Genomic DNA, 144,179 nt, shown 5'->3' with positions numbered 1-144,179 from the left:
ATAGGCACTTTGAAAATCATTAAAGCCTGTAAAGAGCTGTACTGAGGCAAAAACATTCTACTCACAAGGTAGGATAGAGCAAAGGCCAGGCTGACATAACACAAAGCCTCCATGTAGTGCAGTCTATGCTGGGAAAGCAGGGTCACCATTGTGAATTATGTGAATATGCTTGCAACATGAGGAAGATGGTGTCATTCAAATTGACTAGGTAGAAGTGTTATGTTGGGTTGACCTGAATCAGCCTCCCAGAAATCATCTTACTGAAGAGAATAGACAGTTGATTAGTGCAGTCTTAAGGTGGGCTGGCATTTAAATCAGAATCCAAAAGCAAACAAAATTGGGAACACAACCTAGAAACGGATATCCCTCACCTGGCAGACACACTCAGGTACAGACGATCCACCCATAAAGAATTAGGGCATATTCCTAAGGTAACAGTTCTTTTGTTTATAGTGCCCATTTTCTTCTGTCCTCCCCTAGCTCCTGATGCTAACAGGTCAGGTCCAAAAAGAATTTCCTTTAGGTAAGTCTTCCCTCCTTGGTCAGAAAAGAAAGTTTTAAGAGAATGATCATTGCCTAATTAGGATACACAATTCCTCAGCAAAGTAAAAAGATGATTGTGATTAACTGAAATTTCATTCCATGGAAGGAACTTTTACATATGTGTGTGTGTATGTGTGTATGCATGTGTGTATGCATGTGTGTGTATGCATGTGTGTATGTACATGTACATGTGTGTATATATAGTGAAATATATTTCATTATATATATTTTACTACATATATATTTTGCTATGTATAATTTCACTATATATATTTCACTATACATATGTGTGCATTTGTGTATATATGTATATACATATATATGTACGTGTGTGTGTGTGTGTGTGTGTGTGTGTGTATAAACCATAGAAGAGCCAAATGTCCCTGGAGAGATGGATTCCTTGCTCTCTGAGGTTTACCCCTCCTCATTTTGCTCCTGCCACATCTTAAAGACAAAAGAGATTGTAGGATGACAGGGATTGATTTCTTTCCCTGAACTCCAGCTCTCTGTGGTCTATATGACACTTTAAACTGTTTCAATTGATATATAAATCTGATAAACTGTCTTGAGCCATAAACCATTTTAATGGGTCCATGTGATCCCAAGCTATAAATTTAACTTTAGGCTTTGGTAAACTTTCGAATAAATGTCTGACAGGGATAGAGAGTCTTTCTTTATACTATAACACCCTAATTATTTTTCTACTTTAAAAATATTTTTAAAGCCATAGTTTGATATGTAACTAATGCAAATTAGCTAAGGGCCAGAGGCTTACATTCCTAAAGACATTGGTTTGGTTTAAATAAGAGTGAGAGGAACGATGGTATAGAAGATAAAGAATAACCTCGGAGTCAAGAAGACCTGGCTTCATGTCCTGCCTTTGACACATATGGCCTTTGTAACCATAGACCAATCACTCGACATCTCAGTACCTCAAATAAGTCTTTAAAAAAGTATAAATTAGAGATGAGTTGTCTGATCCGCATTTGGCATTGATGGAGATAGTTTCCACAGGCCAATATGATCAGAGATCTAAAGACTTCGTCTTCCCTCTCAATAATAGATCAAATGATATGGTGAATCAAAACAGAAAATTTCAGATCTAGAAAGGACATTGAAGCTTATATGGACAAATCAGAAATTTCATATAAAGCATTTTATAAACAGAATAGATAAAAGGTATACCTATATTGAGGGCATGATGTGAAGATTAGTACTGAACATTAAGAAGATATACTCATGAGTAAATTTAGGAACTGGACTATGAAGGCATGGTGGAGAACATTTGGATGAAAATTGGCAGCAGAAACAGAATGGAGATATAGATACGTCGGCATATGCCATAGACTTGTATGAATTGACAAAGAGTGATCAGATCCAGGGCAATAATATATACATTAACATTACAAAAACAAACAACTTTGAATGACCTCATGACAGAGAGGTAACAGACTCAAATGTAGAATGAGACATACAATGTAGGACAAGGACAATATAGAAATTTGCTTGATTTATTTTACAAGGTTTCTTTCCTTTTATTTTAATGTGAAGAGAAAAATAAATTCTTATTAATTGGGGGCAGGAGAAGTTCAAAAGTCCCACATAGACAGATAGAGGAAATAGATGAGGAGTTTGGGAAACATCACAAGCCAGTATGGTAGCATCCTACAGTAATGATGGAAGACAGATTATCCAGATGTTTACCAAAGTTTTTTTCTACTTAAAACAGAGTAGCTTAAAATGCTAATCTTTCTTTAATGCTTAATCTTATGGGAATTTCTCAAGAATGGGAAGATCACAAGAAAGAAATTCTGAAGATACAAAGAAGGTAATTCTAAAAGGAGGAAAGAAAACCATTCTGTCCAATGACTAATGTGGCTGCATAATAAATTCATTAACCAATGTATATGTATTTTTTTTATTCTTTAAATGTAGAATTTGGAAGCAGGGGCATTAATAGATTATGAATACTAAAGTACATTGCAGTCCTATAAGAATAGTATCAGGAGCGCTAACACTTAAAATCAGCTGAGGTGAGTAAAGTATGTTAAGCAAAACAAAAAGGGGTATGACTTTTTTTAAAAATCTATATTATGAAAAAAGAGAAGGAATAAATAGAGAATAGGTGACTTCTAATGGTAAATAGGATAATGCTGACAAGGGATGGAGAGTAGACATAACTGCTCAACTCTATTTTCTTTGTTTTCTCTGTGAAAGATAGAGATTTTATGACTATGGACAGAGTCGCAATGGTCAGTCAGGATGAGGTTAAGACTATCTTGCCACCTGTCATGAGTTCTAGACACCAAGTGCAGATGAACTATATCCTTGAATATTGATAGAACTGGCAGAGAACTTTGAAAGGCAATGGAGAATAGTAGCAATCCCACAGGACTGGAGAAGGGTAAATATCCCAATTCTCAGAAGAGGGAAGCTACCAATTATAGACCAAATCAGTAAACTTTACTTATTCTTGAAAAAATTCTAGAATATATTGGACATCTGGAAAAGAAAATGATAATCACCAAGATATGTCATCATTTTATCAAAGAGAGGTCATGCTAGATCAAGAAAATTACTTTAGCAAAAAAGGTCATCTAGACCAAATTTGTCTTTAAAAAAAATAGGATAATTGGACTGGTAGATTAAAGGAATAGTTTAGGTATTATTTACTGTTCAGTTGGTTTTACTTTCTGACTCTTTGTGACCCTATTTGGGGTTATCTTGGCAAAGATACTAAAGTGGCTTGATATTTCCTTCACCAGCTCTTTTTACACATGAGGAAACTGAGGCAGAGTTAAGTAACTTGCCCAGGTTCACACAGCTAGTAAGTTAGTAAGTGTCTGAGATTTGAACTTAGGAAAATGAGTCTTTCTAACTCCAGGCCCAGCCTGCTATCCACTGTGCCACCTTGCTGTCCTAATTTTCAACTAAACTTTAGTAAAGCATTTGATAAAATTCATTGTGCTTTTCCTGTAGAAAACATGGAGAGATGTGAGCAAGATCTAACAGGTGTATTGAAAACTGATTGGCTGGCCATTCTCAAAAGCAAAGTCATGAATGGTTCTTTAACAGCTTTGAAAGAAGTCTCCAGGGAAGTCCTCTCAATATCTGAACTTAGCCCAGACCATCATAGGAGTAAAGATAGCATGCTAATCACATTTACAGCAACACAAATCTGGGAGGACAGCTAACACAATGAATGAAAGCATCAACAGGCTTGAACATTTATTTAGAGTAAATGTAATATGAATCAATGTAGATTTGTACGCTTTGGTTCAAAAAATCAATTTTACAATTGCAAAGTTTGGGAGGAATGTTTGAAGAACAGTTTCTCTTAGAAAATTATCTGGGGGTACTTAATGATGTTTGAGTTCAGAATGAGCTGTATGGTGATCTGAGGCTTCATTAAAAACATTACCTACAAAAACACAACAAAAAAAGGAGGCAATGGTCTGGGTATATAGCACTACTTCATACCACTTTTGGAATATTGTGTTTTGTTCTGAAGAATACATTTTAGGAATAATATGAATAAATGAGAGAGTATACAGATGATTGCAAACAGGATGGTAAAGTGTTCCTCAATGAAGGTTCTTGGACCCACTGAAGATGTCTTGTCCACACAGGAACCACAGCAAAGGAAAAAGGCAGGGAAAGAAGCAAAAGGCTGAGGATCCAAACCTAGACCTTGCCCTTCACCAGTTCTGTGAGTTATATTAACTGTGCCTTTCTTAGGAAGTGGGTTGACTTGCCAGCAACTCAGAGGGACATCCATCACAAGACAGTCCCCTAAACCTAGAGAACTACTGAGGTCTCTGGTGGAGGAAGAGTTTGTTGGAGAGGAAAGGCATGCTGTCTACTGTTTACTGGCTCCAGCACAAGTCCTCTGATTGTGTTTTTGGATTAAATAGAGCCTGCTTTATATTCAATGCTACCTATCCCAAGTATTACTTGGGAACTGAGGGCCCTTTTCTCTTCTTCTTCTTTTCTTTTTGTGTGGAGGTTTAGATAGCAAAGTCTGATGTTCCTAAAGAAGACCTTGCATGGGACACAAGCCCCAGAAATTTTCAAAATAAGCTACTGAGATCAAACTTGATTTTTGTAAGCCCAGAGTTCTGGGGCTGTGCCATCAGCTTCACAAAATCAGTGCTATTTGAGATCATCCTTTGGGCAAAGCAGATTCTTAATGTTATCTGAATTGGAAAAAAAATCAATTGAACCTCTTAAAATCCTCTGTATTCTATTCCCTCGACTGTACATTATAGAGTGGAGAGAGACTAAATAAAATAACTTCTAAGTATTCATTACAACTCTAACGTTCTAAGGTACTAGACAGATAGCGTATGAGTTTAAAAAGCAGAGCTGTAGTTAGCCATAGCTCAGCTGGGACAAATTCTACTTAGGTGCAGGGGAGCTAGGTATGTAGGGGATGATCCCACTGCAGGTGTAATAATACTGGCAGGGTGTTAGCCCTCTCCCAGAAAGTCCACCCCTCACTCTTGCAGGGGTTAAGGAAGAAGAGAGGCCCTGGAAGAGGAGCACCAAAGTGACAGCACTTTAGGGATTGTAGATGGGGTCAGCTCTGCTCTGCAGTGCTGGAAAACATAAAGATTAGGTATAAAGATAGTGGTTGTACAAAGAAAGCAGCACCCCCCCCATCACACTGTCAGCATCCTGGGGCAAAGCCCTTTTACCCTGTGCTAGTTACAGCTCTAATTAAAGTCAAGTCTTTCCATCTGAGTGTTGGCTTCACTATGACAGAGCCTATAGTTTTTTGCTGACCATAAAGTACCTCCAAAATGAGAGGGCACAATAAATACTATTGACAATGTTGCTTGTGCAGATCAAAATCTTGATTAGAATATCGAAGATAATGTTGACTAGGGCCTTTTCCCAGAAAAGAAGTTGCTTGTTGTGAATATAGTAAATAGTGTGATCACACCAGTAAATTGCAGGCATGCTATTAGATGCGGTGAAAAGGAAACAGGCCTGAGAAGGGCGCGTAGGTTTCTTTTGTTTCAGCTCTGTGTTTCAGACAACCTAAGTATTCATTTATTCCCTTGCCCTTTCACCCTGTTCAGTTAAACTTATTCTTAGCTACTGTCAGAGCATCCTTCCCTGGAGAGGCAAAAAGGAATGACTATAATCAAGTGTAACCATATTTATCCAAAATTGTTAAGGAACCACCCATTCAAGGTACCAGCACCCACAGAAAAGAAATTACCTTGACGTGTTGTACAAGCCAAGGGCTTCTTTACCTTGTGTCCATCAAAAATAGTTCTTGATCTTAAAATAAGAAAAAAAGTGGTGGTTTTCTGAATTGAAGATTCCATCTAACTTGAGTAGTAATTATCTGTGCAATTAGTTTTATCAATTGCCTGAAGAGTTGAAGTCATGGAATTTTGCAGTTTGAAGAGACATTAGAGATTATTCAGCCCACTCCTCCAAAAAAGAAGCAGCCCTTCAACCCTATCCCTGCCAAGTGGTCTTTCACCTTCTGCTAGAATACCTCCCCTCCCCACCTGGTGACACAGATGTCATTAACATAAGATATAGGCCATTTCAAGACACTCTACTGTTTGGGAAATTCTCTTGTTTATCAAAACCAAATCTGCCATCCACTAAATTCTGCCTATTAAAGATAGGGTTATTTTCTAGGAAGGGAGGGAGAGAGGAAGAGAAAGAAGGAAGAAAGGAAAGGAAGAGATGGAGGAGAAGGAAGGAAGGAAGGAAGAAGGGAAGGAAGAAGAAAGAAGGGAAGGAAAGCATTTATTAACAACTATTGTATGCTGTACTTTACGAATATATCTGGAGGGACAAAGGGCATCTGGCCCAACCTGTTCATTTTACTAAAGAAAAATGGAAACCCAGAAGGTTAAATGACTTGCCCAAGACCACACAGATAGTAAGCTACCAAAGGTGGGATTTAAAACAGGTCTTCTGGTAACCAGAAGCTAGTGCTTTTCCTAGTCTGCCAAGGGGGTCCTAGTTCTATCCTCAGGCAAGTTAGATGTAATTGCATTGCCTCTTCTAACGTGATAGTCTAACATGATATACTTAAAGACTTACTCTTCTTAAACCATTTCTTTGCAACCTAAAATTCCTAGTCATTTCAGCCAGTCTTCATATGACCTATAACACCTTGCTATACTGGTCCCCCTTCTCTGAATACATTTTAGTTTGGTAAGATCAACTATTTTACTTTTATGTTTGTTGGATTCATAATTTCATCAGCATTACCATTCCAAATACCAATGTAGATTCCAGCACTAACTCTTCCCCATCACCCCACACATAGACAAAATCTTTTCAGCTTATACAACTCTTGATCAGGTTTTCCCCCAATAAAATAGAAGCATGGTTTTAGGGCAGGAAAGACTCTTGGACCATCCAATCTAACTTGTTATTTTTTTTTAACAAGTGAAGGAAATTGAGACCAAGGGAACAGTAAAGTAATTTGGCAAAGATTATGTAAGTAGTTAAATGGCAGAGCAAGGATTCAAACTCAGGTCCTCTGAGTCTAAGCACAACAAAGCTTTCCAATGCACCATGAAATGCTCGATGGAGAATTTATACAAGGTATTGAAGGCTTTCCTCTGGTTCTTTTACTCTTAAGGATACCAGTAGTCCAACATTAATCACAAGGGAGAAAAAATTAAAATGTTTTATTAATGTCACTCTTTGTTATTGATATTTTTAACATGAAATGATAAATCTCAGATCAGTTTGTGGCATGTATGATCACTGCCACCATCTTCCAATGCACTGCCATTATGTTTATTTCCATAACTGACTGCAACTATTACAGATCCAAAGTTTTCTGAGCTGAAGGAAGTTACCATTTCAAAGAACTGATGCCAAAACAGAAACATAAATGGATACGTTTACAAAAGAAAAGCCTTTGTTGAGTAGTGACATTTCTTGGCTCTCAGCCATTTTTCTTACATACTAGGTTCCTTTGTCTAAGGCAAGAGACAGTACATTAAATGGTTCCCTTCCATCTCTCTCTAGACTGCCATCTCAATGTGCTAGAGTAGAAAGAACAGGAGATCTCGAATCAAGAGACCTAGGTTCTCTTGCTAGCTTTGCTGCTAATTAGCTATGTAACCTTGGACAAGCTTTTCACCTGCGGCAAACCCAAGTTTCTCATCAAAAAGAGGTGTTTAAAGGGAGACAACTAATAGTTGAAACTGTAAAATGTTACCTTCAGGGGTGTGCTGGAGCTAGCTTATTCTAGCTTACAAGAGTAGATTGTTAAATTTTCAGTGTGAACATTTATACTTCGGAAATCAGCTAACTCTACAAATCAGGGCTTGATTTATCGTTTTGTTGATTGTTAGGACTTAAAAAAGTTTTAGAGAAAATGTAAATAATGCAAATTAAGCTTTAAAATGTGCTTTGCCTTTTTGGAAAACTGGTTATTAAACATTTATCATCACATCTTTGGCTATCTCTCTCCCTCAGGACCTACCACCAGACAAGAAGCCTATCAGGAAGTTAAATTTAAATGCGAATCACTAAAGTGCATAGAGGGGAAAAAAGTATGTTTAGTTCAGTCTTGGTTCAGAATCTTGGCTCTTCATTATGAATCATATGACTGTGGTCAAGTCACTTCAGTGTCCAGGGCAGATGATATCTGGCTTTAAAATCTACTCAAAATCTATAATTCTATTGCCCTTTCTTTGCTGAGTCCATACTTAAAGAGCTCTGGAAAAAAAAAACCATAAAATTATCTATCTGTTCTAATATTAGATATATAAAGTTCATTTTTATTTTGTTATATCTATCTACATAAAACATATACATATATAATATATATGTATATATATATACATATATATATACATATATATACATATATATACTATACACACACACACACACACACACACACACACACAGAGTTATATAATAACTATGTAAATTGTTGTTATTGTTCGTCATTCATTCTCAAAGAGGACCCATGACATCAGGAGAGCGATGTCTTGACGTGCAAGGGAATTGGCTTTAAGTGAGGCAAAGTCATCAGCCTCACTCTCTCCTTTAGACTCATTGGAGTCCAGTGGCAAGACAAAGGTCAAGATGACTGGTGTTGGCCCCCTATATAAATATATTGTTATATGTAAATGTGTATATATACATATATATAATTCAAAAAGTATATCTGTGTATAGATATATGTAGAATATGTGTATGTGTATGTGTTTGTGTGTCTGTGCATGAAATCCAGGAAGTAAACTCCCCAAGATTCTTTCTCCCCTCTAGTATAAGCACTGAGAATACAATGAGTTGAAACAGAGTTGAAAAGCAAGAAAGGAGAATATCCTTAAATCTTTGTGACTAGCTAAAGAGTGTACTAATGGGCTAATTTTATGTGATGGTGGACCAGGCAGCCACCTCCACGGGCAGCAAGAAGACCAATCTACCCATCAAAACATTAGACCCTCCCAGCCCACACAATTCAAAAAAATCTGTCTTCTGTTGGCATTTATGCATCCCTGAGAAGCAGATGGCAGCTATTTTCATCTTAATGTGAATGAATTTCAGATCCTCTCACAGAATCATTAATTTTTAGAGTTTGAAGGGACCTCACTGACTGTCCTATCTGACCTATACCTAAAGGGGAATCTTTGTTGTAACCCATCTGACAACAAGTTATCCAGTTTCTGCTGAAAGACATTTAGTGAGGGGAAATTCACTTCTTCCCGTAACAACCAATTCCACTTGTGCATCACTTAATTGTTAGGAAGTATTTTCCTACTTTTTTCCTATTTCTATCCATTAGTTCAGTCCAGTAAGGCCAAACAGCAAGTCTAATCTGACTTCCATGTGTCAGCCCTTCAGATACTTGAGGACAGCTATCATGTCCTCCCTCAGTCTTCTCCTTAGTCGACATCCACAGTTGCTACAATTGCTCCTTCTATGTCATGAAGTCGTGTCCCTTCACCAGACATCTCTGTCTAGCTTATCATTGTCCTTGCTAAACTGTAGTATCCAGAGCTAAATGTATTATTCCAAACGCGGTCTGACCACAGCACAGTATCTCAACTATCTAAACTATCTTGGGATCTTTGCCTCTTAACTGCAGGCCAACATCTATTAACTACTTTTTGACTACCATATCACTCTGCTAACCTATATTAAGTCTTCAGTACACTAAGGTCAATAGATAATTTTCAGACCAACTATCTGTCCATGCCTCACCTTATCTTGTATTTGTGATGGTTTTTTTTTTTAAACTAAAGGATAAAACCTATGTCCCTATCAAATTTCCTGAAACTCACTTTGATGGAGGAAGAAGGAAAGAACACAGAGGCACTGTGTGTCTGAAGTGCAGGTAGGAGGAAGAGTTGGGGAAACATATCTTTTATGATAGAAACTGCATTTTTTTCTTCTTTGTATTCCTAATCCCTATCACAGTTATCCCTAATAGAGCAAGCACTTAATATTTATTGAATTCAACTCCATTTCTGGATATTTAAATATTTGTATATATTTATATATATACATACATACATACATATATGCACATAACTGGGGCAGAGGCAATCTTATGTCTCATTATCAGTAAATGAAATAAGTAATTAAAATTAATTTTAAATATTGTCTATGTTTAGACTTATTTCCTAAAATTGCTTTCATTGTTGTTCAGTCATTTCAGTCATGTCCAACTTTCTGTGATCCCATTCAGGGTTTTCTTGGCAAAGATACTAGAGTAAAGGTTTCCCATTTCCTTCTCTAGCTCATTTTACAGATGAGGAAACTGAGCCATACAGGGCTAAGTGATTTGTCCAGGGTGATGCAGTAAATGTCTGAGGCTAGATTTGAACTCCATGAAGATGTCTTCCTGACTTCAGGCCCAACACTCTATGCACTATGGTACCACCTAGCTGCCCTCTAAAACTGCTACACGGTTAATAACGGGCAGTCAGCTGAGGGACATATACAGGTAAGATATTAGACACCTGCCTCAGCAACTTAGCCAGCTGTAGGATTCTGGCCAAGTCACTAAACCTCTCTCAGACTCAGTTTCCTCATTTGTAAGCTAGGGATAATAATAACACCTACTTCAAAGGGTTGTTGAGAGGGAATCTATAAAACTAGAACTATGCGTATTATGTATACTTACTTTCTATTTACACATACATATATCTGTATTCATCTGTGTTCCCTATTAGAAGACAAGTTTCTTGAGGGCAAGAATTATTCATTTTTCTACTGGTTTCCCTGTTTCCTAGCACATAGTAGGTATTTAAACATTCATTGAATGGAATAGAACAGACAACTATATCTGTGACTTGCTACTCCTAAAAGTTTCAAAATATTTCTACCATCAAAGGAAGTTAAGATTTTTCTCCCCTTGAGGGACCATTTCCCAGTTTGCTTTGCAATACCGTGACACAGAGAGAAGAATGAACTCTAGTGCAAGGTTCTGTAATGGGAGTCAACCTCGACAAGCCAAATGCATAGTTTCAGACAATTGAATATTGTACTTTCTGCCAGTAGCAGGCAGCCGGCAACCTTTGCTCACATTAATGCAGTTCAGCCGACGTGAGCAGACAGAATCGAAAGAGAAGGAGAATGTGCTCTATCATGTGTTGGAGAATTTCAATTTTCTCTTTCAAGTACAGTTGAATGCATTTTCTTTGCAACCCAAAGACAGAAGATCTTGATTACTGTTGCAAGAATAATCTCAGCCTTTGTGTGCAGAAGATAGGGGAAATAAATAGTCTTTCTCGATGATGTGTCGGCTTGGGAACATATAAAACAAGATATATTTTTGAGGAAAGAGATTAAGGTGAAAATATTGGACCCATTAAAATGGCAATTTGAGGTTGTTATAGAGGCTACAGGCAGCTCCCTTCAAAAAGACTTTGTCCGTCTTTTCCTATCCTGGTGGCACAAGCACACTAGGGAATGTGGGGCAAAGATAAGGGTGTTACCTGGGCACACCACTCTCCCTCCCCATTGGCTGCTGACATGCTTTGCCACGAACTGTGATCTATTTGGGAGGCATGCTCTTTCACATGCTTTTTTGCTACCAGTCTTCAGGTAGGGAGGGAGGGAGCACATTTCTCTAATAATACAGTATTTGATTCTACAAAAATGTACCTATCATCAGTAGACCTGATTCACAGAACAAATTCCAGTCTTCCTTCTCTTAAAATCCTGCCTCAGCAGCTTAGCCAGCTGTAAGACTCTGGGTATGTCACTAAACCTCTCTCAGCCTCAGTTTTTTTCATTTGTAAGATAGGGATAATAATAACACCCACCTCAAAGGGTTGTTGAGAGAAAATCCCTATACAAAGCACTTTGCAAACCATGAAGTGCTATATCAGCGCTAGATATAATTACTACCAATACAAGTAGGCATTTTCTCCATAACTCATGGCTTCAGAGTTGGTTAGATTAGGTACTGTCAAAGTCAAAAAGAAAAAAGGCCACTAAACCTCACAAAAGGATCTCTGTAAGTGGCAGTTTGACATTGTTTTAAAATTTAATCCTATCTATGCTTTGATGTATTTTTCTTTATTTTGTTAAATATTGCCCAATTATATTTTAACATAGGTCAAATAGCACCTGAGGGTATTGTAGCACTGCTTGCTTAACACCTCTGGCCAGAGCACCAAGAGGATAACCAAGCTGCCCTGGGGTCACATAGACAATATATCTGCCTGAATTCAAGGCCTGTTCTCATATATACTGCCTCTATAACCGGGATACTATCCCTAGAGTAAGAAATCCTCGTGTGACCAATGACACAGAAAACAGGGAAAGACTCAGAAAGGACATAATCAAGGAGATAATTGTCATGAAAACATGATATAGGGTCATCATTGCCCAGCCACTTGTATACTTTGTGCCTGTGAATTTTTTTAAAATCTTACAGTAGAACCCAATAGATGAGACTTTGCCTAGAAACACCTACAATGTAAAAGAACAGAAATGTGTGCAGAGGAACTAGACTGCAATGCTCTGACAGGATGAATTCTCACCTGGTTCTTCTGTTGCTACCTTTTCTTCCAACATGTTCAATTCTGCAGGGCTACTTTTTAAATGAGAGATGAACACATAGGAGTTCTCTTTCCTCTCCCCTCCTCTCCTCTCTTCTCTTTCCTTTCTCTGTTTCTGTCTCTGCCTCTCTCTCTCTCTCTCTCTCTCTCTCTCTCTCTCTCTCTCTCTCTCTCTCTCTCTCTTTTCTGCCTATCTGTCTCTGTCTCTCTCTTTCTCTTTCTCTTTCTTTCTCTTCATAATGTGAGAAATGGTGATTGATGCCCTCATTAGAGTTCTTGGCAAGATCTCCAATCTTCCTACTCCCACAGCTCAACTATCCTGCCTCTTATGTTGTAGTAAAAGCACAGGTAAACTAGCATGACCTGTTATGAAAGCTTTCCCTAAGCCAGAGCTTCTTAACTGTTTTTGTGTCAAAGATTCCTTTGGCAGGCTGGTGAAGCCGAATATTACTAGAGTTTACTGCCTACTCTCATAATCAAAAGAAATGTTAAATTTTAGTCAGAGGTGAAAATAAAGATGTTTTTTTTTTCCTCCCATTCAAGTTCATGGACACTCTCAAATTAATCCATGGGCCCCCACTTAAAAATTCATGCCCGAGGTAAACTTGTAAAGATCGTGAGATAGGAAGACTTCAATTTCAAACCACAAACATTTAAGTGAATGCAGGGATGAATGACGCATTTGTTAAGTGCCTGCTGTGTGCAAACAATTGTGCTAATTGCTGGAGATATAAATAGAAAGAAAAAAAAATAAGATGTTCCCTGCTCTCAAGGAACTCCCATTCTAATTTAGGGACAACATATATGGAAATTTTCAGCTGCGAGTCAGAAGCCCAATTTTCTTATGGTCCGGTGGCAAAGCAGATGGTAACACCTTTTCCTTAATGTCATTTCCCTAGATAAAGTTACATCACGGTCTGATGTTAAACCATGTGACAGTGCCACAGATATTGGTGGCAAAACCATTCATTCTAGAACTTGACTGCCTGTAGCTGCAGTACCTGAAGGGGCCGTTGCCAGGCTCCAGTGCCATGAAGGGTAAGGGCTGAGGGCCCTGGGTTAGAAACCTCATTACCCCAAGGGTCAGGGTTCTGGGCCATCTCCATCAGGGCCAGAGGACAGATGGAGGTCAAGGTGGTGGGGGTAGTTTGACTTTGCTATGACTTGTTACGTCCTGCCTCTCCTTTAGGGGCCTCTGTTATATCAGCTAGGGTAACTTGCCCACCCTGTGTGTGGCAGATGAGGGGGATAGATGGTTGGCCCCTTCTCCAAAGGAATTGTTTCTCCAGATGATGGCTGTTAGGGCTGAGCTAGAAGCAGGACTGCTGGTCTAGTGGGTGCTGCCATTTCCAGGGCTCCTATGTCTATCGGCCTGTTGGTGTCAGTTGGTCTGTATCTGTTGCTGATGTTGTGCCAGGCACTTAATTTCCCAAGAATTTAAGAGCATCCTATATACCAGACACTGTGGTAGAGATATAATGAAAAAAATGAAAATATTTCCTGCCATTAAGGAGCTTACATCTTATTGGGAGGAAACAACATGTATCCAGGTAAGTAAATGCAAAGTGTACAAAATAAATATAAAAAATTGGGGTAGGGAGGGAACACTAACAACTGGGGAATTAGAAAAAGCCTCTTCTAGGTGGGAGTACTTGAGCTGAGCTTTAAAGGAAGATTGGAATTTCAAGAGACAGAGCCAAAGAGGGAAACCACTCCAGATGTGGGCAACCTGTGAAAACTTAGGAAGGAGGGTGATGAGCTGTTACTCACAAAGAAGAGCAAATAGGTCGGTCCATGTGATGGGGAGTGATTTATAATCAGCCTAGAGAGAGGGGCTGGAAACGGATTATAAAGTGCTTTCAAGAACCTGCATCATTTATATTTTATCCAGAGGGCAACAGAGAGCCATCGAAACTTTTTGAGGAGGGAGAGTGATATGGTCAGACCTATGCTTTAGGAATATCAGTTAGGCATCTGTGTGAATGAATTTACTTTGATGCTCCACATTGCATTTCCCAGTAAAATAGTCATCTCAAGCTTCCCATGGTCTCTTTTTCTGTTGCTCACCTACCTACTCTTTATGCTTTTAACTCAGACTTGCCAGACATCAGAACTTCCAGGCTCTACTCCACCTACCCAAATTGACCTGCCTTTTCCAGCTTAAGAATTCAGGGGACAGTATTATAATGTGTGATAATGGATTAATATGCAATCTCCCCTAGGTAACATATTTGCATTTTAATAGGATTTTTTTTTCCCCAGAAGCAATCCTTTCGCTAAAAAAGAATGATGAGAATTTCTCAGGTTTTGCACCATTCTGACACTGTTGATTGCCACCCTTCTCTCCATCCTAAAATTCTCTCCATTTGTTTCCATGTCCTAGTTCTCCTACCTCTATGCCTATGCCTTCTTTCCTCCTTTATTGTTTATCTTTCTCTACTCACTAACTACCAAACTGTAGTAGCGGTGCTATTGACTCATCGCTCAAGACAGTTTATATAACACTATTATGAGTACTGACAAGCCACCATCAGTTTGGCTTCATTCTTCCAGGCAGGTCCAGGATATGCCTTCTTAGAGTCTAACTTCAGGCATTTCCCAACTCTCAGTCTTCATTTCCCTGTTCTTCCCTTTAGTCATTCTTGCATCAATTCATACAACTTCAGTTATCAATGTCAGAGCCATCTCATTCCAGAGAAGTGCCAAGTCGAATGGAAAAGGTGTGGGGGGGTGACGTTGGTGGCCAGGAATCACTGGTGCAAAATGATTTTGCTACTCAATGAAGAGTAAGTCAAAATAAGGCAGCTATACTTCTAGGGACAGAACCAAGATGGTGGAGTTAATTCTCCCAACATTCCCTTCTATGCAACTTTAATATAATACCAAAAATCAAATTCTGGAGTAGCACAGCCAACAAAATGTTAGGGTGAGACATTTGTCCAGGCCAAGACAACTGGGGTGGTTGGAAAGAGAGATCTGTGATGTGAGGTAGAGGCTGGCCTGGAGCCAACATGGATGTAACACCAGTCATGGGACTAGGTGGTAGCAACAGATGCAGCATCTTTGGGAGCTCTCAAACTAGAGATGGTAAGGATACCTGGCAGATCAGAGTCCCTGATCCCTTGTGACAAAAAAAGTGATAACAGTTTTTTAGGTCTCCCTGCTTCTTCTTGAGAGAAAGTACTCCTCTTTGCTCTTGAACTGTGATCCAGAAATGGGCATAGGCAATGGCATTGCTAAAAGCTTCCAGTCCTGTATCCAGGGCTAGCACTGGGGTACCTTGAAATGCCTTTCTGGCCATCTGCCAAGTGCTCTTCTCACATGCATTTTTTTCTTAATTATAACATAAAACCACCATAGAGAACTGACCTAAGTCCTAGAGATTCTATCCTGGGGCTGGTTTTGTTGTTGTTGTTGTTGTTGTTGTTATTTTATTTTGTTTTAACACTACAATGCAGTTTTATTTCTAGGCAACCTCTACAGAATTCCTCCTGTTTTTGATGTCCAAGACTAGCAACAGAATTCATGAAGCTGGAAAGACTTTGAATATAGTACCTGAGACTGGTAATACCTGCTGTTTATAGAGTAGCCTACCTAAGGGAGCAACTCATTATGAGAAGGGGAATTCTTTGGCAATGGTATACCATTGGACATGTAAAAAGCAATCAGGTGTTGATATGGATGAAAACCAGGAAGTCTTGAGTTCAAAGCCTGTCTTAGAAATTTACTACCTGTAAGGTTTTGGCCAAGACACTGGAACAATCCCAGCCTTAGTTTCTTCATTTGTAAAATAATGATAATAGTAGCATCTACTCTATGGGGTTATTGTGAGTACCAAATGAGATTGCATGTGTAAAACGTTTTACACAACCTTAAAGCACTATATGAATGTTAGCTGTTATTAATCATCCATCATCATCATGACTCCCCAGGTGCCAAAGTTCAAAACATTGAACCCTCTTTCCTCTTCTTCTCCTCATAAAATAGTATCCAGTCAGTCACTAAATACAGTCAGTTATAATTTGGAATTAATTCCTATACCTATCCCTTCTTCCATACTCTGAGCACTACCAGCTTCAAGCAGCCCCCTGATCATCTCTCATTTTACTTAAGGCAGAAACCATTTGGCTGGTCCCTTCTTACTTTATCCCTCCAAATAGTGTCACTGAGATTCAGGTTCTTCCCTAGAAGCACCCAGATAATGTACTGGATAGAATGATGGACCTTGAGCCAGGAAGAGCTGAATTCAAATCCTGTTCTAAATGCTTACTAACTGTGACTCTGAGTAAGTCTCTTAATTTCTTCCAGATTCAGTTTCCTTATCTGCAAAAGATAATAGCACCTAGTCTGCAAGATTGTGTGATGGCATATCTATGTATATGTGTCTGTGTATGTGCATACATATATATGTATATGTATACACACACATACACAGATATGTATGTATCCATATATGTATGTGTGTGTATATGTGTATGTGTATATATATATATATATATATATATATATGTATATAAAACTTCACAAACCTTAAAGTATTGTATAAATGTTAGCTGTTATAATTATTACAAACAACAGGATCAACTTAAGGCTAAGCTGACTAATAGCTTCCATTAAACATCTTAGCTAATTCAATAAAAAAAAAAGGGGGGGAAACCACACAAAATTAAATTGGTTTGAAGTGAAAGCCACACACAGATAGGCTCAAACAAAAATTTTACAAAATGTTCATGAATAATAATTAGTATAAGTTGAATGACCTTTCCATAAGGAATATATTTTATAAACTCCAGATTAAATGACAATTTCTTTTTTCTACCTCTACAGGCAGCATGGTGTAGTGGAAAAACCCTGGGTTTTAAGTAAATTAGAGTTTGGAATCCCACTCTGCTACTAAAGAGTTCTGTATTCCTGGACAATTTGATTCCCCTGTGTCTCAGTTTCCTCATCTGTAAAATAAAGGGGTTGGACTCAATGGTCTCTGAGGTCCCTTCCATTGATAAGTCAATGATCTTCTGACCTCTCAGGTCTCCTGAACTGTCAAATGAAGAATTTAAACAGATGACCTCTGAGGTCTCAAAGATCTGAATCTATGATACATACTTTATGCTATTGATGAATTAATCTATTTTATTCACAGGACTGATCATGTTATTCCTCTCCTAAACAAGGAAAACTTCAATCACTTTCTATTAGCTATTAATAGTAGTTTGTATACAGCACTTTTAGGTTTGCAAAACATTTTCAATTATCTCATTTGATACTCATAACAACCATATGAAATAAATGCTATTACTATCCCCATTATACCCATGAGAAAACTAAAGCCAAGAGAGATTAAGTGATTTGGCCACTGTCACACAGACAGTAACTTTCTCATGAAGGATTCAAACTCAGGTCTTCTGTTTCCAAGTTCAGTTCTCTATCAGTTGCATCACCTCACTGTCAACCAAGCCTCAGCACGATCTAGCACCAGAAAAGATTCTGGAATACAAAAATAAAGGAGTTGAAGCAGAAGGAGGATGCAAGATCCAAGAACAACACTAACAGTACAAACTTAGCAAACTGGGACAGTGGTAGTGCTTGTCCTCAGCAGAAATAGGGATACTAGTAAAAAAGGAGTTTGAGGGGAAAAGATAAGTTCGGTTCTGAACAGGTTGAGTTTGAAATGCTGATGAAAGACCCTTAAAAAGATATCTAGCAGGCGTTTGTTTATATGTGATTAGATTTCAAGAGAGAGAGAAATGGGCTGGATAAGGTGATATTTAATTCCTTGGATACTTAAGCTTTAAGATTCTGTAAATACAAAGTGAATTGCTCATCCATGGCCCACTAACAGTGCTGAAAAATAAGCATTTTACAAGTGTAAGTAAAAGAATTAGAGGATTCTTTTCTGATCAAATTTCAATTAGCCCTTAAAATGATATTTCCTTAAGAAGGAAAAGAATTTTCAAGCTGTTGAGTGATAATTTGATTTAGCATGAAGGACCATATGTCCAGTTGAAAGCAACAAAGTAGTATTTCAATTATAAAATCTCTGTCTTTTATTGCAATAGAATGAAGTATCACCAATTTGAACAAATCTTGAGTAATTGATGCTACATTTATTCTCATTTACATTGGCTAGCTGGAATACATGAAATTCTATTTTGCAACACTCTGATAGAACCCACAATGGAAGATGTTTGCAATGTACTCACATCACCTCTGAAGAACTTAGTGCTCAATCTTGAACTTACATACATTTAGAATGGTGCTTTAATTAAAAAAAAATCAGCATCTTCCGGCACTGTATTCCAAGCTATTGTCTGCTAATTGACCCTTGAAGAAGTCCAAACTCATTTCATTCTATTCCCTAATGAAAAATACATCACCACACATAAGGTCTTTCATATAGCAAGTACTTAATACATGTTTGCTGAATAAGTTAATGAAATCATTGGGAATTGATAATTATAATATGGAATATATGCTCTTCAAGGGCATGGACTGCCTCTCTTTCATCTTTGTATTCCAAGTGATTAGCAAGATGTGGCATATAGTTGATGTTTAATACATGCCTGTTGTTCAGATTATTGTAATGCATTACATTACAACATTAACTGTTTCAAAAAGTCAAGACCACTGAATGATCATTTATTCAAGACTTCGTAAGTTTAAAAAGAACAAGAGAAAAATAAAATAAGTAAATGAGTTTTTAGGATAATTGAGTATGTGATTAGAAGAATGGAAAAAGAGAAATGATCTTGAGACATAAAATTCATGTATTCATGAGGATCAGCAACTTAAGTTTACCTGTCCCCAGAGAGAACTGGTAGCAATGATTAACTGGAATTTATAGAGGAGATTTGGTTTGATATGAAGAAATATTTCCTAAGAATTAGAGCTATCCAAAAGTGGAATGAGCTGCCTGGAGTACATGACAGGGTCCCTTTTATTTTCAAGTTTAGACTGGGCAATCACTTGTCAGAGATGTTTTAGAGGAGATTCCTGCTTAGGAAGAGTTTGGACTGAGCAACCTGTGAGGATGTTCAACAACTTTCCAGCTCAGATTCTATGATTCTACTCTTTTCCTTTCTATAATCACTTTTTAGATTTAAGAACCCTGAAAATCCCATCCAATGTCAATTAGTTGAAGGGAGACTAAAAGGAAATTAAAGCCCGCATCTGCTTGTGTCTTCCTATCAATTTAGTCTAAGTTGTTTGATTTTTTAATGGAATTTGCTTTTTAATAGAATTGTCCAGTTAACACAATCAGTAGAGTTGATGTGGTTGTTCAGGAGGCTTGAATCTGCAAATTTTTTATCTATGAAGTAAAACCACCTAAATGATTAGGCTGTAAGGTAAAAGTATAGATTAAATAGGACCTCACCTATCTAACCTCCCAAATCAAACTTTTCGCTAATTGGCCAAAAAGAGCTTAATACCAGGACTGGCCTCAATGAATTTTAAAACTTTATTTATCAGTAATACATTTAGCTTAAAGTTTATAGAAAACTCAGATTACAAATTCAAATTCAGACCATCTATCTTTCCCTTTTATTAGTTCCATAAGATATTTTTAGGTAAACTTGAGTATGCTCTAAATTCACCCCTGGATTTGTTTGGAAGCATTTTTTTTTCCCATTGCAAACATTCCCAATGACATTAGCTCTTAGTGGAGATAAAAACATTATGCCACTGCATTATCTGGGAGATCAGACTGTTGTCAGCTTTCCAAGGTTTGTATCCTGCAGGTTTATTGAGGGAAGAACATCTCCCCTCTTTTAACCCTAAGGATGTAAGGTTGCCAATGCAGTGGCACTGTGACAATGCACAACAGAAACTATGTAGAGAGGCACCGTGGTGTCATGGAAGGAGTTCTCAACTGGGATTTGCAAGATTTACATTTGAGTCCTAGCTTTACCACATATTGAGTGGACAGCTGAAGGGAAATCATTCCACCAGGTCTTAAAAGGGCAGTAGGGAAAAGAATGATACTTTCAATATCTGCTTCATGAGGCTGATGCTCTGAGGAAAGCACTTGTAATGTAAGTTCCATCTATGGAAATTGAACTACATGTTTTCCAAAGGGAGTAGGTCTTGGAGCAAGACTCTTTTCTGTTGGTCCATGTAATGTGTCTCCACTTGAACAATTCTCCTCCTCAGTGCTGAAGAGTGCCTTAGGGGCATGGTAATTGTACCTTCCTAGGCAGTTTGGTGGCTCAGTGGATAGAGTGCTGAGCCTGGAGTCAGGAAAACACATCTTCCTGAATTCAAATATGGCCTCAAACTAGCTGTGTGAACCTGGACAAGTCATTTAATCCTGTTTGCCTCAGTTTCCTCATCTATAAAATGAGCTTGAGAAAGAAATGGCAAAACACTCCAGTATCTTTGCCAAGAAAACCTTAAATGGGGTCACAAAGGGTCAGACATGACTGAAACAACTAAACAACAACAAAGCAACTCATTGGCCTGTCCTGTTTCCATTACAGAATCACAGAATCTCAGAGTGCAAAATTTACCCCTCTGCAACCTCCCTGGAAAGTGATTATCCCTCCAGTACTTTCTGAGCTCTACAGATGCCTTGTCTACTTAGTGGGGTGCTATCATACTCACTATATATTATTTAGGTTTGCAGCCAATCCCAATTTATGATATTGCTCATACTACTGGTCTTTAATTTAATCCAAGGACTAAAATGTCCCTGTCCTTTAAAGCCCTTCAAATATCTGTCTGCTATCATGAAGGACAAGAGTGTGTTATATGTAGTTAGTGTGAATGAAGATACAATTGTGTAATTTTTAGACTTTTAAATCAAAGGAAATTTGAAAGTAAAATCCAAATATTTGACAGCAAGGACAATGCATGATTAAAAACTATATGCAAAGAAAATACAGCCAACCATGGAGAATAATTTACATATCTGTTCTCCATATTTATTTATATTTAAGATCTATATGCAAACATGATTAACAAATCTACACACATGTCCCTACAAGGAGAGGAGGAATGAGGTTAGGAATGATGGTTAGTAAAACATAATCAGTTTACAGCAATGCCCTGTGAATTTAATTGAATTAACTGAATATATAATTTTGCATAAGCGTAATCCTTCCTGTTTTGCTATCCAGGACTTTATAGCCCAAGACAGATGATAATTCAGAGAACAAAACAAATCAGTAAGATTGGAAAAGGAAAGGTTGAAGTTTTGCTCTTTGCTTTTGTTGTTAGTCTATTTTCATTTTGCCATCCAATCAGGTATGTATTTAATACATATCTGATAACCAAATTGAGCAAGCCATTGAGAGGCAACTTCTCCAGTAGACTGCCCCTCTAACATCCTCCTTTCTCACTGATCTTGTATTTCTCCTTGTCTGCTAGCCAATTCCCTGCTTCATACAAATATGATCATCTCTCCTCCATGCTTAAGAACTATCCCCTCCAGCCATCATCTCATATATTGCCTCCCATGGCTAAATTCCATGAGAGGTCCATCTACAATCAGTGAGCCCACTTCTCTCACTTTCTTCATAACTGAATTATGACATCTGATCTCATCATTCAACTGCAACCACTCTCCAAAGTTACTGGTGACCCTTTAATCACCAAATCTAATTGCCTTTTATCAGTCATCATCCTTCTGACACCTTCTGTAGCATTTGATACTGGTGGCCACCCTCTTCTCCTTGATGCTCTCTCCTCTCTGGGTTTTGATGACACTACACTTTCATCACTCTCTTCATGCTTCTCTGACTACTCTTTCTCAGTCTCCTTTGTTGTACCTTCATCCAGGTCACACCCACTAACTATGAGTGTCCTTCAAGGTTCTGTCCTGGCCTCTTTTCTTCCTCTATCCTATCTCTTTTTGTGATTTCATTATTTCCCATTGATGCTAGGATCCTCTTTATGTAGGTAATTCTTACATCTATTTATTCATCCTTAATTTCTCTCCTGATCTTCAGTCTCACATCCCCAACTTCCTATTGGACATCTCAAATCAGATTCTTATAAACATTGTAAACTCACTATATACAAAATAGAACTTAAAAAAAAAACTCTTCTTCCAAACATACCGCCAAGTATACCATCATCCTATAGGGTGACCCTGATACAAAATTCCCACAGTCCTCCTTCCTACTCCCAAGCACATACTTAATGGAGGCTTTGATTTGGGCAGATGAGCAGTCTTCACAGACCCAAAAGTTTTAAATGTCTTGTGGGCTGAGAAATTGGGAGGGGAAAGAGCCCATTTAGCAGTATTAGCATACTATGAGATAGCTTTTCTCTAATAAACTACTAAATTATATTGCTTAGGGAAAAGAACTTAATGATAATTCACCCCTGTTGCCACAACACACAAAGTTCTTTTAATGCTTTGATCAGCGTAAGCTCCTCGTATGTATGAAATGTCTTATTCAACTTGCATTTACCTCCTCCCCCAAAGTACCTAACAAAGTATCTTGATTGTAGAAAGAATTCAATAAACAATAATTATTCCATTTACAACTGCATGATCATGTCCATTATTTACCAATTGAGGAATGGCTCATCCTCATAAATTTGAAATAGTTCCTTATATATCTTGGAAATGCAACTTTTATCAGAGAACTGTAACAAACCTTTTTTTTTCCAGTTATTTCCCTTTTAACCTTTGCTGTATTGATGCTGTTTATGCAAAAAAATTTAAATTATAAGTAATTAAAATATTCCATTTTATCATTTGTGATCTTCTTTGTCCCTTATTTTGTCATGAATTCTTCTATTCATAGATCTGAAAGGTAGTTTCTTCCTTGCTCCTTTAATGTTTTATGATATAATCTTCTATATTACTATACCTTTGTATGGTTCCAGCCTTTTTCTTAGGCCCTGACATAATATAATGAATGCTGTGCTCTTCAAGGATCACTTGGGCAAGTTGGGCCAGAGAGCTACACATTTGCAGTGGACCTTCTGTGGTCTGATCAGGGGCACAGCCTGATTACTGCTTTTTTAGGCTTTCTTGTCTACAGGTCCTGTTCTGGTTTTAGTTAACATAGTTGCAGACTTTCCCCTGAGTTAAGATTCAGGACACCATTTCTAGCTGTATTCTCTATTAGGTTGCTAGAAGGCTCTTCAGGTTTCAGAGTGATAGCAATGTTTGTTTAATCCTGTTATCTGAGTCCATGATTTTGATGTAGGGTTAGAGAGAGAAGAATCTGTATTGGTCTAGTTCTGTTCCCTGGGCTCGAGGTTTGAGCCCCTGAATGAATCTATGATACCAATTCGCTCCTGCTCCACAGGTTCTGACCTGGTCACTTGCCTTGGGGTTTTATTTGTGATATTGGATAGGGAAAATGACCTATGTTGGTTTCCCCTTAGATTTTGCAATCTGGCACTCTATAGATCTTAATTGGAGTAATTGGGGGAAAGTTGAGCTGCTTCCTCCTACTCTGCCATATTTGTTGGCCATTACTGAAGATGATTCTTTCATCCTAACTCCATAATCTTAGGCTGAAATCACATGAGGAATTTGGCTTATTGGTCCAGAGAATATGAGAGCTAAAGAAGAACTCATAAATCCCTTGGTCTAATGTTTTCATTTTAAACATGATGAAAATGAAGCAACATGATTTACCTACGGTCATGCTTCCAGTTGTCGGCAGAGTTGCAATTAGAACCCAGGCCTCCTAACTCCCCATATTTCTACTTCTTCCCTTTCTTTCAAATGAGCAAACTTTTCATTATAAAGAAAGCATGTATAAATCAAATCTGTTTTCTGGATGCTGACATAAGTTAGGTTTAGGACAATGGCTGTGAAATGGTTGGTGCTTCAAATAAAGGCTTTATTTCTTGAAATCCTGCAGGCTATATGTTATTAATATCAGATATTACTAGGAAGTCTGTATTAAACTGAAGACATCATTCCTTAGTATTACATCTCAAAATGGGCAAGAAACTACAGATTTCTCAGCCTCTCTCGGCAATGCCAGTATTTAGATCTGCTTTTCCAGACAATGTTTGAATCATTCAGTTGATGCTGGTTTCAAAGGTCATTTTCTATTCTGCGCATGGCTTACTCCTGAATGGCCAGAAGGTATTTTCTCTGTGTAATGCTGTCTTTACCAAAATGAAAAGCAAAGTTTGTTTTTCTTGTTTGTTTTTCTACCCGATGAGATATTAGACCTGATTTTGCTTGAGTGTGAAGAATAAATTGTCCTCCTTGTGGAGATGCATTAAGTCTCATAAAGCCATTTGGTGTCAAGCAAGTATCAGCAATTGCTTCTTGAGGAAATGCATCCAGCCTCCCATCTTGGCCTTTTTGGGATAAACAGCAGGGCTAGGGTTCTTGGCTTTGGAGAGCATGCCATTCCACCCTAAGGGCTGTTTATTTTATTTCCATCATTCTCCTTCCCTGAGCTGTCCAAGGAATCTTAAGAAGTTTTCAAGTCATATCTCTACCATTAGCATGCAAATACATTGAAAGTGTTAATAAGCACATTTGCATGGCCTCCGTATAGAAAGCAAGCCAAGGCCTATGTCTCAGCCAGGAGAAGTTACACCAGGGAAAGGTAGGACAGGGAAGACAGGAAAAGACAAACAAGATAGAGCTGGGACTGTGTCAGACTGTTGTAGGAGCTCATGTCTTCCCTGCGATTTTGCTTCTGTTACAAGTACAAATGTACCAATTTGTTTAGCTTTCAGCTGATTAATGTACAGAGGGGGCATCTTGACAATTACATTATTACATTAGTAGAGGTGTGCCTTGTTTAATAAATTGTGATACAGATTAGCATCCATCATATGGCTGATGGAACCCATTCAAGAGTTTGCTTGTGTGGAGCGCAGACAGGTGGCTAATGAATGCTACCTTGAAGAGATACATGTATGCATATATATACATATATATGTGTGTAAATATATATATATATATATATGGTGTGTGTGTGTGTGTGTGTGTGTGTACACATATATGTATATGTGTGTGTATGTGTGTGTGTGTATGGATGTATGCATGCACATGTGTATAAATATTAACATAGTCCAAACCAAGGAACAAATCATGACATCACTTTCCATATTCCAGATGAAAATGAGTGAGCTAACATTTGTGAGAGGCAGTGTGAAACTGCTAGCTAGCCTAAGCACCAGAAAGACCTCCATTAAAGCCCCACCTTTGCCACACCCTCACTGTGTGACCTTGGACAAGGCTATTGTACTCTCAAGTTGCCAAGCACCATATTAAGAGTCTAAATTACAAAAAAGATCCTGATCTTCTTTAATAGAGAGGAAGCTCCTCCCTGGTAGCTCCCTCTATTGCTGAAATAAGAAGCCTGGTCCAAAATAAATACATAAAGTACTTAGGAACTGTTAGTGGAGAAATTTATTGACATCAGTAAAATACAATGGAATGTCATAGTCACAATTTCACATGACCTCTCTTGTCAGACAGGTTTCTTTTTAGTAATTGCCAGTGTTCATGATATAGCAGAGTTAAAAGTTAAGTTTAGTAATAGTCACACAAGATCATAGCTACTGGACCACTTCAGAATCTGTTAACATAATCATTCAGAATTTTTACATTCCAAGCAGTGGAAAAATTCCTTGCATGTCATTTCTCCCACAAAGGTGTTTACGCAACAGAGGCAATGTGGTATAGTGGTGAGAGCTCTGAATTTGGAGTCAGAGCAGCTGGGTTCAAATACTTCCTCTCCTATGTACTTTGGGCAAATGCACTTACCTTTCTGAATCCAAAACTTAAAATGAGGAACTGGAGTAGATATTCCTTGTGACGCTAAACAAGCTTAAGTTTCTAAGTTAGCCAGATTTTGGTCTCTGTTTATTTCTTTCTCTTTGATGCTTGTATATGTATATACATGTGTATATATGAATGAATTCATGTAGAGGATGTTATTTTAGCTGTAACAATTTTCTTCATTGCCATGTTAGGTCAGGATCTACAGAGAAAGGACTGAAGAGAGAGGAAGTTTCTAGTAGGTTCTCTATTCAATGGAGAATAGACACTTGTAATAGGCAGATTCATAGAATCTTAGAATTGAAAGAGCCCTCAGAGATTTCATCCAGTCCTCACTCCAAAGCTTGAGTCCAGACAACAATAGCCTTGAAAAAATAGTCATTCAAACCCTTTGACTTCTACTAATTGGGAACATACTACCCCTCAAGGTAAGCAAATTTGCTTTTTGATAATTAATTTTGGGGAAATTTTTGATAAGTCAAAAACTATTTGTAACATTCACCATTGATCCAAATTCTGCCCTCTAAAGCCAGTGAGATAGATGTCAATGAGGTTACTATGGGTTTGAAAAATTAAGGTTCAATGCTTTGTTCACTACACAGTGGAGCAGGCTTTACACTTTTAAAGACTGCAAAGTATAATATGGATTTTCAATGTCAAAGTGTAAAGCTATACTTCATCAAGCAACTTCATTTGGTGTGAAATAGATTTAGCCAAATAATGCTCCATATGCAATAGCATGAAGAATTTGCATCATCTTTTACATTATACAATTGTGCTAATAAAAATGTGTGCCTATCTTCAAAAAGGAGAAAATTATAGTCAATTTTCTATAGTCAATTTTTAACTCAGGAACAAGCTATTTACAGAATAAGCTGATTTTTAATCCTTATATATGGCAACAGAAAAGTTAGCTGTTTATGGGCATCAGAGATAAACATACTTTTAAGGTGTCTTGTTTTATGTTTCTAAATGTAACAGAAACCTCCCCTACTGTCACAGGTCACAGTGTGCTTAAACTCTTCAAAAGAATAATGAGTAAATTTCTAGATTACCTATTAAATGTGCCCCTCTTGTCTCTTTTCAGCCCCTTCTTGACATCAGATTTTCTTAGAAGGGCACTTTCATCTGCAGTTATAACAATTCACTTTTACCCTGAATCTCTACACTTATCCTGACCTTTTCCCTTGGGTTTTCCTTGCCAAATTAGGAAGCACAGTACAAACTTTATAAATGTTATCTGATTCTGGTAGTAATTGACCTGAATCCTACTCTACAAGACCTCAGATCGAGTGGACCTTTGGGCTCTATTTGGACATGTCCTCTTAACTTCCAATTTGTAGCACACACATCTACCAATGATCATTCATTCTTTTAATAGGCCAACCTGGGCAAATGAAGAACACAAAATTTGAGGCTGTGGAGAACTTGGAGAGAGTTAGATATAAATAAAAGCCAAGATTAATGATGACAAGAATGGAGCTTCAAGGTGAAATCAATGTCTGGTGGAAGAAGATTAATTCTGTTTTACTTGACCCCAAAGGGCAGAAATAGGAGCCGTGGATGGAGATTATAGGACTAGATTTTAACTGAACATAAAGAAATATTTCCTAATAATTAGAGATGTCTAAAAAATGAATGAACTACTTTAGAGTATTAATTTCTCTGTCACTGTAGGTCTGCAAGCAGAGCCTGAATGACCACTTGTTTGGGATATTACTTTTCAAAGAAATTTCATTAATTAAAATCCTTTTACTATACACTCCCCCATGCAACATACCAGGGTACAGAAATACTTAATTATTTTGTGGCAAAACTGTAATCTCTATAGAATTCCAGATACCAATGTACTTATCTTAGCTTTGAAATGTTTTAAACATCACAGCTGAAAGACACACCTCTCATCTAAGTGAACAAAAACAATAAAGCACAGGGTGTACCAAATGCATCTCTGCCTAAAAATACATTATTCATCTTGACTGTGATGATGAGAAGATTAATAACATAACAAAAGCTTTTCAAGCTTGCAACTTACAAAGAAGAATTGAAGATTAATCTGAGGAGTGTTGAAGTTCATTCAAATAGCACAAATTATGAAACACTTTGGATTTCATGCAGGTGAAAGCGAGCATTCTGAATTCTTGGCATGTTCATACTGAATAACATGTCAAGAACTATCCTTATCAATGAGAAATCAATGGGACCTTTAATTTCTACCTTCAAACTACTGAACTACAATGGAATGTTTACCATTCATGTCCTATTCTGTTGCTTCCTCATGGTTAGGTGATTACCCTAGTACCTAGGTTCTTAAAGACTATCTCAGTAAAAATCAAGTGCTGACATATGTTTGGCATCTTAGGACTGGCCTACCTAACTTCTGAAAAAACATTTAAGGCTGGCTATTACATTATGGAAAGGTCACAATCTGCATCAGTGAAAGAGGTACTCTGATGAAATAAAGAGTCTTCTGAAGATGAAAACAATTAAATGTCATGAGTTCTATGGATTGACTCAAATGCTAGGGTTTGAATCATATCTATGGTGAAACCTACCTGAAGCAGGTTTCCAAGATCATCAAAATTCTCATAAAAATAGGAACAGAGCATCATTCCCACATGAAAAAGTTTGAAACCAAGTAGGACAAACAGTGTTACTCAAATATATCCACTTAGATGAGCCCTGGTTGCTTACAGTTAGATTGTGATTTATATATACATATATATATTTATATGTGTGTGTGTATATATATACATATATACATATATGTATATATATAGTACATATATATATATATGTTTTTTTTTAATGTAGCCATGCTATTTGCTACCATTTAGCCTAGTGTGTTCCATGCAGTCCTCCACCTCATTCCAATCACATGGCAACAGGAATCTTATATAAATTCTAAAGGTAGTACAGAAACACAAAATCATAGAATCATGGAATTTTTAAGTTGAAAGGAGCATAAGTTGTGAAATCCAGTCCTCAACAAAATATATAAATCCCCTCTACAACATCTCCAATGATATCTGTAGTCATCTGATTCACACTGGAATAATTCCAGTGTTAGGAAACTCAAAACCATCTAGGATACATTCTTCCATCTGACAGCTCTAATGCTCTAGGGATTTTACAGCTAGTCAAATTCTGTCTGCTTGTTACCTTCACTCACTAAACCTAATTCTTCCCTCAAAAGACCATGCAAATCAAGTCAGATCTTTTTTTCCCTCTGACTATTCCCCATAAGTTAAATGAAAGCTACTTCTCCAGACCAAACATCTGTAAGTTCTTTCAAGTGTTTGTTATTTAACATGGTAACCATGTATCCTCAATCTACCCTTGTCCCCTCACCTTGACCTTGTTAATGTCCTTCATCTTTATCATCGTAATCATTATCTTCTTTCCATCTCAACATTTTCCACTTTGAGCTGGGAGGAACCTGGAAAAATATTTAGTAAAATTCTCTCAATATACAAATGAAGAAACTCAGAAGTTAAGTGAGTTTCTCAAGATCACCCAGGTACTCTTAAATATGGTGACTAAAGCTGAAGAGAATACATCAGATATGGTCTAATTCAAGCAAAGCAGAGTGATTCAGACACTAGACTTTCTAGCATTGCTGCCTAAGGTCACATTAGATTTTGTGGCTACTGGATCATATGGAGCCAACGGTCCACTAAAACCCCAAGGATATATTGTAGAACAGCCAAGTTGAATTTTTTTGGCTAATGGATTTTACTAATAAGGAGAAACAAATGTTCCATAAGGAATAGCTAAAATTTAAAGATAAATGACTTTTTAAAAAAGAAAAAAGTTTAGAGAAATAGAATGCTAAAATAGGTAGCCATTCCATGTCTTTATTTCTTTAGATCATAAAGTTAGAGGTGGAAAGGACCTTGGAAGGCACCTAGTCCTCCCCCTCATTTTACAGATGAGGAAACTGAGACAGAGAAGTTAAATGACTTGGCCAGAGTCACTCACCCAAACTTTCTGACTCCAAGTCTAGCTCTCTAGCTCTGACACCAAACTGCCTCATGATCTAATGCGATGGCACCAAATGGTTTATGTACATTTCCCCTAAACATATGCTGTGTCTATTTTTTTACAAGCAAAAAATGTTTTACACTTTGGGGGCTTCATTCCAAAGTGCTTTCTACCTTTTAGCAACTATATTCACATAGATAGCAAAGAAGAGACAGCAGCTGTCCTTTACTTAAAATTAGAAAATATTGTATTAAATATAATCAGGAGAGTGACAGGCTGTTTATGAATGTGGAGTTGACTGTACAGTATAATTTATTAATCCTGACTTTCCTCTTAAACAAGAATGATCATGTCAGCAGTGGTGCCAGCAATGGTAAAAATTTGAAAAAGCAATAACCACATGATGGATTCCTTCCAGTCAGGGAATGTAGTTAAAGGGGAGAAAACTTGAACTTATTCCTCTTATATTTTAAATGGATACTTTTTGCATAATTTTATTTTTCCATTTTAAAATGCAGGTGTTCTCATGTTACAGCTTCCTTTCACCTGTCACTTCTGCAAAAAAAAGGTACATACCTTTGCTCCCAATTTGCCTTTATCTCAAGGACTTCAAGCTACTTGATTCAGCTCTAACTAGAATAATTAGTGATAAACAGAGTCATGAAAAGTATGCACATATGTATTCATCACTGAGCTGTCATTATTATTATACTCAATGTATTCTAGTTTACTGCAAGGCTGATTATTATTGAAACATTAGCTTTAAATTGTTTTTTCCTTATAATGAAAAAACATTAACCCTCATTTAGTCTACTGGTAAATTGAAGGACATGAGAATATAAACATGGGGAGAAAAGAAATCAATGCATGAGAGAAAAGAAAGGAAAATTTTTTTAAAGGAAATAATAAGGGGCAGCTAGGTGGCACAGTGGATAGAGCACCAGCCCTGGATTCAGGAGGACCTGAGTTCAAATCTGACCTCAGACACATAACACTTACTAGCTGTGTGACCCTGGGCAAGTCACTTAACCCCATTGCCTAACCTTACCCCCCCAAAAAAAAAGTTCTAAAGGAAATAACAAGAGGAAAGAGTTGAAGAGGAGGGGGGGAGAGAACATGGAAACAGGAAATTCTATGAAAATAAGGTAAAAAATAAATGAGCTCCCATCCTGATGTTGTAGATCATGTTCATACTGTGCTCTGGTTTTTGATAATTTGCTATCTGTGTGACCTGGAGCAAGTCATTTAATTTCCCTGAGCCTCAGTTTCCTCATCAGTAAAATAGTTTTTACATTCTCTACTTTATTGGTTTGTTGTGAGGAAAGTGTTTTGTAAGCCTTAAAATGCTAATGAAATGTCAGTTATTACCAACCCCCAAAGGACTGTTGTGATAATCAAATTGAAGAAGGTACAAATTGAAGAAAGGGTTTTTTTTTTCAATTATAAAGGACTGTTGAATGTTCTGTGATATTGTCAAGGAGATACCTAGAAAATTAAATGGGCTACTCACCAACTGTGAATCAGTGTCTGGGTAAATCAAGTTTTATAGCAGCATTCTCAAGAAATGAAATGATTGCTAGAAGACCTCCAGAACACTTGGTAGATCTCTTGTGGAGAATTTAAGGTAAAAGACAGATAAGACTGAACAACAATAAAAAGAGTCACATAGGACCAGAAAAAATGTATGGTTTATCCACAGTGATGAAATTACAGGTAGTTCAATGTATCAAAGTAGCATCCTAAGCCCTGAAATGCTACATTCAGTAATAATAATGATGTATATAGTACTTTAAGGCTTATCAAAAGAAGTTTCCATGTATTATCTCATCTGGCACCCAACAGGAATACTGTAAGATAGTTATCCTCATTTTGTCAGTCAGGGAAACTGAGTCTTAAAGAGATTTAAGTGCTTGCCTAGGGTTATACAACTAGTGTGGGGCATTGTGGCACAATGGAAAGTCAAGTTGTTGGTCAACTATCATTTATTAAGTGCCTACTATGTACCAGGCACTATTGCTGGGGTTTGAGTCAAAGACAGATTGAAATCCATCTCTACTACCAACTACCTATTTGACCTTTAGCAAGTCACTTAATACTTTTTGGTCTCTGTTTCCTTTAGTACTTCATTTCTAAGATGTCCCCAGTTCTAAATTTATGATCTTATGATCCTAAATGTAACAAGCAGAACATGATCCTGAGGATTGTCTGACCCTAACACTAAAGGGTCTGACTGATGCACGTGCCTGCATCAGATGCACTCAGAGTCTTGACCCACAAACAGATTTTGGAAAAAGCTTTGATTACAGTGCCAATGAATAATTTTCATTACACCCATGACCATTCAATTTAAGTTCACCCTGATTTTCAATCACTCCTTACTTCATTCCAGCCTACTAGAAATTAGTTTTCTAATTATGCCTATATATTACCTGTGGTTCTTTCACTCTTCTCTTCTCCTATCATTTTCTGCCTTTATAGCTTCTCTACTTCTAGAGGATAGCCAGGAAAGGCTCCTTTGAAGATATTTTTTTTTCCTTATAAATGAAAGCTAGAGGGAAAAGATTTGTGGCTACTTAATTGAAAAAGCAATATAGAAAGCTCTCATTTTATGAATGAAAACAAACAAACAAACAAACTAATGGCCAAAGAAGATAAGTGATAGCTCAAAGTCACAAAGCTAATAAGTGGCCAAATGAAACTAGGAAATGCCTCACAACTCCCAGTCCAGTTGGTTTTTTGCTACTTTCACTGGGGGAAATGATGCAGTGACAAAGAGAACATGCAGTTGGCAATTGGGGACAGAACACATGATGATATGGACAAGTCAATCAGAATTTTGGCTGGCCTTGTTAACTTTGAAAGCTACTGATTAGAATGTACTGTTAACTGATGGAAAGTACTTTGTATAGTCTTCTTCAGCCCTATTTCCCAAATAAGATGAACATCTCAACTTTTTAATACTTTATATAACTTACATTATACAACCTCATTGAGAATATTATTTTATTCATATGTAGAATGGGGACAGTACCTACATTGCCTATTTCACACAGCAATGAGGAAGATCAAGTGAAATAAGGCACAAGAAATATTTTGAAAACTTTAAACACTATAAGATACAAAGGATCAATTATTATTTGAATTATTAGTTTGCAAATTTATCATTGTATCTAATTACTACATGCCATACACCACAAAGACATCTTTTTTTAGGTGCCTTTTCCTCCAAAATCCTCACTTTAAAGATTAGGCAACTAAGCCTACAGATGTTTAAGTGACTTGTACAAAGTCACACAGCTAATTGGAAGGGTCAGTATTAGAACTCCAGCTCTCTGACTTTAAATTCAGCACTTTTCCCACAACACCACCCTGATGAGTAGGTACGTGGCACAGTGGATAGAATGCTGAATAAGGAGACTTGAAGACCTGAGTTTAAATCCAGCCTCAGACACTAACTACCTGTGTGATCCTAAGAGAGTCACTTAACTTCCATTTGCCCATATAAAATGGGGGTAATAATAGCACCTACCTCTTAGGTTTGCTGTCAGGACAAAATGATAATATTTGTAAAGTGCTTATCACAATGCCTCACATATAGTAGGCACATAATAAATATTTCTTTCCTTCTTGATTTCAAAACCAGCCCACATTACATTTTAGCACATTAACTAGTTGTGGGATCTTAGACAATCGAGTTGTGTGCAGCTTAAGATCCTACTTCTCTACCACCTAGCAACTTCTAGAGAACCAGAGCTACACTTCGACCTGTATCAGAACTGTGCTTGGCATATAACTTCATCCACTTCTCTGATTGCGTTACTCCCTCATTTATGGAATAGGCAAAATAATATATGTAGTATCTACTTAATAAGGTTACAAGGAGGATCAGTCGAAGTAGTATTATGCAAAGCACCTTGTAAGTCTCCAAGTGTCACATGAATGTCGGATATATTTATTAGTACCACAGCTGAAACTAAATCTCAAGTCTGTTGACTTCTAGTGATTCTGACTATAGTCCAAATCCAAAGAAAATTAACTCCCAGTTGTATATATGTACATTTTTGAGGGGGTAGGCAGAGGAAGCATCTGTACGCATAATTTCATTGGTTAAGTATAGGAAATGCCCTGTGGGAAAAGCCTATCACCAATGCAGAAAAGCAACGTATCTGGAATTTATATTCTCAGAGAGTTTTCTGATACAATGTTAAGTGACTTCCATATATCATGTGGTTGGTATGCATCAAAGGCAGGACACATGTAGGTCTTTCTGAGGTCAATCCTCTATTCATTATACCATGCCACCTCTTCATAGGTTCATTAAATATAGATTATTCACCTCCCTCCACAGTTGTCCTATCACAATTTCAAAATGATCCAAAGAAATAGTCTTATGATTTCAATCCATATGTGATCCTTGATTTAGTTAAATGTTGAAATCAGAATAATGATTTTGTACAGGATATAGTGTGAGTTCAACTGGATCCATTTGTATCAATTCTGGCTTTTGTGGTAACCTTCTGAAATCTGCCAAGATTATAAGTGAAGTTTAGGGAAAAGAATGGCAAGATGGGGCATTCCTAGGAAGGCCTTGAAGGTAAACAAGGAGAATCTATTCTTTACTAAAAAGTTGAAATAATAATTCATATTTTTATATCATTTCAAGGTTTGCAAAATACTCTCCTCAGAAAGGTTGGTAGGTACTTCAAGGATTATTATTCCCATTTTACTCCATTGATTTTTCCACTGTATCACATTGAGTCTTTCCTTAATTAAGCCCCAATACTCTATCCTTTTGCAACCATTAAGGAAAGCATCTTTTTACCACCAGAAATAGTTCTGTATTCCTGCATTTGTTTGTTGGAAATCTACTGAGGCAAACAGAAGTTGTGACTAGCTCAGGGGTCACACAGCTAGTAAGTGTCTGAAGCTAGATTTGAACTCAGGTCTTCAGGTCTCCTGGTCCAGCATTTTTGTCCCTTTTCAAAACAAAATAGATGAACAACATGATAAAGCAAGAAGATATTATTTGATCATTTATTGTGTGCTGTTGTGAATAACGTTGGATGAAAAACCTGTAATTCACATTTCTCTAGTTATCCCAGCTATACATCACCTAGAAAAGTGTTCCAGGATAAATGTTCCATCATTCTGACTCCCTTACATAGTAGATGTTCTATATTTGTCCTTTTCAGTAATGGTCCAAAATTAAGATCTCCTTGAAGTACAAGTTATAAGTAAGACTTGAAAAGGCAACGGCAGTGGCTTTTGGGCCAAGAAATTACCAATCTAATTTTGTGGAGGTTCCTACCAGCAGAACATTCCTATATACTTTGAGGAAAACTCTGTTCCCATGCTTTTGAGTGATTTCATAGGAGAGAAGAGGAGAGTAGCAAAGAGGTACAAAGCCAGGCATGGACTAAGCCCCATGATTCATATGGGAGACATTATTCTAAGTTGTCAAGTCTACCTTCTAAAAAGGAAAAAGGTTTCTCTGCTAAAAATTTTTTAAAACTTCCTAAATGAGTAAATTAAATCCTACCCAATGCCTTTGAATTGCTATTTTGCCCACATTCCTTCAGGATTTTGTAAGTTCAAAGACATCATCAAAATTATCAAATCTCTCCAAGAGTACAGACTTCTGTCAGGACTCTTACTAGCTTTTGCCAACCCATGTAAGGAAGTGGACCCAAGAGAAGGCCCTGAAACATGTGACTTATTACATATTTTAGCCCTGTCTTTCTATTAGCTCACACCTCACAAAATTCAGTCACCTTGTATAAGGCCTTGGGTGCAAAGAAAAATTTGACTGAGTGCATATGATTTTTCAAGTGTCATAGTATCCAGATCTGACATTCAGTATCACTACAGTATGTGGTACATTTATACCAATAGTGCAACCCAGGGCAATCTATCTTTCCATGTTTTGTTATTTTTTAGGTGCCAACTGCAAAAGCTACTCCCGTATTTATGTCATCTTAACATCTGCACAGTCTAAAATCAGTTTATCTTCTAGAAAGAGTCAGTGTGGCATTGTAAATGGAACCTTGGAATCAGAAATCCCAGGATATAAGTTCTGTTTCTGACACATCCTAGCTGTCATGGGAAAGTCACGTAACTTCTCTGTGCTCCCAGATAGCTGTCTATGAAACCACGTTGGATCTACTTGTAGACGATTGGTGGAAAGAACTTCCATCCTGGCAGTTACCCACACTGATTAAAAAGAGATATACTCGATTACTACCTGAGAATTCAACTGTGGGGGAACCAGATGCTAAAGTCATGCTATAGTAAGGACATTTACTTCATTTGGAAAATTCAAGTATTTCTCTTCTTAGAAATCAATTCTTCATGCTAATTGTAGTAAGATGGTGATAGGGCAATACATTCATTGCCTGTATGAGTTTAAAGGTGTGCTCTTTTTAGAAGAAATGATTTTCCTTACAAATGTGCTATATTTTTATTCATGGCAGGTATGGATGGGCTGGGATCTACATCAGTGGAGGAAATACCCACATTGATGAGACTGTAGATTCACTGGAGCACCAAAACAAGAATTTTCCTGGCTGGTGCAATCAGGTCACGGCTGCTCCAAATGAGTAGTAAACGTTGTTTTTCTACCATATGCACTGCTTCATCAATGCATTGGGAATTTGCTTCAGCTGCTCAGTATTTTTTTTTCCCCTTCATTGGTCTAATAGGAGAAATCCTTTTTTCACAGGCACTAAGAAGATTCTGAAAGGTCATTGCATGTGATATCACATATACATTTCTGGTTAAGGGGAGTGCCACTAGAAACTCAGGAAGCTGTTGATATTCACTACGAATATTTCTAAAATGCCAATGCCCATTTTCAAATTTCAGTGAACCACAACAGCCCAGTGCCCCTTGTCCAAACTTCCCCATGGGGGCTTCTGGACAAATAAGTTCTGATTTTCTTCTAAATTTAATGTAAGTTTCTTCTATTTATATTGCCATTTTGGGGAGGGGAAGAAATTATTATTTTTTAACTGAGTTCATTCTCTTGGTAATTGACACATACATATATATGACATATGCATAAATATATATATATATGTATATATATATACATATATAACATTAAAGAACATATACAAAGCTTTGATTTCAGGAGAAAGGATTGGTTTTGCTTTAAAAAAAAAGTTTAAAAGGTACCCTGCACTAAGTGCATTATTGTTAAGGAAACTACTACATAGCAGCAAAAAACAAAACAAAACAAAACAAAAACACCACTACATTAAACTTTCTGATTTCTTCATAGGGTCCTTAGATAAGTAGACTACCCAGTAGACCATGTTAAATGCTCCAAATGTGACAGGGAAGAGAATCCGGGCATATTTGTCTATTTTACTCGTGCCAGAGCCTAAAGGTGGGGGCGCAGGGGGAGGCGTGACAGCCGACGATTTTCCAGAAGATCCAAAAGTATTGACCTTGGTTTGGATCTGTTTCAGTCTCGATCCAAAGAGATGACGCCTCGCTGGAGAGACAGTGGAGACCAGCTGGGACACATACCCAGTTAAAATAGGAGTGGATGGAGGTGCTCGAGGAGGTGCTCGAGCAGCAGAGATTGTCTCAGCTGCATTTGCCCGACTGAATGGGTTGGGACTGGAAGCCAGATAGGATTGTGGTGTGGTGCCAGAAGGCCCCTGAGCTTCTGCAGAACTCCCCATTGACGCGTTTCCGGTCTCGGTCCTGTTGCCAACATCAGCATCAGATTGAACTGGTACATTGGTTCTTTTTCTCACATTTGAATTGGCATCTGTATTCTGAAAGAATAAGGGGTGGGGGGGAGGGAAAGAGAATCAGTATCAGACATATAATTATTTTAAGTGTTCGGACTAATGTCGAGTGGGGTTAAAACTCCTTCCAGTAGGCCAGATCTTGAAAATCAATCCTTAAATATAAAGCATTCCATGGTACTTCAGCTTCACCCAGAAGCTTAAAATATTACTCTAAATTCAAATGAATTTCCACATGCTTCAAGTTGTCAATCAAGGACCTTCTTCCCAATACATTAATTATTTCTACAAGTAATTGGACAATGAATCTGCAAGGAACTGTATTAAGCAAGAATGTGTTTGTTTTTATTTTGAGAGTTCATGCCTTTAGCTGTATATATTCTGCATTCATTGTTCTCTTCTATTGTAAAGCATCTCATGTCTGAAATTCTCCAATTAGGCATTGTAAACATTTCAATAATTTTTTTAAGCAGAAGGAACATCTGTTTTTATGTGCTGCATGACAAAACAGTTTTGTCCTTGTGTTAACTCCTTCCTTTTGAGAATTAGAAAAAAATCTTTAATTTCCAACTTCTCAATACTTCCTTTCATAAGAAGAACCTTAAGCTATATGGTATACATGATACTGGTGCACTTGGGTGTTTATATGAGAGGGATGACCTGGGATTAGGAATACCTGGGGTATTCTAATATACCAGAGGTGTATTGGAGCCAGCTTCAAACAAGCTAGTGAGTACCTATAGGAAATTTTTTTTTAATGCACATTTATACCTGAGAAATCCACAAGACTGAGAAAAGTGTTGGAGAAAATGCCAATAATGCTGATTAAGCTTAAAAGTGTACCTCCAGGGCAGCTAGGTGGTACAGTGGATAGAGCACCGGCCCTGAGGTCAAATCCGCCCTCAGACCAAACACTTGACACTTACTAGCTGTGTGACCCTGGGCAAGTCACTTAACCCCAATTGCCTTAAAAAAGGGGGTACCTCCCTTTCCTCCCCCCCCCCATGATTGTTCAACATTTGCCAACACGATGCTGGTTTCAAAGTTTTCCCCTGACTCGGGCTATCTAAGAGACCACAGGTGAATCACTTAATCTCTCAGTGCCACAGACCATTCTCTAAGACTAAAGTTCATCTGCATTTGCTGTAGGAAGTTTGCATAAGTGGAATTTCCCACTCTGATGATATCTCGGGTTCTCAGAGTAGAAAACAATACACAAATATCCAATGTACACTTAAATTTTACATGTCAATATTTCCCTTTAAATTAAATTTTATAATATTCTTTTGTTGAGTAACAAATCAAAATAAAACTTTCATGAATATTTTTGAGGGTATTCTCCCTTCTCAATACTAAAACTTGAGTAAACAATGAATTTTTCAAGTATGATATCAAATATTTGAATAGTATCCCTTTATGACATTTCTTATTTGCATCATCAGCCTTGGAGAGAATAAAGGTTTAATTTTTAACAACCTGTTATCAAATAGCAGTTTTCCAATAAAATCAAATCTATTTGCTTTGGAGGATTTTTCAGACTTTTTTCTCTGTTGACAAATCTTATATCTGTATAAAGCTTAATGATATATAAAGCCATTAATGTAAAATTTAAGCTATATGATGTTAAGCACAATAAATCAACCAATTCTATGCCAATTATGCTAATAATCCCAAATTTATTAAGTGTCTATCTTGTCCAAGGCACTGTGCCATGGACTGGGCAGGCAAAGACAAAAAAGAAATATGCCTTGCCTCCAGAGTTTACATTCTATCAGGGCGACAACATACATATAAGTAAATATATACATACATATATATACATATATATATATATATATATACACACACATATATGTGTGTATATACACACACATATATGCATGCATGCATGTATATAGGCAATATAAATACAAGGTAACTTGGTGGGGAGGAATTAGCAGCTACAGGAATTAAGAAAGGTCTTAAGTTGGAGGCCCCTCTTGAGCTGAACTTTGGAGGACGGCAGTGATTCCAATAAACCAAAAATTATTTATATCTGATTGTGGAATGAATTGTGATTTTTGTCATCCTGATTATTATGCTTAAGTAATACTTCCTAAAAAAAGATTTTACCCCCAAGACATAGCAGAGGAAGGGAAAGGGCAGCTTAGAAGGGAGATAGATTCAGAAGGAAGCTAACAATGGATAAAATACTGACTGCAAGTAATCCACAAAGTAAATCATCTACACTCAGATAATTGAGAGTTGGCAGCATAAAGGCTGCTTATGAAAGCATTTTTGTTTGGTACTACCAATAGCCTTAAAGCTCCATACCAGGTATGCTACCCAAGTTCAATTCCTATCTCATAGACACAATGAATCATGATTCCAAGGTCACTGGGTGTAGAAAGGGAAAGTTCTAAATTTGGAACCAAATGAGACTCTAGGAGGGAGAACAAACATTCTTCATGTCAGCCTACAGTAATTTTCCAAGCAGGTTGCAGTTGAACTAATGAGAAGACATAGTCTAACATATGGCAGGCACCTCAATTTGAATGAAGACAATTGAAGTAACAATTGACATCCACCTAACACTTGAAGAGCCCATTACTTACCCAGCACTTTTTTTTTGCTGCAAAGCACTTACAAACGTTCCCTAATTAATCCTCACACTTTTAATGCTTCTGTGCTGAAGATATTATTGCTTCCAGCTTATAGAATAAGAAAATAAACCAGAGAGTGACTTGGCCAAGGTTATAGAGAGATGATGAGAGTGGGAGGGGAGGGGAAATATGTTTTCTCCCCATTTAGAATCCCAATTTTTACAAAATCTGTTGATTTCAATTCAGTTCAATGCAATTCAACTCAATTCAACAAGTATTATTGAGTACCTACTACGCACTCATTGTTATTATGGAGCTTGAAAGGAAAACAAGTAAAAAGAAATAGAAACCACAGTCTACTTACTATCTTATGGACTCAGGAACACATGACAATAAATGGTAAACATGAGGCAGTATGTGTTCAAGCACCAAAATATGTGGCATAAATATTTACTAAATTACAAAAAAGTCAGGGAAAGGAGAAATGACTAAATGACCAGTTGAATTCATATTCCAAAATAGACATGAAGTAGATACTTTTAAATCTAATTTAATCTTTAGGTAATAGCATCACCAGAAAAAAAAAATGAAGAGGCTGGTTCATTGGGCAACATTTCAAATTTGAGAGGAATAAATGTAAGGTCTTTTCTTATGCTTTTGTTTAAAATATTAACTTTGTAGAAAAAGGATGAAGAAGTATGGCTAGTCAGCACTTTAAACATGGAAGGTTGAATGAAATGCAGGCTTGGAATCAGTTACCAGTGTCAGATGGCTATCAAGAAAGCTTTTGCAATCTCAAAGAAAAGCATAAAGGCCAGGGCTAGGGAGGTGACCATTCTTCCTTCGTCAAATAATTTCAAGAATATTTTGTTAGTTTGGGGCATCACATTTTGTTGCTGCTGTTCTTCAGTCATATCAGTTGTGTCTGACTCTTCATGGCCCCATTTGGGGTTTTCTTGGCAAAGGTACTGGAGTGGTTTGCCACTTCCTTCTCCAGCTCATTTTACAGATGAGGAAACTGAGGCAAATAGGGTAAAGTGACTGGCCCAGGGTCACACAGCTAGTAAGTGTCTGAAGCCAGATCTGAACTCAGGAAGATGAGTTTTCCTGACTCTAGGCCTGGCAATCTAACCACTGCACTACCTGGATGCCTCTTACTCATTTTATAAATGAATTATGTCCAGAGGAGGGTAATGAGAATGGTGAAAGGACTCAAGGTTCATACCACAGGAGAGTCAGTTGAAAGCTCTGGAAATGTTCAGCCAAGAGAAGTGAAGATTTAGGGAGTGATGCGCTAGCTGTCTTCTAGTATATGAAGGGTTGTTATGTGTTTGGTCCCAGAGGGCCAAACTAAGAGCCGATTTAGTTTTTCTACAAAGAAAAACTCCCTAACAATTCATACTAGCCAAGAAATGGGATTGGCTACCTTAGGACATAGTATTTTTTCCCTTCACTGGAGGTCTTCAAGTAAAAGTTTAATGAAATCTTGTTGGGTATGGATGAAAAGAACTTTGAGTAATATATATTCCAGTCCCCTTCCTCCCACAGGGCAGACTTCAACTCCTTCAAGCCTTCTCATTCTATATGAAGTTAATCCATGTCAGTCTGTAAATCCTCCCAAAAGTATTTACATAATACATGTGAGCCATTCCTCCAGTTCTTTTAATAATTATTAACACTTGAGCTATATATTTATTGCATTTGATTCTCACTATATGACTGGTCTACTTTTTCTACTTATGAATCTCCTTGAAGAAGTCTTTTATACTATTTATCACACAGGTCTGTGGAATATGATATATATGGTATTAAAATAATATAATTAATATACAAATACAATATATCGATTATATTATATAAATATATATAAATAGCATATATAAAAATAATCATTAAACTACCATTATGTCTTATATACTATATCTATGTACCATGGTATATAGGGCATAACGTACTGCATTACTACCTACTCAGACCCACCATTCATTTTCCATTGTTCTTTGGATCACCTGCGACATTAAGTCTTCTGAGATAGTGGTGTTCCATGACTCCTGACCATATCATAGCTCCAGGTGCTAAAGAAATGAACTTATTTAGCAAGGGGACTCTAGGGTCACTCAACACACTTTGGAATGTCATTATCTGCCCTCAATTTTAACCCCTAATGCAGGGAACTGTCTATTTTAACCCTCTTGAAAAAGTTTCTTATTCAATTATTTTTACTAAGGCCAATGGTGGTAGCATGACAACCCCTCACTGAGTATTTTTGTGAATATGTGCTTTGATGTTGGCTAGGTCTGTCTATAATTGTCTATCCAAAGTCTGTGGCACTGTGCCAGATAGTGAAGAAACCTTATGGTAGAAACCACTTGTGAAGAAACCACTGAGAAGTGATGCAACATCAGCACACAGCCATCAAGTGCTTCAATAGGATGACAGTTTCCTTAACATTTCTAAAACTACAGATTTCAGGAGCCAGATCATTCCATTTAGTGATACACTGATGGAATCCAAAGCTCCACCCCCACACCCAGCAGCAAGTCTGATATTCTCAGAGAACTGCTTAACTCCTAGAAGAAGCTAAATTGTTATATAACTAAAATAACATTGCTTACTTTTCCAAATCTCACACAAAAATTATCATTTGAACTAATAACAATAACTCACTTTTTGTAAAGCATGTTAGCGTTGACATGGCACTTTATTCAGAATAGCCCTGTTGTCCCCATTTTGTAGATAAGGAAACTGAAGTTAAGACAAATAAATTAAGAAAACTCAGTAATTAGTGAAGCTGGGACTTGAACCCAAGTGGCCAAGTCCAATGATCCTTTCACTATACTGTTCTGCTTCCAGACAGAACTCTGCTGATTTGAAAAACAAACAGCCCTCAGAATTTTCAAAAGGATTTATTTCAATTCTATTCAATTCAACAAACTTACCATATGCTATATGCTTTATTAAGGAACTATTCTAGGTGCCACGAATAGAAAGATGAAAATTAAATAAACTTTGTCCTCAAAGGACTTGAATTATACTAGAGGAATTTAATATTCTTAGAATCATAGTATTATAGATTTACAGCTGCAGGGAACTTTAGGGATCATCTACTGCAACCTCTCCCCTCTCCCCCACAAAATAAATATAATTTTATGGCTGAAAAAAAAAATACTAACAACTGGGAAGACCAGGAAAGTCATTGTGTAGGAGGTGGCACATGAGCTGAGTTTTGAAGATAGCTAGAGATTTTTTTTAACTGAATGTGAGAAGAGAATGTATGCCAGAGACGAGAGAACATTTGTGCAAATGTGTATAATTGTGATATAGTAGAGAAAAATTATTTCTCTCTAATATTAATAATCAATTATTGAATTAGGACCAGGATTTTTCCAGAAGCATATAGGTTTTTCAGTCTCTGAAGGCACTGCTGATAATGAGACTAAATTAACTTTCTGCCTGATCTTGTTCAGACCCTGCCCTTGTAGGGAAGCTCATTGTGCTTTACCCAGATTTGGGTGGGTATAAATTCTTTGATTAGATTGCCCAAGGCTGCAACAATTTAGAAGTAAATAACATAATCAAAGTCCCATCCCCCCTAGCTGTTTATTAGAATAGGTCCACCTCTCATTGTAATATCCATTCTTCTTATTAATTGTTAAAAAATCAGAGTTGATTACCACCAGCAGGAACACCCACTCTTCTAAGGATATATAAACTGTGAGCCCACTGCCATGATTTGTCTTTGGGATTCAAGAGAATAGTTGACTCATTTTATTGGTAATATGTTAGCATTATTAATACAATTATTAATTACCCAGAAATTATGTCTCTCAAATTTTTTAAATATTACAAGTATCTGATATCAGAGATCATTGTAGCTCATAGTATCTTTATGATCCTTTTCTTGTATAGATATTTTATTACTGAAGGGGCACATTTGTGCAATAAACACAGAGAAAAACAACATGAGGTAGAAAGATAGTTCTGAGAAGACCTGCCTGAGTGAAAACAACCTTATTCAGAAACAAAAGTACTGAATGATGGTAGAGATGGCTATAGGGTATTGCTTCCCTACAGTTAATTTTCAGCTATTTTAGGACTATTGTAGCAGGAATATGAGTCAATTGCATATTGACTGAATGTTGCATAACTGACAGAAATGTAGATTTTGTGTTTCTCAGACAAAATTAGAGGTGGGTCACTAAACCCTTATTTGAAGCAAGAGAGACTTCAGAATCCAAAGGAAAAGGTAAAAGCTGAAAGTAGAAGCTGCATACAGAAACCAGAAGATAAAAGCCAATACAACTAAGAAGCTGACAGAAGCAGAGAAAGGGAGCCAAAATAGAAGACAACAGCAGCTGCTCTGAGGTGAAGCCATTTGACTAAAGTCAGACTGGCTGTGCAGCCAATGCAGGGAACTGATCTGTTTGGAGAACAACTCTGATGCTAATTGCTGATTAAAGAAAGCAGAATTCTCCACTGTTTGAAGACCTGACTAGGAAAAGGCTGCCTTGTTCTCTAGCACCATCTATAGCTTGAGAAAAGGGAAAAACCCCTTGGACAACTGTCTTTTCCTTCCTTGAGAGAGGAGATGTGAACAGCTTTGTTGTTAAACATTTGAAAGTGTATCATATTCCTTCAGCACCTAACCAAAGGAGCAGAATCAGGAAGTTCTATGAATCCACATCTTAAGACTGCTAAAAGATCTGAAAATTGTCCCACTGGTCTGAGGAACAAAAAAAAAAAAAGATTTCATCCAGCAGAATAGTGAAGAGGCCCTGAAGGGTTACAGCCCCACCCAGCAGTTAACATGTGGTGTAAACTGTTACCTAAGAGGCTAGGGATATTAAGGTTTGCAATACAGGGTTATGAGTGTCTACAAGGTATAGTACTCATATGCTTATTCATGTGCTTTATTTACAGGTATCTCTAACTTTGTGCCTACTCTACTGTGTGTATTGATGGGAAAGGGTGACCTAGACTGTTATGTTATGGGCAGACTGTTACGTTACAATTATTATCACTTCATCTTCTGTCATTAAATGTTTTGTGTTTTAAGAGTTGATGGTGTCATCCTGGCTGACTGAGAATGGGAATGGGAAACACTGCTGGAGGTCTCAAGAGCTACAGTTAAGTAGAAGGAATATGTCTCTCCACATACTCCTAGCATTACCGCTAGGACTGAGAGTAAGCTGTAATGGAATGATCACTGTTCTGGAAATCTCCCACAACCTGCCAGTGTGGGTGTAGGTGAAATGAGTAAGCCATTCTCCAACCCTAGAAGAGATAGATTTGGAGGTCAGTGTCACAACCTTCTACGCTATGCATATCTTCTTTGGGTTATATCATTCTATTTCTATGAAACTTATTAATTTCATGAATAAATGGAAAAACATCCACTACCCCAGGTACCTAGTAAAGAGAGAATAATTCTATTCATTGTATTACCTACAGGATAGATTTTTTTTTTAAAAAGCATAATTCTTGAAAGTTACCTCTGCATAAATCTCCTTCCAAATTAGTAAACACTGACAAGTATAGAGGAAAGTTAAAAGAACCTAACCAAATATAAAGATCTAATTGAATTGATTAAGAAAAAAATTGTTGATCACCTACTGTTTGCCATATATTGTACTAGAGACTGTGGGAGTCAAACTCTATTATCTATGAATTAAGAACAAGTTAGCTAACCTCTCAGGGCCCCAGCACCAATCTAAGCTTCTTAATTGCAGAGCAGGTATTAATCTTCATTGGCAGTAGGAGTTTCCTTACCACACTGGTGGCTTTACCAATAAAACAGTAGTTCCATTTTTAAGGGTGTATTATAAACTATAACTGACATATGAATTTTGAGAAGGAAGAAATCAGTGTGGGCTGAGGTAATTAAGGAAGGCTTTGGGAAGTATGAGGGAAAGGGTGACCTAGACTCTTCTGTTATCAGCAGACTGCTACATTATGATTATTATCACTTCATCTTTTGTTATTAAATGTTTTGTGTTTTAAGAGTTGATGGTGTCATCCTGGCTGACTGAGAATTGGAATGGGAAACAGACTTGAGGTCTCAAGAGCTACAGTTAAGTAGCAGAAATATGTCTCTCCACATATTCCAAGCATTACCTTAGGACGAGAGTAAGCTGTAATGGAATGATCACTGTTCTGGAAATCTACCACAACCTGCTAGTGTGGGTGTAGGTGAAGTGAGTAAGCCATTCTTCAACCCTAAAAGAGATAGATTTGAGTAGAATCTTGAAGGATGGACAGGATTTGTAAAGTGGACAAAAGGGGGCAGGGTATAAGCAAAAGCATGGAGATTGGGAAGAGAATTAGGGAAACCAGCTGCACTAAAGGGAAAAATTCAGATTGGGACATACTGTGAAAAAGGGATGACTGTATAGGATGGAAGCAGACCGTGAAAGGTTTTGAAAGCTAGCGGGAAGTGTTTAAACTTGATAGAGCAGGTAGTAATCACCCACTGTAAATCCTAAACAGAAAAGTACCATGATTTAAGTCATGTTAAGGAAGTTTAGTCAGGATGCAGTATAACACAGAGCAAAAGAATAATCTTAAATCCCTCTTAGGATGGCAGCAAATGACCTCATTTCCATTGTGATAGCTTATAAAGGCAGCTCCCAGCCACACATCAGAGAAGGTAACTGTCATGATGTGGAGGCCAACATCCATTTTCTAAGCCCTTAATTCTAAGCCCTTTCAGGGTCTAGACTCTTATTTGTGTACCCAATTTGATAAGAGGCCATAAATCTGTCCTCTAGCAAAGACAGTACAAGTTCTTCCACAGAGAATAGGCTTCTCTAAGCTTGGAGAAGTCAGCTATGAAGGACTAATTTAACAAAATTTAACAAAATTAATCAATTATGTCCTTACTATGTGAGAGGCACTGTACTAAGTACTGGGAATACAATATAAGCAAAAAGAAAGACAGCCCCTGCCTTGAAGGATCTTACATTCTAGTGGGAGGAGACAACATGTAAAAGGAAGCTGAAAAGTAGAGGATGGGAAGGAAGGAATGCATGATGGGGAAGTCCAGATCACAACCTGGTGACATGAAGAAATGGTTGGCCTACTTGCCCTTTTTAAAGGGAGGTTCTGAGAGGACCTGTCCAAACAGAGGGAGGGGTGACGGGCATAAATTCCAAGGCTGAAATGATTTTCCAGGATGAAGACGTTCAGATTTTTGCTTGAAAGGACACAGAAGCTTCCATCCCTTGGTACAGCAAATAATGAGGAACTCTCTACAATTTTATTCTCTTTTTACCCTGGAAGATTAGATATCTTTGCCTCTGTGGTCTTCTCAACATGGAAGGTTCCTACACCCCTGAGGCTTCCTCCTCTGATTGTTGAGTTCCTCTGAGAACCTCCATTTTGAGGAAATTATCAGGCCAAACCCATGTTTACTCCTTCTCTTCTTTCCTGACCCCACTCCTGACTCTCCAGATTCCTTCATGGTTCCATCTCGACACCTTTTCTCCCCTCCCCACCCCAACATTCAGTGACTTTCTTTGTATACATCATCTTCCCTGATTAGAATAAAAACTCCTTGAGATCAGGAATTTCTTTTGCTTGTATTAGTACCTGGCATATAGTAAGTGCATAATAAATGTTTAATATTGACTTGACTAAGACTGTCAACTCCTACAGGTTTTATAAGTCCCCATCGGTCATAATGAGCATACCTCTTGCCTCAACTCGTCATGGAGTCTGCCTGCAGCTCTGGATTACTGAGACCCCTACATATTTTGCCTTTTCCTTTCCCTGGAATTCTCATCTTCATCTTGAACAGTAGTGTGATTAAGTGGGATAGGCTGATTCACTGTCATTTAGCCTAGTGACTGGACTCATTTCATCTTGTGACTTCTAATTCTTATTCATTTTCTTGAGTGCTCAAGACCTGAAGCACTTGGTAATGACCTGACCCAGAAAAGCTATCATCTAGAACAGTGATCTTGTTCCAGGACAGTAACCTCCCTGATAAGCTATCTAGTGGTTTGAGGGTTTGAGTTGGTAAGACATTAAATGTTAGTTCCTTTCTCAAAATATTATTGGGAACAATAAGCCACTCCTTGGAATGGTGATTTTTTTTTATTTTATTAAGTTGATTGCTCTGATAGAAAAAACAATCCTTTACTTTCTTAATCTATATAATTCTGGCCCTTATCTTTTCATAGATTCTCCATTAGATATCTTTTTTTTTTCCATAAAGGAAGGTTTCTTAACCTAAGGTCTAGGTGTATGTAAAGAGAATTCACTGGTTTTAAGGACTTGGATGGGGAAAAATTACACCTTTATTTTCACTAATACCTAACTGAAATTTAGCATTTCCTTTGATTATGAATTAAGAAAAATAGAAACACGATTCTGAGAAGGGGTCAGAGGTTTCACCAGACTGCCAAAGGGATCCATGACACATAAAAATTGTTAATAATTCCTGCTCTAAGGCCTCTCATTCTTGTATTTTCTCAAGAGTACCAATACCACACCTGGGCTGCCTTTTCACCAGTTCTCATTCTCAGGATACCAGCAGTTTATATCCTTTCCTGGTCATACATATCCTTGCTGATGTCTTTTGTGTTTCATTAGCATACCATCATGGATGACATACCGTAGCCTAATTACACCCATGATGAACATTTCATTTAAGCCTTGGGGTGCTTATAATTTTTTTCAATCATCTGTAGCCACATTTAAATATAATGTTATAGTCCTAAATCTTAAGTTTGAGTCTAATTTCTAATTCAATTCATTAAGCATTTATTAAGTGTTCTCTATATGGAAGATCCTGTGTTAGCAGTGCCAGGGATACCAAAACAAAATTAAAACAGTCTCTGATCTCCAAAAGCTTACATTATACTCAGGAAAAACAACGTTTAGGCAGCTAAAGTGATAGATTAATTGTGAAGCAAGGAGGGAGCATCAGAATTTACATTAGGTTTGTATTTTGGAATTGTGAAGCACAGCAAAGGTAACGTGTCCATATGTTCACTGAAACCATAAGAATGACTTAACAAAATGAACTGGACAGAAAATGTAGATGCACTGAGGCAGTGTGAAAGTACCTAAAGGGAGTCTTAACCATTTACTTCTGTACCTTTAAACCTGTGATAGAATGACTACAAGGATAAAGTTTAAACTCCATATCCAATTTCATTACCTCAAAGACACAAAGGATCACAAAGGGGGTTCATAAATACCCTTTTGTATAATCAGAGTCCTACCACACCAAAGAGCCAAGACTGCTCGCTGTCTTATCAAACCAAAGGTAGGCATCCTTGTGTGAAGGAAAAGATGTTCTTAAAGAAAGAATCCCAGCTGACTGTGAACATCCTCAGCATTAAGTACTTTTCATTGGTTTATATTTTACATTCACACTTGTTCATCATTTCATAAAAGAAAGAACAAAAAACATTTATCACACCAAAAGGAGAAATATTTCAACGTTTCCTTGATCTTCACATAACATCATTGCTTTATTAAAACCTGAAAGAACTTGATAATTTTCATGGCATGTTTGTGGAAGTCAGGATGTCAACAGCTAAAGGCCTAACACTGTCTTGACCCAATGTGAAATCTGGCTGAGACTGAATAATGGAGGCCCCAGTATCCCGATGTGAATTTTAAAAAATGATCAGAATATGATTCTTGGACTAGTTTTTCATTTCCTAGTTTAAAAAAAAAAAGACAAATCATACCGGAGTTACATTTTGAATGATTGTCTCAGATCCCAAGCTCCACTCCTAGGCTGGGGGAGATCTCATTTCCAATGCTGCCAAATACCAAATAGAATCAGATGCTTATTGATCTACCTGGTACACCATTCGCCAGAAATAAGACACTTAGACACTTAGAGTCTTGTAAAGTTAGAAAACATTTGCAGGAGCTAAGATTCCAATCAGACTTGCCCCATGTTTAAAACTTTCCAGTCCTTAGTATGTCTGCTATGTCCAGTCTTAATTAATACTCAGATGAAGTCCAGAAGTCTTCAACCTAAATTTCATGTTGTGTTTTTTTTAACAGTACTCAATTTGAAACTATTTTGTCATCATTCAAAATAGCCTGAAGCAAAGAAACTTGTAGGAAGTGGATGTGTGGTAGCAGATTCAAACATTACCAACAAATTAAAACAATAACAGCCAAACATAAGCCCTTCCAAGTAGTTTATCAATCATAACAGTGAAATGACATGGTTTTAGCTGCGGTGTCTTGGGCAGCAGTAATTCTTATTTGAAGCTTTCACTCTAGCAGCATGGAGACACAGGGACCAGATTGGGATTACAGAATGAAAAGCAGCTGCATCCATCTTACTAGCCTGCTTGGGAAGCTAACAAAGTGTAATAAAATGTAATTTACCCCATTCTAAATTAAAAACAAATGAGGCTAATAATGAACATGTTTATCTTCTAGACTACCAATGAGTCAATGTCTTACCACAAAAAAAAAAAGGTAAAATAATAACACAAATACATTTATCCAAAGCATTCATTTCCTGGCATTGCTCCAGGGGTTGTGTTTGGATAGAGGAGAGCTAAGCTCAACTGGATACCCCAAGGCCATCTTTAAACTGAGGAGCTAGCAGTGGCTAGAGACAGAGAAATGGTGAAAAAAATGATAAACATTCTGACTGTTGCATAAATCATTAGCAAGGAACTTAATAATTTATTGACCCTGAAATTTTAGAGAAAGAAAATGAGTTCATTATATATTTGGCTTCATGTTTCCTAATGTTAACATTTAGTTCACTAGCTCATAGTGCCATAACCTGTAGAGATATCACCATCAATTTCTTGTAACTAAAGAAGAAATGTATAGGTTAAGTTTATTATTACCAGAAAACACTCAGGGCCTGAAGAATAAATTTACTTGGTCACCACATCTTTGAAGGCTGAGGATATAATGATGGGAGGATGTCTTCAGTTATACTTCCCACACAGCAGACTCTATTGCCCTGCTGCTTCTGTGTATTAGTAACAACCTTCTATTTGTATTTTTTCTTGTATCAAGTGTCTCCTGCTTCATATTAACTTAATGTTGCTGAGACCCCAAATCTCAGAAGAAAAAAGCAACAGGCTTGCTAAGAACTAAGGCTCTGTTCTCTGCCAAAGACACAAGTATGAGTAACAGCAAACAAAAGAGCCATGGAAAAGAAAAAATGACATTTCGGCGTAAGACCCCATTTGCTTCTCTCACATGTGCTTATTTTGACTTTTCACTGATTTAAACTAGTGACGCTGACCTGTCCACTCCCACCCCTACCATAGTTCAGATACACAATCATACTTACAAGCACTTTATCACTCACTACTAATTATACTTACACCAAGACTCAAGGTCAATACGATTCTCTCCAGTAGAGTACAATTATCCCTTCCACATCGTGACTTTGCCCATCACAGTTTTAGCATATTGGGGTTTGGCATAAGAAATTAAATGGCAATTTGGGGGGATTTTTGCTGAAGTCCCAGACAACATGTGAAGGGCAGCAAATGACACAGAGCCTATAACCAAACATTTAATCCAAATTCTATAATAAGGTACTATAAACATTCCATGAAAGAAAAAGAAACAATTCAGACTTCTTTTCTGGTATGAAAAGAGGTCCAAAAAATTGTACACAGATTCTCCAGATCATGAGAGCACTGCACCTCTAACCCCCCTGATGTGGAATGGATAACTGCATTCCTTTTTCCTGTGCAGAGACATCTAGGGGCTCAGAATTATGCAAATCATATATGTACATCTGTTCAGAGGTTAGTCATTGCAACTTCCAAAATACTGATATTATTGCATAAAAATCAACATGCCATCCAAGGTCAACCTCTCTAGCCAGCTCCAAAGACAGAGAGGTGTCAATTGTCTGTCTTTTCCTTGAGCTCATTTCTTCTAAACTCAACAAGGTATCAACCTCATAGAGCCAAATTGAATGCCCATATTCTCACTCACTTGTTCTGAGGGATTGGCGGCCTCAACATTCACTATTCAGTATCCTGCTCCCCTTCTGGATGGACTTGACATGCTCCAAGCTCTGTTCTCTGTTGTGCAAACCTATTCTATTGCACTCTTTGAACATCTCCACGTTGCATCACAAACACTCCATCAAGGGCCAAATGCTATGAGCTCATAGTCTATCATTACTGCCTCTGCGAGGGCCGGGCCTATAGTCAGTGGAGACCTGAGTTCAAATCTGACCTCAGACACTTACTAGCTGTGTGATCCTGGGTAAGTCATTTTACCTCTGTCTCAGTTTCTACAACTATTAAAAACTATAAAATAGCACCTACCTCCAGGTTGTTGTGAGGATCAACTGACATAATACTTATTAAGCATTTAGCACAGTGCCTGGCACTTCATAAAAGCTTGTTTTCTTCATTGTTTCCTTCTTTAAACAGTCCTAGAGGACATTCCTTCACAGCTACCTATGTTCCCCCAAGATTTTCAGACATATAAACCAGCTACCAAGTGTATGCAGTATACTGTGCTCCTCTCGAGGCAAATTGTTGCCACAGTGGTGCCGTGGAAAGATTTGTAGTTAGGGAACTTGGGTTCAAATGCCAAAGTTGCCCTGCACTACATGTATAACCTTGGGCAAATCATTTAATCTCCCTGGGTTTTATCTAATTTCCTTTTCTACAAAATGAAGCAATTCAAGTAGAAGGTCTGTCAGTCTTTTCCAGTTCTAGAGCTATGATTTTGTGACCATCTGCAGGGTTTTAGGGGCATAGGTCAGGTTTTAGTTTCTTCTAGGGATCTTTCAAATATCAATGAATTCTAGCATAGGCCAACACAGACCAGACAAACTGCTGAAAGTTCAGCTTAAGAATACATTGTTGGGAGTGAGATATTCCTAAGCACAGACTTTGTAATAACCAGCTTTCTTCATTATGGCACAGCCCTACAGTTGGAATCAGGAATACTTTCAAATCTCACCTGTGAAACTTGCCAGTTGTGTGACACTGGGCAAGTCACTTAATATGTGCCTCGATTTCTTCATCTTTCAAAAGAAGAGGATGGGGCTCAATATCTTTTAAGGCCCCTTTTCACTTCTAAAGCTATTATTTTATGATCTAAAGCAAGGGAGAAACCTTAGCATGCCTGTGCACTCAGAGGGCTGACAGCCTCCTCATTCTCATTAATAACACCTCTGACTTCCAAAATCTGATGCATTGAGAGATCCCAACCTTCTTTCATTCCTACAACATGTGTTTGAAAGTGGTAAAAACTAAAGCTATGAAAGTTTGAATTTCTGAATTTGAATTTTAAGAAAAAGATCAAATCATATGAATTATATGCCATAAGATTTGGAAATTGAATGGCATGAGTCTTTTTATGAGGAAAAGAAAATATTTGTCTGGCTATGTAATTATCCTGAGTTTCACCTGTTCTCTTTATCTCAGGCCTCTACCCCTTTCCTACAATATAATAATAGCTCACAGTTATATAACACTAAGATTTTTCAAAAGCATTTTACATATATTATCTCATTTGATTCTCACAAGAACCATGTGAGGTAGGAATTAAGGGTATTGTTTTACAGATTTAATAGATAAAGAAACTGTTGTTCAGAGGCACTGAGCGACTTGCCCATGCCTACAGTAAGTGTCCAAGCAGGGGTATGCTGGAACTACATCACCCTCTGGGAATGACCACTTTAAACCTAAAATATTTTTTAAAATTACATTAGGCTCAGAAATTACTTTATCCTTAAATTGACTTGATGAGACTTGACCAAAATGAAAGTGGTTTTCAGTAAATAGCCAATCAGAGATACACAAGTCCACAAAAATCCTGTATCAGACTGGCATACTAAATATTCCCCAAGACACACGTTTGTCTACATAAGTGAAGTCAGTAAGAGAACTGTCTAAAAGTCAATCATTGAGAACAGATCCTCCTTACAGCATGCTATAGTCCATCTAAAAAATATGTATATTAGCTCGTTAAGGTTTGTGAAAGCACTTTACATACATGAGTCTCTCAGTCTCTCAACAACTCTGTTTTCATATTTATAAAAACATAAAGCATATGCGTATGTACATATTGTGTGCATATATCTATACGTGCATCTCTTTATATAGATGTACATAGATACAGATATATTTCAAAATAACTCAGAATTAGTTGAAATAACTTCTCACAATTATATGTTACAAATAGAATATATTCGACTGACCTACCTTATGATCTGAGAGACAGATGATAGATGAGTTACATATTGCATAAAATAAGACATTGGCATCTTATTATATATGACAACATGCAATAAATAAATATAAATTATATATAATATATAAACATGCATATGCCAACATGTCTGTATGCAACTAAGCTGAAGAAGTCTCATGTAAAGCTCATGATCTCTTGGCAGGATTTTTTAGCTACCAAAGAGGCCCGAAGGCAAGCACATGACCATGGTGGCTGGTTCAGGTGGACCATGAGAACTCAAATTCCTTTAGACCATTCTTTCTGTCCTGTCTTTCAAGGAGGCAGCTAGCTGGTGCAGTGGATAAGGCCCTGGCCTTGGGGTAAGGAAGACCTGAGTTCAAATTTGGCCTCACTCACTTCACTAGCTTATGACCCTGAGCAAGTCATTTAACTTCTGCTTGCCTCTGATTCCTCAACAATTCCTCAACACCTCAAAATAGTAATAATAATAATATCACCTACCTTGTAGGACTGTTTTGAGGATCAAATGAGATATTTGTAAATCACTTACAGTATCGCCTGCACATAGGCATTACATAAACATTTATTTCCTCCCTCCTTCCCTCTCCTTGCTTAAACCCACCTTCTAAAAATGAAAATTGCCCTGATTTGAGATGGACAACACCATGGGTAATGTTATACAAAGACCAATGCCTTGACTCACTCTCCTAACTACTACCCTTCCTTGCCAGCAACCTTCCCACCCTAGGGAAAATTTTACTCTGAGGTTCCACCCTTCTAATTGATGACTTCCCCACCAGGACCATTATTTAAGCAAGGGCCTTAGACTTAATTCAGCTTGCTACAATTTCATTCACCTTCTAGACTTCTCCTCCCTTTTGCCAACTTCCTTGCACCCCTTCCCACTTTCCAGCTCCCTTAAATGTGCATCTTCACTAATTAGAATACAAGTTCCTTCAACAGAGGGGCTATCTTGCTTTACTTGTGTTTGTATCTTCAGAATTTAGCACAGTGCCTAGCATACGGTAATCACTTAATAAGTCTTCTATCTTTAAAAGAAAAGGCAGCTAGATGGCACCATGGATACAGCACTAGGCCCAGAGTCAGGAAGACCTGAGTTCAAATTTAACCTCAGACACTTACTAGCTCTGTGACCCTGGGCAAATCATTTAACCCTGTTTGTCTCAGTTTCCTCATTTGTAAAATGGGCTGCATAAAGAAATGGCAAACCACTTCAATGTCTGAAACAACTCAAAAATCTTTAAAAGATATATGTATCAGCAATGATGATGATGATGAAAATCCACTTGGGAATAAGCCAATGCTTTCCATGTATCCTACAACAGAAAAACAGGCATCATTCAAATGAGAAACTTTAGGGTTTGACTTTTTAAAAGGCCATGTAGAGTTGGAGATTATATTAGACAAGTGTCAACAAGACCACAGAAATGTGCAGTAACATTTATTTTCAGTTGCTTGGTATTTCAAAGGACAGCCAAAAAGAATGGTGCTTCTGTTTTAATGCTAGAAAACAGTGTTCTAGAGTTGCATAGATATTTCCAACTCTTAGTCAAGGGTTTATTCCTATTTCTTTAGTGCTGGATTTATAGAAAGCGATAAATAGGTGCTATTCTCTGTAATATAATCTCCAGTGCTATAAAGGTCCATGGCACTCAGGTCTACATAGGTAGTTATAAGTGACCCTACTTCCCAAAACAGTACTATTTATAGAATTCATACCACTCGAAAGTCTATATTTTCTCAAATAGAGTTTTCTAGTTGAAAAGAGAGGAGCAATTTTCCCCAATAATGCTTTTATCCTAGACATATTAAAAGTCGTCCTTGGTATAATCAACAACTCGTCTTCTGATATCTAAATGTTTGATAATTATATCATCAAAATGGGAATAATATTCTGGATATTCTTTTTAAATATAATCTTACAGGGGCAATCTCTCTAACTTTGAACCACAAATTGTTCCTTAACCTTAAATACGATTGAAAACAAAACACACTCACTCTATTCCAAATATGATTATTCTGAAGGTCAAGACTTTTTCCTGTATACATGCTGCTATTTGTTTCATCTGTCCTTATAATACAGAAATGCCATTAATTTAGGTGTGATCTTTGTCACCTGGCTCTATTTATAAGGGGACTTTTAGTAGATTTCTATCATAGCATTTTCTTAATAAAAAAGGGGGGAGCAGGAGAAAAAAGAAAGAAAAAAGAAAATAAGCCCATTGCATCACATACCCAAGCATATATAGATATACAATGGTAAACTGTAGTAATCATTCAATAATCACTGTAGCTTTGTAATCCAAAAGAAGTATGAATGGATTAGTCGACATCTTGGTCACCTCTCACAGTTATGGGTTAGAAATGGGACATATCTGACAAACCTAGATTATGTTCTAATGTAGACATGCATGCATATATACACATACAGATATATGGGAGTGTGTTTATATATATTTATCATACAAATATGTTTGTATATAAAGACATATATACAAATATATGCCTAGTCCATGTTATATATTTGGGTAATATAAATAATATTTAATGTTATGATTAATATATCAATTCATGTTATATTATATCTACCTATACAGCTCTTAAAACTTAAAACTGTACCAGACTTTTGGTCTACCCTATGTGTACATACAAATATCCATAATGATATACATACATATGTCACAGGAATTTGTAAAATGTGAAATCAGAGTCATGCCCTCTTTCTTTTACTAAGTGGAGTTACATGGATTTAATTGTAAATAATAAAGTATTTTGTTAATTTAATTCAACATCTACTCAATTTACTGTAACACACTGGGTCAAGTTAGTAAAATAAAGTCATTTTTTAATATTATTAACAAACTATATTACTAACAACAATTGATGATAATCATATCTGTTGCGAAACCAACACTGCTATCTCAGACCTTTTCACTTCCTTTCTATTCCTTATTAAATAATTTTAAAGTTTTAGAGAGCATGAACCCTTTTATCAGCTAATATTTTCCAACAGAAGACAATTCAAATTTTTTAAATATTTAATAAAGATCATACAATGTAACAGCTGTTCATCTAAAGTGTAAATCTGCAAACTTCCTCTGAGCCTAGATAATCTGACTTGAGCCAGAAAATAAGGTATTAGACTATTTTGCACGTTCTACCAGTTTATGGCAAGCAAATCAATTTTGCACTTCAATGAAGTCACATTGCAAATTTAGCAGGAACTGAGCTTAGTAGCTGAATAGAGATTTGTAGCAAATGGCTCATCAAAACCATAATATATATCGCTGAGCAACAAACCTTTGCCAGGTAACATGAAGGAGCAGATTTGAAGGCAGTAAGTTAACTGTTTGTTAATTGATTAAATGATTTTATTAAGTAATTCTGAAAACAAATACAACTTAGTGAAAAAATATGCATGAGATCAATGAATATTCTACTTAGATATTAAATTTACTTTATCTGTATTGTTACATCGAGAAATTTAATTCCTCATTGAATATAACAGAGCCTAGATTTGGATTCAAGAAGACTTAGCTTGAACTTTTTTTTTCTGACAAGTTCTGGCTGTGTCACAAGGGACAGATCATAGCCTTTTTGCTGACCTACAGTTCCTTCATTTGTAAAATAGTTAGATAACTATAGTAGCTACATCACAGGATTGTTGTGAGGGTCATACTTGATAAGGTAGATAAAATGCTATGTAAAATTTGAAGCGCTATATAAATGCCATTTCTGGTTATTTGTAACAGGAAATGTTTTCAATGGACCCAGCTAATTTATAAAGTACTTTTCAGATTTAGAGTAATATGAATTTCTACCACTACACTACTACGAGACCACTAAGTCAACTCTTCCGTAGAAATTAAAACAACTCTTAGATTTCACCTTATGCTCATTCAATTGGCAAAGATTAAAAATAAAGTAGAAGAATTTAATGTTTTAGGAAGCATGAAAAGCAGATATGTGAATGTACTACCGGTGAATCCGGGATTTTGTCCCCCCTTTTTTAACAGAAGTATGGAATTATACAATAAAGATATCACATGCTGCTTGTGCTCTTTGCCTCCGATGAACCATTCCTGTTCTTATATATCTGGGAAGCTATAGCCAAGGAAAATATGTATTATTATAAATACATTGATAATAGTAGTATTTGTAATATCAAAAACCTTTAAACAAAAGCTATCTACCCAACAATTGAGGAATGAATGAATAATTTGTAAGGTAAATGAATGTAATGGAAATTCATCGGTCTATACAGGGCTTCTTACACTGGAGTTCATGATCTTGTGTTTTTAAAAAATATATTTCATTAAATATATGTCAATATGATTAGTTTCCTTTGTGTGTGTGTGTGTGTGTGTATGTGTGTGTGTGTACATATATACATATATATATATATATATATATATAATATATTAAATTTATGCACTTAAAAATATTACATTGAGGATTAGCACCAGACTGCCAAAAGGGTCCAGCACGCGCACACACACACACACACACACACACAAAGCATCTCTGCTTTATAATGAACAGGAAGATAAAAATTCAAAGAAATATTAAAGACAAAAAGAAGTGAAGAGGAGCAGATCTGAAAAAACATATAAATAACAACTATGTAAATGTAGGCAATATAATACAGCATCAAGACTGATTTAAATAAAACTGATGAGCTTCCTACTACCTTATCAGAATTAAAGCATACAGCTTCCCATTCTTTTAACATAGAATATATTTTTAAAATATACAGTCACATATACTATTGGTTACAAGCTTTTCTGTTGTTTTGATGAACAGTTTTTAGGAAATATGCATTACTTGTGGTTTGTTAAAACAGTTGTTTTTGTTAATCAGCTGTTTTGAAAAGTATTGATCAATTTTTAAAAAGACAAAAAAAATTTTAGTGTCCATTTATATACTTTGATACTCTAAATTATCAATGATCTCATTGATGTAGGTGCACCTTCCAAGTGGTACAGATCATAATCCATCCAAACCTTGTCCCCTACATCATTGCTGACCATGTCAATCCATGTCACCTCCATAGAAGAGCTACATAAAAGGTAGGGGGGAGGATTCCTTCTGGTGTTTCAATATTCTATGAACACCAGCACACAATCTAGTTGGGCTCTTTGTTATTTATTGCTCATTCTACAGGTATAGATAGAACACCTCTTTTTCTGCTCTCATTCATCCTTGATGATGTCTTTGATAAAACTTCTTGCATCCAAGTCATTGTATGCAAGTTATTATTTACTTCTCTCTGTTTAGGAGTATAATGCATCCTTTTCAACTTTACACAGTCATTTGTAATTTAGATTTTTTTCTGAGATCATAGTGTTTCATACTTTTTAGCCATATAATATTATTGGGAGATTGCTGGTACTAAAATGATGTATGCTTATGGCAAGAGCAGTTTGCAATCATTGAAGGTACCATGCCATTTCTGAAATGCAATTCAGTCAGCTCTCTTCAATTCTTGGTGGCTTCATTATCCAATTGCAGAGCATGTCCAAAATACATAGGCTGATAAATGAACTCAATGGGCTGCCCACCCAACCTCACATTATAACCCAGTCAGTATATATTCATTTACTGCTTATTACCACCACCACCATCACTACTACTACCCTGGAGTTTAAAATGATCACTTTAGGTACCATGGAGAAGTTCCAACAATGTTCCAGGATTCAGTGTAATCAGTACAATATTTTCTATACACTGCAGCACCTGGGGAATGCCATCTTTTTTTAAAGAACCTTCTTTTATTTGGATTTCACATAGGGGATAAGAATATGCTCCTGCCTCCTATCTTGTCATTTGATGTTTTGATGAAGAATTATTGAAAAAAGGGTGCTGACATGACTGCATCAAGCAATTTTACATAATCTTTGCCTAATCTTTGATATACCTGGTTGGAGAAGATCCTTGAGGGTAGGGTTTGCTCTACCAAGTAACAAGCTTGGTAGGAGTTAATAAAAGAATAAATAAATAAATGCAGGAGAATTTTACATTATCTATACTTCCTATTCAAATATGTGGCTGAGAAAACATTCAATAAAAGCCTAGTTTCTTTCTCTGTTTTCATAATGGATACCTTTGGCATAACCATAATCCATTCTCATAAATGTTTTTTATCGAGATGGCAAAGTAAACAGGCATGCATTAGTGGTTCTTGGTATCTCCTCAGTCTTTGTTGTTGTTGTTGTAATACCATTAATTTTCTTTGCCAATTCTTTGGAACTATTTCCTCCTTGAGACATATTTATAATTCATCACTTAATGACTTTAGAATTGTTATCCAAGTATGTTGTTCCAGTCGTTCTTAGTTTCATATTTTTAGTCAATTGTAAAACTTTCTTCATATGTCTTAATGTGGTAGAATCTAAAAATGTTTGTTCTATAGGGACCTATGGTAAGAACAGATTGCTATAGAAATGCTGGCAATTCTCTTCCATCTTCTAAACCTTATCATTTTGGTATCATCTACAAGTACTATAAAGGATTATGTGTCTTATATCTCACACAACATTTTCTGCAAGTTCAGTTTGCCTTCCCTGGCATGTCACTGTGCTTCGAGGTGATACTGCCCACCACCTTCTGTTATTCTCCCAAATGTTTCACAAATGAACTTTTTAAGTTCATTTTAAGGGCCCTTGAATGCCCTATGTCTTCACTTAGCATATAGATTAACAGTTTTTTTTTTAGCAGAGGCAGCTTTGAGATTCTTTCAGTCACCTGATCATAGCAATTATTTTCTATGTCTGAGTACTTGAAGAAATGCTGATGACCTAAGTCCGTGTCTTTATAAAATTTTTATATCTGACACCTTGTTCATATAGATTAGGCTGGAGTTTTCATGATGAATGTTATGTATTGCTATGTTTATCTTTTCTTCTAATGAGGTCTACTGAGGCCCATCACAAATGGAGATGATAATATCTACTTCAAAGAATTGTCACTAAGAAAAGAGGTAATACATGTATATAAGGTGCTTTGCAAACCTCAAAGTGCCATATAGATACTAGCTGTTATTAATGAAATTGAGTCATGATATGCTTGATTTAATATAAGAATCTAAAAAATATTTGTATTTGGCTTTGGAAGTATTTTAGTACTCATATTTGAGTAAGTCTGATATACTGAGTTCATTTCAAATAAAGTAATGAAAATACATAATTATGTTCATTTTCCCCTCTTGGTTTTACTTTTTTATTATTAAATATATATATATATATATATATATATATATAATATAAATTATATACAAAATATATATGTGTGTTAGCTTTTGTGGATGAGAGAGTAACAGACGGATTACTAGGGGAAACTATGGTGATGTAAAAAACAAAAGTCATCAAAAAATTTATTTTAAAAATATGTATGTACAGAAAGAGATAATTCAATGGGTATTCCTCCATCTTGTGTCCCTGTTCATAATTTTTCACTGTTGCCTACCTTAGGTTGGATATAATTAGCTTAATCCCCAATACTGAGAGGCCCCTCAATGGCTGAGGCAAAGTCTAGCCCAATCTTACCTGCCCTAAAATTCCTGTGATGACTTGTTTAGTTTAAAGAAGTAATTACATATTTCTGTGTTAAAGTACATAAGATATCATGAGTTTTGTGAACATAGGAGTTTATCACCAATTTTATTTAATTTTATTAGCAGATTTTTAAAACCATATTTCTCTTGAAAATTAGATAAGTATATTGAATGAGATGAAATATGAAATCATTTCTACCCAAAACTATACAAGGAGTATTCACTATGTGAATGTCTCCTAAGACAAATAAGTTGATTAAGCTATTTGGCCAATAGCAGTGCATTTAAATCTACATGAAAACCATATGACAGCTATTTATTCTATCCACATTATGCTTCCTGGGCCACTACAGGAGTTAATGGTCTGTTTAATGAGTCAATCATGGAATACTAACTGATAACCAGAATGAAATGCTTTTTCTTTCACTATTCATACTTCTTCTCATTTGATGGTATGCTTGAATGATTGCTTATAAGCAGAGGAAGGTAACCTTCTTCATATTTCTTCCATTCGTTCCTCTACTATGGAATTAGATAGGACAGGAATGTGGTCCATGGGGGTTAGGCCTGTCCACTGAAAAGCTATAGATTGTGAAAATTGCTCCTCTTTCTCATAATGTTTAAAATACATAGCCAGTGGCTAAACAGTTTACTTAACAAGGCCTAGATTCTTCATCTCCCTCACTGTCCTAAAGCTAAAAGTTATTGGAAAAACTTGTTTTCAAAGCACATATTAGAGGAACAGCTTTCCAGTACAGCTGCGATGCTATTTAAATCCTCCATGAATATGGCACTCAAACCTCAAGAAAATACTAATGTGAAATTGTCCTTTAAGGGGGACCTCACCAAATCAACCCTGATGAAAACAATCTTGGAAATGGGAAATGATTGCTAATTGTATTAACATCATTTTAAAACAACACCATGGGTTTGCCAAACCCCTTGTGTTGGAAGAACACCTGGAACAGCTACTTTGGAAGCATGGCCAGGGATACTTATTTGTGCTTCTCTTGGCTGGGCATCAGTAGCCTGTACTGCAGTGCTCTACATGCCAATGGAATATAAAAAGTTCCCCCACTTCTGCTCCTGCTGAGATTTAGGGATGAGTGGATGATCTCCCACTACTTGGCTGGAATAAAAGAAAATTTAAAATTTTTTTAAAAAGGTAGCATTAGTACTACTACTACCACTAGGTACTGCTCACTAGGAGGCAAGACTCTTTCTTGTGTGAGGGATCAAGTCTAAGAGGAAGGGCCAGTGCCCAGGAAGTCCCAAAGTCTTCCCTTTAGCACTCTTCTGAAAACAGGAGTCCTAGCAGCCCTTCGGAATTCCTGACCACACTGAGCTTTAGTAGCACTTAATCAATGTCATCACATTCCAGAAAGGATTAGAGTGGTCCCACACAAATCCCTAGATATATTTTTGCAGCTTTTGTACAATCAGTAATATATCCTGTTTTTCTAACCACGGAACTGGAAAGAACATTGAGTTTCAAGTCAGAAAGCCTGACTGAATTTTCATGCTGGCAGTACTTCTATGTGACTATGCCAAATCTAGGCCTCAGTTTCCTCATCTGTAAAATGCGGTGGTTGAACTTGACTTTTTCTTTAGTGCCTTCCAGCTCTAATATCTATGAGCAAATATTCAAGGCTTTAACTACAGTGCTACAAAGCAGATTTCCTTTTTATGTTTTTTTAAATTCTTTTTTCTTTTCTTTCCTTTTTTTTGTCGTTCAGTTTAGACTTGTAATGTTATCTTGGCAGAGACTTTCATAGTTAATGATCTGCTGGACTGGTATACATAGAAATGGAGAGAGACAAGGACAGAGAGAGACAGACACAGAGACAGAGACAAAGAGACAGAGGAGAGAGAGAGAGAGACAGAGACAGAGAGACAGAGGAGAGAAAAAGAGACAAAGAAACAGAGAAACACAGGCACAGAGACAAAGAGAAACACACAAAAAGATTTCTTAAGCTGTTACTCTGTACTAGACACAACACTTCTGTAATTTGTAGTCTTAGAGATCTATCTGAGCACTGAGAGGTTAAATGGTCCAAGTCTTGGTTTGTGGGGGAAGCAAATCCTACTGACTCCAAGGCCTGCCTTCTGACCACTATGCCGTGATGCTTTCCATTGAATTAGGTATTCTTTTTTTTTAATAAAGTCACTGAACATAAAAATTATATTTCTTAATTTAATAATTTGTTACTATTATGAAAATTCTCCAGAACAGATAAGGCAGGCATTTATTTTTTTAAATGATCCATTACATAAATAGGAAGGTGGTTTGGTTTGGTTTGGTTTGGTTTTGATTTGATTTGGCTTGTTCTGGTTTATTTTGCAAACATTGACTAGAGAAAAGATATCAGAAGAATAAAAGGGTGTACCTTCAGTACTAGGGTCAGACTTCAAGTTTAGCTACTGTAAGGGAGATTTAACCTGACTCCAAATAAATAAACACAACATCACAAGGATTGGACAGGAGGTTTGCAGGAAATTAATATAAAGAGCATGCTGTGGCCCTTAATGCTTTTTAGAGACAGGTCAAGATCTATTAGCAAGGGGAGTTCCATAATGACATCTTGGCCTACCATTCGGTCTCGTTCTAAGTCAAAGATATTTATTTGAAGCTCAATAGGCCAGAAAAAACAAGTCAACAGGAGACTTGGATAAGAAATAAGCATCGTAGAATTGTTAAAAGAGCAATTAACCTGTCATTTTGTGGATTTTAGCACAGCCTAAAGAAATCTGCTGTTCTCTTGGTTTTTTAGTGCTTTCCCAGAATACTAAAAAAAGACAACTTTTTTGTGCCGATGTTCTCTCCTTTGTTTTCAAAGGTTCCGGTGACTTCCAGTCATGCAAGATGAAACAACGTGGATCACCAAATTGCATGCCATGCAACAGTTGCCAAGGAGATAATGTATGTCATTCCTACAGATAATACGGGGCTTGTGTCTTCTTTTCCTTTATCTTCCTTTTTAAGATATTGTTTGCCACACTGCCAAATGTGGATATGGTGAAGTATCAGCTCAGAGTGATTTCTTGTGCTTTACCGCTATCCCCACAGTTCCCACTATACCCTCTTATGTCATCTCTGGTGAACTCAGGAAGTTTTTAGGTAGATTTTGGAGCCAGTGAATTGGCATCTTTTATTGATGAAATGCAGCCCAGATTCCTGTCTGTTCGTGGCCTAAGTAGCAGCCCAATCAAACCTACATGTGGTACACACAGATTCCACCAAAGCCAACCTTGGTGCCATGCACACAGAAGAAACAGGACAAAGAAGCTGATCCAAAGCTTTCCTTTCATGCTGATTCCATTATTTTGCTAGATTACAGATTTAGAGTTAAAGGGACCTTAAAGGTGATCACTCTAAGCTCTTTTTATAGATGAGGAAACTGGGGTTCAGAGATTATGTGACTTGTCCAAAATCACAGAATAGTGTGTGGGAGGGTCAAGATTTGAACTCAGGTCTTCTGACTAAATATAGTATTCCCTTCACTGCACTTTAAGCAGATATATTCATAGATCTCATCTGCTTGTAGTAGATGACAGCAGGCCAAAATTCATCACAAAAATCTTCTTCTCCCACCAAGCCAAGGTAAATAACAAGACCTCAAATTATCAGGTATGCATAAATGGTTACAATTCATACTTTGCTGCTTCTTGATCAGGACAACTTTCTATAGCTAATGTAAGCCTTCAGAGAAGAGGCAAGACAAAATCCAAAGGGGAGTCTGGAAGAGAGAAAATTCTCTTGGATTGTTTGTCTCTGCCTTCTCCACATGTTCCTGATACCACCTTTCTGATTTTAACCCCAAATTCCTTCCTCTGCACCACCCTCCCCCTACCCACACACACACACACACACACACACACACACACACACACACACACACACACACACAGAGTTTGATACCAGCTAGTGCTAAAATTGAGAAGGGTCACTTGTATTTATCTTCCACTAACTGTTTCATGAAACCAAGTCTAGAGATGCCATTAACTTCTCTCCTGCCTTCAAGTTTATTTTACTTTGCAATTTGGAGTTTCTTTGAAAATATAATTATTGTTCATTTTTGGTTTTAAATCACTTTCATTTTCATATATATCCATTCTCTTTCTGTTTACCCAGAGACCCATGCATTGGAAATGAAAATTTAAAATAAGAGAGAGGAAAAAAGTAGCTCTTTAAAATTAACTAACATATCAACAATCTGTGATAGTATATTCAGTATTACACACCCATAGGTGTCCACCCCCCTCCCTATGTCTGCAAAGAAGGGAGGGAAATAAATTTCATCATCTCTTCAACAAATCAAGGTTGGCCATTATAAATTCACAACATTCAGTTATTTGGAACTTCTTAACGCTAAGATTATTAGGATTGTAAATAGCAAACTCTACCCAACAGCAAAAATGAGTAAGAAACACGTACAAAAAAGGACTGAAAAAAAGCAGGGTGCTAAATCCATCCACTAATTAGCTGAAATCATCTTCGGAGATCTGGAAATACCCCTATAAATGATAACATTAGTTCCAAGCACCATTTTTGGAACACATTTTAGAAAATAACAGAAGCCAACTATTTCAATTGCATTTTGGAAATATGTAGTTGAAACAATAAAGCCAGTTTTCATTGTGCAAAATATTATTCCATCACACATTTTGAAATTTTGAAATTCAGCAGGATTTTGAATGCCTTATAATTAAGATTTATCTATCCAAATGGAAAATTGTTTCAGGTAACATCTGATATTCTCAACGAATTCTTCTAAGACTCTATGTCCTCATCTTTTAAATTCTAATATTTATGAAATTGACAAAGGGAAATTTGATACATTTAACCCATATAAAAAAGGAAGAAAATTAGTGATTCTTACATGATTTTGATAGAATGATGATGAAAAGCAATAATAGATGACATTTATATCTTCTTTTAAGTATTTCACATATTTTACCTAATTTGAAGTAACTGCTTTAACCATTATTATTCTCATTTTGTAAATGAGGAAACTGAGACTTAGAAAGATTAAGTTACTTGCCCAGGGTCACACAAATTAGTTAACGATCTACCACAACACTTGAACCCAGGTCTCAAGCAGAAAAATAAAATGAGAGTATATCTTGAAAGTTGTCGAAGAGGCTGGAGAGCTAAATTATTTTTAAAGGGTTTACAACAACAAAATGAGTGGAAAAATCTGAATGTATTTCTTTAAAACTGCTAAAGTACTAAAATACCTTTCTGTTGGCACATAAGTCCCCATTGACTCATTCTATTTTGGTACCTAAATGTATTCTTGTTCTGTGGATAATAGATTACCTACTTGATACCATTTTTAGATTAGCCCATTGGCAAACTTCAGGTAAAAAGCAAATTACCATTTTTTCAGGATCAATCCAGGTTTTAAAAAAGTATAGGCTTTGGGGTTTCTTTCCCCCCAGCAGCAGCCATCCTGAGCTATTCACAAAGGAATCTCTCCTTTGAATATATTCTCTGTTTGTACAAGGCTTAGCTGCTTTAAGCTGAAAATAAAAATAAATAAACTAACTGAAAAAATATCCCAGTGAGATCACTAAAATGCCTGCAGGGCCTTCCTCCTCCTTCTACCTCCCAGGCACACAAAGCAGGCTATAAGGAAGGCTAGGAGATTCATCCCTGAAGCCAAGTCTCAATCAGTGATTCAATCAGTGTAAAACAAAAAAATCAGTGGGGGGGAAATTTCCTAACCAATTGCTTCAGTTCACTAGAAATACAAAACTGAGAACTGATGAAATTATCTTGAAAATTCAGTTCCTCTCACCCCACCTAACTGGTTCTCAAATACCCAGATAATTCTTTGTATTATTATCTGAACAGCTATCTCAGTTCCCAATGTAGCTTGCCAATGACCTGTCCCTTGCAAAGTATAAGATAATTATCTTTCCCAGTTATCATCTGTATGAAACAGCAAGGCTTTGCTAACTTTAAAGCACTGCATACATGTCAGTGGTTATCTCATTCTTCTCATCTTGTTTGATGGAGTTCAGATAGAAATGATCTGAAAATGAGTAACTATCCTACTATTATTCTCTGATATATTCTGCAGACTATTGAGCCAGTGGATAAAATGACTGCTAATTTTAAAAGTATTGGGGATAACAAAATTATTTGCCATAAGGCCTATTGACAGGGTATAGACCCTGGGAACCCCACCCCCAACTTTCCTTGAGTATTCTCCTTTTCTCACATGGTCAAATCTCTGGAGTTCACCTGAGGCATCATCCCACATCCCCCTGGCCCACTTTTCACTTTTAATGCTATCTAACATTAAAGTCCAGTCTCCCTTGGAGACAGGTGCCTGGTGTTTCCTGGTCCTTCCCTACTACCTCCCAGTCACCCCAGCCTACTGGCCACTCCCATTAAGATCCTTCCTAGACCCCTTCTCCCAGTCATCCCAGTCTACTTGTCCACTCCTAGATCCCTCCCACCTCCATTAAGGTGCTCAGAATCCTTAAGAATCCAGCCAATGCTTAGATTCCTTAAGAGTCTGGCCAATATGGCAGATTGTTAGAATCACACCCACTCTCTGTGTTTTAATAAACTTTGCTTTTGGCTGAAAGAAGGCTTGGGCCAAATTCATTTGGACAGGACCCACATATTGCTATTTTGGGATCCCAGCACCCCTAAACCTCAATATTATGAGGTATTTTTTTTTGAGAGTGGCTTTGCTGGCACCCTTCAAATCAGATAAAAAAGGCAAGTGTAGACTGGTTTGACTCTAAGAGCGAATGCTGAGTTTAGCCCTTCTCACATCACAGCATTCCATCCTGCTTCTAGGCTCTCTGGGGAAAGTGGACTAGATATGATCCTTGACCTTTAGGTATTATAACTTAACAAATGAGGTTCAACATCTTCTACCTTCAGTTTAATTCCAGCCATTGAGAACTATGGATAGATTTTTTGTTGTTGTTGTTGAGTTATTTCAGTCACGTCCAACTCTTCATGATCCCATTTGGAGTTTTCTTGGCAGAGATACCAAAGTGGTTTGCCATTTTCTTCTCCAGCTCAATTGACAGATGAGGAAAATGAGACAAGGTTAAGTGACTTGCCCAGGGTCACACAGCTAGTAAGTGTCTGAAGACAGATTTGAACTCAAGTCCTCCTGCCTCCAGGCCTGGCATTCTATGCACTGTGCCACCTAGCTGTCCTAGATAGACTCTATTGCTTGGCTATTTTAAATAGTTATTTGAAAGACACTATGACATAGTGGTCACAGAATCAGCCTCCCAGTCAAAAAGACCTAGGTCAAAGTCTCATAATTTGCATATTCTGGCCATGTGACCCTAGGAAAGATGATTAATCTCCCAGTGCCCCATGTCAAATTGGAGAGGAGGGGACCCATCAAAACCACCTCCCCCCAACACCAACTGCTTACCAATTGCCACCAAGAGGGCAGGCAAGCCATCCTAGCTAGAGCAGCAAGATATACTAAAGGGAGAGAGAGGAAGTGGAATATCCCAGGTGGGGAGATACCACTTTCACCACCTCTCTTTAGACCTATACGGAGATAGGCCAAGTTGCTGCACCCAAGATCACTGACCTTGCTTTCATCATGATCAAAGAAGGCATCACTAAGAGGAACAACCTTTGTAGATAAAGGATCCATTATTCTTACCTCCATGAACTCCAACACCACCTGCTGACCAACAGCTAACAATGGGCAAGTAAGGCCAAGAGCCCCAGGAACAGCAGTGCTGCCCCACACCATCAGTCCAGCTTTTAGCTCATCTATTGTAGTGGGAACAACCCCTGGGGAGAGGTAACCAGCAAATGCATCTTGCCTCACCCCCATCCCTCCTCATTGGCCAAAATAACTGAATAAGAAAGCTAACCATATAAGAAAATTCTTACCACTCTAAAATCGTTAGTACTTTTATTAAATGGATAGACAACATAAACAAATATGGTTTTTCAATGCAAATTCACTAAAGAAGATGCATTTCCATTGGCTTTACTACTTCACCCGAGGGACCCTTGGGTCATTCCCTCTGACTTGCAGCTGAAATGCTGAAACCTCCTCTATGTGTTGTTCAATGAGAAAGGGGATTGTTTTGCTTTTCTATTTGTATCTCCAGCACTTAGCACAGAGCTTGACACTTACCAAGTGCTTTAAAAATGCTTTTCTTTTTTGCATTTGTACATTCACTCATAAGTTGCAGAGAAGGCATATTGGAGCATATTGGTAGAAGCTCCTCAACAGTAGGTCCCTACCCTAATGAAATCACAAGGAGGAGAGAGAAGAGAGAAGAGAGAGAGAGAGAGGAGAGAGAGAGAGAGAGAGAGAGAGAGAGAGAGAGAGAGAGAGAGAGAGAGAGAGAGAGAGAGATTTGCATGGCATTGCTTAGGACTCATCCAAATGTACACCTTTTGTTCAATGTTTTTTATAAACATAAATGATGTTTAGTAATATAAATTACATTGCATATACAAGTGTTGGTGTGGATAATTTGTAGTCCCTAAGAGCTCTGAAGAATAAATGATTTCTTAATCAATATGCACAGAAGCCCATAGGTTTGTAGTACAAAGAATAAGGGACTTGATGTCACAGCAGCTGGGATCAAATATCTACATCACACATCCATACAATCTATATGATTGTGAGCAAACCACTTCACTCTTCTGAACTGCAGTGCTTTTTTTTTAATCAGTAAAATGAGAGTTACCTGTGTTACATTGTACTCTGAAAATTATGGAATGCTAGATACATGTAAGAATCAATCATAGCCGTTTTCATTATTGCTGTTATCTCACACAAGGAAGAATTGTTGAGGAGGTAATCACCCAAGTCAAGAAGGTAATGCAGAGGGGAAAGAGGGGAGCAGTCTTTACTGCATTCTGGCTTCTGCAGGGCAAGTTGCAAGGGTCAGAATGGAGAGGGAAGGATGAAGGGGAAGAGACAAGAAAAATCTCTCTGCCTAGAGTAACAAGCCAAACTCTAAGAATTTAAAGGCACATGGAAAGCATGCATAGTTTGTGAAAGGTGATCAGTCAAGATTTGTACTAGGGAAGTGATGTGAAGAATGTCATCAAACGGCTGTATGATGGGAAATGAAAGAATGCCGACGGACAGCCCATATGCTCCACTGGTATCCACATGAAGTCATTGGACCTGAACAAAGATTCACATTATATTTAGTAGACTCCCTATGGATAGCTTGTGGAAGGATAAGGAAAAGATTCACTTGGGATGAGAAAACACAGATGGGCTGAATTACATAATATTGGAGAAAGTATCCTCATTGATAAAATTATAGACACACCAAAGTATCAAAGAAATATTATCATTATTTTCCCCTTCAAGAGTGCCCTTGAAATGCATTGCAATTTAATTTCGCCTGTTTAAAAATGTGGTGAGGGGGAAAAGAGAAGCACAGTGTGATATCACTAGGGAGCATCATGCCATTGTTTCTTTACAGAATCTGCCATATTGTTCTCAAACTGTAATCAGTTCAGTATTTCTTAGAAACAGAATTTTTAAGGTAGGTAAACGACGATTGCAGCTAGCAGAAAGCAGCAAGCCAACAATACTTCAGGAGAGGATTTTGTATTGAGCAACTTTAGGGCATGGATGTGGTGAGCTATTAGAGTAGCCTAGAAACTACATAGAAAACTGTGTTTGTTAGTTATGTAAATGAAGATGTTAAACAATTGAGGCTAAGTTGATATGGTATATATTAAAAGAGAAAGGCATGGAGAAATATCAGCGAATTTGGGAAATAAAGATTAATCATCACTAGAATGGACACCAATTTTTTTTAAAAAGGTTTGAAGAACATGTGCAAGGAAAATAAGATGAGAAAAATCCTGCAGAATAATAATTATATATATATATATATATGTATATATATATATAGATTAGATAGATACATGGAATAATTTATACATTATCAATTCAGTTTCATTCAGTTTTTCAAAAAGCTACTCTGAAAAATTGGAAAAGTGGCTGAAATAAAATACATTGATAACTAAAATATTTCTTTCAAAATGAATGTAACCCAATTTAGTTTGCAGGAAAGTCACTGTCCACAATGAGTTAATGTCATACTATGTTGGAAAGTTGGGAGTTTATTGGTATATGCCATATAGTACTGGTGGAAAACTTAGCCCTGCAAAATAGCAACAGAGGAACACTAGCAGCTGGGCCAACAGAGCCGGGAGGAAGAGTAAATAATTCCACTCGATGCAAAAAGGGGAAAGACTTGTTGGCACACCCAGACAATCACTGAGAGAAGTCTCTTCAAAGGCTCTGCAGCTGCTCTTGCCATCTATATCCTACAAGACTGCTTCCACCACCATAAACAGCAGTTCCAGCAACTCATGCCTGCCTATATTATAAAGATCCTCAAATAAGTACATTTAGACAATTGTACATGTTTAATGCCTCATTTCCAATTTTGATAGTCTGCTCTATGCTCTTCTATTACTCTACCTGGAATAATTCTATATTTTAAAAGAGATGTAATATTGATATCCAATCAATAAGTGTTTGTTAAACATTCTTTTTTATCACTATGCCAGGCACTGGGTGGGGGAAGGGTTATAAATTCACGATATAAATTTCTATAAATGATATAAATAAATATATAATTATAAGTATGATATTCATAAAATCCCTTAAAGCTATATATTTGAAAGTAATCCATGTAAAGCAAAGTGAGAGCATAATACCTGTTATATGTAGCTTACATGGTTGTTGTTATCAGGATTTAGGATCATAGATCATAAGTTTACAGGATCATGGAAATGATTTCTTAGAGGCCATCCTATCCAACCCTCCCCCAACTTTATTAGATGAAGAAACTGAGGCCTAAAGAAGTCATTTGCCCAAGGTCACATAGGTAGTAAACATCAGACAGCAGATTTGAACCCTGGTCTTTTGACTCCAGAGCCAGCACCCTTTCAGCATTGCCACACTAGCTCAGGAGCTAGGCTCAAATCCTAGCTCTGCCACTTAATGTTTGCATGATCTTGCACAAGTCAGACTCCCCCCTTGGAAACTGTCGCCCCACCTGTAAAATGAGGGCATTGGATCTGATAGTCTCTAATGTTCCTTCCAGCTCTAATATTCTTTAGCATCGTATGTTCCTATAAAATGAGATATGGCAAATGAAGTGCTTTGTAAACCTTAAAGTGAGCTACAAATAACAATTATTTTATTTTTATTGAGATTTTAAGTCACACAAATCAAATATAGTAGACAGAAGATTTATGGAAGGATAAGAACAACAATCCCATGATGTAAATCTTAAAAAAATTATATAAATACCACTTACTGCTATTATTAGTGGCAGCTAGGTGACACAGTGGATAGAGGGCTAGTTCTGGAGTTAGGAAGACTCATCTTCCTGAGTTCAAATCTGACCTCAGACACTTACTAGCTATGTGACCCTGGGCAAGCCACTTAACCCTATTTGTCTCAGTTTCCTCATCAAAAGAAAAAAAAAACCAAGCTGGAGAAGGAAATGACAAACCACTCCAGTATCTTTGCCAGCAATACCTCAAATAGGGTTATGAAGAGTTGGACATAACTGAAACAACTCACCAATAACAGCAAATTGTTATTATTAAGAAAAGCTGTGTCTTACCCAAATTACAAAAAGCAGTTAGAATATTCCATAAAAGTATGAACAAAAATCACACTAAATAGAAGTAATGGGCTATGTTGTTATTTGTATTAGGGAGCAAAGTTACCCATTGGTTAATGATCAGTTGAGATAAGACCATGTTTAAATGATGCCAAATAATCAATTTAACAATGTTGTCTCACCAAGTCAACTAGGATTATATTGCTGGGATAGGTTGGTGTCACATAGACATATTCCACACTGATAGATGAACTCCAGAAAATTTACACACCTTGAGTTGGCCTTGAACTCTGCCCCCAATATATCCAGTTCCCATTACACCCCCATTCAGTGTAGCATTGAAGATAATGTAGTGCTCCTAAATATATCTCTCAGCTGAGCTTCAGCCCATCATTTTTGAGCCACCTAAATCCTGAACTACTGTGATATTTTTATCATATTTTCCCAGCTACTGCGTTGCCAAGGAATGCTTACCAAAATGAGCCACAAATAATTGACTGTTTCTTCTGCATTTGGGATGGTGTCCCTTGCCCTTGGGTCATTTCTATGCTTGTTGAAGTTAATATGACAGATTTGGCCCAACTTCAGGTGACATAGAGATATGTTTAAGGGTAGTCTGTTCAAGAGTCAAAAAAATAAATAAAACATACCCCACCCCCACATACCACCAAAGATTAAACACTAGTCTGACTATCTTGCCATTAAAATCGTGCACTGGAATAACAGCTCAATTAAACATTCACTCAGTAATGAAAGGGTACAGCTAATGACAGAATACTGTAGCATGAAGCAGCATTGGCTCTGCATATTCCTTATTCCTACAAGATTTCAAGAATGTCCTTAAATTTTTACAAATGCATTGAAATATCAGGCCAATTGACAAGCATGAGAGATGGCATGGAATACTGGCAGAACCCCTGTATTTGGCTTTGGAATCAGCTCCTTTCTCAAGTTGCTAGGTCATTAAACTAGGTCATTAAACTCCAAGGAAGACTTCCACTGGAGACCATGAATGGGATCTGTATGTCAGCTTCATTTCAAGTGCTAAGAGAATACCATTTTAAAGATAAGTTTTCATATTAATTGTTAACTGTTTTAATGTAATTTTACATGATCAATTACTTGTGTATAGACTCTAAGATGATGTTACTGATGGCTATAGTACTTATTTGGATATTTGTGGATGAAAGGATCAATAATTACAAGCAATTTATTAGACAGATTGCACAAGGAATTTTTGGTCTTTGCTTTAGGGTCATATCTACTATCTGCAGAGCCAGTCACAGATATAATTTTAGACATTTTTAGCTATTTCATTCTTAACCATACATTTTATCCTTATCTTTCAGTTATTGTAGTCTCAGAGCAGACCATACTATAAGAATGCATATACAATTTGATTCAATTAAATGAGTATTCATTAAATTTATGCTATGTGCAAGAAATCACATCCAAAGTATTTGGGATGGGGAGGGAAAGAGGTAAAGATTAATAAGTCACAGGGTCTCTTATTCAACAAACTAATATTATGATTAGGGATATGAAATATGTATTGATTTAAAAAATGCTCTTTTCTTTATCCTCATTCATTCACAAGTAAGCCCTTTGCAACCTGGCTTCAATACCAACCACTTTAGTGAACTGCTTTACTTTAATTTTAATAAGTTTTATTGATATCTTTTGTTTCTGTATTGCCAAAATTTCTCCCATTATCTTTCCTCACCTCCCAGAGAGCCATCCCATACAACAAATAATATTTTTAAAGAAAAAAAGGTAATTTTCATTACATGAAATTGAAAAATAACTGGTCAAACAAAATGCATCTAGGTAAAGAAAGAAAGCAGTCAAAAAAGGAAAAGAAATATTTATATCAAATTTCTTAGATAAGGGTTTGTTATCTAAGATATATGAATAACTAAGAGATAGATAGATGTCCCAAAAATCTTAGTGCAATTTTAGCTAATCATGAGGATTTCTGGAATATACACATATATGTATATGCATGTGTATATATACATGTGTGTGCATGTGTACAAATAGAGATATTTGATGAATACATATAACTGTATATAGTTGTAGAGATGGACACAGAGAGAGAGAGAGAGAGAGAGAGAGAGAGAGAGAGAGAGAGAGAGAGGGAGAAAGAGAGAGAGCAAGAGAGATCCAAAAGCCATTCCCCAAAGACTATGTGATCAAATGATGTGAACTGTGAACAAATAGTTCTCAAAAGAAAAATGACAAATTAACAACTATATTAAATAGTGATCCAAATCATTAATAGTAAGAAAAATGCCATCAAAACAACCCTAATGTTTCACCTCATATTCTTCAAACTTTCAAAGATGACAAAATACAAGAATAATCAATGTTGGAGGGAATTCTGAGAAGAGAGGCACACTATCAAATTGGTGGTGGTACTATAAATCGGTACAAACATTTTGTAAAGCAATTTGGAATTATGCAAATAACATGAGTAAAAGGTCCATACCCTTTGATCCAAGGATTCTATTCCTAGACATATACCCCAAGGAAGTCATTGATAAGAAGAAAACCCCCAGAGAAACCAGAATATTAATAATATCACTTTTTTGGGGTAACAAAGAACTGGAAACAAAACCAATGCTCATCAGTTGGGGAATGGCTAAAAAAAAAATTGTGGCACTTGAATGTAATGGAAGCATCAAATGTAAACAGTTTTTTTTTCTAGGAATATGGCTGAAAAAGGGAAACAGGAGGCATAGGAAGCTCAAAGGAAGAAGAGATGATTTGGAATAGTTTCTACGGGGGAATGAGAAAGGGAATTAATTAAAGAGGAATAAAGAGAGTGACTTGCTGTAATAATGACCCAGTTGAGACTGAACATTATTTTTTGTTGTTGTTGAAACCATTAGGCACAGTTTTGAGACTTCCTTTCATAGTATTTGGTGACTCATAAGTTGAAACAAATGAGGAAGTAACCCAAAGCTGAAGTTTAGTAAGAGAAGAGTTACAACTGAGCAAAGAACAAGGGATTCAAGAGCTGTGGACTATAGAGTTGAAATGGCTGAGATTGGAAAAGGAAGAAAGCGAAGTCAGAAGAAGTAATTCCTTGTCAAAGTATTAAGAGGCGGAAGGATTAGAGATCTTAATAAAAAGCAAAAAATAGATTTTGGGAGTGTTAAGGACAGGAAGTGGTAGAAAGATATGAGGTTAAGGTCAGATAACGGAATGAAAGAGTTTTTAATTAGGGGACTAGATCATTTGTGAGTAGTGCTGAGATATTCCTTATGTATTACAGAAATTAAGTGCAGGAGTAAGTGATGAGATTTTAGAGACTTAGCAATTGGGAGATTAAGAGCTTGAAGAAATATCTAAATGAATATTAAAGTCCCTTAACAGTAGTAAGAGAGGGGGAAAGGAAGAAGAAAGCAGAAAAACTAGAAAGAAAACAAGGGTATGGTTGAGGCAAGCAATTAAAATTTGAACTATAATTAACTATTCCTGATCTTAATGGAAAAAAAAACCAAATGTCTTTCCTTCTTGTTCTTTGAGATATATGAAGAGCAAAAAATGCAATGATACCAGTTATTTGGAAAGCTAGAATTGTCAAAATTATAAAAATTAAGACAACAAGACCTGATATGAAGTCAAGAAGAATAAAAGTAATCATTTGGTGCAAGCTGTACAAGAACACAGTCTCTGATTTGTTATTCAAAGGGAAGAAGGAGTCTAGAGCACTTGTCTGCTAGTCATGGAATCTGAAGGGTCTGTTCTACACATCATCTAGTCAGGGTTGTAAGTTTTGAAAGTAGGTGTGCATGTGCGTGCATGAGTGTGTGTGTGTGCTTATGTGTGTGTTTTCTATACCAATGATTTCACCAGTTTAACGTCCTCCCAAAGTAGAATTTCCCTTCCCCAAGACCTGAAACTTATGCTCTTAGAAATTAGAACCTGAGGATACAGACTAACCAAGGATTTACTAAACATTATGTACCAGGCATTGTGCTGTGTACTGGGGGTACAAAAATAAAGAATGAATGACTCACCTGTCATCAAAGTTCCAGTACATATCAAAGACAGGACTTGAACCTGAGCCTTCCCGACTGCAAGGCCAGCCCTCAAGCTCAATAGTTATCAAAGTGTGGTCTGTTTACTCCTCAGGGGTTCTCACTTACTTTCTGGTGGTCTGATAGGTCAAAACAATTTTCATTACCATACTAATTCCTTATTTTTCTATTGAAATACCCCTTCCCTTTTCCAACTATAAATCTGTGTAAAGCTAGATTTTCTTCATGTGCCTCAACAAACACAACAGATTGGAAGAGATTTAACGTGGAAACAGATATGAAAATCCAGCTGCTTTCTATTAAACTATAAAAGAGATTTGCAAAACATAAAACAATGCCACTCTTGTCGCTAATTTTTGTTTTGAAAAATACTTATTTTTTCATAAAAGTATGCTAAAATGTAATCAGTTTATTATTGTTATTTTTAAATTTAGTAAGTACATATTTTAACTATAAGTTTTCATTTATGATACATTAAACATTAATAGATAAAATCCACATAAACAAAAGCTCTTGGGGGTCCTTGATAATTTTTAAGAACAAAAAGAGATCTAGAAGTCTTGAGATCAAAAAGTTTGAGAACAGCTGCTCTAGGTACTATTTCATTCTGCCTCTCCAGGGCTCCGAGAGAAATAATTAGAACCCTGAATTCTATATTCTTCAGTCATTAAAGACATTCACCCATATGATCAGAGATGAAAAGAAATCAAGGAATACTCAGAGGAAATCCAACGGCAGGCCTTTAGAGATTTTTATGTATTCTATTTCTCTTGCATATTCCATTTGATTTGGTTTGCATGAGATTTTACATTTGCAGGGAAAGGTCAGAGTATATTTACTATGGACTTGTGTTTAATTAGCCTAAGGATATGGACAGTAGTAGAAAATAATGGGAATCATTAAGAGGAAGAGAAGGTGATAATAGTGACTGTGGTTGGAATGAATGCCTTATGGAATTCACTCCTTAAGTTAGTCAAAGACACATTTCTCTGACTCCTTTACTACCTGGTAAAGAAAAAGGTACTTTTCAGTTATAAGATCCTTTGAAATGTCAATTTATCACTTAATCCAACTCTCTGACTCTAAGTAGGATTGCAATGAAACTATTAGAATTCTTTTAAAGTCCACATCCAGTAAACTGACTTTTATGAGGTACGAGAGCCAGCCATATAACAGAGAGATAGTGGGGCATAGTGGATCAGAAACTGGATTTGGAGTCACACAAAACTGGATTCAAATTCTGCCTCGGACATTCAATCACTGTGTGATCTTGTTCAAGTTATATCATTCCCCCTTGACTCAGTTTTGTCATCTGCAAAATGAGGAGGTTAGACTTGATGTCTAAGGTCCCTTCCAATTCAAAATCTATGACACTACCATATAAAAATTGCTACAATTTCAGCTCAAGTGATTCTCATGTTAAAAAATTTATTAAGAGTATCATTTTAAAAGTTTCCCTTCTATGCTTTTCATTCTATCAGTTAAATCAAATGTCCTGAATCACTCAGGTTGTACACATAGAGAGGCACAGTAAGAGTACGTACAGAGAAGGAGCACTAACAGACTCGAAGTGGGACTAATTATAGACAGGAGCAGGGTATGTATTAGCTTCTGGGAAGCCATATGAGTTTCTCAAGCTACCCATTGCTGCTTCCAATTTACCACTTCATAATGCCTCTTAACTACGCCAAAGCTATATCCATACATATTTCCAAGGAATAAAAACGATCACCAAAAACCTATGCTGTGTTAATAATTCCTGAACAACAACGTGGAGAATGCCACCCAAAGTACTGAAAAAATCTGGTGTCTACACTTCCCTAAATGACCACGGGATTTTAGAATTAGAAGAGGCCTTAGAGATAATTGAATTCACATTTCTCCCCACCCCCATCATCACCACCTCCTTAGGAAACTAAGACAGAGAAATCACACAGACGGCAAATGGCCAACCCAGACTTCCAGCCTAGTTCTTCTCAATCCCAATGATCTTAGAATGTTTCTAACAAAAGACCGATCAAGAAGAGTGGAAGTAAAATACTGATTCCTTCCTAGAAGAAAATACAAAAATAATTTTACAATGTTTTTGTGCCAGAATGTGTTTTTCACAGTGCTTTTCTTTTCTTATACACATTTTAAAAACAGCCATAGCCAACTAACCCAGCTATGCCACTTCAAAGCCTATACCCTAAAGAAATCAAACAAAGGAAAATGATCTATATGTTCAAATGTATTCATAGCAGCTCTTTCAATGGTAACCAACAATTGCAAACTATGGGAATGCCTCACTAAAAGGGAATGGCAAGACAAAATCATGGTTTGTAGATGTAATGGAATATTACTGTGCCATAAGAAAAGAAATAGGCAGTTTCAGCGGAAACTAGGAAGAGTTTTGTGAACTAATGCAGGACAAAGTGAACAGAACTAGGAAAACAATTTATGCAATCATAACATTACAAAAAAAAAAAACTTTGAAAGACTTTAGAACTCTAGTGAACATGATGCTAAACCATGAGTCCAAAAGAATAATGATGAAATTTGCCACTGATAAGGAGGTGATGAACTTGCATAGGGAGATGTACATTTTTGGGTATGGTCAATGTGGGGATTTGTTTTGCAAAATTATGCAGCTGTATGTCCTTTACTTTTGTGTCTTTTTAAAATTTATTTAATGAAGAGGCAGGGAAAGTAGTAAGGAGGGGGCTGAATTAATTGTCAGTTAATTGATTTAAAAAAAAAAAACAGAACATCTGATCATGGTCACCAAACTGGTCTTGCTGTTGGTAGAAGGGACAGAAAGTTCTCAACCAGAGAATATCTCAGTTATTGTCATGACTTCAGAATTAACAATCCTCCTCAGACTTTTGTCTTTTTTTTTAAGCTCTCCTTTGGATGAACAATACCTCAAAGCTGAGGTTTTGTTGTTTCCTTTGTGCAGTTCTGAACACTTAGGCTAAGCTGTCTCTCTTTGCAAAGTCCAGAGTATGGATGGCCTGGAAAAGTGGCCTGCAGTCATTGAAATATGACTGTTTCCTATTCTACGCCACATTTAGGTGCTGGAAAATATGTGAGTCTGGAAATAAATCAATAATTTTCCTTTAAATAAACTACACCGCATTTTTCTCATGATCAAGATTAAGAAGAAGTAGAGACAACAGAATGAAGAAGCAATTCCAGAACAGTCGTACTCCAAAAGGTGTGACCTTATATATCAAATTGCAAGTTGGCCTTCAAACTCGTCACCTTGAGAGTTGAGCTGATCCAGTTTAGCTGCCTTCAGAGCCATTTGTATGGCAAAGAAACAAAAAAAAATGAGTCACATTACTTTGCAATCACAGCTCATTTTTTAAACCAAACACAATATTATACATTTTAATTACACACCTTATTCCTCATTCTTGTCTCTGAATGACTTTGGTCTTTTTCCAAAAATCCAATCAATGCCTAAAAGATTTGCCACAATTGAGGATGTTCAAAAGAGGTTCTGCAAGTCCAAAATGGGAAATCTAGTTCTAAAATTGTTATCAGAAAGAATAGCACCATTGGAATAAATGCATATAAAAACAAACATACATGTATGTATATAATTGAATCATTTTTTAAATGCACATAAGAAAAGGAAGTTCAGAGGCAAACACAAACAGGAAAGCTTTGCAAACAATTTGCTTAAATTTATTACATAATTTCCCTTTTTAAATTGCAAGCTGTATGAAGAGTTTAGTGGCTTAATATATGATCCTCTTTTTTTTGTTTGCTGTTCTTTCTGTATGGTAATATTCATTTAGGTGCCCAAGTAATTCAATGCCCAAATAATTAAAAACAATTCTAAAGGAATATGTGCATAGTCTCCCAATGTAATTATTAGAAAGGGGATGACACACATTGGATGTATAACTTCTGGTATGTCTGTGAAAAATCAAGCACAATATTTTATGGTCACATGTCATATATAGAATTCCTAGAACAGTTCTTTCCAGCAACCCTTTCTATTATTTTCAACCTGCTTTTCTTTGTGTTTTTCTCTGCTTTTTTTTCTTTTGTTTTTTTTTTTCCCCAGCCTGTTTCACAGCTAAAAGCCCTCCTCAATGAAAGTTGCCAATTCATTCCCAGTTGTAACTTGGCAGGGTATTTGGTGGAAGTGGGGATAAGTGGGTTTCATCCATTTATCGTTATCTTTAGATCAACAAAGATATCCTTCAAGCAACATGTTGTAAAGTAGTTCACTTTACATTATGACACACATTGTCTTTCCCCTTCACAAACTCATTTCCTCAGTTGCCCCACAAGCACACAAAAGCTTTCCTGTGGTTGATTGCTGCCAAGAGAAATCACTACCAAGAAATGGACTTCATCTACTGGACACACTAACAGATCAGTGATTTAGGGGAGCATTAGTACTGTAATTCAGTGCTACATTTCAAAGAACAGAAAGCAAGCTACCAGCTTTGCCCAAGGTGATTTGGAGAATTCTGTCATCACTTTAAAAAAAGAAAGTTGAAAACTAGTACCATTACTCTTATATACGCAAGGAATGCTGAGAAATGTCTGTCTCTATTTCCAGAAGGAATGTCTCTAGGGAATGAATGAAAAGCTTAGTGAGCAAAGAACTTCAGATTACCACTTTTATCTGTCTCAGACTTGAAGATCCCTAGTTATGCTTGACTTTTTTCTCTTAGCTACCCATGACAGGAAGAATGATTAGAAAAGAAGTTGGTTTGGCCAGAAGACAATAGACTATTCTGATGCAAAAGCTGCCAATGGACAAGATTCCTTTTGTTGCCACTCGCACTTGCACCAAAAAAACAGGAGACTTGATAAAGATCCTAGAAAACCACCACATGGCCTCTCCTACTTTGAACCAAAACTACTACTGAGACTGCATGATATCTGTCTTTCTTCTCACAAGCAAAGTCCACTTAATCATTGTATATCCAGGGTTTGTTTAATTCTCCAACTGAAGCCTCTCCATGCTGAATTTGAAAACTATTCAGTGCCAATATTTTGGAACAGAATTCATTCAGTCTTCCTATTTCCCCCTTTCTGTCCCTGCATAGTCCCTATTGGCTCAGAATTACCAGCCTATTCCCCTGATCCATGTTTCTTGCCCTCTCTGCACCCCTTCTCATAACAACAAAAACAGAAAGCAATGTTATTTTGACAGTTCCATTTCCTATAAATAGGAAGGTTTCAGTGATACCACCTTGATGTCAGCAATATGGCAAGTTTAACCCCAAGGTGACAGAATAGACCAATGCTTCTCAGAAACCATTATTTCCATTTTCTTTTTTTCCCTCCTCCTTCCACCTGACTCTGTTTCTTGGCTGCTGATATAAAATAAAAACAATCAGAACTTTGAAGATGGGTTTGGAATGGAAGACATGCTTTATTTCTTCCCCTTTCAATGGTAGCCAGAAAAATTAACGAGATGCAGTCAAGCTACCTGGGGGCTCCTAACATAGGAAATAAACCCAAAAGAACAGAGCAGGTGGTAAAGAAATCACATTAATTATGAGCCAAATAATGTTGGTTTTTCCAAAACCAAAAAATTACATCACATTTCAGATAGAAGTCACAAATATATGTCATTGGTACCAAAAGGGTCAGGGGAACAGGTCATATAAACACATTCTCATTAGTGGATAAACTAAAGATACAAGTTCTACTGTATCATTAGTGTCATTTTTGTATATAAAGGAAGCATGTTACATATAAATCCACTATAACAATAATAAAATAATAACATAACAACTAACATTTATATAGTACTTACTATGTGCCAGGAACTGTGCTAAGCACTTTACAATTATCTAATTTGATCTTCATAACAACCATGCAAAATAAGTGCTGTCATTATCCTCATTTTACAGATGAGGAAATTGAGGCAAAGAGAGGTTAAGTGACTTGCCCAGGGCCATAAGCATTTAAAATAAGATTTAAACTCAGGTCTTCCTGACTTTAGGCCTGCAGACTCTATACACTATCACTCTCTAGCTGCCCCTAACTCCACCATGTCATATATTAAGGAATCCATCTACTTATATAATCAATGAATGATAAATAGGCAATGCTACTATACATTTTATGCAATAAATCAAACATGCTTTTTATCTGATTTTACCAATGGAGTGATGGTTTAATGAATTTTTTTATTTCATAGGTGTAGGTACTATTTCTACTGATGGAGATCAGAACAACTGTGAGAATAGTGTGCCTTTTCATTCTATTTAATTTATGTCCATGATTCACCATAAATCCTCCAAGGATGTTAGAATCATATCTATTTCCGATAGGGTCCTCAGCTAATCTAATGCTAGATTGTAAAGAGGAGGAAAGTGAGACAGAGCAATTAAGTCAGTTGCCTAAGGTCATACAGGTAGAAAAATCAAAAAATGGAAATTCAGACTTAAGTCTTCCGACTCCAGAGCTATTGATCTTTCCCCAGTACAACAGTACACAGTTTACTGGAGGCCTTCCTCTTCTTTTATGTCATAATGATACCACTTGGGCTGTGATAACTCAGTCCTCTTTCAGAACTTATTATCTTTATCCTTCATTATCCCTTGTATACAATTTTTCACATGCAAGTCCTTATAGTGACATACTAAAGCCTGTTTATGCTCAAGCTGTATTTTTACCATGAAGCAACACATGCTTATTTTTGTAAACTACTGATGGATCACTCTAGGTAGTAAAAATGGGACTAAGGTCACAGAATAATAGATTCATACAATCTCAGCATTGGAAGGGACTACAGCAACCTTAGCTCAACATGGTCCTGACCAAGAATCCTTTCTACAACATTACCAACAAGGGGTTATCTAGCCTTTCTTTGCTTGAAGGTATGAAATGAAGGACAGCTAGTTGGTGAAGTAGATAGAGGACTGGGCCTGGAGTCAGGAAGACTCATCTTCTTAGTTCAAACCTGGCCTCACAAACTTACTAGCTGTGACCCTGGGCAAGTCACTTAATCCTATTTGTTCCAGTTTCCTCATTTAAAAATGAGCTGCTGAAGGAAATGCAAACCCCTTTAGTATCTTTGCCAAGAAAACCCCAAATGGGGTCATGAAGAGTCACACACAACTGAAATGACTGAACAACAACATGAAATGAAGGGAAACCTACTATACTTCAAAGCAGTCAGTTGCAATTCTGGATAATGCTAATTGTTAGGAAGATTTTTTTCCCCTTTCCTTCAAGCTTCACATATAGTGGGTGTTTAATAAATGTTTCACTGAATTGAGTTGAACAAAATTTGTCTATCTCTAATATTCACCTATTGTTTCTTGTTGTGCCCCCAGGGAAAAACAGAAAATATCTAATCTTTCAACCACATTACAACCCACCAAAAAATTGAAGATTGTCATTAAAAATAGAGATAGAGACATGATATACCTATCTATTTACATATATATACACATATGTATATATACATATACATTTATAGATCTCATTTTTATATATTTTCTTTTTCGATAAATTAGTATAGCATCATTTAAGAAACTGAAAAATGATTAAGTGGAACAAAAAGGCAGTAAATCATATAAAGCAAATACATGCTATAAGTAACTACTATAGTTCCCCCTACCTCCCACCTAGAGGAATATAATTGTCAATTGCATGTCAGTATTTATAGTACAACCAGCTCTACCCAAAAAAACTTAATCACAATCAGAAATGGATTACATGATTTGGAAAGTAAAGAAATTACAGCATGAAAAAAAATTATGGCAAGAATTGAATAGACATTAAGCATTGTATTTACAAAAATAAAAATGTAATTGTACTTTAAAAAATTAGCACATCCCAAATAATCTCCTTCCCCAAGTATATTCCTCCTGACACACAATTCTAAGTAAGGTACATCTGAGGAATTTAGCTACATTAAGTAAATTTATCAGTAACTATCTCTGACTTACTGTGTGCTAAAGATGAAGAAAAACATATGAATGGCCCTCAAGTCACAGGACTGCTTATTTCAGACCTACTGTCTCAAAAAGTAAACATGCTTCAATAACTCTCAATAGCCTCTCTACTTTGTCTCTCTCTTCCCTATCAGTGCAAAATGACTTGGCCAAAATTAGAGAGGCGTATAAAATAATAAGGGGAATGTAGGTGTAAGGCATAGGAGCCCTGGGTCCTAGTCTATGGTCAGAAATGTACTAATGGTGAAACTCTAGGTGAGTCATTTATTTCTTTGGTGTTCAGTTTCACCTATGAAAAGAGAAAGTATTTATACTAAGACATAGTGTCTTAGTGAGTGTACAAGGGACAGCCTTAGAGTCAGGAAGACTTTGGTTAAAATCTAACCTCCGGTAACATCCTAACAGTGTGTAACCATGGGCAAATTTTAACCACTCAGAGCCCTGAGCAAGCCTCTATGAATCTATATTAAAGAGAAGTTATCTTCTGATCTGGCCTCATGAAGGAAGTTTCCACAGCAATTGTTTCCTGTACTAATGAGATCACAGCAGCCACCTCAAAACAAATATTTGTGCTCCCTAACTCACATCATCACTGGAAGGAAAGGAAATTGTGAACCACAAACACTAAGCAAATGCCAACTATTATATTTTTGAATAATAAAAGTAGTGAAGAATTTTTATTTCATTTATCAGTTTATCTCTACGTCTATCAATCATATTATATGTGCCTTTATATATCAACTTTTGACTACATTCAACTCAAGTGTCTCACTCCAGACTTTATCCTGTTTTCCATCACGTTGCACAGGAAGCCTAGAAATCTCCACTATTTATCAGTCAAATCAACTTAATCATCTCATTCAAAAAAAGAGTTTGCAGACTAGTTTGGTTAGATAAGAATTTTCACCTCCCCAAAACCTCTATTTATTAATAGCCCTGAGACTAAGTGCACATTTCCCAACACACAAAGTAAGTAGAAAACAAAATCAGGGACCAAAAGGAAAAACAAAATGCTTAGTAACACCAAAAACAGTTAATCTGCCTTTCAAAGAGATGTCCAATCTGTGCTGCCTCTTAAAAAATGCAAACCTTAGAAAACAAATAAGATTTGTATCTGTTCCACAGAAAACACAAAATATTGCAGGTATTCCATCAACACTGAGACTACATATAAAACTATGTCCACGTATACAGGTTCACAAGAACATATTTGATTTACATGAGACAGAGAAAGGCTTATAAGTTCTATGAAGGTGTAATGAAATTCTATTGAACAAGACAATAACAAACACTCAATACTTTAAATATTTATAATATATCTAACCTTTCAGGAGGGCAGCTAGGTGGCACAGTGGATAGAGCACCAGCCTTGGAGACAAAAGGACCTGAGTTCAAATCTGACCTAAAACACTTACTAGCTATGTGACCCTGGGCAAGTTACTTAACCTTGTTTGCCTCAGTTCCTCATTTGTAAAATGAGCTAGAAAAGGAAATGGCAAACCATTTCAGTATCTTTTAAAGAAAACCCCAAATGGGGTCACCAAGAGTTGGACACAACTGAAACAATTCAACAACAAATCTTTCAATACTTCCTAAGCCTTCAATGCTGTACATGTCATACATACATATATATGTATGCATATATATATATATATATATATATGTATGTATGTATTTGTGATGCATGTATAAGAATATACACATATTCTTGTACATGCATCACAAATTTTCCATGGACATTTGTTTCCTAACATATTTTTTCACTGTTCCTTTTATTTCCTTGTATTGAAATTCACTTTTGTGCCTTTCATTTCATTATGTAATAGCACAGTGTTAGAAACATGTTGAGCCTATTTTTCTTAATGAGACACACAGTAACCCACTAAACTGTAAACTCCTTGAGACAGCACTGTTTTGTTTCATGTTTGTATCTCCCATGCCTAGCACAGCACAGCACACTTGGTAGGTTCTTAATACGTATTTCTTAAATTGAATCAACCCTTAATGGACTTATAAAAACATATTCTATCTACTAGAGCATAGGACAGAACTAATTCCTCTCCTAAGCATGCAAAGAGTAGTCATTACTTCCTATTTGCATCCCTAACAATTCTCTACTCCATCAAGATTTCTGCTTGGCTGGAGAGAGAAATTGCCCACAGGTGCCTTCCGTATATGAAGTGATGACTGGAAACCTGCTAGGCACTGTGATCATGCAGGCCACTTTTAGCTGAACCCCCTTGAGACCCACACAGCAATAGCCCTCACATATTCACTCTTCCTCTATCACCAGCTCCAGTTCCATCCTGCAAACAAAAATGATAATCTGTCTCCTAGGGTCTTGATCTTAGGATGATTTCCCCATTTCTTTGTACTGCTCTGAAGTTACATTTAGTTTACTGCATATTGATTTTGTATCTATTTATCTCTGTACATGCTGTGTCTCACAGGAGAATATAAGCTCCTTCAGAACAGGAAGTATTTATTTTTTTGTCTTCGTATCCTCAGCACCTAGCCTTCTACCTGGCACATAGTTAACAATTAATAAATATGACTGAGTTAAACTGAATATTCCCACTGCATAGCTGTTGAGTTCCTTTGGTTTTCCAATATGAACCACAGTTTGTCAAGCTTCCCAACTTGGACAGATTTGTTATTTTGTTTTGTTTCCTAGGATCAGAAATGATATACTGGTAGACATCAGGTATCCCCTTCCTTATCAACTCTATCCTTGCAACAGAGGACCAGACCACAGAGAAAATACATCAAATACCTGAAGTGGTTCATCAGAACACTTTTCTTTCTGAACTGAAGGGGCAGAAAGTTCCTGCTGAGATTTTGATGGCTTCCTTTTGGCTTTTTCCATTTGGACATTAGTAAAATAGTTGACCGCAGCAAACTCGATGAGAGCAGAGAACACAAAGGCAAAGCACACAGCTATGAACCAATCCATGGCAGTGGCATAGGACACTTTTGGCAAGGAATGTCTGGCACTGATGCTCAGAGTTGTCATTGTCAGAACAGTAGTTATTCCTTTAAAACAAAGAAACAGAAAACCACGCTATTTAGTTTTATTTTTAAAATAATTAGAGATGAGGAAACACGATGAAATTTTAAAATAACTATAACTATTTAAAATAACTAACACAAATTTTAAAATAACTAAACAATAAAATAACTAAAACACAAACAAATATTAAGCTACTAAACCACAAGACTGACCTGAATATTTAGCAACAAATGCTATGATTGTTTCAATTAGTTCCTGAAATCCTACCTCCTCTGCCATACTATTCCTCTGAAACTAGAAAACATGGTATTCCCTAGAAAAAATCCCACAATTCAATCCAGTCTCAACTCTACACTGTAACATATTTCCCAGGGGGCACATACAGAAGAACCATGAATTTTCATATCCATTGATTTTTATATAGTTATATGTGTCTATATATCTTTCTTATGGTTACTCTGTCAGTCTTATTTCATATTATAAATTCCCAAGAGGATTGGCCCATTTAAACTTCTTTTATACATGACCCAGTAGAAAGTCAACCAAGAGATTAGATAGTCAAACAAATGCCTTGCAATGACAATGAGGAATGATTATAGAAGTCCAAAGTATCAAGCCCAAGGAAATGCAGGCAGTATTTAAGAGGACGATGCATTATATTGATGCTCCTATTGATAGCAATCTTGGGAGGAAGTCACCACTTCATACTAAATGCTAGCATAGAAATAGTCCAATCCAACAAGAATTTATTAAGCACCTTTTACATGAATACGCTATGGTAAGTACTGGAGACACAAAGATAAAATAAAAAACAAATACTGCTCCCTAAAGTGTTTACATTCCACTGGGCAGTTACAACATGTAAACAGATAAGTTTATTTATGATTATTTGAAAATGCCTGAAGAACTAAAACCTATGGCAATTAATCTATGCAAAGGCACGGGGGCAGAAGATGGATAGTTCAGGTTCATGGAATAACAAGTAGATCTTGTAGGTTGATACACACAAATAGTCTGTGAAAGGGAAGAATGTGAAATAAGTCTGGAATGCTGGGCTGGAGTCATAGATCAAGTATTTTGAATGCCAAGCTGAAGAAAAGCAGTGGTGAGCCAATGAACAGAAGAGTGTTGTGGTTAGATTCATAGTCAGAAAAGGAGAGGGAATATAAGGATAGGGTAATATTCACCCTAGTTTGGAGAACAGATGATTTCACATAGTTTAGAAAAAGGATAGGATGGAGCCCATGGACACAAATTCTTCCATGGAAATCATTTGAAGTAGGATGAAAAGCTCCCAAAGAATTAAATTCCAAAAGAAAAACAATACCAAAACAAAAGGGAAATACACTATCTACAGGTACTGATGAGGATGCATAGAAAATTCCTACACAAACTTAGGTTTTTCAAACAGCTATAGATTATGAAAGCAAAGCTAATGAAGGATGAATAGAAAAATGTGGTAAACTCCTCTAAGAATAGTGGCTGAAGTGTTGAAGCCCAGAATGAGCTGATACTGGTGAAGAAGACTAAGGATAACATTTTTTTTCTTTTGCTTTGTTTTTGCTATATTGAGTATCAAAGAAGATTTAAGAATGCTACTTGGAGTGGAATCGATGAGTATAATCAATGGCAAAAAAAAGACAAAGCTGTTCAGCTCTGTTTATTTTTCCTCTACCAAGGAGAATATACTATGTACTGGAAAAGACAAGATAAAGATAGATAACAGGAAAGTATAGAGATTATAAGAAACCAAAGGGCTAGCCTTGATGAATTCAAGTCATCTAGTTTAAATGAACTATCTCCTAATATACATATTGAAAAAAATGGCAGATTGTTTTCCACTCATTCTTCCCTTTTCCAATGGACAGAACTAGGAGCCACGTTTGAAAGTTACAAAGAGGCAAAATTATATTCAATGTAAGGAAAAACTTCAAAAAAACTAATAATGTCCAACAGTAGAATGAATGGGCTGGCTCAGGTGTTGGTGAGATCTACCTCCTCAGAGATCTTGCAGAAAATGCTGCCTGATGACTTACATGGTATGCTAAAAAGAAAATCCTTATTCAAAAATAAGTTTTGCAAAATATATTTTAAAGCTTTCAAGAGAAATAGAGATTAAGTTATATGCTATTATGGATCATCATCAATACGTTAATGATTAAAACTTAATTTATCCCTTCAGCATAAAGCAAACATCTTCCGGACCTCATAGTCTCTTTACCTTAATGATTTTCACATGCACATGTGGTAAATTCAGCATTTTTTAATATTTTCCCTATTTAACCACAAACTGACAAAGCCATAAAACTTTCCAGTTGAAAGGAAATTAAGATGTATTTCACTGTTCAGAAAAGAACTGTTTTCATGCTGACAACTTTGTTAATTAACACTGTCCTGCCAAAGCTTTTAAATCTTCTAGCTACATAATATGGAGACGAAGCCTAATTAGTCTTTTATCTTATGAAAGACCATCACTTTAATTAAAATTTAGGAGCAATACAGTTTTCTGTGAGCTCCATAACTATTTCCCACTAACTAGCTACGATCAAGTGCACTACCTAGAATAGACATCTACAATGTCAGTGTGAAGGGGATAGCTCAAAAAGACCTTGAAATTGCAAAATTCCCAATTAGTAAAACTATTCTGGTACTGAAAGATCAAGTGAAAAAATCATTTGCTTCAACTTTAATGTGATTTAATGAAACTCAGACTAAAAAAAAAACAAACTAGTGTTTCTGTGAGCTTCATTGTTTTGAAAACCTGTTAAAGTAGAGTATGCCACCCTAAGGAGTACTTTGCCCACAGGAAAAATGGCCCTCAATTTTTTTTACCATACTTTGGGAAGTTTCTGCCTTTTGGCTTTTTTCTACAGAGTCAAGGTAAAACAAAGAGGGAGGGTAATTCCAGTAATAATTGGGAAGGAGATGCTGAAGGTGACTTGACTGAGCTAGTCAGGTTATGTACACTAATTCAAGATCTTTGGATACTCGAAACGCAAAGCCAAGATGGTAGAGTAAAGGCAGGGACTCTCCTGAGCTCTCTCCCAAATCCATCCAATACCTATAAATAATGACTCTAAGCAAATTTTAGGGCAGCAGAACCCTCAAAAAGATGGAGTGAAACAATTTTCCAGCCCAAGATAACTTAGAAGATCAGCAGGAAAGGCTTGTTACACCAGGGAGAGACAGGGGTTCAGTCCAGCACAGCACAGCCCAAGCCCTAGCAAACTAGGAGCAGGCTTCAGGGTGATTAAATCAGTGGCAGCAGTGGCAGTTTCCAGACCTCTCAGCCCATGGATGCCAAAGACAACTTAGAAGGTCAGTAGGAAAGGTCTGTTGAACCAGGGTGAGAGTGCAGCACACAAGCTGCACCAGCTCAGCCCTGAAGCCCCAGCAAACTAGGAGCAGGCCTTGAGAGCCACTGAATCAGCAGTGGCAGTGGCTGCTTCTTCAGCTCTCATCCTACAGATGATAAGGAGGTCAAACCACTAGTCAGAAGGATATTACAGGGGTCTCTTGGCTAGCAGTGAGGCAAGACTCTGTGGCTTTGCCCATACTTAGATCTGGGTGGCAATCCCAGGACAAGGAGGAGCACTAGCACACCAGAGCCTTCAGCCACAGTGGAATGAGGACCCTCCTCACAGTTCCAAGTCAGAAAAGAGTGCTTGTAGTCACTAACAGACTAGAGCACAGGCCAGGAGAGTAGTAAACACCTCCCCTTAGATCATACCACGTTGGAAGAACTGAAAACTTAAAGGTCCCTAAAAGTATCTTTGAAAACAGCTGCATAAAAACTCTGAAGCTTGGGACAGTCACCCTCCATAATTATAATAATTATTATAATTACAATAATTAATAAATAACAATAAGTAATTAAAAAATAATAAATAATAAAAAGTAACAGTCCTACTTTAATAAAGAGTTAAAAGTCAAGTAATATACTGGGAATATCAGCTAACAGCAGAAAGCAATTCTGGCCATAGAAAGTTACTACGATGACAAGGAAGATCAAAACACACACTCAGAAGATAATAAAGTCAAAACTCCTACATCCAAAGCCTCAAAGAAAAATATGAATTGTTCTCAGTCCATGGAAGAGCTCAAAAGTTATTCTGAAAATCAAGTAAGAGAGGAAGAGGAAAAACTGGGAAGAGAAATGAGAGTGATGCAAGAAAATCATGAAAAAAAGTGTCAACAGCTTGGTAAAGGAGACACAATAATATATTGAAGAAAATAACACGTTAAAAACCAGACTAGGCTAAATGGTAAAAGAGGTACAAAAAGCCAATGAGGAGAAGAATGCCTTAAAAAGCAGAATCACCAAATGGAAAAAAGGGGCATGAAAATTCACCGAAGGGGGTGAAAAAAACTCCTTAGAAATAGAATTGGCCAAATGGAAAAGGCAGTTCAAAAGCTCACTGAAGAAAATAATTCCTCAAAAATTAGAATTGAGCAAATAGAAGCTGATGACTTTTTAAGAAATCAAGAAACAATAAAACAAAACCAAAAGAATGAAAAAATAGAAAACAATGTGAAATATCTCACTGGAAAAACAACTGACCTGAAAAATATATCCAGGGGAGATAATATTAAAATTAGACTACCTGAAAGCCATGATCAAAAAAAAGAGCCTGTCATCTTTCAAGAAATTATCAAGGAAAACTGCCCCAATATTCTAGAACCAGAGGGCAAAATAGAAGTTGAAAGAATCCACCATTCACCTCCTGAAAGAGATTCCCAAATGAAAACTCTCAGAAATATTATGGCCAAATTCCAGTGTTCCCAGGTCAAGGAGAAAATATTGCAAGCAGCCAGAAAGAAACAATTCAAGTACTGTGAAAACACAATCAGGATAACACAGGATTTAGCAGCTTCTACATTAAGGAACCAGAGCCTTGGAATAAGATATTCTGTAGGGTTACAATGAAGAATCACCTACCCAGCAAAACTGAGTACAATCCTTCAGAGGGAAAATGGATATTCAATAAAACAGAGGACTTTCAAGCATTCTTGATTAAAGACCAGAGCTGAATAGAAAATTTTACTTTCAAATACAACATTCAATAGAAGCATAAAAATGTAAACAGGAAAGGGAAATCATAAGAAAATTAATAAGGTTAAACTGTTTATGTTCCTACATGAGAAGATATTTGTAACTCCTAAGAACTTTCTCATTATTAGGGCAATTAGAAGAAATATATATAAACAGAAGGCACAGGTATGAGTTGAATATGAAGGAATGCTACCTAAAAAAAAAAAAATTAAAAAGTTAGAGAGGAATGAACATGGAAAAGGAGAAAGAGAGAAGAAGAATGGAGAAAATTATCTCACATAAAAGAGGCAAGAAAAATCTTTTACAGTGGAGGGTGGTGAGGGAGAGGGAGTGAACCTTACTCTCATCAGAATTGGCTCAAAGAGGGAATAACATGACACACTCAGTTGGGTATAGAAAACTATCTTTCCCTACAGGACAGTAGGAGAAGAAGAGGATAAGAGAAAGGAGGCTGGGGGGGGGGGTGTAATACAAGGGAGGGCAGATTGGGGGAGGGAGTAGGTCAGAAGCAAAATATTTTTGAGGAGGGACAAGGTAAAAGGAGAGAGAGAACAGAATAAATGAGAGGAGGCAATAGTAACTGTGAAAAAAATACGAAGCAAGTTTCTCTGATAAAGGCCTCATTTCTCAAACATAAAGAGAACTGAGTCAAATTTATAAAAATAAGAGCCACTCTCCTGTTGATAAATGATCAAAATATATAATCAGTTTTCAGATGAAGTAATAAGAGCTATCTATAGCCATATGAAAAAAATGCTTTAAATCACTAATGATTGGAGAAATGCAAATTAAAACAATTCTGAGGTACTACCTCATACCTATTAGATTGGCTAATAGAACAGAAAAGGAAAATGACCAATGGAGGGGATGTGGGGAAAATGGGGCATTAAGGCACTGTTGGTGGAGTTGTGAACTGATTCAACCATTCTGTAGGGCAATTTGGAACTATGCCCAAAGGGCTATAAAACCATGTATAACCTTTGACTTAGCAATACCATTACTAGGTCTGTATTCCAAAAGAGATAAAAAAAACAAAAGGAAAAGGACTTATATGTACAATGTACAATGTACATATGTACCACCCTTTTCTGAGGACAAAGACTTGGAAATTGAGGGGATGCTCATCGATTGGGGAATGGCTAAACAAGTTGCAATATATGATTGTTATGGAATACTGTTGTGTTATGGGAAATGATGAGTGAGATGATCTCAGAAAAGTCTGAAGAGACTTCCACGAGCTGATTCAAAAAGAAATGTACTGTGTACAAAGTAACAGCAACATTGTAGGATGATTGGCTGTGAATGATTTAGCTATTCTCAGCAATACAATGACTCAAGACAACTTTGAAGGAATTATGATTTTAAAAAAGCTATCCATTCACAGAGAGGGAAATCACGGTGTCTGAGTACAGACTGAAGCATACTTTTTTAACTTTATTTTTCTTGAGGGCTTTTTTTCCATCTGTATTTTCTTTCCCAACATAATTATTACAGAAATGTTTTGCATGACTACACATGTATAAGCTATACCAAATTGCTTGCCTTCTCAATGAATGGAGGTGGGAGGGAGAAAAGAAGAGAATTTGGAATTCAAAGTTTTAAAAATGAATGTTAAAATTTTCTTTTCCATATAACTGTGGAAAAATAAAATACTAAACAAAATCTCTGGACACTTCATTCTCCAGGTCTCTTTGGTGTATGTAAACTTGGCATTAAAACATGAGTTTGAAAAAGAGAAAGAGTGAAATGAGGAGAAACACGAGGGAACCCATATGGCCTTTGTCTTGTGGGTGACAATTTGAAAGATTAAGAAAGGGCATGGCATTTTTAACACAGGCTGAGATGTTTAAATCATTCCCCTTTCAGCCAGGGAAAAACACCTCTCTTTCTAATATTATTATATCAAGGGTGACACAGAGCATGTCCTTGGGCATATTTATTACACATCGATTTAGTGTAGCATTTGCCTGACCACACATTCGAGCAAATGTTGCACAGGGCAGCAGGCAGAAGCAACAACCCAGATTAGAATCAAACTATAGCAGCCATGCCTCTCTGGGCACTAGAAAGGCTGAGGTCAGTGTTCATCCGTCTGAAGACATTTCTTGGCCTGTGTGTACCCTCCAGATATTTCAATACAATGGTGTGCTTTTTTGTTGTTCATTTTTGACACATTTAAATGCCAGTGCCAATCTCTCAGTTAGAACATAGAACATGAATGTTTTTGTCCATAGTGTGAATATAAGCTGTATGTACACAGAGGTGAATATGGGCTGGCCAATCACAAGGGAAATAAGTAGCATTAACTTAACAGTGTGATAACACATTTCTACCCTCCAGCTGACATTTACTCACATGTTTAAAGTTCCCCTCTCCAGGCCTATTTTTAAATCTTAGGATCATAGAATGTTAGAGCTCTAAGGGAGCTTAGAGGTCATTTACACTAAATCCTCTTTTTTACTGAACAGAACAAGAGGCCCTGAGAAGTGACACCCAAGGTCAAGTACCTGTCCTGTTTCACTTTTTGACACCCTCTTTGACTGTATGTAGTAACAAACTGAAAAATGAAGTGATTGGACTAGAGGACATCCCACTAAGTTCCCTTCCAGTGCTAAATCTCTAATAGATGTAGAAATTGTTATGAATAGAAGAGCGTAATTTAGACACTGAAGAAAAGAAATTGCTGGACTTAGAAATACTATTCTCAACATATATTTTTTAAAAAGTATTTCTACTAAAAGCAAACTCCACTTGCAGAATGTCTGACAGGTCCTTCTGGTTATATAGAAAAATAGCTTTCTACCAAGTTAGTTCTATGCACTGTAGTTCTTTAGAATCCCAGAGCTATGAGAACTATGGAAACTCATAGCTCATTCTCCAACTGGGTATCATGTGAGTAAACTCCTCTCTAAAAAATGGGACGAGTTACCTAAGAGACAGCCTCGGACTATAGGCAAACAGGCTGAGATGCTCCAGAGCAGGGAATGAGACTATGAGCTCCAACTCTTTTTTTTCTCTAGCTGTCTAGTTACTTTTGACTTCCCAAAGTTAAAATTCTATTATTGCTGCAAGAAAGTGGGCAAAGGTTGCAGAGTGACAATCATCTGAGTCGTCGACACAAGAAATATGGCTGCCAGCTATAGTCCCCCTTCCTCTCTAACAATACCCCAAAATCATTGTGGAAGAAAGTGTGTGGCAATAGCCAGCTGAGAGATAGAGTTTTTGATATCAACTAATAACTGATCACCAGTGGTTCCTACTCTGTGTGTTCCTTAGGCCCCTGCTTAAAAAAAAAATGACAATGTAATTAGAAGCACTTTTCAAAGATTATAGCTAATTACGAAATGTTATTTCTAGATAGGAGTTTTAATGGTAAAAGGCCTGAGATAGCTGTTTTGGCCTTACCATAATAGCATGTGATATTAAAAGAAGCTCCAAAACATTCCAAGAAAGTATTTGGTGATACAAGGAGCAGTGGATTTCCAAGCTCCCTTGCCTCCATGCAGAATATATAAATCTCCTCGAAGTTTCCTGGCCAGACATCTGGCCCAGAACTAGATTAGCACCTGTAAATATTCTCCATGGACTATCTATATCAGAATACCCTCGCTGCTTCATAAAGCTGATTCAAGGTTCAGAAGTTTACATGGAGAGTTCTGCATATTCATAATTTCCTCAAACATTCACACCTATTGTAGAGGTGCTCCACAGAACAAAATGATTGTTCTGACACTATACTAACAATGCCCTGACGCCTTTTCTGGAAAAGCAAAAGAGTGGCCAGATGCCCCAGGAGACATCCAAATGTCACCTACTCCCATTCCAGCATCCATCCCACGTCAGCTTTCTTCCATACTCCCACTTCTATCTGCTCTTTTCTAGTAATGCACAATTATCAGAGCAAAAAGTCAGAAGCTTTATAATTTAAAATCCCTTTAAAATCTAACTTACTATTCAACAAATCTGATTATTAAGATTATAGATTTGGAGCTAAAAAGGGTCTCATCCAACCCCATCATTTTATTGATGGGAAAGAGGCTAAAGCTAGGAGAAATACGGTCCCAGAAATAGTAGGTGGCAAGATTTTAACCCAAGTCCTGTCCTTGGAATGTAGAGCCAGAGTTCTTTCAACTACATAAAGTTCCTCATATATGGAAAGTAGTTATTAAAACTTGTTAAATTTCCCAAACTCAAGTAATTCAGGGCATTATATATTGTAGAAAAACAAAATGTAAGCCAATATAAAAATATAGCACATATGTGGTATTTAATAACGAACTAATAAACTACAAATATATGAAATCTTTTGTTTCATTACATTTAAACAATTTAAGGTTTGAGTTACTTTTTTTTCTTTTCATTTAAAGCCAAATTATTCCAGGTCTTCACATAACCATTCAGCCATGAATTTTATTTGCTTTATTTTAAGCATTTCTTTGCAAATTACATCCCAGTGTATTTCATTTTAACATCTAGATACAATTTCAATTAAATTACATAGCATTAGACTACAAATCCAAGGGTATCACTGAAAGGGAAATTATGTTTAGAGGTACATTTAGCCTTCACACTCATGGTTCCCATTGAGGTTAATTTAATATGACCCCAACAGGAGGGCTTCCAATGGTATTTTTACACAAATACCTAAAGGTAACATGAGCCCTAAGGCCTGCACATACACATAATCTTACTGTTTCTTTCTGGCTGGACAGTTGTAAATACAAATGAGATTCTGTACACTATTCAACCTGACATAAAAATGCTAACAGTGCTCTTAAGGGAAGGTTTCATTCTAAAAGCAATATTCTAAAGAAGGGCAGGTAACAAATAGGACCAATAAATAAATTGTAATTACCAAACACAGTTCTAGCTGGAACAGATTCTTTATTTATCCAGAAAGAAACTTGAGAAAGAATCACAGTCATGATGCATGGGATATATGTCTGAATCATGAAATAACCCATTTTCCTTCTGAGATGAAAGTAAACTGTCATAACAATGTATTCACCTAAAAAATAAAAACAGGAGGAAAATATGTTATTGGCTCTGCATGCCATTTATTTCCACATGCATATTTCAGGCCACCAATTTGTATCTGAAATAACATTATTATCTAAGTTTTGCGACACAAACCAGAGGCTGTGTGTGTGTGTGTGTGTGTGTGTGTGTGTGTGTGTGTGAAAGAGATGCTGAAAGGAGGCTGAACATCACCTTTTTTTCAGTGTGATAATCTCAATGTTTGGGGCTAATAATGACAATGCTTTTTTGGGTGATGGATTACTGCATAATGAGTTCTTAGCTAAACTCATTTAGCACTTAAAGGAATGATGGTACACATACACAGCACAGCCTGTGGGATTCTAATTATTTACCTGGAAAATGACAGATTAAACCTCATTAATTTAGACAGATATATTGATAACAATGGTAATTTGTGTTTATTTTGTTTTGTTTTTATTTTATTTTATTGGGAGAGGGAGGCTGAAGGAGAATTCTAGACATGATATTTCGTATGTGTAAGGAGCTCATTGTGTGGAAACTTCCTCCATTAAAGATTAGCAATTCTATGACTAAAAGTCTTAGAAAGTTTCCTGGGGCACTGAATGTTTAAGTGACTTTCCCACAGTCACAGAGTTAGGATAAATTGGAAGCTGGAGTTGAAGGGGTGTTCCTTACTACAAGGCTGGTTCTCTCTTTTATAGTCTAAATCACTTCTCCTAAGAATTTAGGTCAACAATTTCAGCCAAGAACTTTATTTATGTATATCATAACATTTGAAATGAAATAGATATAGCTACATATGTGGTCATACCTGAATATTCACATGTTCTACAGTTATAATTTTACTGTGCTTTTTAATTTGTTTTTTAAAAAAATAGACCTAATAAAGAAGAACAAACATTTGGATTCCTACTATCTGTCAAAAAAAAAAAGTATTAATAAGGTAATTTTAAAAGACCAACTATAAAACTCCCATAAAGAAAGTTTGGGGAGGAAACTGTGGTTCCCATTAACTGACTATATAAACTAAGGTTTTAGAAGATATCCAAGTTTTTTAAAGTAGTATTGTCCAGCAGGAAACTGAATAAATCATTTTTAGAAATGCATATGAGGTAAGTGAGCTTAGGTCTGAAAATTGAGAAAGAATAATTTTTAACTCACTAGTTAGTGTTTTCCTTTTAAATAAATTAAAATAAAATATTTCATCTTTTTTTCCCATAAATTTTAAGAGCACAGATAGTATAAACACCTTTTATACTTGTCAGTGACATTTTCTCTAGGGACAACTTTAAAGTACTACCTTAAATTCTTCTACATGGCTCTGTATCGCTTGCTCTTCTACATCAGGAGAATTACAAATTAAGCAAGACAAAGATGGCTCTGTGAAAGCATCAGCAACTTCAATGACCTGCAGAATAGCCTTTATCCTAGCTATCTGAAAAAATAAAAATGTCCCCTGCACCTTGGATGGTTTCAATGATCACAACACAACCTTTTGTAGCCTTTCTGACTGGTAACATCATCTGGTTTCCTTGATGGACTTATTACTCAAATATCAGACAGATCCTTTAATGAGTTAAAGAATACACGTCAAAAGAAAGAAAACCTATGCTATATTTTCTATGCCATTCTGCTTTTGGAGGCTTTATCAGAATCCCCTGTAAACAATGGGTAAGACAAAACTACATTGCAGATGCTATATCCCAAGTTCATTCTAGTTGGTAGTCATCTTACCTGTAATAGATTTGATGGTTTCACTGACACTGTTTGCCCAACCAGGTCATACTGAACTAAACTGGAAGACTCTTTTGGAACTTCCACAGACTTCTCAGGACCTTTTGTCCAGGTATAGATCATCTCACTCTTTGGGTAAGCATCTAGACAGCAACATAGGGTAAGGGATTAGGTTGAGGGCTCCAGTCCTTATCCATTTCACACATGTGTCAGGACATGCTGTGCTAGCTTAGAATAGCAAAAACAAAAATTGCTGGAAAACAACAACCTTTTAACTTATTTGGGGTCAGCTTTAAGCTTCCAAGAAGTCTGATATATAAATAAGCCTTGCAATTCATCAGGATTCCTTTTGTTCAGGTCAAAGGAAAATAAACTAAAATGCTGTGTCTGCATCACTGCACATGGAAATGTGCAAGGAAAAATACCAGGCAGTCCATCTAAAATCTTTTCTATCAAAGTCAAATAAATCCGTTCCTTCCTCTCTCTCATCTCTGACTCCTTTCTGATATCGGACCATAACTTATTTCTTCCACATTAATGCAAAATTGCCAATAAGAAAAATACTAGATGCTATTTATAACAAAGGTTGCTATTGTTGGAAGAGATCTCCAGGGGTCACCTAGTCCAGCCCACTGCCTCTGGGCAAAGCACACTGAATCTAAACCACTCTACACAGATGACTGCCTATGCCTTTTTTTTTAAAGCTCTCCAGGGAATGAGATTATATAAACAGTTGCACTATCTTTGAACCTTTACAATCAGGATATTTTCCCTTACATCTATCATAAATCCCAGTAGCTGTAATTTAAATCCATTTCCTCTTGTAGTATTATCAGTGTAAATAAATAACAACTGCTTACCACTCTCCCAAGAGAATATCCTAGCTCAGATACAAGCCAATCCAACATTATGAACATGGAGTATTGACTTCATGGCTGAGACTAGACAGGAAGTGCTACTTGACCCTACCCTACATGAGACTGTCTGTTCTAAAAAACTAACAAAAAAAAAAACCACTTTATAAATTTCATGAGGAACAAAATATGAAGCTATCTGTCTTCACTTTACAACATACAACTATGTAAACAAAATTTCCCTATGGCAATTTCAAAGGCTTTTATTAATATTGTCAAGGCCCCACTGTGCTCTGTACCTCAGATAGCACACCCTTCTGATTCTCCTTCTCCTTCTCTAACCACTCCTCTTCTCCCTAAGCTTTTCATTTGGTAGCTCCACAAAGGTCTCTCCTTGAACCTCTGCCCTCCTTCCTTAGAATTCTAATTTGCTTCCATGGTTCAATTATCTATGACGATGAATGAATGAATGATGAATGAATGAATGAATGAATGAATGAATGAATGAAAAAGCATATGAGCCCAGTATGTATCTCCCAGATATAAATCTTCTAGACCTTCCTTCTAAGCACCAGACTGGAGTTTCCTGGATGTACCACCAGTACCTCATACTCAATATGTCAAAAATAGAGTTTATCATCTTTCCCCCTAAACCTGCTCCTCCTTCTGAATCTCATTCTTCCTATCTGTGGTACTAATTTTAGGTCCCCAATTTTTGTAACCTTAGGAACCTCTAGATTTTGGATACTTCCCTTTCCTTCACCTCTCACAGCCAATCAGTAAAAAAAAAAAAAAGGGGGGGTCTTCTAGATTCTAACTCTACAGCATGTCTCAAATTCATACCTTTCTCTTGATTCCTACTACTTGTTTGGTTTATTTTTAATATTTTGAGGACTGCATTTGAATACAACTGGTTTCCTTTGTAATATTTTATATTTTATTTTATACATTTAAAATCTTTATTCTGAGGAGTCCTTAGACTGCCAGACCACTGAAAGGGTCCATGATATATACAAAAAGTGGATTAAGAACCCCTGCTCTAGAGAAAGTCCTCTTTGGCACCTCAGACCTTCTTGCCTGCACTCTTTTCCCCTTTAATCTGTCCTTCATACTAATGATAGAAAAAGCTTTCTTGGATTAGATCTATGTACATCACTCTCCCTGCTCAAAAACCATAATTCTTTTCTCCTCCTTCTCACAAGTAAAGTTCAAGATATTAAAAGCCATCCATAACCTAGTCTTCCTTTCCAGCAATATCTCCTATTATTCCCCTTTACCTGACATTCAAAGCCATCTGCAACCTGGCCTACAATTTCATCATTATCTGCTATAATCCCTGTCCACACACTCTATGTTCAAATCAAACTGTACAGCTCTGTAGTCACTGGGGTGTTCTCTTCCTTCTCAACATGCATCATGCTATCATGCTTCTCCACTCATGCCAAGGCTTTCCCCTCTGTCTAGGTGCTTTTTCCCTCTCTTTCCCTATGGAAGTCCTACCCATCCTTTAAAAATAAACCCAACTACGGCTTCCCCTTGGTAATCTTTCCTAATACACAATATGCTACAAGTTTGGTTTTTTTTTCCCTCAGAGTTCTCCTAGTCCTTTTTTTGCACTCTAATTCTCTTATCAGATTGGATTGCCTACTGTAACTATATGCATCTGTGTCTTATCTCTCTTAAAAGACTGTAAACTTCATCCTTTTAATCATCTCTCTATATAAAGCAAATTATGAAAACCACCAGGAAAATATTTGATACAGTTTTAGCAAGTTTCTATTTGTAATTAACAAAAAATAATAATTAAAAAACAATGATGGCTGCTGCTAAAAAAAAAAGCAAATCACTAACAAATAATTATTAAGTAGTTTTTATGTACCAGGCATGACACTAAGTACTAGAGATGCAAAGAATATCCATGCTGTCAGTGTGTGTATGTTTGTGTATTTATACATATATACACCTATACAAGTATAAAATTTGTTTCAAGATTTTCAACTTATGAGTAACATATGTATAAGCACACTTATACATAAACGTTTACTCACATATGCATACACGTATGTGTTTGTATGTTCCTTAGATATGAAAATAGAAAAGTACTTTAAAATAGGCACATAACAGTTATTTTTAAAACACTTGTTGAATGAATGGAAGAGAAGAATAAGCACTGGTAATAAGTACCATGCTCTTTACTTCATTCTCATTACAGCAACAAATGTTTTAGATTTAAAATAAAGGCCAATGAGTTGTTTTCCCAATGCTATCTAAGAGAAACTGCATAGGGAAAGGGAAATCTATGTGGATGTGGTATCTGGATCTTAAGGTCCTGTTTCCATAACGAAGTTAGCTAACTACTATCTCCATAGGCAAAAGCTCCCTCCAAATTCTGGGAAACTAAGTTTAGGCGACCACTGACTTGTTCTACACTGATATTGAATGAAGAAGTCATGACAGTAGGGAGCCTCCTATGACTCCCAGGACTGCAAACTAAATTTTGAATTACTCTGAATCATAATCAGTACTTGAATTAGAAGGTAGCACGAGGCAGAATACCACTCACTTCATTTCGTAAGACGCTAAAACTATCCTATCGCCATTTTTCAGACTTGTGATAAATCACTTCATTTGCTTATTAATTTTCTCCTAAAGCAGCTGAATGATCACAGAGTAGCCCTAACCCTATCCCATAAGTCCCTTGTGCTTATACAGAAAAACTGAACAGCCAACCTGAAAGCTGATATGGCAGGATTCTATCATTCCTTTCACCCAAATCGTCAGCAGATACAAAGCCTCAAGGGGCCTTCAAAAATATTTTTGACCCTTTGTTTGAAGATTATCAGTCTTTCACAACTTGTGTTGATTTTGCTTCCCAGAAAAATGTGAAACCTTTTCTGTGATAAATCATGTAAAACTATAAATCTGACATTTTATCCATCCTGCCAAACACCAAGGCTTGCAACCTTGGAGTGATCCTTGACCCTCCCCTCTCATTCACACTCTGTGGAATTGAATGGGTAAGCTTTTTAAGCACTTGCTATGTTCCAATGTTTAGGAAAATAAATAGAAAATAAATACTATCCCTGCTCTCAAAAATCACATTTGAATAAGAAAAGACTACATATATAGAGTATACAGCCATATCCCATCATTTGACAAGTCTTGTTGATTCTTCCTCCACAGTATCTCTCAGTCTGCCTCCTTCTCTCCAGTTCTATAGTCTCTGCCCTACTTCACATCCTCCACACCTCTTGCCTGGACTATTGCAAACAGCCTCTAAATTAGTTTCTCTACTTCTTATCTTACCCATCTCCAATCCATTCTTCTCACAGTTGGGAAATTAATATTTCTAAACAAAGATAGGGCCATATCACTTATCCCACTCAAAATCTTCAATGGTACTGTATCTTATAGTACATTAAAAAAAATCTTCAGCCTAACTTTTAAGGGCTCTACAATCTACCTGCGACCTACCTTTCCAGTCATTTCTGACTATTTTCTTTCATACATTCTTCATTCCAGTCAAATTGGCCTACTCTCTGTTCCCCATATTCCATCTACTATTGCCATACTTTTGCAAGTTGGTTCCCACTGCCTTGAAAGCCATCTCTTAGAATCTCTAGTTCCCTTCAAACTTCAACACCACCTCATCTCTTATGATGCCCGTCTAGTTGTTAATGCCTTGAAATTACTTTAAATTATTTTGTATTTGCATATATGTGCACACGTCATGCCCTGGTCCATGGCCCCAGCAGAATGTATGATAATGTAATGAGAATGTAAGATAAAAGCTCTTTGGTTTTCTATCTTTATATCTACAATGCCTAGTGTGCCTTAAAAATAATAGGTACTTTAGAAATCTTATTATTGAATTCAATAGTTAATTACAAGAAGCTTCATGATTTTAACTTACAACTCCCAAATTTCAAGGGACATGCATGACCATCCATGGGGAAATCCACTAATCTCATGGGGCACTCTGCACTTATGGTAAGCCTACAATGAAACAAAATAGAATCAAAAAGATTTAATCATTTTCATAATCATCCTTATTTCTTAGCATGCATAAAATAAAAGAATTAGTTGATCACCTCATTGTGTATAAAATGGTGCCATTTCTCATAATTCTAAAGAGCTTGTTTGGGGCTGTCATATTATGGGAGACAGATTTTTTCCCATTCCTGAAGAAAGTATCAGGTGTCCACACTTTAGTTACCATCATATTGTTCAGCCTTAAAATTTCAATGGGGCCATCATATTTCAGTCTTTTGTCAATCCATGTTTGCCGAAAGAAGACATCCATTGTGTATTCCTGGGTGAGCAAACAAGAGCAACCCCAACCACAGGTTATTATACATAAATTATAAAGAGAATCAATAAGCACATATGCACAAATGTATACAAAACCACACAAGTAAAACCAAATCAATAGCAGAAGACATTTACAAATGGCAATGGCAAAGAGTTCCAGCAATTAAAACATGTTGTATATGTCTTATGTATACATACATATATGGATGTATATATGCAACATTAAACATGTTGTATATATCATCAATTCCCTGAATTAGTCAGATAAAGAAATCATCATACATATTTAACCATTCAAGAATAATTACTATAATTCAATAAGACTGCAAGAAGATGGCAATTACACTTTCACTCTAATATTTTATATATACTTATATATATATATATACATATACATATATATATGTATATATCAGGAAATAAAATGAGATAATGAATAACAAATGTCATTGAGTTTTTAGAAGAGTAAATTAAAAGAATAAAGTAAATCAACAACTAAAAAAAAGTTTTATGCACAACAAATTAAAATCAGGAAGTAGATATTCAAGTATTTTAAATCATATACAGCTGACTTAAAGGTACTACCAATCATCCATTGTGCACACCAAACATCTTTATGTAACCTTAAGAGCACACACTTAAATAGATGAATTCATTCTGACATCTACCAGAGTTTGGTACACTGAGCTCTTCAAGAAGTAAGGGGGTAAAAAAACATACAACTGGGCCAAAATGAAATGCTAAAATAGGGCCCCTCAGGACTGTGAGATAGCTTTGTGCCAGAAATAATTTCAGTTGTTATAATCTCTAATTTTCTCCATCCCAGTGGTTTTCACAGGGAAAAAAAATCAACTCATAAGATTGTCATGTGGGGAGTAGTAACAATAAAGTTCTTTCCTTTTGTAGAACATGAATCTAGACAAAAATGTACTCAAATGTTAGGGCTGAAATGCAAATTCTGTGACCTCCTCTTGACAAATGTACTAGTCTAATTACTCACACTAGAAACAGAGCTGCTCTTACTCTCCTGATTGACAGCGAAATAAACATCCATTTCCTTCTGTTGTGCATGGTTTCTCCTAACTACAGAAAGCTATTTTAAATTTCTCCAATACCTACCATTTCCACATCAGAAACAGGCCCAAAGCTGGTGACATATATGTCAGTTTTCACTTCTGTAACAGGACCTAGTAGATAGAAAATAGATAAGTGTGAAAAAAATAATCATTAATTTTGCAAGATAACTGGGTGAGAAGAAATAATAGAAAAAATACACAAAGCTCTTTGCAAATTACTGCCTTAAAGTTTCTAGGAGATAAATATCACTAAAAAGTAGAGGTAATTTTTACAAATATACACATATGCAGGCAATAATGCTCAATTAAAGTCAGAAGTAAAATCCAAGTTACTTACCAACAAAGCTATTGGTATCCTAGATCAAAGAATCTAGAGGTAAAAGAGCCCTCAGAGAGCATTCAGGCCAACTCCTTCATTTCACTGATGGGGAAATTGAGGCTCAGAAAAGTCAGTCAAATGAAATACCCAAGGTCACACAGAAGATTTGAACCCAAATCTTCCTTTTCAAAATCTAGTCTTTCTTTCCACTATTGCACACTGTCTCTTAAGATTTTAACACTACTAGAGCCCTAGAAATAGTTAAATCAATATAAAATATATGTAACTTAGGCTTAGCAATGCCATTCTGACTATTTCTCAAAGAAAGCAATATCCACAAATACCTTAGTGTTAACACTATCTTAGTAAGTGTGTTTCTACAAATATATGTTGTCTGTGACAACTGTTATGTTAGTTAAGATCTCTCAAGTTAATCAGATATTAAATGAAGGGTTTATTTGTCCTAACAGATAACAGTTATCCCATGATTTCAAAGGAGATGCTGGCCTTTGAGTGCGATGGTAATGCCAGATGCTTTTGAGAGATCTTCTAGAGACCCAGATCCCTCACAGCAAGGAGGTAATTCATTAAAGGGTGGTTAACATGGAGCTTGCTAATCTGGAAGGGGAAAAAAATCCATAAGAGCTGCCAGAAGTCATTCTTCGCAGAAACATGAATATTAATAAATTGCTCAGAGACAGGAAACAAGGATGGATATGAGGATCAGTTGAAAGTACTGGCGATGTATAGCTTGGAGCAGAGGAACAATGGACAGAATGAGGGACTCAAAGTCAAGAAGACATGAATTTGAATCTCACCACAGAGTCACTAGCCATATTGCCATGGGCAAGTCATTTGGTCTCTCCCAGATTCAGTTTTCTTACCTGTAAAATGGGGATAATAATATCACCTCCTTGAGAGTGTTATGTAAGGATCAAATAATATAATGTGTGGAAATCATCTGTCATACTTTAAAGCACTGTATAAGTACTAGCTATTCAAAGAGAAAACTTAGGGGGACCTGATAATTGTCTTCACATTTTTAAAGGGCTAGCTTCTAGAAAAGGGAATATACTTGTTCTGCTCATTAGAAATCAGAACTAGCAGTAATGGGTAGAAGTTGCAGAGACAAAAAAAGTTGAAGTGAAAAATTTCAACTTCAAGTGAAGAAAAGCCTCTTGACAACCATAGCTATACAAAAAATGGACTACTTGGGAAGGTAATAAGTTCCTCCTCAATTAAGGTCTTTACAAAAGACTGAATGAGGTCTTGTCCCTGAGGTTTATGCAGTCTAATAAAAGATCTAAATTGTATCCTGTGTCAGATACAGGTTGGACCAGGTAGCGTTTTAGATCATTTCCACCTCTGAAATTTTGTGATTCTATCTGATACCAAAAAAAATCATCAGCTGGTAACACCAACACCTTTGCAGATGGGTCATGGAGATGTGGCTAGCAAGTTAAAAAAGATAAACATCATTTTGGTAAGGTAATATTATGCTGATGTTTTTCAAAGGAGAATTACTGTGAGAGAATCAATGAATGCCAGACCTAGAAGGAACTTCATATGTCACCTCTAGCCCATAGCTGACCTAAAATTTCATTTATAATGTCCCCTATATGCTATTATCCAACCTTCACATGAAAATCTTAAATGAAAAGGCACTGTCTTGAAGCAGCTCTTCCCATTCTTGTATGTCTAAGCAGTAGAGTTTCATGAAAGTGTGAGGAGGAGACCAAAAGAGGAGACCAGAGGAGGAGACCATGGTCATAAGCCCTTCATTTAATGTCTGGTTAACTTGAGAGATCTTAACTAACATAACAGTTGTCACAGACAGCATATATTTGTAGAAACACACTTGCTAAGATAATATTAACATTCAAGTATTTGTGGATATTGCTTTCTTTGAGAAATAGTCAGAATGGCATTGCTAAGCCTCAGTTATATATATTTTATATTGATATCACTATTTCTGGGGCTCTATTAGTATTAAAATCTTAAGAGACAGTGTACAGCAGTGGAAAGAAAGACTAGATTTTGAAAAGGAAGATTTAGGTTCAAATCTTCTGTGTGATCTTGGGTATTTCATTTGGTCATGGTCATCCCATTCCTTATTGATCTGTAGCTTTGGAGAACAGAAGTGGTACTGGATTTTCCCAGTAGAAGAGATGGCTCATTATGAAACCACCCAAGGATACTCTCGGTGAGACCATAAGCTACTTGAGGGCAAAGGCCATGTCTTCTTTATTTTAGTTATATTTGCCTCTAGTACAGTCCTTCAAATAGAGTATATATGTAATAAAGGAATTTTTAAATTTAAATTTAGTTAAAAACTAGTTGCCCATTGGACTTATACCAAAGAAGTCTTAGACTGTTATGTGTTGTGTAATGTCTTCAAGCTTTACTCCATAATGTATATGTGCATATGTGTATGTATATGTATGTATGTATATATATCTATGTGTGTGTGTGTATATGTATATATACACATATGAATATATACACACACACATACACACATTATTATCTCTAAGAAGTAGATAGATAGGAAAGGTTAAGGGAGAGGTTAAGGGATAAGGGATCTTTCTTAATTTTTATGCCACTTTTGAAAGGAACTAAGAGTTGATACTGAAAATAGCTTGTCATTTAAAAGTTATATAGATAATACAAATATATATAGATATAGATATAGATTTATGGCTTTCCCATTGGGAACTTGAATTTGAGAATTTAGAAAACACAGAAATTAAAGGCAAAGAATCAATGGAGTTCCCTTCCAAAGCAGAAACATCTTTTTTCAAAGCTTAAAGCATTATAAAAATGTGAGTTACTATTATATACTTGGACTCCATGGCACAGAAAATAATCACAGAATTACAGAATCTCAGAGTTAGACCCCATGGCACAGTAAGTAATCTGTAAAAATTATAGAATCTCAGAGTTGGAAAGTACCACACAAGCCATGTAGTCCAATGCATACTTAAATTACAATACCCTCTACTAATAATCATCCAATCTTAGCTAGAAGACCAGAAACAAGGAAAAATGCATTAGGCCCTGAGGCAGTCCATTCTACTTTTGGGTTATCTATAATTATCAGCGTGTTTTTCTTTATATCAAATCCTAATTTGGTCTGCAACTTCCCCACTGGTTCTTCCCTCTACCACATGACAGTCCCTCAAATACCTGAAGACAACTATCATGATCCACTTGAGTTTTTTCTTCTCCAAATTAAATATTCCCACTTCCTTCAACTCATCCTCAAATGGCATGGTTTTGAAGTCTTTTATCAGCCTGACCTACTTTCTCTGGAGATTTTCCATCTTATCAATTTCCTTTCTCAAAAGTAACATCCAATCTAAGGCAATTCCAAAAGACTCATGATGAAAAATGCTATGAATATCCAAAGGGACAACTATGGAGTCTGAATAAAAAGCATACTTTCCTTTTTTTTTGTTTCTCCTTTCTTGTGGTTTTTCCCTTTGGTTCTAAATCTTCTTTACAACATGACTAATGTGGAAATATGTTTAACGTGATTGTACATGTACAGCCTATATCAGATTGCATGCTCTCTTGGGAAGGGGGAGCGGAGGAAGGGGGGAAAATTTAGAACTCAAAATCTCATAGGAGTGAATGTTGAAAACTAAAAATAAATAAATAAGCAAATAAATTTTTAAAAAGTAACATTTAGAATGGAACACAAATATTCCAAATGTCATCTCACCAGATCACAGTTGAGCAGATCCTTTTCCCTTGTTCTTAACTCTACAACTCTCTTAAGGAAGCCTAAGTTCTCATTAGCCTTTCCAGCTGCCACATCAGAGTGATGTGGAGTTTGCAATCCATTAAACTCTCTAGATGTTGTTTCTAATGAACCGCTGTCTAGTCACACCTCCTGCATACTGTACTTGTGAGAATAAGGTTTTATTTTCACCACAATTACATTTTATCTTACTGGGTTTTGCCCAGTCGCCTAGCCTGTCAGGGACCTTTTGGATCTTGATTCTCTCATTTGGTGAGCCCATCAGTACCCATGGGTTCAATTATAATCTCTATATAGATAATTGCCAAATCTATATATCCAGGACCAGTCTATCTCCTGAGTTACAGACATATATCTCTAACTACTTCTTATATATCTCAGACTTGAATTCTCATAGGCATCTTAAAATCAACATGTCCAAAAAATAACTCATTATTTCCCTCCAAACCCCATTCCATTCTGAACTTCAGTATTACTATCAAGAGTACCACTATCTTCTCAGATACCTCAGTTTACAACCATGGTGTCATCCTCAATTCTTTATTCTCATTCAGCCCGCCCCACTCACCCCATACCCAATGCATTGCCAAGTCTCATGCATCACTCATAAATCTGCCCTTTTCTTTACCTTAGTTCAGACTTTCATCTGTTTGCACCTAGACTACTGCAATAGCCATCTATCTGGTCTTCCTGTGTCAAGACACACTGATTCATCCTCCACTAGGTTATCAAAGTAATTTTTCAAATGTATAGGTCTGAACAAGTCATCCCCCTGCTCAATGAGCTCCAGTGGTTCCCTATTATTTCTTAGATCAATCTTAACTCCACCATTTGTCATCTAAAGCTCTTTATAGCCTGCCCCCTTTCTACTTTTCCATTCTTCTTATACCTTACTCCTTTCCACCCACTCTATGACAGGGGTGGAAAACCTGCAGCCTCGAGGCCACATGTGGCCTTCTGGTCTTCAGGTGTGGCCTTTTGACTGAGTCCAAGTTTTACAGAACAAATCCTTTTATTAAGGGGATTTGTTCTGTGAAGCTTGGATTCAGTCAAAGGGTTGCATTCGCAGACCTAGAGGGCCACGTGTGCCCTCGAGGCTGCAGGTTCCCCACCTCGGCCTATGAAATAGTGACATTGCTCTATCTGCAGCTCCTCAAACATGTCACTCCACTGCCTGTCTCCACCCTTTTGCAATGGCTGCTCCATACCTGGAATATTCTATCTTTTCACCTCTGCCTCTGAGTTTCCCTGGCTTCTTTATTTAGGAGTCAATTCAAAACCCATCTTCTGAAGGAGGCATTTCTCAGGACCCCAGCTGCTAATGTCTCCCTTTCAGATTACCTTTCACTTACCCTATCCATCATATGTAGCTAGGTATTTATATGTTATCTCTTCCAATAGAATATAAACTCTGAGTGGAGATTATGTTGTATCCCCAGTTCTTAGCATACGACTGGTACATATTAACTGATTAATAAATACTTGTTGACCAACTGATTAACTTTCCTTCTAATAGCTAATAGATTAGTTACCCTTCAAAGCCTTAAATTATGGGCAGATTTGGTAAGCATGCCATCTTTGCTATCATAGAAAAATAAAAGTTGAACAGTAGAGCCAAGAAAAGATGCCTAGGGGACTTAACTAGAGACATTCCTCTCTGTTGCATTCAAAAAGTTCCAAATCCAACCAAGAGTTCTGTCAAGTAAGTCACATATTCTCTATCTTGTTCACAAGTATCGCACAAAAGGTTTTATCACAATCTTTGCTGAGAAATGAGGAAAGGGGGGAATAGAACCAAGTAGTCTACTAATCTCTATTTTACTGGAATATGGATACATTTTTAGGATGAATTATTTTTAATGTTACTTGAAGGAAATAATTTCTTTAAGATGAACATGTTTACAGGCCAGTGGTTACATATGATGGAAAAGGTCAAATACAGAAGTATTTATTAATGTGTCATGTAGCATGAGATTACTGACTACTATAACTGATGGCAGAGACATAGATAGATAGATAGATAGAGAGATAGATAGATAGATAGATAGATAGATAGACACATACATGCATATCATACATACACATAGACAGAGATAGATATAGATATAAATATGCATGTATATGTGTATGTCTTCCTAGCAATGGGGAAAAATTCATATTGATTTCATTCTAATTTAAAAACAAAACTAAGTAAAGAAGCAACAGTCATGATAAAAACAATGTGTGTGCTCTGGCCATCTCTCTCAGACCCAAGCTGGCTACATATGCCCCTAAGGATTCTAGGATATCCTGAAGTCTTGGGTAGTTTCTTTTGGGGGAGGGATGGGGAGAAGGAAGGGAAAGTAGTCTCTTCCCCAGTGGTATCAGTCTGAGCCCCTGCCAGCTCTGTTTCTCTCATTGTTAGAGGACATTTAACCATTTAACAAAGGAATAGCAAGAACAAAGTACATGCATTTGCCCCAATATCTCAGGGCTATGTTCTTGCCAGGGCCACCTCTTGTCTGGAGGAATGCCGAGAACGTAGGGCTACCTTCGCTCATTTCCTACATATTATTGTTCCCATCAAATTCACATCCAGCTCTGGGTTGGGTCTAGAAGGTCACTCCTTGCCATCAATGCCAGAATAGCTGCAAAACAGCCCTGTAATACCAGAATACTGAAAGCCCTCTGTGCTCTGGAACATTAGGATGGGAGTTGCCCTCTGAATTTTCAAAACTAAAAAGGTCATGGAGGGTCTATTCTTTTCACCAAGAATGGAAAAAAATGCAGAGGCCAAGGACCAAAGATCAGTTCTTGGGCTTTTCAGCTTCAAAGAGGAAGAAAGCTTTAAGATCTTGTCCCTTGGAGCATCAACTCTCAACAGATACTATGACTTAAGTAGTTACTGAATGAAGGCCTCTTTGAGTGTTTCTGTAGCCAACCAAAGAGCCTCCTCTTCACCAAGTGATTAGCCAACTGGAACTAGTGATGGAATGTCTACTCACACACCACAGTCTCCCCAAGGCACTTCCCTCCTACATAAGTCTCCCACAAGGATTCTTTTCAGCTTCTCCACATGGGAAAGTTGTATAAGTGGGGCAAGCTGCTAGGGTATGCACATGCATCAGACTTCGGTTACATAAGGAAAAACTATAAGGCTTCTTATTTTTGTCATGCTTCAAAATAACTACAAAATGCACAAAAACATCAAGGAGTCAATCTAGTAAGGTACATTCAAAACTTGTATAAAAGACTTTTATAGAAATTATTACAAGGCATTTTAAGATTAACTTAAATAACAGTACTTAGCATAGTCACACAGTGGGTGACTGACTGTAGAGTTATGCATTGCTCATGGCTGGGCCACGCCAATATAATAAAAATGACAATTCTCCTAAATTAATTTACAGATTTAATGTCATACCAATTAAAACACCAAGAGAATACTTTATAGAGTTAAGTAAAGTAACAAAATTCATTTGGAAGAACAAAAGATCTAGATCAGGGGTAGGGAAGCTGTGGCCTTGTGGCCACATGTGGTCTTCTAAGGTCTTTGGGTGCAGCCTTTTGATTGAGTCTAAGTTTTATAGAACAAATCTTTTTATTAAGGGAATTTGTTCTGTGAAGTTTGGATTCAAAGGGCCACACTTGAAGACTTAAAAGGCCACAAGTGGCCTTGAGGCTGTAGGTTCCCCACCCCTGATCTACATTCACAACAAAAATAACCAAAGATGCAGCAATGAAGGCACAATAGCACTTCCAGACCTCAAATGATACCATAAAGCAGTTATCATCAAAGCTATTTGGTACTGAGTAGAATAGTATAAAAATAAATCAGTGGAACACAGTATATAAAGAAAAATCAGAAATAATTTAACTCAGTAACAACCCAGGGTTAGCTAAATCAATGAATAAATTACTTAGGAAACAGCTCCCTATTTGAAAAAGAACCAGTGGAATAACTATTAAGCAATTTGGCACAAATTAGGTTTAGACAAGCACCTGATACCATATATAATTATACCACAATAAATTCAAAATGAGTACACAATCAGAATGTTAAATGCCACGCCACTAAAAACTTTAAGAGAGAACCAGAGCAGGTACCATTTACAATTAGGGATGGGGAAGAATTCTTAACCAAATAAAAGATCAAGTTTACCTCAAAAGAAAAAAAGATAATTTTAATTATGTGAAATTGAAAAGATTTTGCAAGAAAAAAAATTAACATGAAAAGTTATGATAAGAAGCTAAAGTTGTTCATTTGGAGAAAATTATTTGCATCCAATATTTCTGACAAGGGATTAATATCCAAGAAATATAGGGAACTAACACAAATACATGATAAAAAGCCATTCCCCAATGAACAACTGGTGAAAGAATATAAACAAATAGTCTCAAAGGCAGAATCTCAAACTTTATACAACCACATGAAAGACTGTTCCAAATGATTGCTTTTTGTTTCTTGTTTTGTTTTGTTTTTAATCTGAGGTTTCGTCTCCCACTCAGCAAATTGTCAAAGATAACAACAGCTAGGAATAAATGGTGAGGGGGCTGTGAAAAGAAAGAAATACAAATATAATATTGGTAGAACTGTGAATTGATCGAGCCATTCTAGAAGGCAATTTGTAATAATATTAGTAAAATAACTAGAACGTCCATGCCCTTAGACTTGAAGATCCCACTGCTAGACATACAGTCCAAGGAGGTCAAATATAGTTTAAAAAAAAAAAGATCCAATAAACACCAAAACCTTTATTATAGTACTTGTGTACTAGCAAAGAACTATGGACAATGTACATGCTCATTAATTAGGAAGGGCCAATTAAACTCCCGTGCATTAATATGAAGTTTTACCGCACTATAAAAAAGACTAATGTAAAGAATAGAAAGAACCAAGGTTCCTGGAAAGTGAAACAGGAGGCCACATGGGCAAGGCGAGTCAGGCCACCCCCATCACCTTGAAAAGCATCTCTCAGACACTGATGGAGACAGACCAGGCCTCCGAACCCAAGAGCTCTGGGAATAGAAACGTCTGCACGTTCTTTCCTACAGCCACCATCCTGTGGAGATGCAAGCTGGCAATGCACCTACAGGTGCTACAACCACAGCTACTGAGAACCCAAGAAAGAATATTTTTGCCACCAAAGTCGTTGGCACTAGCAAACAGATCAACATCGGCAGCTCTGATCTTTATCAGCGAAAATGACATTTAAAAAGAGGCATTACCATCTGCTTGGCTGCTGCACCGTAAGGTACATGGGACCTTTCCAGCTGACCTGCAGCTGAAACTTTCCAAAGGTGTCAACTCTCTCATCAGAATGTGACCACCCTGAGGGCAAAACCTGCTTTGCTTTGGTATGGGCATCCCCTGAGCTTAGAAGAGTGTTTTGTATATGGTAAGCACTTAATAAATATCGTATTCATCCATTCATTCAACACTGAGAAGCTTAGGAAAATTTGTATTAAGGGATACAAAGTAAAATAAGAAGAACCAGGAAAATAAAATCTGCAATGACTACTACACAGTAAATGTATGAAGTACAACAAAAAGAGGAGGGGGGGGAGGGGAGAGGTGAGGGTGGGAGGAGAAGGACTGTGTAATTACCATGATCAAGCTCAGCACTGAAGGAGAGGGAAGAAAATGCACTTCTCTACCTTCTTTGCAGAGGTGAGAGAGTATGAATAGAAAGAGAATTCTATATAATAGCAGACCCAACTGATGGGATGTTTAGTTCTACACATCTAGGGGGTAAAGTGGATATAGTGCTGGACTTATGGTCAAGAAGACCTAATTTCAAATCCTACCTCAGACACTTTAGTTATGTGACCCTGGGCAAGTCACTTAACCTCTGCTTGCCTCAATTTCTTCATCTGTAAAATGGAGATAAGACTATCTCCCAGGACTATCGTGAGGACAAAATGAAATTACATCTTCAAAGTGCAATGTAAAAGCTAGCTTTATTATTCTATTGAACAGCTTTCTTTTTTCTTTCCTCTTTTAATTCTTCATTATGAGAAATGGCATCTGGGAAGTCAAGGCGGGGATATATTTGCAAATAAAATTGAGATAAAACCAAAAAAAATAGAAATTTTTCATGTTTCATGCACAGCATATTCAAGCTACAAAGTACATGAATGTTCTAATTAGCAACATAATTTGTTAAGTATCCCTACATCTATATTATCAAAGATAACTATTCATGTTTTCCTCTTCATAGGACAGTTTCTAAAAAGACAAAGCAACTTTTTCATACCCCTTACCTATAATAAACACGTAACTATGAAAATATGACAAATTAACATCAATACAAAATTCCTAGTTCCTTAAGAAGAAGCTGGTTTTCCAGCTATCAAAAGTAGGTTAAAGGCCTTTGGTATTGTTCATCTTATCACCTTTGGCCTTTACTCGCAACCTCTCCCCTTTCCAGACTGCCTGTACACTCCCACCTAGGCCTCTGCCTTCACATCAGTCTTGAGGTTGAAAGGAGTTTTTTCTCTCTTCAAAATGACTAACTTTCAAAAGGAAATCAAATGTGACCTAAAGATCAGTTCAAATATAGTCTAGCAGCTTGAAGCAAGACTGAGACCAAAATATCATAACCTGCTCCTTTAGAAAACCAGGCTAGTGACAAGAGAATATGCCTAAATGGTGATATAACCATGCCTTTTATTTGTATTAAACTTGACAATTTCAAAACATTTCCACCTACATCATCTCACGTGATCCTCACAATGACTCTGTTGAAGTTAGGTCATAAGATCATAGATTTAGACAGGCAAGGGAAGTTTTATTGTCCTGTTTTACCATCAAGGAGACTAAGACTTAGGGATGCCAAACAATTAGCCCAAGGTCACACATGTAGTATATGGAAGAGTTAGGGCTCTATTAGGAAGAATAGCAGGGCTCTGACTCCTTAGCCCATATTCCTAGTGTTACATGGGGATGCCTCTTGAGGCAGGAGGAAGAGGAAGAGAATAAGCACCTACTATAGTGCTAGGCCTGTGCTAAGCACTTTACAATTATTATCTCATTTGATCTAAATAATAAGACATGTAATAAGCACAGTACAAAATCAAGCCTTGCTGCTTCATGTTGCTAGCTGAGTCATAGTAAGCGACAACTCAAAAAGCTATGTTTAGCCACATAGAATTCATTTCAAAGGCTTTATGTAGCTATCTGAGCATTACTAACTCAGTTTGGGGATTTTGATGTGTATCAATACTGAGACATGAGGTCAATTTTGTACACAAAATGAAATATATGGTTGCAACTATCAAGTGACTACAGAATTTTATGTTCTGAATTAATTCATTAGCTGTTATGTAGAGATGTTTACTAGATGATTATACGACTTTACCAATTCAGAACTATCTGGATAGACTCAAAAAGTTATTAGTGGTTCAGTGTCAACATGGCTGAAGGTCTTCAATGGAGACCCCCAGGGATCTTTGCTTGGCCCTCAGCTATTTAACATTGTATTTATGATTTGGATAAAAGCATAGATGGCAAGCTCATCAAATTTGAAGGTGTCATAAAGCTGGGAGAAATAGCTAATATCATTTATAGCAAGGTTAGGTTGCAAAAAGATTTTGGTCAGAAAGAGCTTTGGAACTAAGAATCAATCACTCATTCAATCAAAAAGTGTTTATTAAATAAACTCCTACTATATGTATGACAGATACTGTGCTAATTTTAAAAGATATAAACACAAAAAAAGGAAATTTCATATAAACTCAAATTTGAATTCAGAAAGTCAATTTCAAAAGTACACGTCTGAAAACCATCCCCATGTTTGATGCTTACTATATGCATGACTTTGGGCAAGTCATTTAACTTCCCTCTTCCTCAATTTCCTCATCTGTAAAATGAAACAATTGGACTAAATGGCCTCTCTTCCTGCTCTAGATCTATGATTTGATGATCTAAGGGCTTTATTGGACCACAAGTTCAGTATGATTCAGCAGTATAATGTGGTGACAACAACCACCACAAAAATTGACATGGTAGACTCCATACGTTACCACGTCGTCTTCTAGTAAGAACACTTTTCCTTTCCTTCCACCTAAGCTGGGAGTGCTTTCAGTGAGTCATTTATACAAATCTGGTCTTAGAGGCTTATAATTATTGATCTTATGAGTTATCAAAGACAATGCTACTAAAACCCATCTTTAAGCTACTCAAAGACCTTCTAATCCAAACAGAAAAGGAGAATGATGATCTTCATGAGAACAGAATGAGTCTTTTTATAAAACTAAGCTGTCCACAGGTTTCATGTAAATTAAAATACTCCTGAAATTATACATATCAAATCAATTGTCTTTAGATGTATACTTCGGATGTCCTACTAATGCACGGCAAACACAGACCTTCAAGATACACTGTCAATGTACCTAAAAATATCAATGTAACTAAAAAAAAAAAGAAACCCACCATGATCAAGTACAATCCCCAACATTTGGATGCTAAGAGGGAAAGTGCTATGGTTGAGTGTGCTTTGTGTAATGCCTTCCCTACATGAGAGCTTAACTTATGTAACTATGGGTACAAATGAAGCTGAAGCAATTGAGTCATTGAGCTACATCACTAACTCCACCTACTGAATTCTGAGTCTAGTCTAAACAATACATTTTTCAGCAGTAATTGCTTCAGTGTAAACCAGGGTGAAGTTCAGAAAGATCTAATTAGTCCACCTCTGGTTCAAATTAGTCTCCAGAATGCTGAGTTCTTCATTTTTTTAACTGAAATTCTCTTATTAAAATTTTGCTTTGATATATACGTGTGTGTATGTATGTGTGCACATATAGATAGATAGATATACATATACATATATATATACACACACACACGTGTGTGTGTGTGTGTGTGTGTGTGTGTGTATAAAACCTGGTAGCAATTGGCTTTCTTATGAGGCTGAGAATTTGGTTGCTTCTGGGCCTAAGTAGAAAAGTATATATGTATGTACATATATATGTATATATACAAACACACATATATATTTATATGTATATATCAATTTGGCATCTCATGTAATTTTCTGTTTTCGTATAACTCTAAGCAAACATGAATGGGAGGGGCAGGTCAAGTATATGTGTGTTTGCAGGGGAAAGGAATTGAAGTTTTCCCTACTCTACCCTCTCTCCTACCTGCCCCAATAAATGACAACATGGACTATGTTCTTTCTAAGGTCTTTTCCAGCTCAAGTAATCTATGACTGTATTATTCATTAAGCATTTCAAGGAAGCATGGGAATTTTTAAATATGTCTAATGATATATACCAAGCTCTCAAACTTTATCATTTTTATTCCCTCTAGAATTCTAAAATGATTTAATAACTGTCAGATCATTTTATTCATACCTTTATACTATGAATTAAATAATAGTAATAACTCATATATTTATATTATTTTAAATTTATAATTTTTGCAAGATATATGATTCCATTAGTGTAGAAAATTCTTCTGCCAATAGACACTTTGAACTACCTATAACTTATATCAATCTAAAGAGTTACCTGAGTCATAACAAGGTTAAGGGTCTTGTCATGGGTCACACAGTATTGTCAGAGGCAGATTTTTATTTCATGTCTTTCTGACTCCAACCTCAGAAGAGAATTCACTATGCTACATTTCCTCCAATATATACAAGTTATGAATTAATCCATTGCCCCAACAGAGCTGAGAATAATATTCTCCTACTAAGTTATAAACTCTTTAAGAAAAGGGACTGTGTCTTTTACTTTATGCCTCCAAAAGCGGTTTGTTACAGTGCCTTAAACACAATAACTACTAATTGTATTGAAGGAATGGAGTGAAAGAATATTCAATATGCAGTGGTCTTTATACTATGTCATTTACTGTTTAAGATCTAGGACTCCCATTTTTGAAATGGAGAAAGTAGAAACATGAAACCAATCAATTAACATTGAATATGATCAATAAAAGCTGATATTTAATGCAATTTCCACAATTTTCTATACTGGGGCATAAAAATAGCCTTCTTTACAGCATATTGCTTCAGAAAGGCGTATCTCCTATAAAGAAACAATGTTCTCTGTCCAAAACTGGGTGAAAATCTAGTAGAGCATGTAGAAAGGACTCTGGTTTTTTCACGCCTAGTTCTTCTTAGATAGCCTTTCTCTCACTTAGTCCAATCATCTTCCCCTGCCTAGAACCATCTCTCTTTTCTGGAATCTTTCTCTCCATCTGCCATGCAACTTTGTAGATTGGATTCTACCTTTCCATGACATCAGCACTGGAAGGACAAGTATTCCTGACTTAGTGGGACTTTGCACTTCCATATACAAAAACACTTTCTCTTCCAGGTTCCTCAACTTCCCAAATGTATTTGGTGAAGAAAGGAAGAGTGATAATAGCTTGATGTAATGATAAATAACAAGTCCTAGCTGTGGCCTCTCTCATAGGCTCAGACAGATTCTGTAACTTGCCCAGGCATATAACAAGCAATTAGTAGAACTCCGACCAAACCTGTTCTCTGACTTCACAAGCCATTGCTCTTTCCATTTTACCATATTAACCATTAAACAGAAGCAGTGTGGTAGGGGGGATTACTCCCAAGACCAAACAACCAGAAATTACAATAGGAAGTAGAAACCTGTACACTTGCAGGTGAACATGAACAGGCTAAACCATAAGTGTCAAGCGCAAGGTGCCAGCTCCCTGAGTGGGCCAGATTGAAATGTAATGGGGAAACATTTAACAAAATAAATAAAAATATAATGCAGCAGAAATACTGTTAATTTGTGGTTTTCTAAGTTAATATGCTGTCCATCCATTTCTATTTGAGTTTTATACCACTTGTATAAGCAATGATGATGTGTCCATTTCTCAGACAACTGACAACTAGCTATTTTGCTTTGGCCCTTAGAACTGGCAAAAAGTTGTCTTTTTAAGAATCTTTCTCAAGCTCAGTGTCTGATGTCCTTGTCACTGCAAACTGAAGAATAGAATTCTTCTGTCAACTGATGTTACAGAGAATGAGCGCTGATACAAAACTTGTTCCTAATAAAAAAAAAAATGAAGAAATTCAGAAAGCTCATGCTCTCTTGTTTCTCTTTCCTAGAAACTTCCTTTCCCAACCAGGACACCTGAACACTTAGTTTTGCCTCAAAAATCTTTTGGCTTTGTCTCTAACACACAAATGTCTTGTGGTATTGAAGCTTAAGAATCCAGAGGTTCACCTATTAGCATTAGTCCAAAGAGTGAATTCCTAGGTGGACCAGCAAAAATTTCAAAAAAGAGCTCCTTAGCTTTTGTTAGTTGCAAATGAGCACGCGGCTTACAATCCTGAAGTATAAGGTCTATTTGGGTAGAATTACACCAAAGCTAACAAATATTTATAGAGTTCTCATATGTAAATGTAACATTTTTCAGGGGGGTTTTGTTTGGGTGTCAGAACTAGGTAAAAGGTAAGATTGCTCAGTAATAAATTCACTCTTCTTACTTCTTAGGAACACAGATTCTCTTTAAATTGTCAAACCCTCTAAAACACTAAAAGAACTATTAGGTTTAATGGCACATGAATTCAGATTGAAGAGCCTAATGGGCCGAGTAAGAAAGTATCTCATTTAGTGCAAGTGTCTAATAATGACACTATCAATACTATTTAACCATATTTTCTAGGGTAATTTCATGGTGGACAAAATATACATACACTTAATCCATAGAGAACTTACAAAATATTCAAAGTGTTAATGTATCTAAATGCTCCAATATTAGACAGGGTATTACTATGTCCAACTTTAAAAAAAAAAGCAAGATAATTAATATCTATAATAGTCAGAAGGAAATAAAGATTGAAGCTTTAAATATTTTACACACACACACACATATACAGCTAAAAGGTGTTGCGGACAGAGAATTGAACTTGGAGTCAGGAAAACCTGAGTTTAAATCCACCCTTAGACACTAAATACCTGGGCAAAATCACTTAATCTCTGTTTACCTCAGCTTTCTCATCTGCAAAATAAAGATAATAATCACACCTACCTCCCAAGGTTGTGATGAGCATAAAATGAGCAAATATTTGTACAGTGCTCTGCAAACCTTAAAGCATTGTATAAATGAGAGCTATTCTTATTAGAAATAATATACTATATTTATATAATATACTATAATTATTTTTCACAACCAAATTGTGTTCAGCTGAGATTTTTTGGGCAGGGGATAAGATTTTGATGCATTTGAAAAATAATACTAACAAGTTTTAATTTTTTGAAGTTTTGTAGTTTGTTACTGAATCTTTTAATCTTACTGAACTGAGCAATCATATCATGTGCATCATGATTCATTTTGAAGAAACTTGTGAATTTTTTGTCTTTTTAAATGGGCAACTTCAATCATTAACAATAAGGTTTGTTTAAATGGGTTTGGCGATCCATATAAACGGCCTTGGAAATTAATGTGAAGTTAGGTTTTTCTCTCCTCTCACCAAGAGTTTATCTAGAATCTAAAACACTTTCTAAAGTCAGCTTGAAACTAGGTGGTACAGTGGATAGAGCACTGGCCCTGGAGACAGGAGGACCTGAGTTCAAATTTGACCTCACACACTTAGCACTTACTAGCTGTATGATCCTGGGCAAGTCACTTAATCCCATTGCCTAGCAAAAGAAAAAAGAAAGAAAGAAAGAAAATTGGCACCTCCTTCCCTAATTCAAAGGAGCTGTAGTAGATTGACCAAAGTAATGAAATCATGGGATCATGGAATCAGAGAATTGAAAGGGATCTTAAGGGTCATCTAGCACAACACCCTCATTTTAAAGATGAAGCTGAGGCCCAGAGAGGCAAAGTAATTTGCCCGGGATCACCAAGTAAAGAGCAGAGATGAGATTTGAAGCCAGGACCTCCATTACCAGATCCAACATTCTTTCCACAATAACATTCTCAATGATTTCCTATATCCCAGTCACCTCTGGTCCCAAAGGATCCAGATATTTTAGGTCATATTTCATTTACTATATCATCCAATAAGTGACTGAATAATTACAGCCAAGCTTCCTTGAGGCACACAAGTAGTTTCTAAATCAGAGCTTGTGGAATAAGGTACAGAGTAGCTCTTAATTTTTTTTTTTAGAAAGCTTTAATTTTATTCAGCTGTGAAGCAGATGAAACCCTGTTCAGAATACTCACCAAGGCCCCTCACATATTTTCTTCTGAGTTTTTTTCTCTTAATTTCCTTCTCCTCACCCCAAAAAATACTTTTTTTCTAAAAATGATTGGGATAAGGAAAGAAAGGTGGAAACATGGAAGGTTAGGGGGTAAGGCAGTAAGCTAGAGGTGGTTTAAAAAAAAAGAAAAAGAAAAGAAAAGAAAAAGAAATCTCATTTCCTTTCCCCTCCATAAATAAAAACCAGTCTATTTAGGTTCCAAATCTATTCAAACCCCTGCCTAGTCTAATGAGCAAGCTGTCAAACAAGGTCCAAATTAAACACTTGCTGATTGATTAATCTTCCGTTTTAACTTTTATTTTAAAAAGAACATAATAAAAGGTTTAAGCAAAGACATAAAAATGATTTATCTGCTAAAGAGTTAGCAGAACCAGAAAGTAAATCTTTCCTTATGGCTTTTTTGTATATTAGCAAAAGCCAAGTATTGTATATTTCACCTTTAGAAAGCCAAAACTTCCTTTAAAGTAGTGCATTTGAGAGAAGAAAACAAACTTGAAGATTTGACTTTAATACTGAATTTTCTCTTGATTTTCAGGGACATACAACATTAATATCACAAAGGCCCAAATGTTTTCTTTTGGTAGGAATTATTATCCTCTGTGACACCTGGAGTACTACCCATATACTAATGGGAGGCTTACTTTCAAATTACAAATCACTTTATGCAATAAATATTTATTAGCATAGACCAGAAAACAGAGGAAATTTTGATTTGTATAGTAAATATTTTTAATGTTTAATCAGCTACTAATATTCTAAGTAATGGGAAGGAAATTCCATCCTGTAAAGTTTTCAAAGTATGGATGCTAGACTCTATTAGCTCAAAGTCAACAACGACAAATTAAGGTAACTAAGTATATACCCTTTAGAATTACAATAGTATTGCAGTTAGCCACATTTTCCATCACCAGAAAATCTTAAGGAGAGTTTAAAGCTCATTGCTTATCTGAATTACTAACAGTTTACTGACTTGAGAGGGAGGGATCTGAAGTAAAATGAGTGTGAACACAACACTGGGTTCCTCCCCCACACCTACACACGTAACAATATAAGCTGTATATAGCATCCAAACTGATGATAATATATCCAAGTGTATCAGTAGTCAACTGAAGAGATATTAATATTTACTTGTGATCACTTAATAAAAATTCAATACTTTCAATCACTATTCCTCAGTCTCATAATCTTACTGATGATGTAAGCTAGATCCTAACCAACACTGAAATTTATAATTTCATGTAATTTATAATTTATCAACATGTAATTTATAATCATAATTGCTTTATTCTCTTTAAATTTCATATTTAAAATATTGCCAAATAAAACCCTCCTTTACTGACACAGTCATCTAAAATGACCAAATGGTATCCTGATTCTCCTTGCATGCTATTTTTGTACTGACATTGGAATTACTCAAGACTTTAGGAAAACTTTTAACAGATCAAATGATTTTTTTAAAAATTTGTTCCTAGGTTAAGCTAGGTGGCACAGTGGATAGAGCACCAGCCCTGGATTCAGGAGGACCTGAGTTCAAATGTGGCCTCAGACACATAACATTTACTAGCTGTGTGACCCTGGGAAAGTCACTTAACCCCATTGCCTAGCCCCCCCAAAAAAATCTGTTCCTAGTTAATTACTAACTTCTCATTGTATTTGGTGGAAGAAGCACAGAACTTGAGTTTGAGTAACTGCCCTCAAATCCTAACTATGCTACTTTCTTCCTACATGGCATTTGACAAGTCATTCACCTCTAAGGATTTCAGTTTCTTCATTTATAAAATGAGGGGGTTGTAAGCGATTATTTCAAAGGCTCCTTCCCACTCCAACGTTCAATGATTGTACATAAAACCAAGGTACTCACTGTTCAGAGAAATACATCTCTGTCGAAAAAGTCATAGCACTCAAATAATACTTGCTTTTGTTTCTTTGTTTCCCTAGTGGAGCTAACTGGTTAAGAAAATAGCACTGGCTCTGGAGTCAGAGGACCTGGGTTCAAATCTCTCTTTTGATGCTCTCTACTTATATGACCTTGGACAAGTCACTTAACTTCCTTAGGCCTCAGTTTCCTTATTTGTAAAATGTAATTAGACTATATGATTTCTTAGGTCTCTTCCAGCACTAGAATCACGATTCTATGATAAACACTTTCATATGGACTTTAATGAGGTTAACAGCCTTTGGATTTGGAGTGAGGGAAGAAGAAAAAACAAAACATTTATAAAGAATGTTCAGAGGTTCCATGATACCTATGGGCAAACTCCTAATCCCAGCCTGCATAAACATGAAATAAAGTTTTAATCAATACAGATCACTCTCTGACACTTGCTATTGTTATTTTCACTGCCTAAGACCATCTTTCACTGTTCTCCTATTTCTAGGCTTCAACTCTCAAAACGGTACCTTTGAAGCCCAGATTAAATGTCACTTTTTCTTTTTTTCATTTAAAAATCTGGGCTTTATTCCCATAAGAAGATTTATACCACCTGCCTGGCTGAAGACCCATCACATCAAATGCCTCTGGCATCAAATGCCACTTTCAACCTACTTTTCCAGCATTATTTCATATTACTCTTCATCATGACCTCTCTGTTTCAACCCAACTGGACTATTAGCAGTTCCTGAAAGCATTCACAGAGCTCTACCCCTCTGCCCAATCTAACTCATCCCTGGCTCTCAAAAGAATTGAAAGTTGAGCTGAATTGAATTAGAATTCAAAAGGGGATAAATGTAAAGTATCACCTTGGGTTCAAAAAATCAATGTCACAAATACAAAGTAGCTACTTCCAATTCTTATGAAAATGTTCTAGGGATTTTAGTAAACTACAGACTTAAGAATCAACAGTGTGATATGACAGCCTGCAAAACTAATACGCTTTTCAATGACCTTGCAGAACTGTTGTAGTCTAATCTGATCAAACCCCATCTGGAATATTGTGTTCAGTTCTAGAGACCACATTTAGGAAAGATAAACTATGGAGCATCCAGAGCTTGGTAACTAGGATTGCGAAGGTCCTTAATATAAAACTGTATGGATCAGTTGAAAGAATTGAGGGAGGTTAGCTCAGAGAACAGAAGACCTAGTGGGAAATGATAGCTATCCCCAATATTTGATGGCCTATCATAAAGAAATGGGATTAGATATACTGCTTGGCTCTGGAGGACAGGATTAGGAGCAATGAGCAGAAGTTGAAAAGATGCAAATTTAGGTTTGATATAAGAAAGAATTTCCTTACAATTAGAGCTAAGCAGAAGTTAAATGGGGCATCTCAGTGCTCTCGCCTCAGCAGATGACTTCTGCAAAAGGTTAGGTGACTATTTGTTGAGTATATTATAGCAGTGATTCTTGCTCAGATATGGGTTGAATAATGTGGTTTCTGAAGTACCTCTCAACACAGAGATTTTATAGTTCTTCCATAATAACCTTTCTGATCTTCCTATGTGGAAGTATTCTCTCCCTACTCTCAATCCTTAAAATACTCAATTTGCAATGCTCTTATCAAGCCTTTTTTTTTTACTAGTAAATTATAAAGCTCTTGAAAGCAGGGAAACTGTCTTAGCCAACTTCAGGTCTTGCATAGAATCTAGCAAAGTGCATTGCACATCTTAAGTGCTCAATAAATATTTGGTGAATATATTAATGATGGAGCCTAGAAGACTCCTAAAATCGTAGAAGAGAATCAAATACGATAAAAAAAAAAAAAGAAACCATCAAACTAACTGAAAAACTGAAAAGAGCAAGTGCTTATGTTTCCCTTCATATCTGACCAGTGTGGAACACACATATTTATTATGTTCTAGTTGAAAGACAACAAGTGAAGCTTCTCATGAAACACCCAAAGTGTTTAGGTGTAGGAATATGTGTCCTCATTCAGTCTCAGGCAGAGAGTAACTCCAAACTCTTTACCTTAATGTATTAGAACTGAGATACAGTGGCACTCTTCTTCTTCTTCTTCTTTTTAAATTCCCTAGTCTCTCACCCACATAGACTAAGAGATCCTGGGTGCTATGAAAGAAAGAAAAGGCAGCTAGGGAGAAGTGAGGTGGGAGAGGGCAGGAAAGGGTAGGGGTGGGATTTATATCATAAGTATCATAGAGAGGCATTAAGTGAAGAGACACAGACTGAGGGAGAGACAGAGACAGGGACAGAGACAAATTTATATTCGCATAAGAAGCATACCTATTGAGATCCCCCAAAACAGACAGACAGGAAGACGCAGAGAGTGACAGACAGGAGGGACAGGACACACTTGCGTGTTTGAAATCATTCATACCCCCAAATCCAGGACGCAGTCTGTTGTCATAACCATCGAGTAAACTGTCCAGGATGAGAGTGAAATTCTCTGGACGCAATTTCTCCTCCTTTATGATATCTCCTGGGGGTTCGTTTAAACTGCACCACAAAATCAACAAAAAAACAACAGAAATGTATGAAAGACAGAAAATAATAAATGAAAGATATAGGGAATACTGAACTGATTTTCAAGGGTCAAAGCCCTTCACCTGAAGCATCATTGGAAGAGGCTGGGGAGGGGGGGAGGGAGTAGGGAGGAGGTAAACTGATTGAGGGAGGGAGGGAGAGAAAAAGGAATGGTCAAACAAGGCGTACTCCCTCTCCATTTCTCTCCCCCTACTCACCACACATGCACACACATGTACACAGGATCGTTTCTCCCTATCCCCTTCCTTCTCTTCCCTTTACCAGGTCCCAAGAAAGCTTTGGTTCGGCAACAGTCCAAAGCCCAGAGTGAGTGCCCTGGGTAGTTCCCAAGGAACTACCCAGGGCACAGTAGGGGTCTGGCTAGCTGGCCACTTGGGCCACCCTACACCCCACGCCCCCAAGGCCTCTGGGGAGTACTCACCAAGCCGCCAGGCACAGGAAGTGCAAGAGGGTAAAACTGACCCCGGAGGACATCGTGGTTCCTGGCTCCTTCTTGGTAGAAACCATCTTTGCAACATGCCATACTTTAAGCCTGTTCACGTTTTTCGTCTCGCAAATGCCTAGTCCAGGGAGCGGAGAGATCACACAGCGGTTGGCAACCGCGCGGGCACACACGCACACTCGCGCTCACACTCACACTCTGACACACTCGCCCAACGCGCTCATCACAGGATGAGCAAGTGTGTGTGATCTGGGGGGGGTTGGAGTGGCGGTGGGAGGGGACGGCAGGACCTGATTTTAATCTCTAGCCTTTTCTAGGAAAAGCTGAAATGTAGAGAGGTAGGTGCCCACCTCGGCACCCCTCCCACTCCTTCTCCCTACAGTACATACAGGCTGCGCAAGTTTGTCTGAACCTTCAACTCTGTGGAGGAAAAAGAGGTACATTCTCCACCCCCACCCCCTATCCAAGCCCCTTCTTTAATCCCACCCCCACCCCACCCCCACACACACACCTCCATTAATCCTCTTCTCTCTAAGGATGGATTTTGATTTTGCCAATGAAATGCAGGATGTTTGACGACTCCTCTTTCACAGGGTAAGAAAAGGGGTGCGGGGTCCTTCTACTTTCCCCCCTCCTCCGCTTCATCCCCAAAGAACCAAATCTACTGAGAGGGTTTAGGGGCAGAAACTACGGATCTACCGTCTTCAAGAATTTGGGGAGAAGGGAGAGCCAGCTTGTGGTAAAGGGGTTAAATTCCACGGAACGGACCCCAACCTATGACTCTGATCAGGTGAATACAAACCAGGCTTGAGCTTTACTATTCATGTTGAAGACAACTGCTTTAATAAAACTTAAATCCTTTACCAGTACTCCTTCCCTCCCCACCAATATTTCTTTGCTTCCTTCCATCCTTTATGTCCCTCCCCCACCATTGCTTTAACCACCCCACTCCAACCCCCAGGACTGGGGGGCCTCTGGAGGGAGATGAAAGGGGACGCCTACTGAAAATTACTTTGACTTCTTTGCAACCCTCTCCCAGAATGACGCACACTTGCTTTCAGACCTCCCCTTCAGTTTTATTCTCTAAAAAAGAAAAAAAAAAAAAGACGAAGGTTCTTTGGCTGGATTCTAACTGCTCTCGAAAGTTTAAAAATAAAGTGGAAATAAAACGAAGACCTGCTCTGCTAGTGTGATAGTTCTGTTTGTTCTCTGATTTAAAACCAGGTGGGGAAAAATGTGGAGCTGAAATGAACAGGTCATAGACAAATCATGATGGTTTAAATGGCCCCGTCCGTGGCTGCTGTGCTAAAAATAAAGAATGCACCGCCACCCAAATCTATATAAAATAGTTAATTGTTCTGATTTGCTAAACACCAGGAACAGAAAGAAAAAGGAGAGAGGGAAGAGGTCGTGTGGCTTCCTCGTTTGGCTATGCCTGTGTTGGCTTTCCTAAGGTGAAGCCTGATTTGATGACCCAAATAATTTTCATTATGCAAGGTCTTTGGGATCATGCCCCAATTAGTGTGCCCTGTTTAAGGGGCTTTTGTGGGTAGATGTAGAAACACACTCAGTTAGAGCCTGGTCTTTCATCACTTTGGGGAGGAGAGTATACAGTGCAAACAATCTATCCCTACCCCACTTCACCCCACCTTCAGATTTTACTAGAAGTCATATATTTTATAGATTCTAGCCCACAATAGGCAATCCATGAATGTTTGTTTAATAGAAGTGATGAATCTTAATGTGGAAATTCAAACCTAGTCTAATGAATAAGAATTCAAGTACTAGTTTAGTTGCCAGACTGTCTTGAAAATAATTGTATATTGGTTAGTTTCTTCAGAGTCTTCCGTGTCTGAAATGTTCAGAACTGCCATCTGCTTGAAACCTGATTATATTTTACTTAATTTCTCTAAATATTATTCATTATTTTCTTTTATAACAAACCAAATGTCAATTGTTTGCTAAGCCCCCTGTATCTGGAAAGCTAACTACCTGAAAAATAAACTAGAAAAATTTTAAAAAGTATCTTTGAGGGCAAGAGCTAGTTTTTTTTTAATGGTTAAATCAATCTATCAGATGTCACTACTAAATGAAACCTCTTGAGAAGCCAGTTCCATTCTTTCACTTAAAATCTTCTATATTCCTTTTGCTCTTTTGAGCCTTTATCACAAATTACTGAATTTAAGAATTGGAAGGGACCTTAGCAACAACCTCAACCAACTCATTTGCAAAAAGAATCCTCAAATCTAACATACCTGACAAATGGCTGCCCAGCCTTTTGAAGGACTGACTCCAAGGAGAGTCCCACTTCCTCTTTAAGCAGCTCATTCCATTTGAAGAGAGTATGAATGGTTAGCAAGGTGTTTGTTTGTTTGTTTGTTTGTTTTCCCTAAAGTCCAAGCCTAAATTGGATTCTTTGCAATTTCCACTAAGTGCTGCAGGTTCTGCTCTCTAGGGCCAAAACAGAACAAACAAAATGTCTCCTACACGTGAAAGACACTCACATACTTGAAAAAGTTATGTTCTGCATTTGTCTTCTCAGGGCCATACATGCTCAATTCCTTCAATCAATACTCATTTGACTAAAGGTAATTCATTATCCTGGTTGCCTCTGGAATCAAGGTCCTTCTTAAATCATGGTGCCAAGAATTGAACATGATACTCCAGATAAGATCTGTCAGGGGACACTATCATTTCCCTATTCCTGGAAGATACTTTCATTCTTAATGCAGCCCAATATCTAATTAGCTTTTTTTGTTTTTAGCTTCCATTTCACAATACAGATTTATATTGAGTTTACACTCCAATGAAACCTCTATTGGGGGGATTTTTTTGGTTTGTGGGGTTTTTTTGTTGTTTTCTTCTACGTTTTTTTGGGGGGTTATGTTTTGTTTTTGGTTTTGTTTTGTTTTTGGTTTCCAACTATGCATCTCCCATTTTATGGTTGGGGAGCTGATTTTTTGTACCCAAGTACTTTACATTTATCCCTACTGAATTCCATCTTATTGGATTTAACCTAATACTCTAGACTGCCAAAATCCTTTTTTGATTCTTACTATGTCATCCATTGTTTAAGCTATCTCTCACAATTTTTATCATCTATAAACTTATTGGTGTTTTTCCAAGTCATTGATAAAAATGGCAAACAGCACAGAGGCTAGAACAAACCCTTTGGGTATTCCACTGAAAGTTTCTTGCTACATTGACACTGAACCATTAACAACTTTAAGTCCAACTATCAAACCAATTCTGAATCAGTTTAATTATATTACCATCCAATCCATATTTCTCCATCTTTTCCATAAGAATACCATGAGATATTTTACCAGAAGCTTTGCTAAAAATCCGGGTAAATTATATTCACAGAATAAATGTTATTTACTACGTCTTTAATTCAAGATACAGTGAAAATGTGTTTGCACTAACAATGAAAGTGATTTAAAAAAAAAAAGAAGAAAAGAGAACTACTACATGGATAATCAAGACGATATTGACTCACTCTAGCAAGTTATTTTTATAAGTATTTATAGGTTCACACTCATCCATCCACACTTTCCCTCCACAAACATCAAGAATTTCTGAGCTGATTACATAGGGTTTGGGATGAGATATAGATATTGTATCCTTAAAACTAAGCCATCCTTGAATTCTGGTACATTGGGGCAAATTCAGTTAAGTTAGTAATTATAGCCCAGAGGACCATTTTCCTTCTTTCCCACAATTCAACTGAAGCCAAAAAAGAAAGATTCAGAGAAATAGACCCCTCCCCTTTCAGTGAATTAAGGCCCCTGAAGGTCCCCTGAGTAATAATAGAAAGTCGGTGAGAGACAGCTTTTCAGTCTGCTGCTCAGCCCTGGTGGTGCCCCTCTGCTTGAGATTATATCTGATTTGTAATAACAAATTCCAATGAATTCCACAAAGGCCTGCTTCTCATCCAGGGACTGACCCTCCATGAATTGTTGCACCTGCAATTCCCTTCCTTTTTCTTCTTCCCCTCTTATATAGAGGATGACTTCAGAAAGGAAGCAACCTCTACGCCCTTCCATGTTATAAACATATTTTCAGATATCTTTGATAATGGCCAACTTCCAGTTTCCCCATCATAAGGTGCATTCAATCAAGAAATGAGCACTTTTTCTTCTTTTGTTTTTATTTTTTAAATAGTATTTTATTTTTTCCAATTACATGTAAAGACAATTTTTAACATTCATTTTTAAATAAACTTTTGAGTTACAAATTTTATCCCTCACCCCCTTATCTCTTCCTCCCTAAGAAAATAAGAAATTTGATATAGGTTATATATGAAGGTTATATATATACATATATATATATGCTTTTTCATAAGAAGCATGTGATTTTTATAACCATGTGAGGAAAATGATTATTCTTATTGAGAAATTATCCTAAATTTAAAGATAAAGAAACTGAGGCTGAGAAAGATTAAATGGCATTCCCACTGTCACACAGTGTCTGTATGAGGATTTGAACTAAGGTCTTCCTAACTCCAACTCCAGTGTTCTGTTCACTACTATCAATAATCAATCAGTCAAAAAGCCATTTATTAAATGCCTATTATATGTTAGGCACCATGCTAGATGCACAGATGCAAAGAGAAAAATGAAACTCACCTTACCCTCAAGGAGCTTATGTTCTATCAAAGGACATGTGTGTGTATAAGTGTGTGTATATGTGTGTGTGTGTGCATGTATATTAGTACAGACAAAATACAAATAAATGCAAAGTAATTTGTGCAAGTGGTGGGATGCTGAAGGCCTAGATGGGAATCAGGATAGGACTGATGCAGAAGATGCCACTGGAGTTGAGTTTTGAAGGCAACAGGGGATGAAAGAGATAGATATAAGAAAGCAGTGCCTTCTAGCCATAAGAGAAAGCTAGTGGAGTGGTACAGAAACCAGAGGAAGAATGACATGTGTAATGGCAAGAAGACTGATCTGGTGGGATTGTAGAGTGCATAGATGACATCATTCAGTATAGACTAATTTAAAGTCTTGTAGGTTTTTACAGGTTATCTTCCACATTAAATTCTGTCCCAAAATTATGAATTTTCCCCTTTCAGTCAGTTCTCCCTGTCACTGCTTCCTCTCCCAATTTCCCCAATCATAATACTAACAATATTTTTAATCTGAAACTTTGCATGAACACATTAGATCTAGGTTTATGATGCTGAAAGACTGATCACTAATTCAGATATGCATCTTTGGTGCTTTCAAACAGTTCCAGTTGGAGTTTGGAATAAAAACATGGCAACTTGGATCAACACCTAAGCAAATGTTTTTAAGTGCCTATTAAATTCAGAGGATGGTATAATACACCCTTTTATGTGTGAGTAAAGAGAATGGTTTTATACTTGATTTCTTTTCCTGTTAGTTATGTTGTAACATGATTTAATTCAATTCTTTTTTTTTTCAATTCAAGTTACTTATTTCTCATCTAGTTTAGCTGTAGAGAATGCACTGGATGGTCTTACACCTTTGCCTGCATAATAGGCTATCAACAAAATTCCTTACGAGACCTGGGAATTGCAATGGTACTGCAAATATGAATTATTTCATAATCTGGAAATATTAGTTAAATGAAAGTTATTATAAATTATCTTTCATTTCTGATCAAGTATTTTAATGCCTCAAGAACTTCCTTAAATTCAGTCTGGCCACAGTTGCTATTCTAAAAATCTGGGCTTTAATGCCTATGTACTTCATGCTCAAAACAGTAAAGAAATGCCATTTCTATCTTTAAATAATATAGATAATAATATACTCAGTTGTTTTAATACTGTGTTTTCTTGGCTAACCTGGAGATCAGTCAACTAGTTTGATATAATAGTCTGGTTAGAAATAAGATAGAACCTTACCAATTAGTAAATATGGGCCTGAATTCAAATTCTGACTCTGCTACATAACGTAAGAGAACTTCAAAAATTCACTATGTATTCTCTAGGCCTCTGTATCCTTAGCTATAACATGATGAGGTCAGACTAGATGATCTCTGAGGTCTTCAGCTTTCAATTCTAATATATTAAAATAATTCATCTATAATATTCTTCTAGCTATCACAAATTATATAAGCTGGTCATGGCCCTCCCTCACCCCTGACTCCAAAATCTGAGGAGCTATTGAATTATAGAATGTCAGAACTGGAAGAGATCTTAGAGATGATCTGGTTTGTCTTCCATTTCACAGATGAGGAAACTAAAGCCCATAGAGATCAAATGACTTGCTGAAGGTCAGACAACTATACCTACAAATTTAAGTGATTGTGGTTAGTGATGGAGTTGGCACTAGAACTCAGGCCCTCAGGCTCCCAGTCTAATGTTCTTTTCATTAGCACACATTGTTTCTAAAGAAGTACTAATATTTCTCCACTATAATAGAAGATTCCAAAGGAAACATTCCAAATTTTTCCAGTGTCTTGAATTTTTTCTACCTTCCATATACCCAAAAAGAGAAGAAATTCACTTTATGAGATCCCTGAATTTCCTAATTTTCATTAATTCCTTAAGAGGAAGAGCACAGGACTTGGATTCTGAAGATCAAAGTTTGAGTCCAAGATTCATCTCTTACTAATTGTGTGATTTTGATCAAACTATTTCACTTATATGAATCTCAGTTTTCCTCATCTCTTAAATGGAAATACCTATCCTAGCACTTTATAGAGCTGTTGGGAAGATGAAATGACATCATACATATAAAACATTTGTTATCATATAAACTGTACAATACAAATTTAAGACGTCATAATTACTCAGTTATTCCATTATTCAACAGTTTTTTTAAACACAATTTTGTGCAAAACAGTATTAAAAATCACATTTGGGGTCAAACTAACACGAGATTTTGTGTTACTTCTACAGTTAAAGAAAAAGGCAGGAAAGATTCCCATTTGAGAAAAAGTTCTAGGCAACAAAAAAGATTTAACGCCATAGTTTTATTGACAAGTATTTGAAAAGAGGAAACTCAGTAGATGCGACATAAACATAATGAGTAAAATGAAGCAGCTTAGTGTAATGTCTAGTGCAGTAGAGTGAAAGCTAGGAAGACTGTTTCAAATCCTGCTTCTGGCACTTCTCATTTGTGTGAGGTCATTAACTTCTTCATCCCAGGAAAAATGGGAACTTCCTGAATGAAGCAAGGTTGTTTTCTTTTTTGTCATCATATCCTCATGGTTTAACACAGAGGTTGGTGTGCTGTAATGGCTTAATAAAAATTCGATGATTGATTAAGACAAATGTCCTTCTAAATTGGTGGAAGGAATGCCCACATGCCTCACTGATATAAAGAAAGAACACTGTGTAAAATATATTCATTGATGAATTTATCTTATTGTAAATTTATTGCTATCTTTGTCAAATTGCCTAAATCCAAAGGGAAGCATTATTTTTCTAATAAATTGGTACACATACACCTACAGTGAACTGGAAAACATTTTAAAGGTTGCCTAGTACAGCCTCCTTATTTTAGGGATGAAGACCCAGAGATCCAGAGAAGTAAAAACTTACTTAAAGTCTTACAGCAAATTGGTAGCAGATTTGGTCACTGCCCTTTCCACTACACTGTGATACCTCTTTCATTCTTCTGTAACCTTTCAAACATTTACAGAATACCAGCCTTCAGAGAAACATGGGGCAGGTGGAGGGGAAGACTTTATCTTGCTGTAGAATGCTTTTAAAAAAAAAGCTTCATAATGCTTTCAAACACATAGAAAGGCAATTTACTTATATAAATATGATTAATAAGGATGCTTCAACTGCACATTCATTTGCCATGTAACTGGCAACAGCCTGGCTTTTAGAGTTGAACTTGAATTTCTGGTCAGCAAGGCTAAATGTATCAAAGTGTTAACACTTAATTCTCAGAAGACTGGGAACCAGATTGCTCTTCATTACCATCTGGTGGTTACTTCACAGATAGACAATACTACCACTCTGAAAAGAAGTTAAAGGCATTTGAATTATTTCTAACAATGAAAACAAGCTCCTTGATGCCACTAGTGACCAATGAACTGGAAATATTGGAAAGGCAAGAGAATATATATCAAAGACAGACCAACTTGGCTTACCAGGTGGGGTTTTCAGGTACTACCAAGAGAGAGCAACGCTTATTTGAAGCAACTTAGAGTTGCTTCACAATTGACAGTCACTATAACTTGCAAAAGAAAAGACAAGCCCCTTGTTACCTTTCTGATTGAAATACAAAAACAAAAGTGTTTTACATTTATAATGAGCACTGATCAGTGTAATTTCTGATCAATTTTACAAATCCCCCAGGTATTTTGATGATAACATAAGATTAGATGTTTGTCTGTTGGGCATCTCCTACATGTGTTGACATATATGTTAGTACTTTTCTGAGAGGAAGGAGAGAACTCATCTAATTTATTCCCAGTAATTGGGATTGCCCCCAATAGGATTGTCAGCTGAGTACTGGGGGAAGGATTATTGTTGAAAGAGCAAACTCTCTCTGTGTGTCTATGAAAATGAACTATGAAATATTTCAGTTTATCTCCTCTATGCTCTCCTTTTTGCACACTTTCCTTGGGATTCCAGACTGGAGTGAAGCAAGTGGGAACAAAGAATTTCTCTCTTCCTCTCTCCTCATCCTAAAGCAATAATGAAGATTTGTAGACAGACATACATTGTGAATAGTTTTTGTATTCCCAGTTACTTATCACCTACTTTTCCACTTCTTTTTCCTTTTTCAATCACAAGTCAGAGGTTAGGGTTCCTCAAAAAATTTCCATGTCCAATGTATGTAGCAGCAGCCAGAGAATTAATGGAGTTTCTTCAGAGAAATAAGGCACTAGTAGATATGTACTTGGCCTAAGAAGAGAGATCCTGAGAACAGACTTTTCCAACATTGTGAGTTAACTTGTGTGTTCCCAAGGTCTTGAATGTCAAGAGTTCTCAAATTCAATCATATGGGAAGTGACTTCCTAAGGGAGAATATTTCAATAGTATCCTTCTTAGAGAAGGAAAAGGTTCCACAGTATATAGTGGTTTGCCCTCCATCTGAAGGACTAAAACCATGTGAACTTCGCAAACTCCTCTTTTGCCATGAGTTGCTTGGGTAGTTCAATTTCAATATGAAGGTGGATTATTTCTCTGGTATTTCCCACCCCCCCACCCCTGCAACCAGCTCCTTTCTCCCCAGTATATATTTATCTTCCAGTAAGAATTTAATGAACTAATTTGTGTGCTTCATATTTCTGTATTTAATAAGCTCCTAAGAATCATTTGTGCCTTATGCATTTTCTGTGGTGAATAAAATAAAGTTCATCTCATGCCTGATGTAAACATTGCATAATCAATGGCTGTATTGGAGTTGGAGACCATGCTACCCACATTTGAGGAAACGTAGACACAAGCTATTCCTAAGCTTTATTTTGGACATTTACCCAGAATAAAACTCTGAGATGGAGGCCAAAAGGGCCAAAAAGAAAACATTGATTCATTTGGGGCCAGAGTCCAGTATCTTCATTCCTCCTGACTGCATTCCTCCTAACTTTTCAATTCCAGAGGATACTGAAGGAAGTGGGATGGTGTTTACTATCTAAGGCTGAATAGGAGTATGGTGATGAAATCTGAAGAGATCAACTCTCCATATCTTCTTCCTCACCTTCCCCGACTTCCCTCCTTTACTATTTACAGCTTCTTTTTATGTGTTATTTTCCTTACTAGAATGTAAGCTCTTTGAGGGCAGTGATTGTTTTTCTTTGTGCTTTCATTTGCATATAAGTTTAGTATTAGTATTCATCATAAAAGGGAGGTGATAATTTGAATGTTTGTTGTTGTTGTTCAATAGTTTTAGTCATGTCCAACTCTCCATGACCAGTTTGAGGTTTTCTTGGTAAAAGATACTGGAGTGGTTTGCCATTTCCTTCTCCAGATCATTTTACAGATGAGCAACTCAGGCAAACACGGTTAAGTGACTGAGTCTGGATTTGAATTCAGATCCTCCTGACTCCAGGGCTGGTGCTCTATCCAGTAGGCCACCTAGTTGTCTAAATTTGACTGTACTATACCTTGATCAGACTACATCTGGAGAATTCTGCCCAGTTTTGAGAGCCATATTTTAGGCAGGATATTGGTAAGATACAGCACATTCAAAGGAGGGTTTCCAGGATTCTTAGGAACCTGAAATAAGTACATATGATGATCATTGGTAGTTTCTGTTGAACAGGCTCCTCATCTTCCATATATATATATATGTATATATATATATGTGTGTGTGTGTGTGTGTGTGTGTGTGTATATATATACATATATATACACATAAATACATAAAAAGCATATATACATATATACACATGTATATACACATACATATACATACACACACACACACATACACACACACACACACACATATATATATGCAGCCTTACATAGCAGAGCCCCAGAAGTCTTTATTGTTGCTCTGTGACTAGGGATTGGAAAAGACTGAGTCTATATAAAAATTTCAGTGACTGCTGACAGAGTTTACTCTCTGACCTAGATGAATAAAGTAGGGACTAAGTGTGATGGTGTAGTTGGGGTAGAATTATGACTGAGCTGATATGGGACAGAATGGTAAAAAGTGGGATGGGGCAGGGAGATAAGTGAGGAGTCTCAATGTCTAATGCCTCTCAATTGGACAGGGGCTATGGACCATAAGTCTGATTTGGGTGAATGAGTGGATTATATAAGAGGATCTACAATCCCTCTCCAGGCTCCTAAGCTACCCTAGGGTGTGAAGAAGTATAAATCCAGCTTCTGTGTTTCTTTTAGCAGTCTCGGCTTCAAACTCTAGAAACTCTCACTTAAACCAAAATCTGGAATAGAACACAGGGATGGGAATAGAAATGGTAGATGGTCCTCAAAACTTAGATCTTCATTCTGGGCTGGGCTAGGTAAATTAGGATGGAGGGAGATGGTACATACCACTAACATACACTCATATACAGGGTAGGGGTGAAAGCACACATGATCTGGGCAAGGGTAATATAGACAGGCAAGCTTATATTCCTACTATCTGGAGCTTCCACTTAGAACTAACTATCAGAACATACCTCTCCTGCCTTTTATGGGAAAAAAAAAAAAACAGGAAAAAGCCATCTACAATCAGTGCCTCCACTTTCTCACCTCTCCAAGGCTCTTCTTAACTCTCTACAATCTGACTTCCAACATCACCATTCATCAGAAATAGTTTTCTTCAAAGTTAACAAAGATCTCTTAATTGTCAAAGCCAATGGCCTTTACTTAATGCTATTACTTCTTGACCTCTCTACAGCCTTTGACACTGTCACTCACTTTCTCCTTGACACTCTCTTCTCTCTAGGTTTTTTGGATACTGCTCTCTCCTTGTCTCCCTCTTACATATCTGACTGATCTTTCTTGGTCTTCTATGCTAGATCTTCATCCAGGTCATGCCCATTAGTGATGGGTGTTCCACAGGCTCTTTCCTCTTCTCTTGTACCTCTTTACCATTTCACTTGGTTATCTCATCAGTTCCTACGGATTCAATCATTATTTCAATACTGATGATCCTCAAATTTATTTATCCATTCCTAGCCTCTCCACTGATTTATACTGCTTCTTCTCCAACTATCTAATAGGTATCTCAACCTGAATGTTCTATAGAAGCCTTAAATTTAACATGTCCAAAATGAACTCATCTTTAAAATCTATAAAATATAGACCTCTCAAGTTAGTATTTAAAGTCTTTCACAATCTGACATAAGAATAACTTCCAGGTTTATTTTATATTAATCCTCTCACCTTCTCATACTCTACAGTCTAGACAACCTAGCTTCTCTGCTCTCCCTTGAACTTGGCATTTCACTTTTCATTATTCTGCCTTTTGCAGAGGCTGCCCTATTCCCCATGCTTTAATTCACTCCCTTCTCATCTCTTCCTTTTAGAATCCATAGCTATAAATTTTCAGGGTTCAACTCCCATGCTGCCTTTCCTTACCTCTCTATTGTTTTACTGCTCTTACCCTCCTCAAATTAAAATGTAATCATTTACCCATTTAAATGTTGTATTCCACAATAGAACATACACTCCTAAAGGGCAGGCAACTTCCAGCCTTTTTTTAATCTCTAGTGCCAAGTCCCATGCTTTCATGTTATAAACATTTAATAAATGCTTGTAGAATCATATTGGAAATCATCAAATGATTCACCCATGTGGATTTCCTTCCCCTTTCCTCTCACAGTGGTGTCCTGTAGTCTCCCTCTCCACTTTTACCACCTTCCTCCAGTGGAGCCTTCCTAGTTAGGATGTAAAAATTCTTAGTTATGGCTCTGGTAGATACTACTTCACCTGCCTGTCAAAATAATTTGTGGGAAGGAACGTATCTCTATTACATCAAACTCAAAAAGTTGGCATTATCCTCTAAAATATGCTAAATTCTTTTTTAAAATTCAGTATAAACTACCTTCAATACTTCAATAAATAAGGATCTGTGATATTATTGATGTGAAAATCTGTTAATTTCAACTCCATCCCCTATGCCTTAGAATATGATCTTGGTAAAATTTTTAGCCAAAATTTTAATCACATGACCAACCTGGTGATGAGCCTCTCTGAACTTAGAGAGGCTGATCCTCATGCCTTATACTCATTTTTTTCCTACTTGGAAGGATTTGTCAGAGCTTGTATTTCTCTGGAATAGCATTTAAGAAACCAAGATCCCCTCCATATTATGATAAAGTATAGGAGGCAGTATGTAGTGGAGTATAGAACAATTATCCATTAATTTTCCTAATTTCCTTTGGAACTTATTTGTATTTTCATCCTGTGAAAACTGAAAAAATCCATTATTCCATAAGTTAGCTCCTTACTCTATAAAAGGAATAGTTCTTTTTTAGGTCTTAAGTTTAATTCTTTTAAACTTCAGGGGACATTTCTATTTGTAGGCCTGTAGGAATTGGCAAATAAGTCCATGTCCTCTATGGCTTAATCTTCAAGGTTATACTCAAATTATATCCTCTTTCAGCCTTATTATTCAAGACTGAAAGGTCCTAATGGTTTCATTCTATTTAGCCCAGTAGGTCAATGTTTTCAGCAGATAATTTACAGAGACTCCTAAATCCTTCCCTTTGATCATAACCAAAAGCTAGAGCCCCTCATCCTGTAAATATTGTTTGAATCAATTATTTTCCTAAAAATTCATTTGTAAACTGTAGTTCCTTCCCACCCCCCTACCCAGTTTCATTTTGATTTATTTGTTCCCTAAGTGGCATCATCCCCTTTCTGCATCTTCTGTTGCCAATGTGGGTCATCAAATGAGAGGTTCTTACTGGTTCCTATCTCAGAAGGTTAAAGGTAGATCTATGCTACCCAGAGAGAATGAGACATAGGTAAGTTCATGAAGAGACTGCTATACCTAGAGGTAAAGAACCTTCAGTCTTTGAAGTGTGGTGTCCAATAAGTTACTATTGATATGCTGGATGTATGGCACACAGAATGGGGTAAGGGAAGTAAGGAAATGTTTATCCCTATGTCAGTAGATATAACTGCAGCTTCTTGTTATGCCAGGCTGCATAGAAATAATTGTAATGTATATTTTGTTGATTGAATCATATAGGTATCAGTATTTGAAAATCAGGAGAAAATGTTTAGCATAGGGCATGGCTTATAGTAGGTGCTTGATAAATTGACTGGGTTTTTTTTGTAGTAATTTAATTTATGAGTTTATTTATGTACAGGCATACTCTTTGGGAATCCAGAGTAACTATATTCCATATAACCTTGTACAAAAACTCTAATTTTTTTTTCTATTCACACACATAGTATCTAGTTCTTCCTGGAAATCCCTGCAGATTTTCATGCAGGTTTTCTTGCCAAGATCCAAGTAAAAGCCAGGATGGAGAACAGTATTTAGGGTATGGGTAGAGTTATGCTAGGACTCTATATGAGGGAAATTTGTATTTTCTGGTCTAGAGAAGGGAGAGAAGACGCCATTACTATTACTTGTTTTTTGGTTCTTGGCATTTAACTTTTCTTCAACTATCTTAACCAACTCGATAGAAAATTAGAAAAACCTCATCATTTGGACCAAAACATAAGTGAAATTTGGTAAGAGTGAGAATGCTGAAATACTGAATTGCAGAATTAATTTTAAATTCATTAAATCATTTTCTGAAGGGAAAAATCAAGGTAAAAACAAATTATGAAGCTATTTTGATCAGTAGGTTTTTGCTCTGTTTGGTTGTTTGATACTACAGTGAAAGACTTAGAATTGAACAAGATCTCAAAAGTCATCTAGCCAAACTTGAACAAAATAGCCACTAAAATATTCCCAATAAATGGCTATGCAGTCTCTATTTGAAGACCTCCAGTGCTGGAAATCCTGGAATTTTCTAACTCCAAATTTTGCCATTCTACTTTTGTATAACTTTAAGTTCTAAGAAATTTGTTTTCCTTTTATATTGAAACAAAACATTCCTCTCTATGAATTCTATTCTTTGGCTTTTAGCACAAATGAGATGCTGACATTTCTCATTTCTTCCTTGCTTTCATATGGCAAATGTTTTACTGCCTTTATTGGCTTGCCTACATGACTTAACACAATGGTGGTCCTAGGCTTGAAATCATTGTCTGCAAAGATCATTAGTGATATTCATTACCTTGGTCATTTAACTTTTCTGAGGCCCACTTTCCTCATCAGTTGGAATCGATTAGACCAGAGGTAGAGAACCTGTAAGCCTTCAGGCCATATGTGGCTTTCTAGTTTTATTAAGGGGATTTGTTCTGTGAAGTTTGGATTCAGTTAAAGGGCCACTCTTAAGGACCTAGATGGCAACATGTGGCCTTAGGCCACATGTTCCCACCCCTGGATTAGACAGAGTAAGTCTAAGGTCACTTCAGGCCCGTACATGAGAAATCTCTCTCTTCCCCCTATTTGCAGGTTTATTACTTATTCCATGGTAAGAGAAGCATCAGATCCATATAGCTCTCCTTTTCAGTGATTACAGCTATATATTGAGTATAGCTGAGTGGCAAATCTGGAGGATCTATATGATCAAAAGTGAAAGCTGATATGGTGAGCAGGGAATTATCCCTCAGAGGTACCAAGAA

The 144,179-nt window shown here is 36.7% G+C and overlaps 1 protein-coding gene across 1 annotated transcript; it reads right to left on the bottom strand.

Moving 5' to 3' along the window:
* Positions 1 to 25,887: 25,887 nt before the first annotated feature.
* Positions 25,888 to 129,469, bottom strand: GABRA4 (gamma-aminobutyric acid type A receptor subunit alpha4). The gene is given in 10 exon segments (XM_020990669.2): positions 25,888 to 38,042; positions 88,706 to 88,965; positions 98,851 to 99,003; positions 100,731 to 100,757; positions 100,760 to 100,873; positions 105,498 to 105,580; positions 105,676 to 105,896; positions 107,015 to 107,082; positions 128,492 to 128,610; positions 129,080 to 129,469. Coding segments are annotated over 10 exon segments (1,665 nt in total). The 5' UTR covers positions 129,166 to 129,469; the 3' UTR covers positions 25,888 to 37,508.
* Positions 129,470 to 144,179: the final 14,710 nt, after the last annotated feature.

The sequence above is a fragment of the Phascolarctos cinereus genome, unplaced genomic scaffold (assembly GCF_003287225.1).
Source record: "Phascolarctos cinereus isolate Bilbo 61053 unplaced genomic scaffold, phaCin_HiC Scaffold_9;HRSCAF=440, whole genome shotgun sequence".
Lineage (NCBI taxonomy): Eukaryota > Metazoa > Chordata > Mammalia > Diprotodontia > Phascolarctidae > Phascolarctos > Phascolarctos cinereus.
The sequence above is the reverse complement of the archived record's forward strand: the minus strand, read 5'-3'. Positions and strand labels throughout refer to the sequence as shown.